Source organism: Saccopteryx bilineata, chromosome 1 (genome assembly GCF_036850765.1).
Source record: "Saccopteryx bilineata isolate mSacBil1 chromosome 1, mSacBil1_pri_phased_curated, whole genome shotgun sequence".
NCBI classification, from domain to species: Eukaryota; Metazoa; Chordata; class Mammalia; order Chiroptera; family Emballonuridae; genus Saccopteryx; species Saccopteryx bilineata.
This window is the reverse complement of record NC_089490.1, coordinates 271,310,699-271,453,511: the sequence shown is the minus strand read 5'-3', so window position 1 is coordinate 271,453,511 and position 142,813 is coordinate 271,310,699. Positions and strand designations below refer to the sequence as shown.

Genomic DNA, 142,813 nt, shown 5'->3' with positions numbered 1-142,813 from the left:
GGGGCCGGGTTGACTACCACTGATCTAGAAAGTGAAGTTCTTGCCAGGAAGGTGTGAGTGGCCTGTAGCACCTACTGATGGAGATTAGACAGCAGGATGGGAGAGCCCGTCCACCCAGAATACACCTGGAGATCCTGGAATGGTGGTGAGTGGAGTTCAGACACCAGGAAGATCAGGGAGCAGGTGTAAGCGAGAAGAAAACTACCAGGGAATCAGGCTTGGCTGAGCCCTAGGTGGGGAGCAGGGAAAGAGCAGACATGGGGTGATTTGGAGAGCAGGACTGAGGGCATCAGCAGAGCATAGACTCTGATTCCTGTTCTAGAACCAAGGCTCATCAACGACAAGCACGCCCCACCCACAGCCCTTCTGGCTCTGACTGGCCTGGGATAGGGGAAGCCCAAATAAAGAACATGTCAGGAAAAGTCATTAAAGAATTTGAGAAAGCAAAAATCTGGTGACAGGTGGTACCCTGTCTGACTCAAACCCGTGGGTTATCAGCTCCATCCATTGTGTCTGAGCAACTTCATAAGTCCTTAGTTGTAGGAAGCTGATCGTAATGCAGATGGTTCCTGCCCTCTGGGTATTGACACGTTCTTCACCACCACCTCATTTCTATTTGCAAGTTTTATAAGAAAAATTTAGGGGTAGGTGACCTGATGCTCCTCCAGAAAAAATGTGTGGCAGCCTTAGAGGATGGGGCAGCCCACTGAGAGACAGAACACAGGTGTGAATTTTCGGGACGGGGGTGCAGGCCCTCCTCTGACAGGTTAATATCACTCATTCTTGACTCTGTGATGTAAACATCAAGTTGAGAGCCTCATCTCCATGATATGAAGCATTGGTGGAGAAGTCATGTTTGGACCCCCTGACCTGTGGAACAGTTTCCACACATCTGATACCTGGTGTCCTGGGGTCACTTGTTCTTGGGGCCATTTCCCCATGGACAGAGTAGCCTAGGGGATGGATTCACACACCAGTGCCCCAGGCAAAACTGGGGAAACCTGTATTAATCTTCTTTCTTCTCTCCTGGGGAAGTCTCAGGATGAGGGTGCTACCCTAAGAGAGGACCCACCAAGTAGCCGCCTTCCCCTCTAGGAGATGAAAAGCATCCTTCCCTCCGAGGAGGTTGGGACCACCCCCCAGTGAGGCCTCTCCGGCTCTGGAGTATCTGACAGCAAGCGTCTCCTGGTTTTAGCCTGATTAAAGCCGCACAGCTTTGGTTCCGGACATTGTCCTCTCTAAGCAATCTCAACCTCACCATCTCGAAGCTGGTGGGCATCAGGGCAGACAACTCACCATCAAGGGAAGCTAGGCTTTGCTTACCCTGATGCCAGGGCTGGTTCTGAGCTGGTGGGACCAACCATCCCAGATGCAGAGATGGGGAAGCTTCTGGAATTCAGGACTTTAGTGATGAAACCAAGATAGCCACAGGCAGAAGGGGCCACCTTGTATCTATGAAGAACATATGGGGCCCACGGGGTCATCACTGGGTTCTTGGCTCAGGCCTCACCTCCCAGGATACGCCACATGGCTGCAGCTCCCACACCCTGTCCCATCTGCTCTCTGTCATCTGTCACCTGCCTTTTGATTCATGAACTCGACGTTGTTCATCTCAGGGATTCTCAGAGTAGAATTTTCACCATACTTCTCTCTCCTTTAGAAATGAATCTGTCTGTCAGAGAATATCACAGCATGCTGGGTTAGGCCTGCTGACAAACATCTCCAAAAGCTCCAAATTGCTCTAAGTATGTAGTTAAGTAACTTAGACAAGTCAGAAATATGCAAAGAACAAGCAGGTAGCAGAAAGGGGGGCATGGGGTCAGAGTACTAGGAGGCAGAGGGGCATCTTTGGTCTTGCAGAGGCATGCCTGCAATTTTCAATGTTACATTAAAAAGCCTTGAGATGTTCTGATACCCTGCATGACTCTAGCCAAAAGTGCACGGATGCTCTGACTAGCCACTCAGTCTGTCTGTCTAGTAAACTGACCACTCTTTGAGGCTTCCCATGCGACAGTGGAGGAAAGATAAAGATTTCAAGCAGTGGCGACAATGCCCCTGGGGCGAACGCCTGTTTTCCAGCTCTGGAAAAGTACCCTGGCAAGCCCACACAGCTCCTGCAGAGATGAGGCTTGTCGCTGTTCACTCTTTAGAGAACTGCCCCTGGGCCAGCACCTTAGTGGCCCCTCACACATAGGGGTTGGCTGAAGTTGACTAGAAGTGTTGTCAGCAAAAACTTCACTGTGAAGAGTCTTCTGAGACACAGTAGTCTCTCCCTTTATTAAGAATAGTTCGTGATGTATAAAAATCGCCTCTGTTGAATAATCCCCATGTGTTTATATACTCTAATTCATTATTGCTTCTTCTGATTTATTTCAGAAATTATAATGTTCTCACTATGTTTATATAGAAAGATGTTCATTTCAGAATTCATTAAAATAAAGAAAACTTGTAAACTGTCTAAGTGCCCAACTGCAACATTGTAATAAAATGCCTAGAGTGAATTATTATACAACTATATTTAGTACTTATTAAACTTCATAAACATCTTCAGTGCTTCGTAAACAATTTATGTAGAACTTTTTATTTCATATGTACAGTAAAGATTAAGTGAGTAGTCAAAGAAATGGCCAGATAACTTAGAAAATAACTTCTTTGCAGCTCTATTAACTCTCACGAAAAGGCAATGTTTCTTCTCCTCCCTTCTTTTGAGACAGTTCTCTTTAATTGGCCCATCAGTGCTGATTATAACGTTATGAAGTGCTCTCAGCTGCTACTAGGAATTAGCAAAGCCAAGGCTGGGGATGCAAATGAGGGGGCGAGGGAGGGGATTCTGTTCTCTATGTGCCTCTTGCCTCTGTGCCGCATCCCACAAACAGCTGCACAGAGGAAGTGATGCGGTTAGAAGCGCTTCTCACTGTCCCCTAAGAGACCCTGAGGACCAAGTACGCAGTGGCCCCCAACCCCACTCTGCCAAGCTCCTGAAGAGATCTGAGTCCACCTGTGTGTTCCCACACCACACCACGCATCTTTACTGAGCACCTGGGACAGAAGGTCCTCGTGTCCTCCCCCCACCCCACAACTGTCTTTCCATCTCTTTTACCAAGCGTCCCCCAAAATTCTTCAACTCCATCACAACCCCCAGTCCACTGGCCCTACTACTATAGTTTTACTGTCCCGATCCTCCCAGAGGCACCAACCTGGGCCCCACAGGGCATGTGACCCTAGCAGAGCCCTGTTGTGGAGCCAGCCGAGCACCTCCAGCCAGCTGAGAGCTGCTTCCACCAGCCGCCTCCAGGTGCTCCAGCCACACACAGCCCACACGTGGCTGATGTCAGAAAACAACACTGTGCGTCCACGAGTTAGGGCCACTGCTGGAGCTCTCACACATTGATGGTGGGAACATAAGTTGGTGCCTCCTCTTCAGGAAATGATCTGGTAGCTTCTTACAAAATAAAAGGCACAGCTACACTGCGACCCATCAGAACCATGCCTACATGCTTAGCCAGAGGGAGGAAAGCCTGTCCACACAACGACCGTGGAGCCATGTTCACAGCACTTCATCCAGGGCAGATACAAACTGGAGCCCACCCACGCGTCCGTCAGCCATGGGGCAGGTGGCCAGATTGTAGCTCATCCACGCTAGGGAGGCTGCGCAGCACAGGGAGCGTGAGCGGCGGCCACAGCGGCAGCACAGCTGCACTGCACACACACCACGTGAAATCCTGTGTGTGTTAGCGGCGGCTGCAGCGCTCACTGCCCCAAAACTTAATGGCTTAAGGCAACACCAAACACTTATCCCATACCCTTTCCGTGGGTCAGGAATTCCAAAGTGGCCTGACCTGTTGCTTCTAGTTCCATGGCCCTTAGGAGGCTGCCGTCCAGGTGTTGGCTAGGCAGCTGAAGGCTGACGGGGCTGGGGGACCAGCTGCAGGACGGTGCTCCCTCGGCTGGGGCAGGGACCTCAGTTTTCATTATGGAAACTTCTCCCTGGGCTCTTCACCTGGTTTTAAACTGGCTACAAGGGCAGCCCTCTCAGTATGGGAAGGACTTCAAGGGTTGCAAATATAAAATGACCAGGAGCTGAGGTCACTGATGGCCACTGTGGAGACTGGCCACAAGTACATACCATGTGTTTTCATTTCTTGGAGCTTAAGCTCAGGCCACAGCACCCCACGGGATAGACGTCACAGCAGTGCCTCCTTCTCTTGAGGGTGGTATTTGCCAGGGCCGGGGCCCGGGGTGAGAGCACATTCTGTAGCTTGACCTGGGTGGAGACTCTGCACGTCTGCACACACGGGTCAAAACTGAGCCGAACACTGACGCTCTGTGCCCTTGACTATCTGCAAGTCAAGTACATCTTGATTAAAATAGAAAAATTAAAGTGTACAGTGTGGTAAACATTGTGACAGGGCGACGTGAGGGGCCTTTAGGAGGCCCAGCCAGAGGAGAGAGGCGCTGAGGCAGGCAGCCTGGCAGGTGGCACTTCAGGAGACCACCTGGAGAGGCCCTCAGAGGCCCTGAAGGGAGAGAGGCCAGCCCGCCCTTTGCTGCACCATGTGCCTCAACCCCAGGCTTCCAGCTCAGCCAACATCTGACCATGACCACAGCGACCCCGAGACGGAGCCACCCAGAACCTTCCTCCAGACCGTAAATCCGTGAGTGACATGACATGGCTGTTAAAAGCCACCAGGTTTGGGAAGCTCCCTGAGGCTGGACCTTCATCCTCCTCGCCCCACCCCAACCCCGACCACCACCCCCAGACACACGGAAACCCAGGTATGTCCACGGCACTTTCTGGTATGAGAAAAATCATGATTTGGCTGCTCTGAAAGCAGTTTAAAGGGTTTGGTATGCCTATAGATGATGAGAATGAGAACACGACCCGCATCTGTCAGACAGGCTGTGAGATCCGAGTAACTGCTGTCACAGGTAACCATCTCGTCTGAGAAATGAGGGCCCACAGGGGACAAAGTGGAGGCATCTGGCTGCCCAATAAACCCTGATTGCAGGAGGGGGTGCCAGCCAGCCTCTGCATTCCTCCAAATCCCTGCTTTACCTGTTCTCACCCCAAAATCAGTGTGCTCAAAAAAGCAGCCCTGGTCTTTGGTGTGAGCCAGGACCCCAAGGGTCAGGTGGCAGACATGGCCCTGAGCCGACACCGGGAACAGGGACTCAGGAGTAGGAGTGAGAAAAGAGCTAGTTGGTTGTGGGAGCTCTGAGTCTGAAACTGAGGGGTCAGAGGGGGTCTGAGGAGCAGCTTGGCCAACACCTGAATTTCACTCTGTAGTTCTGAGGACCCCAGCCTGTTCATCCCGCATGTCCACACGTATCTGCCATTGAAGGCCACCCTGCTGGCTAGTGAGCAGGACCATGGGGCTCGCCCGGTCCGGAGGGGGTAAGTGGCAGCCCTGAGTGCTGGGCAGGATTCCCAAGGGATGAGGGTCTGAGGGTCTGGGGCCACTGTGACAACTTGCCGTACACAACAGAAATGCATTCTTTCCCATTTCTAGAGGCCAGAAGTATGACATTGAGCTCCCGCTTCCTCAGAAGCTCCCAACGGCCTTCCCTCCTCTGCCAGCTGCTGGTGCTCAGGCGTCCCTGGGCTGTGGCCCAGTCACTCCAGCTCTACTTCTCCATGTGGCTTCTCCCTGTGCGTGTACCTAATCTCCTCTGCCTCTCTCTTGTAGGGACACTGGTGATGCATTCAGAGGCAACCAGTTAATCCAGGATAATCTCATTTCAGATCTTTAACTAAATCACATCTGCTGGATCACAGTTCTCCTATTTGTAGAAAGGTCACATTCACAGACTCCGGGGATTGGGACACGGATGTGGCATCCACTGCAAGGAGGGGGTGCCAGGTTACAGAGTAGTCCTGCCAGTCCATTCTGCCCAGATTAGAAGCACAAGAACCACGGGAAGGACATGGGGGGGGGGTTCCAGTTTCTCAGAGGGGCTGGAAGGGAGGTTCAGAAGGTGGCACCAAGGGGAGGCAGGAGGCCAGAAACCAGCCAAGATCCAATCTTGGGAGCAGTTTGGGTGGGGGTCCCGCCTCAGCCACGTGACCCTAGGACCAGTCCCCCTACCCACCAACCTGGCTACTCTCCCTGGAATGGACTCTGCCAGGCACCTGTGTGGTGGGCTGAGGGACTGGACACCTGTGAAGCCCCAGGTCAGGCAGGACCCTTTGTGATGGGAACCTCTAGGTGGAGCTTCCAGCTAACTGTATGTGGGACCCAGTTCTCAGGTGACAGGGCAGAGCACAGATTAGGGGCAAGTTGTGGATGATACAGCATCACTCAACTCTAAGAAATGAAAACCCCAAGATATGAAGACTTGAGGGGTCCCCACCTGAGGGATGTAAGCACAGGGATCTCTGGGGAGCCGGCCCACCTCACAACCACTGGGTCCTTTCCCTGGCTGGCCAGGCTCCATCCTCCACCAGAATTGTGTCTGTGTGCCTCAGTTCCATGACCACTGGCCCACAGGACTCTGAACAACGAGGTCCTGAGTGGTGTGGTCCAGGTACCCCACCAGCATATGCATCTGCTAACCTGGTGTCCAGGGGGCATGCTTATACTGTGAATGCAGGAAGGGGATCAGAGGCAAGAAAGCCAAAACGACAAATTTGTCTTCTGCAATGCTGAGGTTCTATCCCCAAGCTCCCCCAGAGATGGGAGGAAAATAGCTAATCTCTCAAAACATGTTCTCATCTGTAATTTTGACATCATATATTTTTAGTGTTTGCATTTATTTTATTATGATTTCTTAAAATGTACATCCTCTTCTCTTTGTATCTTTGGGCCTTGTGAGCACAGCCACCTTGCGGCCTTGGAAGTAAAAAAGAGACAAGTGTAAATTAGGAACCTAATACCCCTTCCAGCCCAAAGCACAGAAGACAAGTGACAATAGGCAGCATTGATGTGTGAGTGACCAGTGTCTTCTCAAAAGGACACAGCTGCTGTGTTGCTTCTTTCACTATGTCCACAGCCACCTTCCATTCGTAAAACATGATTTGCTCTTTACTTTCAGTTCATATATTTTTTCTCCCACATTAGTGAAACACAACAGGAAAATTAAGCTCCAAGACAGCAAGAATTGTTAAATAGCAGGAGAGATATGTCCTGTTCATGAAAGAAAATCTCAATTATGTAAAAATGTCAATTTGATAAGATTACTCCAATCCTAATCAAAATTCCAACAAAATCAAGCCACTTTTTTTCTTTTCTTTTTTTTAATTGAGAGGAGGGGAATAATGAGACACTCCCACATGTGCCTTGACCAGGATCCACCCAGCAACCCCTGTCTAGGACCGATGCTAGGACCTGGGGCTGACATGCTTGGACCAACCAAGCTATCCTCAGCATCCAGGGCCACACTCAAACCAACTGAGTCATTGGCTATGGGAGGAGAAAGGGAGGGAAGTGGGAGAGAGAAGCAGATGGTCACTGCTCCTGTGTGCCCTGACCGGGAATCAAACCCAGAATATCCATACTCTGGGCTGACACTCTATTTATGGAGCCCCTGGCCAGGGCAAAAAATCAAGCCTCTTAAATGCACATAGAAGAATAAATTATAAAAGTAACCAGAAAGTTTTAACAAAAGCAAAAAAAAAAAAAAAGTAGGGATAAGGGAGTATTTCCCACCTAGAATTAAGGAATATTATGAAACTACAGCAAGGAAAATAGTGAAGTACCAGCACACACAAAGACCAATAATCAATGGACCAAATTAGTGTAATGTAAGAAGTGATTATATGATTTACGTGGCCTCTAAACCCACAGAGAAGAGGTAAATTCTTCAATAAATTATGTTGGGACTGTCCATATGAAAAAAAAACATAAAATTATATCTGAAAGATGAATTGCAGACATATTAAGACCTAGACATGAAAATCTGCACATATATAAGAAGCCACTATAAGATAGAGAGTTTATGGTATTTGGGAATTAGACCTTCTTAAACTGGACACCAACAAACAAAACGGCATCAAAACTTGAAACTTCTAGGTGGAAAGACAGATTAGGAAAAGTGCTACTTGTAGAGCAAGTAGAATCATTATCCAGCATGAAGAACTTAGAACGTTCAGCAAGCGAGACAGATAAGCAAGTCCCAGGGAGACATGTCTCAGAGGAGGAAATTCCAGTGGCCGATAAAAACTGAGAAATACTCAAACTCTGTATTGAACAGTGAAATACGAGTTGAAATAACCATTTTCACCACTCAGGTTGCAACTGTGAATGTTGAGTCTTCTCCCAGGGGGAGGTGGGGAGCGGGTCCGTGGCAGACCCCCAGGAGCCCAGCCATGTGGCCCCTGAGTAGAAGGAAGACTGTGCATCTCCAGGTGACTGACCCTAAAGGGCGGGGCGTCCCTTTTTCCTCTCTGTGGGCTGGATTCAGGAGGGAAGTGGGGCTGGAGCCTGACTGCAGAGTGGGCCCGCGGGGCATGGGGGGCAGAGCCACACACGTCGGGGTCAGTTTCTGCCTGACTGAGCCTCCACAGCAGCCGCACCAGGACCTTCCACCTTGATTTTTGTTCTTAATTGAAGGCCCTGCTCTTTCTGGTGTTCTGTCCACTGCAGCTGAATTGAATCCCTCCTGCTACCGACCCTCCCTCACAGTGGGTGGGTAGAAGTGTACATTTACTCAGCCACTTTGAATTAAATTTTAAAATGTAGATACTTCACCCCCCCCCCAATCATTAGGCAGCATCCCCACTTTCCCTGCTATCCTTGAAATGTTCCATATTGAACCGTCACTGAAAACAGCCACTCTCGGAGACCACCAGAGGGCTCGGGAGCCTGCATGTGTGACAGTCATGGTTGTCCAGGTGGCAGCTGCTGAGACACCAGGCACTCAGCAATGCCCCGACGACCGGGGGTCACTCCTGAGTCGCCAGGCACTCAGCAATGCCCCGACGACCAGGGGTCACTCCTGAGACGCCAAGCACTCAGTGCCCCGACGACCGGGGGTCACTCCTGAGACGCCGGGCGCTCAGCAGTGCCCTGACGACCAGGGGTCACTCCTGAGACACCAAGCACTCAGCAGTGCCCCGACGACCACGGGTCACTCCTGAGACGCCGGGCACTCAGCAGTGCCCCGACGACCGGGGGTCACTCCTGAGACGCCGGGCGCTCAGCAATGCCCCGACGACCGGGGGTCACTCCTGAGACGCCGGGCACTCAGCAGTGCCCCGACGACCGGGGGTCACTCCTGAGACGTCGGGCACTCAGCAATGCCCCGACGACCAGGGGTCACTCCTGAGACGCCAATGCCCCGACGACCACGGGTCACTCCTGAGACGCCAGGCGCTCAGCAGTGCCCCGACGACCGGGGGTCACTCCTGAGACGCCAGGCACTCAGCAATGCCCCAACGACCAGGGGTCACTCCTGAGACGCCAGGCACTCAACAATGTCCCGACGACCGGGGGTCACTCCTGAGACGCCAATGCCCCGACGACCAGGGGTCACTCCTGAGACGCCAGGCACTCAGCAATGCCCCGAAGACCAGGGGTCACTCCTGAGACGCCAGGCACTCAGCAATGCCCCGACGACCGGGGCGCCAGGCACTCAGCAATGCCCCGAAGACCGGGGGTCACTCCTGAGATGCCAGGCACTCAGCAATGCCCCGAAGACCAGGGGTCACTCCTGAGACGCCAGGCACTCAGCAATGCCCCGAAGACCGGGGGTCACTCCTGAGACGCCAGGCACTCAGCAATGCCCCGACGACCAGGGGTCACTCCTGAGACGCCAGGCACTCAGCAATGCCCCGACGACCAGGGGTCACTCCTGAGGCGCCAGGCACTCAACAATGCCCTGACGACCGGGGGTCACTCCTGAGACGCCAGGCACTCAGCAATGCCCCGACGACCAGGGGTCACTCCTGAGACACCAGGCGCTCAGCAATGCCCTGACGACTGGGGGTCACTCCTGAGACGCCAGGCACTCAACAATGTCCCGACGACCGGGGGTCACTCCTGAGACGCCAATGCCCCGACGACCAGGGGTCACTCCTGAGACACCAGGCACTCAACAATGTCCCGATGACCGGGGGTCACTCCTGAGACGCCAATGCCCCGACGACCAGGGGTCACTCCTGAGACAACAGGCACTCAGCAATGTCCCGACGACTGGAGGTCACTCCTGAGACGCCAATGCCCCGACGACCGGGGGTCACTCCTGAGACGCCAATGCCCCGACGACCGGGGGTCACTCCTGAGACGCCAATGCCCCGACGACCGGGGGTCACTCCTGAGACGCCAATGCCCCGACGACCGGGGGTCACTCCTGAGACGCCAGGCACTCAGCAATGCCCCGACGACCGGGGCGCCAGGCACTCAACAATGTCCCGACGACCGAGGGTCACTCCTGAGACAGCCTCCAGAGGGCTTCTGGACGTGCTTTCCTCTTTGTGAGCAAAGGAAACAGTACACACTATCGTTCTTTCATGGGAAGCAATGACTCCACACATGTGTGCATTTACCACACATGCATTGACAGGGTGCTCTCACCCCCTCCTCTCCTCTATTAGACACCTGTTCCCAGGACCTCCCTGTGGATGGCAGCAGCTCACTTGACTGGGTTACAGTTTGGAACTAAAATGATTTGTCCATTAAGATGGCCTGCAGTCTAGACAGTTTCCCCTACGTGAATTCCTCAAGGGTCTTAAATCACCCAGACCCTGACCGTCTCCTTGCAGTGATGTGACCCTCAAGTATGATAATTTGCTTCATTCCATTAAGAAAACATAGGCAGGGTCGTTGGTCTGCTTCGCTCATGGTAAACCACGGGCTGACTGGCCGACACCGCACTTCTCCACAACAGCTATCCTGGTACAGGGTAGATGCTGCCGGGCTCATCCCTGGAGCTCCGGGCTAGCCTCCTCCTGCCTCTGACGGGCCTAGGTCTGCCCCACGATTCTCCACACGCAGAATGGCAAATTGGGCAGCTGTGAGAAGAATGACAATAAGGGCAAGAGACTATGTCCAGCACGGGTGTTATTTTGTGGAAAACCAAAGGGCTTACGGGAAGCTTGGTAGTATATTATATTTACAGAGTAAGGGATGTGGGAGGTGAGGAGTGAGCTGACCTGCTGTTCTGCGATGAGCCCCTCGGAGGCGTTTTCAGGAAGGAAGCTGATATTTGATGGTTTAGTAAATATTAGCGCAGCAGGATTCGGAGATGAACCAGAGGCCCTGATGTGGAAAGGTCCTGCCAGTCAGCCCTCCCAGGTGCGGTGAGGGCCCCGCCCAGGTGCGGGGAGGGCACCTGCCGCAGGAACCCTCCCCGCAGCCCTTCACACCCTCTCTGCTCTAGCACACAGTCCATGGAGAAAACACTGGCCTCACCCTCCCCACCTGGTCTGGTTGAAGACAGGAGCACTGTCTACCCTGCAGGCTCCGAGTCCTGCTCCATCTGGTGAGCTGAGGAATGTGACATCGGAGAACCTGCTGAGAACAAGAGATGCTGCCCCCACTCCTGCCGCGGGCCCATGGGCCATCAGAGACATCAGAAATTGTTCACAAAGACAAACACTGGGCGAGCCTGCTTTCTATGCACTGTGGAGGACACCCTGCCATCCAGACATGGTTAGATACAGAAGAGCAGCACTCGATTTAAAAACAGAAACTTTGGCCCTGGCCGGTTGGCTCAGCGGTAGAGAGTCGGCCTGGCGTGCAGGAGTCCCCGGTTCAATTCCCGGCCAGGGCACACAGGAGAGGCGCCCATCTGCTTCTCCACCCCTCCCCCTCTCCTTCCTCTCTGTCTCTCTCTTCCTCTCCTGCAGCCGAGGCTCCATTGGAGCAAAGATGGCCCGGGCGCTGGGGATGGCTCTGTGGCCTCTGCCTCAGGCGCTAGAGTGGCTCTGGTAGCAGCAGAGCGACGCCCCGGAGGGGCAGAACATCGCCCCCTGGTGGGCGTGCTGGGTGGATCCTGGGTCGGGCGCATGCGGGAGTCTGTCTGACTGCCTCCTATTTCCAGCTTCGAAAAAATGAAAAAAACAAAACAAAAAAAAACAAACAAAAACTTTAAAACTGAGGAATTATTACTATGAGATTGAATAACCCTTGTTTTAATTTGGAAAAGTCAGTTTCCAAATTAATGTCTCACAGTAAACCTTACAGACTGAGGTGTCTTGGAGTGAAGTGGGCCACAGCAGGCTACCCTGCAGCAGGGACAGTGTTGATCCACAACCACACCACGTCCCCACTGTGTTCCCAAGGCTATGTGACACAGGCTCTGGGGTGCTGCCTTTGGGTTGAGCAGTGGGCAAACCTGTATTTACCAGATTCGTCATGACACAGAGGAGGAAGCTGAGGAGCTGAATGCCCAGTCTTGATCAGAAACCTGCAGTGACCAGACCCAGGCCAGGCCTCCTGGCCTCACTGGCCCCACAGCCACATCACGCGTGGCTGGGTCTGCAGAATTTCGGCTTGGCACACAGACCTGATCAGTCACCTGCCTCCAAACTCTCCTGCCCTATCCCTGCCTCGTATTGCTAAGTTCAAAGCACAACCCCACCTGCTTCCCAGACACCCACTGATATTTGTACACATGCAAACACGTCTGAAAACCAACCAGAGCAGCACCTCGCCTACCTGGGCATTTCTGGTTCAGGGCATGCTGCCTCCTGTGGCACAGTCTGCCCCTCAGCCCCTGTAGGAGGGGGGTGTCCACTGAGATAGTGTCCCCTCTCCCCGCTTTGGCTCCCATCACCCAGCCACCCAAATGCACACGGTTTTTTAGCACTGTCCTCTTTATGTGTCCCGGGGGGAGCAGGGACTCATCAGGAGACAGAGATGGGAGCAAAGGTGTCGGTATACAGAGATGTGGGGGAGTCATTACAATCGCCCCCTGTACACCACTTCCCTGGGGACAAGCCTTCTAAGCCAGAGGCATGAAAGTGTAAAGCAACCTCCTGAAACATGGGCTGAGAGAGCAGGGACTAGGGTCTGCTGGGTGGAGACTGCCCTGGGGAGCTTCCCGTTTGCAGCAGGTCAGCCCGTGAGAAGATGCCCCGAGGGATGGAGACCTCAGCTTCTCCCGCTCCTGGGCGGGCTTCCCGCTGGTATCTCAGCCTGGTTTCTGCTCCATGAAGCCTGGGCCAAGTGTGGCTTTGAGGGTTGTGCAGGGAAGTGAATGGGGGGAACATTGCCTTCTTCCCTCTTTCTGCTCTTATGATTTCTGAAAATGGGGTCCAGCAGCTTCCCAACACTGAGAGTTAGCACTGTCATTTAGCAGGAACTGGGGTACATTTATTTGAACAACAAGCCAACTTTAAAATAAACTCTCATCGTGGCTGGCAAGACCCCTGTATTTAGGACCTGAAATACCAAGCACCACCTTGACATCTTGGAGGCTCACAGTGTCTCCCAGGCCTGATCCTGAGTTCCCTGAACTCACCAAATGTGCCCTGATGTAGGACAGGATCCCTCTTCCACTGGAGTGAAGTGTGGTGAGTGGAGAAGCCTCTTTGGCTATGCTGGCCCAGCTCCCGGCCCCACCAGTCTCCCTGGATAGGCTTTCCCATCAGGCACCGGATGTCAGATTCCCCTTCCTTCCACAGAGCCAAACAGCGCAGGTATCAAAGCCTATGCACTGAGACTGAATACAGCAGTCTCACAAACTCTGCACCAGTGGAGGTCTTCTTGGTCCTGAGTGTGGGGTGCCCTCTCACTGATGCAAGTGAGTGCTGATTCAGGCCAGTGCCCACTCCTCGAAAACTAAAACCAGGCTCCATGCACTTCAGGAAGTGAAGAAAGAGGTGGCTTTGAGGGCCCAGGGAACTTCTGACATTGCCTGAGAAAGTCGTGGGACAGGACTTCCTCTGGGTTCACCCACTGAACCAGAATCGCGTGCCCACAGCTTCTCCCACCTGATGGACTGACCTAATTGTGGAGCTGTCTCCCTGGCGCCCATCTGTGATTCCGGCCCCTGCTGTGTAGCAGGAGCAGACCCTTTCTGTTCAAACTCGGTCATGAATGAACAGAGGCTTTTTGTTGCCCTGAGATTTCCAGGGCTGACTGATCTTGCTCCATAGACTGAGGATGTCTGGCCAGCATCCAGCAGGGGACAGAGGGATCTGTGTGTCGTGTTGGGTCAACAGCACAGCACAGCCACGGCGGGAAAGTGGGGCGGCCGTTCATAAAACTCTGACTTGTATGAATGAGGTTTGCTTTTTCCAAAGTAGCCAGTATGCCGGGCCATGGTGAAAGCTCACTGCCAGCCAACGCTATGGCATTTAGATTTAAAATAAAAGTATTACAGAATCAGAAGCTAGGGTAAGTTCTTTCATTCTTACTCTCCTTTAACAAAGCTGAATGGTATTACTGAGATCAAATCCTACCCTTCAAAAATGCATTTGGCTGAGAACTGTCTATCCCAAGCATCAGCCAGAAACAATTGTTTTGCTGACAGTAAAAGCCCATGAAAGACCGTCTAGCAGGGGTGCTGACGCCATCCAACGCACTGCTGAGCAAATGAGACGTGGTCCTCTTTAATTTCATTCTGAAAGTGAAAGGGCTTGGCTGCTGAGCTGCATATAAAACCAGATTCCTGTGAATGCTATTAAGCAGTAAGAGAATTCATTATTCAGATAACACTGTTATTCTCAAACATTAAAGTAGAATAAAAGAACTGAGATTAAAATTTAAAAAATCTAAAAGGCTATAGCTTCATTATCAAATAATATTAAATTTACATTCATAATTAATTAAACACTTGGAATTTTCCTCATGCCCTCTCCTCAGTCTGGCTCCCCGCAGCCCAGTCTGCTGTTCTCCTAGGCAGAACCTCCACTGTAGTGGCCCAGCGGGACTCCAGCCGGACCCCAGCCTCACCTTGCCCAGCTCTCAGCCTCGTTTCTTCAACATTCCAAATGATGTTTTAGCACCTGCCATCTCACTGGTGAAAACCTACTCTGTCTCATAGATCTTGAGTGACCTTCCAAAGTGCTGACTCGGAACCTGTTCTCTGTGCCTCTCGTCATTGGTCTCGTCTTGTGATCATTTCAGGGCTTCTTAAAAACCCCGTTCCACTGCAGCTCTGAGGCTGCGCCTGGAGACTACTGATACTGGTGGCTACATTTCTTTCTTAGTTTTTTGACTCTGTTCAATATGCTACATATGACCATGTAAACTGGACCTGTCACTTCCTTCCTCAACGGACATTTCCAGTTTCTCACAATTCCAAGATAAAGATTCTTCTCGCGTGTGAGATTTCTCTGGGACACATTCCAAAGAGTGTAACTCCTAGATCACAAAGCATGTGCATGTTGCTTATTGGATATTTGCACACTGCTTCCCCAGCGGCTGCTCTCAGCCTCCTTCTCAGCATCACTGTGGGTCTCCAGACATACGGTCTCATTGAACCTCCTCACGCTGCCAGCTGAGGGGTGTGAGGGTGCATCTCCCGGGGGTGGTGCTTGCATTTACTGGGCACCAGGGAGCTGAAGAATCTTTTTTTTTCCTAATTTTAAAAAATTGATTTCAGAGAGAGAGGAAGAGAGAGATAGGAACACCGAGCTGCTCCTGCATGTGCCCTGACCAGGGATCGAACTGGCAACCCCTGTGCTTTAGGATGATGCCCTAAGCAACAGAGCAATCTGGCCAAGGTGGAGCATCTTTTCCTCTGTTTGTTGTTTTTTTTCTGCCATCTGGGAATTGCTTGCTCATGTGCTTTGCCTTATTTTTTACTGTTTTGCATTTTTTTTAACTATGTAGAATGGATGCTGGTCCTTTTCCAATGATGTTCATTGTAACTTTTTTTGCCCTCTTTGTGGCTCCTATAACCAACTGGTTAATGGTGAGGCTTTTACAATGTTACCAGATTTAAATGTATCATTGTTTCTCTGTGTGCCTTGTGTTTTTGGGTGAGCTTATTAAGTCCTTCTTTATCTCAAATTCATTAAGATAATCTTGTGTTTTTTATCTTTAATGTTATACTTTCCGCATTTGATCACTCGTTCATTCATTGGTGGTATTTTATTGTGGTAAAATGTGTATAAAACATGCTGTTTTAACCATTTTAAGTGTAGACTTCAGTGGTATCAATTACATTCTCAATGCTATGTAACCCCCACCACAATCCATTTCCAAATAAATCACCCCAGACTGACTCATTTTTTAATTCATTTATGTGACTAGTCCTTATTGACCATAATCATCAAATTTTGTCTTCAAGGGCTGACTATCAAGGGGAAGAGGTTGACAGACCCACTTATCACAAATAAGTGATAAGAAAATGTAGACCTGAGGAAGAAGTGCCAGGACAGCTTTTCCAAAGGACGAAAAGTTGTCCTCTCCCATCACAGCCTACCATCACCCTTGGAGGTGACATGTGGGGCATTTACACTAGCTCATCAGTCAGCCCAATTCTAACAGGACACTGCTCTATCTCCAAGGGGTCTTCTTGAGAAGGATTGGTCAGGGCCCCTGGAGGCAAAAGCAAAGTCCCTGTTGTAGATAGGGTGGCTGTGCATGCAGAGGGTAAGCTGGTTAATGTGAGCATTTCTGTCTTCCTGGGTGCAGAGATAAGAGCGCAGCTTAAGCTAATAAGTTAGGGCCCCAGGTAGTTGTATAATAGGCTCGAATCTTTAAGGAAGTCACGATGACCACTGAGAGCAATGGTGCTGGTTCTGGAACAGAGGCAGAAAGGTCTTCAGAGATGTGCTTTCAGAGGAATGAATGGGGGGCACTGGCCCTGGGGTCACATGGCAGGAGATATGGCTCCAAGAACAGCCCTATCCCTAGGGGGTACCTGGGAGATGAGGAGTCACTGGGGCCTCAATGGGTGGGATCCCTGGCAGCCTCATCATAGGTGTAGCCAGAAGTGACAGAATCAAGTATATCCCTGGCTCCCCTGGGGTTTGTCATGGGGAAAACCCTGGCTCAGAACTTTTCCCTGGGTGGATGAGCAGAATAGCCAGGGTTAGGACCACACCCCACAGCCATTAGTGGATGTCTCAGGCTAATTCATGGTGCCAGAGAAGAGCCCACTGGCTGGGCCAGAGGTGGCAGTGAGCTGGCCACATCCACTACCAGTTGAGCCAAACGGGACAGGCTCACTGGCCTCCCTATGCTGCATTTCTCATGCTGGGCCCCCTTGGCCATGCTCAGCCTTATCCTGACTCATATCACTCCAGCTGCCACCCATCTTCACTACTGTCAATGTGTATTCTCCCCAGTGACAAGCTACCTCGGACTGTGGTGACAAAGCCATGCGAGCAGGCGGCTGAGGCAGGAGGGTTCCTCTGGGGCCTTGCCCAAGCTCATGTCACTGGCAGAAACCTTTGGGGGGGTCTCCTGGGTTCCCTGCAGAACTCACCATGGGGTGCCCTCCTTCAGATGACAACACTGGGTTAAAGAAATTTCCACATCTCATGGGGCCTGGAGCTTACACAATTGTAGATACTTTCTTTAAGAAAAATAGGATAAAATCAAAATAACAGATTAGGTACAAAAACTGAATATTTATTTAGAAATGGCAACAAATTACAAATATTTTAAAGCTGCAGGGAAGAACCAGAACATGGGAGGAGTGAGGACCCCCTCCTGCCTTCCCCTGTGCTGCCTGTACTGGGGTCGTACTCACACCTCTTAAAAAGATTAAAGTTAAGAGCATAAGAAACTTGTTACAGTTTGAGGTACTGACAAGAAAGGAAGAAGTCACTGCAAAAATGTTACAAGTAGAAATATACATGTTTATTTTGCCCAGATTTTGCTGAGAGTTTTATAGCATAAGACAGAACAGGATTCTGGGAGGGAAGGTGGGGGGTGGGGTGTCTCTGGGTGCACGTTTCAGAAAGTGTTTGCCTGCTCACTCTGTCACAGTGTATCTTTGCATTTGGACTTTGGAGAGAGTGAATGATACTTGGCTGAGCATGCCTCCTGATCCTGAGAAAAGTCATCTGATTGGGGATTCCACCTCCTGACAGTCACCTCCAGAAAGCGCCCTGGGCCCCCAGGTATCTGTCCTTTCCTCTCTGACTCCTAAGCCTGAAAACTTAGAATTGATCAGACAGCAGAACAAACAAATATCCCCTTTATAGCACTGAAATTTAAATGTATTCAATACTCTCTGGGGGGACCCACCCCTTTCACAGTGTGGGTTTCAATCTAAGGAACCCCATTTTCACATTTTATGCTCGTTAAGGACAACCATGGCTGCAGAATAACTGTGGGGGAGCAGACTCAGTGGCTGCACCATGTTTCTGCATGTGCAGCTGTGCTTACTTCAGAGAACCAGGTCTCTCGTCACCATCCCACCTGCTGGGATCATGCAGGAACTCTTTGTGACTGCTCTGTGGTGTGGGAGGTCTGTCCTCCGCCCAGGCAGGGTTGTGATGCACCTACCATCAGTCCCCCAGGGGAAACTCTGCTGGGTGCCTCGAAGGAGGAAATGTCCTCACACCAGTTTACTGAAGACACATGAATCACAGGAACCCTATAGAACAGTGGTCCCCACCTTTTTTTGGGCCACGGACCAGTTTAATGTCAGAGAATATTTTCACGGACCAGCCTTTAGGGTGGGACGGATAAATGTATCACGTGACCGAGACAAGCATCAAGAGTGAGTCTTAGATGGATGTAACAGAGGGAATCTGGTCATTTTTAAAAAATAAAACATCATTGAGACTTAAATATAAATAAAACAGAAATAATGTAAGTTATTTATTCTTTCTCTGCGGACTGGTACTGGTCCTGGTCCGCGGCCTGGGGGTTGGGGACCACTGCTAGAACATAATACAACATCATAAAGACTTTGAGTTGTCCTCAAAGTATATTGTTTTATTATGTGCAGCAGTTTCCCAGTTTTTCTTTCTTCTCTCTCTCCTTCTTCTTCCTTTTTTTTTTTTTTTTTTTTTTTTACAATGGAAAGACAGGCTCTGCCTTTTGAAATTTGAGTTAATGTTACTTGGCTCTTTATGGGCAAGGCGCGTCCCTCTGGTCTGTATCAGCGGCTCATATACTGGCCCACCCCAGCTGACTTTCTCAGGGTGCAGGCCAAGCCTAGAGTTTGGGCCACTTACTTAGTTACCTTTTCCATAAATCTCTTCCGACAATGATCAAAGGAACAAGATCTGGAGGCAGCCACTCCCATGGGACTCCAGTGAGCAAGGCACAGAATTGGAATTCAGAATTTGAATTGAATTTCCTGTAGCACCTGGTTGACCTTAACTTTCCACAAAGCACAGCATAGCTGTGGCTGGCAAAGGTATGAGTTCACATTTTTTAATAAACTTAAACATCACCTTTAAGACATGCAACTGTGAAAATATACTGACTTAGAATAACGATAATATAAAAAGAGCATAGGACATCAGTCCACTTGGTTCCTGAGAGCAAGGCCAGGACATGGACCCACCAGTCATGAACAGCCAGCAGACTCCTGAGCCAAAAAGAAAAAGGTCATGATTCCACACTCAATGGAACAAGAAGAGTGTCAATTCATTTAGCTGGCACAGTGAGAACTACCAGAATTTAATATTTAGGTGAGAGAAAGTGGCTCACACTTTTCATGCTAACACTGACAGCTAAGCCTTAGGAAGAGCTTTCTATGGGTCAGCTTATGTGAAGGTTTGACAGCAAGATGCTTTGTGCAAACCCTAGAAATGGGTCATCTCATAAATTATTGTTTATAGATAAAAAAAAAACAAGGTTCAGAGGTAGAAATAATTTGTCCCCCATCCCCCCGCCCACAGGAGGCATCGCAGGGACAGCCTTGGTCCTCCTGTCCTTTGTGTGCATATTGTACACTTTTAAATTACACCCCTGTGTACATGGGCGAGGACATAGATCAAGAGAAATATGTGTGTGTGAAGTAGTAACAAGCACACCTCCTATAATGAAGAATGGAGGATACCTTGACATTGCTGAGCCCACATGACCATCTTGAATATGTGAGAAACCATTTGATCAAAGAGAAGGTGGTGAATTTCCCAACACAGAATATGCCATCTCTTCCTCTATAGGAACTGGAAACACGCAAACTCAGAGGTTCACTGAATTGCAGTGCTTTTCCCCCAATATCTAGTTGGTGACTGAAACCATACCCAACTTTCCACAAAACCTCATTTGCAATCTATGATCCAGCTCTCAAATAAGGGTGACTAAGTCCCTGATCTTCATAAAGGAATCAATCCTTCATCTTTACCCAGCCTCGTAAACTCAACTGAACAGAGAATTCAGGATGTGTTCGTCTACCCCAATTCCCCCTCGTTCATGAAGACTGTTGTCTCTGGAGGACAATGGCCAAGCACCTGATGAGACAGCTGGCTCAGTGAGCATTTGCTGAGGGCCACACTCTGCCCCACTGCTTCTCTGCACTCATTCTGCACTTCACAAAATCTTCAGGCAAGTTCTACCTTATCCCTATATCACAGGTGAGGTTGTACCATATCCCTATATCACAGGTGAGGTTGTACCTTATCCCTATATCACAGGTGAGGTTCTACCTTATCCCTATATCACAGGAGAGGTTCTACCTTATCCCTATATCACAGGTGAAGAAGGAGCTTGAGGCAGAGACAAGCTGAGTCACAGCAAGGTCACATAGGACTCATGAGCTAACTCCTCCATCACCTCACCCTGTCACAAACTGTAACTCCAATGATTAAAAAAGATCTGTGACTGGTGTCACAGTGGGATCACTGTTGGTTACGAATGGATTTCTAGGGTAATACTTTAATTCTGAGCACAAAGGAAAGAAGAATGGTGGAAAACAGCATTGCCTACATAAAGTCTTCTCTAAAAGAAAAACTTAGCCAGACTGAAACCAGAGTATTTGCCATATGAAGAAGGGCTTGGCACACTGAATGGCATGCACACATGTCATTTCTGCTAGAAGAATACCACTGACAAAGGAAGTAGGTTCATTTTGGGTTATCAGTGCATGTCCCAAAGGGGGATCATTCTAAAATCATGATGAAGGGAAGTACATGCCATTTTAGTTCTGACTAAACAGACTTCCAGGGGTCCAGGACTTCACCCCCAGTTAAGTTCAGAAAAGTCCTTCCAGCAAGAGAAATGCTAGTTTCCTGCTCCTTGTTTTAAGAGACACACCCTCTTTATTGAGTCTTTAAACTCAAGTGGCTTATAAAAGGCCTCTGATCCAGTAAGGGTTCCTGGCCTTATCAATTCAAGTACTGAAAATATGTACAAGGACCCTCTTATGACAAACATCCTGAAGTGGAGGGGCCAGAATCAGGGGGTTCTAAGCATGTTAGCAGAGACCAAGTGCTTCCGCTCAGGGTGACTTCCTATTTGACAAGGCAACCCCACCATGGCTGCTCAGGTGGGGCATCAGTGCACCTGTGGGCTGATGTGAAGAGGACAGGTGTGTGCACAGGTATAGGTGAGCATGCAGGTACAGTTGTGTGTGCAAGGGAAGGCAGACAAGCAGATGAGTCCTATGCACAGGTGTGTGTCTGCAGTTGCAGGTGTGGGTTCAGGTACAGGTATCTATACAGGGGCAGGTGTGTGTGCCTGTGCAGGTGGGCATTCAGGTGTGATTAGGCATACAGATAGGTACAGGCTATGAGCAGCACACTCAGGGGTACCCATGGCTCCACTCCCAATCCCATCCACAACTGCTGCACCCACTCACCTTTGGGAACAAGTGGGGGATACGACACCATCTAGTTGTGTGTGAGGCCCTGCCAAGGAGTTACGTCCCCAGAGAGAAAGGAGGGAGAAGGAGCCAGCTCACACACCTGACACCACTTCCACATGGTAAGGTTCTAGTGGTAAGACTCTAGCTCAGAGACTTTATAAAGACAAGCCTCTTGTAAATGACATTGATGGTGTACTGTATCCCCCCATGTATAAAACGCACCTTTTTAAAAAAAACTTTGGGGTCTAAAAACTGGGTGCATCTTATACAGTGGTTGAAGATTTTTCCTTCTATTTCCTGCTTTCTCGTGCTTGTTTTTGTGCTCGTTGTTGAATATGGTGACTTGTCATCAGACACAGATAAGGACAAGCTAATGGATGGGAGTTCTGACAGTGATAAAGAGTTGTATGAATTTTACAATGAATAAAACTTGAATTCAATAACTTTATGTAATACATTGTTTTTCAAATTTTGGGCCCCAAAATTAAGGTGTGTCTTATACATGGGAACCTCTTATACATGGGGAAATATGGTATGTTTCTACCTCATCACTCATTAATTTCCTCCTGGGCCTCTTTCCAGAACTTCTCAAATAACACCTCCTCCTGGAACCTTCCCAATCTTCCCAGTAGGAGTAACTTCTCCCTTCCTAAAGCCCTCCACCTCTGCCAATACCTCCTTCCCCACACACCCCTGGGGGCTCACCTGTGCCAACGTCAGCATTAATCTCTGCTGAGAACAGAGCCCACCTATCACCCAAGCTGCCCTTCTCTGACAGAGCTTAGGACATACTAAGGGTTAAATAATAAATATGAAGATATATGTCACTACATCCTTTTGGAATAAACTTTTTTATTCTCCAAATGAGTTTATTCTTTTTCTCAGACATTATACATTATACAACCAAAATGTCTCAGAAGTTTATAGCCAAAGGTGGCACTATGATCCTATCTCTTATGATGTTCCAGAACTTTGCTGGTCGCTGGAACCACTGAGGAGATGAATAAAAAGACTCTAGGGGTTTCTGACCACTGATGGGGTGGGAGCCCTACTGAAGGGAGAGCAGGGTGGGTTTTGGGGAGGGAAGTGGTATGGGCAGAGGTAAAGAGGGCCAGGCCGAAAGGTCCTGTAGAAATCAGAATAAGAAACAACACAGGTTTGAAGTGGAAGCAGCACATAGGCATATTAGAGAGATTTAAAAGCACTTTTTAAATCATTTTTTTTTTTGTATTTTTCTGAAGCTGGAAACAGGGAGGCAGTCAGACAGACTCCCGCATGCACCTGACAGGGATCCACCTGGCATGCCCACCAGGGAGTGAGGCTCTGCCCATCTGGGGCATCGCTCTGTCGCAACCAGAGCCACTCTAGCGCCTGGGGCAGAGGCCAAGGAGCCATCCCCAGCGGGAAGGGAAGAGAGAGACAGAGAGGAAGGAGAGGAGGAGGGGTGGAGAAGCAGATGGGTGCCTCTCCTGTGTGCCCTGGCCGGGAATCGAACCTGGGACTTCCGTACACCAGGCTGACGCTCTACCACCCAGCCAACCAGCCAGGGCCAAATCATTTTCAATATACAAAAATCAATACCACATCACCTCAGGCATTGCTTTCTTAGTCTACGCATCCCAGCAGTATAAATATTCATTAGGATTAAGTTTACTTGCAAGTAACAGAAAAATTCAACCTAACAACTTCAACAAGATAGATGTTTACATCTTCCTCACATTCAAGAAGGACAAAGGTAGCCAGTCCAGGGCTAGGAGAATTCTCCATGTGGCCCAGACTTAGGCTACTCTGATTGTTCTGCTGGCATGGCTGCCATTCCCAAGGTTGTCTCATAGTCCAAAATGGATGCCGTAGCTCCAGCCATTACATTTACCTTCCAGCCAGCACGCAGCCCTCCTTAAGGACATTTCCCATAAATTGCACAAATCTTGTGCTTGTGCCCATTGACTTCCAGAATGTAGTCACATGACTACAGGTAGCTGCCAGGCAGGCTGAGGAATGTAGTCTTTATCCTGGGTGGCCATGCTTCCTGCTGAAAGCGAGGTTCCAGCATTAAGGAGTGAAGACAGGCGTGGGGAGAGCCCACAGTCTCACTATTGGCCAGGCCACTGTCCCCTCTTCACAGTGGATCTCACCTTCAGAAATTTTTCCTCCTGCCACAAAATGAGGTCTGTCTCTGCAACTTCACAAATATAATTCAACATAGTATTTTTCAAAAACACTGGGAAGAATTACTGTAAGCATTTTTTCATAAAAGATCACTCCTTTGAGAATAATTGTTTTCATATTTGTGTTTTTTTGACATTTTAGGAAGCAAAATTATATGCAAACATTTGTTATGCAAACCCAAAGTATGAAGAAAGTTGTACTCAAATACCAAAAATATTGCTTCTATGCCTCTGAATTCCAAAAATATTTTTATTTTGCATAAAGGCCCCCAAAAAAGAGGATTTTTTTTTTTATGTCAAGGGAAATGAAACAGACGACACAGCTGAGGAAGACTCTGTGTAGATGACGCATTTTTAAATCACGGGGCCCTTTAACCCTGTGTTTCCATGAAGGTGGCTTCAGATTGCTGGCTATGTTGTCACCATTACTACCTCATGTGTTTTAAATGCTGACCTGCATAGGAAGTGAGTTGAAATTTACAAGTAAAACATAAAATAATTTGAGTATTGAGATCCTCAAATATTTGATGTCAAATATTGTCCACTTGAAGAATATGGTTTTATGTGGAATCCAATATTGTAAAAATAGGACCTCTCTTTGGAAGGTCACCTGCAGAAACAGTGGCCATGGGCAACATCCACTGGGGAGTCCTGGCCCTGAGCAGAAAGAAAGACTTCTGGAAAAGAGGCTGCGGCCTTCACTGGTTCCGGCAGCAATGTTGGCCACAATCTTGTGTCTCGATTCTCCTGCCTACGAAATGGCTCTACAGTGAGGGAAGGGGGAAGGGAAAGGGAGGCTGGGAAGGGGAGCAGAGGTGGGCCACAGAGTGAGGCCTGGAGGAGGCGTGTTCAGGGGTGGACAAGGTGTGGAGAAACCACTGGCCAAGGCAGGGGCGGGTGAACAGGAGGGAGGTTACTATTACTGTGGCATCTGGGAGACTAAGGAGAAAAGCTTTGAACTCCTGGGACTGAGCAGAGCAAGGACAATGACCACATAAAAGATGACAGCCTGGAGTGGTGGGTGCAGGGCCACAGGGAGACGTTCTGATTTAAGGAAGCCGCTGCACTTATGTGCTGGAAGGCATCTTTCCTGTGCCTGTGGCCACAATACTGCAGCCTCTAGATGTTCTGGATCCACCACAGGGTGCCAGAGAACAGCCCACACTGGTGCTGCTCACCTAACCAGGCACAGTGTGATGCTATACAGCCTGTCTATGGAGGGCACTGTTGTGTGGTATCAGGACACTACGTAGAACTGGACGCCTGTAATGGGGACTTTTAATGGATATTGTTCTCACCTCTACCAGGTGTGGGAAGAAAGAAAGGCCCTGAAAGCCACCTGATCTTTCTGGGATGGCCCAAGGTGTTCCATAGGCCAGACCGGGGACCCTGAGCAGAAAGGCTGACCTGCATCTGTGCAGCTGTGCAACCTGTACACACAGACAGGTGACACTGGCTCTAGCCAGGACAATTTATGAAATACTGAGATAATCACATTTCGTTTATTTTAAGGAACCACATAATATAAATTCCTCAGTGTATTTTCTTTGTGTTTCTTCCTTTGAGTTTCACCTTAAAACTAAGCTGAGTGAACAGAAAATCACTTTCTTTGCTCTGTGCTACATAAAACCTGCCGACTGTCACTCTTCCATGTAATAGCTTTCAACTGGCTGACATATATCAACATGATATTTTGACGTGTTTAAGTCCCCAAATAGGTAATATTTCCTTCTTTTCTCCAAATTACATGGGTGTTGAGTTTGAATAAGAATGCGAAGTGGGGTATAGTCATGGCCGCTCAATTTCACTTTTCCTTAGAAACACATCACCCACACGGTCACCTGTTGCCCATGCTGGTAGTTGTTCCCTGAAGTACAAAGGGACCTTGAGGAAGTCAGAGACATGGCACCTCCTGTCCTCAAAGCTCACTGGGAGCACTGCAGCCCAGACACCCCCTCCTCAGAGCCCTTGAAGACAATGAACAGAGAGTGACCTGAGCGGCTGCGCCTTCCACAAAGGCATCACTGCCACTGGGCTGAGTCAGGGTCCAAGTCCTGACCCCTGCTTCCTGTAATGATGACCTTATTTGTAGATATAATAAAGGTAAGGCCTGGAGATGAGAGCCGAGATTCAGACCTTCTAAGAGAAGAGAGAGGAAGACTGGAGACCCACAGACACCATCTTAAATCTATTCAAGAAATTTAATTTAAGTTAAAAAAAAAAAAAGGAGAAGAAACACTCCCAGAAAGAAGACAACCTCTGCTGTACCTCCAGACGGCTTTATGAGAAATTCTACAAACATTTGAAGAAAAAACGACACCAATTGTACAAAAACTCTTCCAGAAATTTCAGGACTAGAGAACAACCCCCAAATCATTCCATAAGGCTAATGTTGCTCTGATATCCAAACCAGATGTAAACATAAGAAAAGAAACTGTAAAGCAATATCCCTCATGAATACAGATGCAAATATTCTTTAAAATCTTTGCAAACAGAATGCGACAATGTAACAGGATAAAACATTAAGCCCATGCAGAAACATGGAGATATCCATTCACTACTTCCACTCAAAATCTTCCTCAAGTTTCTCACCAGTAAAATCAGGCAAGAAAAAGAAATGAAAGGCACTAGATTAGAAAGGAAGAAGTAAAATTGTCTTTATTTTCAGACAGCATGATTTTCTACCTAGAAAATAAAGAACCTATGAGAAACCTACTAGAACTTGTAAGTGAATCCAGTAAGGTTTCAAGACACAAAATCTATACCTGTATATAAATCATATTTCTAATACTAAGCCCTGAACAATAAAAACTGAACTTTTTGAAAAAGTACATGTGTAGCCCTGGCAGGGTAGCTCAGTTTGTTAGAGTGTCCTCCCGATACACCAAGGTTATGAGTTCAACCCCCAGTCAGGGCACATACAAGAATCAACCAATGAATGCATAAATAAGTAGAACAACAATTTGATGTTTGCTCTCTCTCTCTCTCTTTCCCTTTCTTTCTCTCTAAAATCAATAAATTAAATTATTTTAAATTGTAATTAAAAATAAGTGCATGTACAGTAGTACCAAAAAATTAAATAGTGATATATCTAACAGAAGATGTATAAGATTTGTACACTGAAAGCTATAAAACATTGCTAAGAGAATTGAAAAAAACCTAAATAAATTGAGAGATATGCAATGTCAATCAAAAGACTCAATAATGTCAAGATATTATTTCTCTCAAAATCAATGTACAGAGCCAACATAAAGCCAATCAAAATTGCAGGGGATTTTTTCTGTGAAAAATCACAAACTGATTCTAAGATTCAAGTGGAAATGGAAAGAATCTGGACTAACTGGAAAAACTTGCAAAAAGCAAAACTGACTTTAGTTTGAGAAACTAAAGCAACGCTACCTGATTTCAAGACATATTGCAAAGCTACAGCAATCACGATAATGCAGAATTGACATCCAAATGGATGAATAGATCCACAGACGGGATAAATGTTCCAAAGTAGAAGCACAAATATGTGTTCAGTTTAGTTTTGACAAAGATGTGGAGATGTGAAAATTCTGTGGAAAAATAATAGTCTTTACAATAAATGGTGGAATAACTGTATATCCATATGCAAAAAATGAAACAGCCTGGTTGTTCTTCATTTTATATGAAAATTAGCTCACAAAGGCCTGAATAGACCTGAATTTAAAATATGAAATTTAAGACTTTTCAAAGAAAACAGGAGAAAATATTTGTGACCTTGATTAAGGCAAGGCCTTTTTAGATATAACACTGAAAACACAAGTCATTTAAAAAATGACAGATTAGGCCCTAGCCAGTTGGCTCAGTGGATAAAGTGTCATCTCGGGGCACCAAGGTCATGGGTCTGATCCCGTGAGGGCACAGACAAGAAGCAACCAATGAGTGTACAACTAATGAAACAACCAAATGGAACTATGAATTGATGCTTCTCTCTCTCTCTCTCTTTCTCCCTTTCTTTCTCTCTTGTGCTTCAGGATGATGCTCTAACCAACCGAACTATCTGGCCAGGGCTAAAATTTTTTATTTATTAAAAAAAATTTTAATGACCTTGGTGTAGGTAAGTCCTTCTATAACAGGATACCAGAAGCATGACTCATAAAAGAAAGATATTAATAAATTAGACCATCAAAACCTAAAACACCTGCCCTTTAGAAGATGCTATTGCTTAACAAAAATAACATGCCAACATTTAACTACCAAAAAGCACAGGATTTATTGTTTTTCCTGAGTGTGGGTTTCCTGGGAGGTTTGTTCATTGCAGGTGCTGTGGTCCCTCATTCAGCCACATCCACCTCGGGCTGCATCCACCTGGGGCAGGGACAGCTACCTGGGACAGGGACCGTCACCTGGAATAAGGACATCCACCTGGGAATAGGAACCTCTACCTGGAACAGAAACATCCACGATGGCCTCATGCCCCTGCAATCTGTCTCTACACAAGATCAACACAACCAATAATACTCCTCCACATAAGCCATGAACAATTAGAAAAACTAATAGAAACAGTAATATTCCTTTATTTTACCATTGTAAAATTATAATGTATCCAGGAACTAGTCTAATAAAAACATGGAACCTTTATGTAGAAAACAATTTAAATGCTCTCAAAGAAATTAAAAGAAGATCTAAATTTTAAAACAATAATAACCATATTGTTGAAAAATAATGCTTAAAATTGTCATATATTTCTACATGAAACATATATTTTTATTTTCTGTATTTCTTTTTTTTTTTTTTAAGTGAGAGGCAGGGAGACAGGGAGGCAGAGAGACGGGCCCCCACACCTGCCCCTACTGGGATCCACCTGGCAAGCCCATTACAGGGCAATGCTTTGCCCATCTGGGGCCGCTGCTCTGTTGCTTGGCAACTGAGCTATTTCAGCACCTCAGGTAAGGCCATGAAGCCATCCTCAGAGCCTGGGTCAACTTGCTTGAACCATTCAAGCCATGGCTGCGGGAGGGGAAGAGAGAGAGAGAGAGAGAGAGAGAGAGAGAGAAAGGGGAGGGGAAGGGAGGGGAGGAGAAGCAGATAGGTGCTTCTCCTGTATGCTCGGACCAGGAATTGAACCCAAGACATTCACACACCAGGCTGATGCTCTACCACTGAGCCAACCAGTGAGGCCTATTTTCTGTATTTCTAATGCTATGACCTCTGGGTGTGTTGCTGACCCCTGACTGCCTGCCTCTCCTAGGGCTACCCGGCTGGGAGCACACCTCTCAAACACAAACCAACCAATCCAGACCCAACACCTCCACTCTCTCCTCAGGCACTCACACTCAAGGCCACTGTCCCCTGCCCTAATCACCTCAGGGCAGATACCAGACAATCAGGGGCAGTCCTTATATCCCAGCCCACTGAAATTATTCAAACTAGCCAATCCTAAACCTGTTTACTCCTCACGGCCTGTTCCCTCCTGTGGAAACCACAATAAAGGGTCTTGCCCATGTTTTCCCATCAGTCCCTCTGCCCCCTGACCTTCCCTGGCTCTTCCTCCATCCCATGTCCCTATATGCCTCCTGCTTCTAGGGAGCTGTAAGTAAAACTTCTTCCTCGATGATAGTCATCCCCTTGTCTGTGTGTCTTGCCACACTTGATTAAACCAAACTCCGGGTACCCTTCAATGCGTTCTTACTAAAGCAATCCACACATTTAATACAATACGCAACAAAACTTCCAATAAAAAATCTTTAAGCAACTGGACAAATTCATTCTATAATTTGGATGGATAAAAAGGGTCTATGAATCACTGAGACAATTCTTGAAAAGAAGTGCCAACAGAAATGCACCCTGCGGATCACTAAGGCACATTATTCCCAAGGTATAGATGTGAAAACAGTGTGGTGCCAGCACAGGAACAAATAAACCAATGGAATAAAATAGAGCACCCAGAAATAGCTTCATAAATACTTCTGTTCGTGTCCAAAATGGAACCACAAGTGGAAGAGAGACTGATAAATAGTTATGAGAATACTGGGTTGCTATATAGAGAAAAGAAATCTTTAGACAGGTTAAAAATAACCATAAAAGGCAGAACTAAAAATAAATATTAGAAGAAAATGAAGGAGAACATATCTTCCTTTCCTGTAAGTAACTCTAAAGTTCAAAAAGTAAACACACCACAAATCCCCAGCCCCACGGCATCCAGCATGCACCGGTGTCCTCAGTTCATCTGGAGGACGGGAAACAGCTCTCTTTCTCTCAGTCTGCCTGCTTAAAAGAGAAGAGCAGGGGGCCACAGGGACCCAGCACCTTGCTCCCAGCATCTGCACTTCAGAAGGTTCCTGGATAACCTTGGTAACTAACAGGCCCATCTGGTGGTTTTTCCAAACCCAAGACACTAAGTCCCAGTGATAAATTAAAGTCTATTCCCCTCTTTTGAAAGAAATCGCTTATAACCCCACATCCAAGACCAACTTCTAATCAAGTTTCTGGAACTCTCTAAGACTTCTAGAAATTCCATCACAGTATTAAAATTGATGCCTAAGAGTGAATGACCAATGCCAGCCAACCAACCTCCCAGCCTGCACTATTCTCCTTACAATCCCACCTGCCAGGCCCCACCTGTCACTCTCAACCTCAAAGAGAAAACTGATATCCTCAAACACAGAGGACTTTTGTCCACAGCTAACCCAGCCTGTTAGCTGTCTCTCCTTTCCATCTGTATCAGCAAGGGGTCCTAACCCCTTGTCTCAGCCATCCCTTCCCCGGACCTTGGGTTCTCTGGACTGAAATGGGGCCATCAGTGGTTTTTCACTGCTCCTGCAGGGCTGGCTCTTTCCCCTCCCCTAGGAACAGGCCCTGAGAATACCCTCCCTAAAGTGATGTTCTGGATCTGCTCCCCTCCCCATCCCTGCCGCTTCTTCTGGACTCATCCCCTCTTCCATCTTCCATCAAGCAGCTTTCCAGAAAGAGACTCCTGGAATTCCTACTCCCTGTCTCCTACATGGCACATTGCAGGACGGTCTCTCCTGCCATCCACTACAACTGGACATCCTTTAAGTTCTATTCTGGCCAGTCCTCCAGAGAGGACAATTCTTGAACTCAGCCCTCTGAGCCCTCCAATCCTCCTCCCTGCTCTCCTAGTGACCTTCAGCCATTGTTGGCCTCTGAGGGTCCACTATGGTTTGTTGTGAATGACTGGAGCACACTGCCTCTGGCTCTCTCCTCTCCTCTCTCCTCCTCACTGTGCCCAGCCTCTCGCACTGCCCTTCCCAGTTGGGCTCTTGTGTCCGAGACCAGAGCAATTACCAACCCAACCACCAAAGTCAGCAGAGGAAATAGTGCCTGCATGTGTCCACCAGCAAATAATGCTCCCCACAGTCCCCAGGGCCTTTCACGTCATCACAGCAGAGTGGAAGGTAACACTGCCACTAGCTGCTTTTAACAGATGTGCCAACTCAGGGTCAAGGGGAGCTCACTTGCCCAGGTCAAACCTAAGGCTCTGGAGTGGTATTGGACCCAGCCCTGCTCTCTCCTTTCTATTAGTGTTGTTGTATAGGGTGCCAAGGGAACCTCTGGCCTCTCTTTTGGTCCCAATTTTCTCCCTCCATAAAAACACAGAAGGGGCCCAGCATGGCAATAAATACTTCACTGTGTTAGAGATGAGGATTGTAGCCGGGTTATCAGAGGGTCGAATTACTCCCTGTCCCACTGCCCAGACAGGTCTGGCCTTCCTGCAGCAATGCATGAAGAGCTGGGGCTCCTTCCCCTGATGTCAGATGCCCAGGTGTGAACAGAGGAGCTGCTGGGCTGTGTCCCAGTCATCCTCCCTCACCACCGGATGCCTGCTCCTCCATCTCCTGACTGTCCAGGCCACAAGGAGAGGCATGCCGAGAAAGTTGGCTGTTTTCACTACAAAAGATTTCAGGTGAATTTCTGAAATTTATAAAACTTTGAACATGAAGCTATTTCATTTTTGCCCTAGTAAATACTGTGCCATTAATCAGGAACCCCCAAAGGTCTCCCCGACAACCTGAGACTAATTCCATGAGCCAGAGTAATTAGGAAATAATCGCTTGATTCAAACCACTGGGTCTCAGGTAGTAAATGCCTCTGTAGACCCCCTCCTGCCTGGTCCCACAATCTGGGTGGGCCCGGTGGTCTGAGTGGTCCCCACGTGCCTGGGATGAGGCCTACCCTAACAGCCAGGACTGGTACAGACCGAAGAGAGTGCAGGGAGAACCTCCTTCCCCCAAACCGCCTTCCAGTAACCCAGTCTGAGCAAGGACAAGGCAGAGGAAGAACAGCAGCTGGAGCGGGACTTGGGACGAAGTCGTCATGGTACCGAGTGCGCAGTGGCCCCTCACACGTGCGGACTGGCCAGGCCCTGCCCCTCGTGGGCCTCACGATTGCACGGGTTGGGGCAGCCTCGCACCCAGACCGGGATTGTGTGCGCGTGGAAAGGAGGGACTCCACAACCACAGCGAGGGGGGTCGCGAGTACTGGGCGTCTGCCGGCTCCAAACCCTGTACCCGCGTGGGTCAGGGCTGGAGCCTCCCGCTGCACCCGGGCAATGACCTGAGCCGCGGAAGGGGCGACGTGGCGGGCCTCACCGCGCTGGGGACGGGCCTCCTCTTCTCCCGGGACGCAGCCTGTCGGCGGGTCCCTGTGGCCTCGCCAGACAGGAGGCGCTGCCGAAAGAGCCTAGGCGCTCCTCGGAACACACACTCCCTCATCCACGGTACCCCGCAGCCCCCCAAGAGCTACCCCGGGTTCCCCCGAGCACCGCGGGGCTGGGGCAGCGATCCAGGCCCGCGGTGGGCGGGGTTTGAGACGAAGCCCCGCCCCGGCCCCGCCCCGGCGGCACCACCCGCCCACGTCACGCCAGCGCCCCTCCCGCGCCTGCGCGGCCGCACACCCGGCCCGCTCCAGCCGCCGCGCATCCTCGTCCCGCGTCCCTCTCCCCGCTCTGCGCTCCGCTCTGCGCCCCGCTCCGCGCCTGGCCCTCCTAGCCCCCCGGCTCCCCTTGCGGAGGGTGGCGCGGCCATGAGGCTGCGGGGACGCGGTCCTCGGGATGCCCTTGCCTCCAGCTCGGGGGCCGGCGACGCGCGGCGGCTAGCGCCCCCGGGGCGGAACCCCTTCGTGCACGAGCTGCGTCTCAGCGCCTTGCAGAAGGCCCAGGTGGGTGCCCGCCCGCCGACCCGCGTGCACGGGCACTGGGCCGCCGGAGGGGCGGGGATGTGCGGCTGGGAGAGGTTCGGGGAGGGGCTTGAGGAGGGGTCCTATGGCGCGGCCCAGCCCGGCTGCTGCTCCTCGGGCCCCCGAGACCCGCGACCCCCGCACTGCCCTGCGGCCTGCACCTCGCATTCTCAGACTCGGCCGCCCTCACCTCATCCCAGGTCCCCACACCTAATTTCCCGCCTCTCGTGTCCTGAACCTGGCTCCTCATCCCTTCCTCAGACCCCCGCACTCCGAACCTGGCCCTGTTCCGTCTTTCCCTGACCCATGCAGCCCTTTTCCTGATCTCCGCACCCCTTCCTTTGATCCCGCACCCCCCGCCTCGGTCCACGCGGCTCGGCCTCTGGTCCGGTAGTCCACTCCCGCAGCATGCAGGCCCCGCGCGATGCTGGAGTGGACTCCCCTGAAAGTGACTTGGTTGCTTGATGAGCTTCGTGTATTGGGACCTGGTTGATCTTTTGAGTCAGTGCCAGAAACTGGGTGCGGGCTCTTGGGGTCCCCTGAAGATGAATAGCAGAAAATTTTACACCTCTACGTTTGCAAGTTGTTTTCTGGGGAGTGTGCAAAGGATGCTCCCGTGGGAGTTAGTCCATAACTATCATAGAAACAATTGTATACAACTTCGGTTCCAGCCTGAGGGAACAGTGTGCCGCTTGCTTTCATCTGGTTTTATTTGTGGGGTCGTCTGGTCCTGGCTGAGGGATGGGCAGCTGCAGGAAGCAGTGAGGCCTCCACACTTGTCCCTTTTCTGTATGTGGTTTCTGACCTGGTGGAATGACCCTCTGGCTGTGCCAGACCTCCATGCTCTGGTTGTGCTCTGGTTGTGCGTAGGGCATTTCTCTAAGATAGTTCACAAGACCGCCTTTTTTCTTACTCCAAAGCACACACAGAGAAGCAGGTGCATATTTGGGACTTAAGTGGTTGTCCAATTGGTGGGAAGTATATATCCATCTGTGATAAAACATTTGGGCAGGACTTTGAGAATATTTTAATGTGTAAAGTAATTCATTTGAAATAATGTTAAAGTGAAAGTTCTTTAAGTCACTCTAAAGCTGTCATTTTCTGGGACTCCTGCCTTTTCTTGGCGTGCTTTCTTTGGTTGGCATGGGTGCATACCTTTCTGGTGATAGGAAAGGGCAAGGTTGTCCCCAGTTGGCTCCTGGTCCCTTTCTCATTGTGTGTCTAGAGCGAGGCACCAGTGTCTGCCTACCATGTGGTCTGCCTGTGCTTTGTTCACCTGTAGCCTTGTACTCATCACCTACCATGTGCTGTGCCCAGCATGCTAGGAGGTTAGGACACACAGTCACTTCCTCTGTGCACCAAAATGGACCCTATCCACCAACCTTGCCCTCCTGCTTCTGTGGGTCAGGGGGCTTCATCCCACTGTTCTGCAACGTAGAACCCTCCAAGTCGCCCTGGGGATCAAGTGAGCTCTGACTGCTTTAGGTGGTTTCCGAGGTCCTTTCTGGGCCCTGCCCCATCCTCAAGCTTGTCACCATTGGCTCCAGCTGCCACAGGACTCTTCTTGCCCACTCTCTCCCAGCCTCTCAGCTCCTTCCTCTTGAAATATCACCCCCAGGAAGAAACTCCCTCCTCCCTGGAGGTTCCTGGAGAGCCACCTCTACATCCCTGTCACATTTGCAGCTCCCCCCGCCCCCATCCCAGTTCTGTCCTGTTCCAAACTGTGTCCTCACTGCCTGGGTGGGTGGGGTCTGCTGCAGAGACTCACCTAGTTGTTGAATGAATAAAAAAGTGAAAGAAGAGTATGTTAGAGCAGAGTCAGATATCCCCAGCTTCCCTCTGCCAGGGGTCACAGGGTTGTAAATTGGAGGTTTGGAGCGGTGCCTGCAGGCTGTTCTCAACTGAGACTGCTTAGAGATCCTGGTTTTTGATGTTGGCAGGCAGCATCTGGATAGCATTCAGAAAGCGAACAGGTGGGTGGGATGTTTTAGCCTCCAGGAAGGGCAGAATACTTTGTGTACACCTTGTCACAATGTTTCAGAGACCGCAGTCAGGATAATCACATGTATTTTTAACAAAGTTGTGGCTACTGCTCAGATGTCTACAGTGTGTGGCTGCTGGTGTGTAGCTCCTCAGTGCTCTCCAAGTGCCAAATCCTGCTCTGCAGACATATTTTGCTTTTCACCAAGTAGTGCTCTGTCTGCCAAGCCTTTTACCTTTATCTACTTTATTTTAGGGTAAAGTTTCCACAGAGTGAATTGGCCTATCCAAACACAGAAAGCCTGTCACCCAAATCAGTAAGTAAGTGGGTTCAGCGATGACTGAGACACCAAGGATGCTCAGAAACTCACCTAAATTCTAGTTAAGATAGAACAGTAAGGGACCCACCTTTACCTGCTAGCATTTGCTGCTGGGGAAAGGCCATAGTGTGTCTGTGGATTAATGACCAGTCCATCTGTCAGTTAACTACAGATTTAGCAAGGAGCTTAAGCATCTCTTTGGACAGAAAACAACACAGTAAGATCTAAAAACTGTGAAAAGTATAATACTGGATAGTCATATGGTAATATGTTGCTTGTGAAATCATGAAGTGGTTTTATATCACCTGGGTTTTTGGGTACTTCCCACTAGAGCCCATGGGTGTGAGCACACCCAGCCTCCAGCTCTGAAGTTTTTCCATTTGTGAACTCTCTTGTCAGTGTCAGTGAACACTTGCTTCCTGGAAAGCAGACTGGCTTCTTGTACACCTTGGAACTGAGTCCAGGGAGGGAGGAAGCCAAGGAGCACACCCCTCCCCCAGCCTAATCCCCAGAGAGGATTACCAGAAGGGTTGAGTCCAGGAGACTCCCATCCAGCCAACCTGCAGGTGGCAGCCCTTCGTGGAATTTGCCCAAAAGTCTTTCTAGGAGTCCTTATCCAAATGCCTGAGTTTTGATTAAAAACAGCAGCAGGCGCCTTCTTTGGACTCAGCCTGGACCCTGAATTAGATATGGCCATGCTGGAGCAGGGAATCCCATACTCTGTGTACTCTGGGTGACTTCTGGTCTTGCACCCTGCCCCCTGGCCTCAGTGCTTCCCATCTCCATGCACAGAGACAAGACCTGGCATTTCCCTCCTGCTCCTCTGCCCTCCCAAACTTCTGGGCCATGCCCAGCCCTGCCCACCACCCCCACCCTGCTGTGCCTTGTATCTGGGTACTCCATGCCTGAGACTTCATAAAGAGCAGATCTTTATCCAGTCCCTCCTGCCACCCTGCCACCCCAGCTCTGCCAGGGGTGTGGAAGGACAGATAAATGGAAGGTGACCCGACCCAAAGCGGCGTGTGGAAGGACAGATAAATGGAAGGTGACCCGACCCGAAGCTGGTATTATTAAGGAGCTTCTGCTAGTAGAAACCCCAGGAAAATGGATGGAGGATTTCCAGGAGAGCGTATGTCCTGTGGGAGGACAGAGCAGGCCTCGCCCTCCATAGATGCCCAGGAGACAGGCTGTAAGCGGACACCAAGCCCCAAGTCTCTGGCTACCTCTAACCACTTGGCAGTCTGACTGTAGACCTCTGACACATTTGTAGCCCAGTGGGGGTCCAGGGAAATTCCCTTGTGCAGGTCACTTAGTGCAGCCTTGGGAGGGGAGTGAGTCGAATGCCAGATGCTGTTTTTCCATGTCCCAGGTGAGGAGATGGGCCCAAGTACAGTGCTGTCCCTGGTGCTGGGCAGCAAGGGCTGCCTCAGTGCAGACATCTGACCTGACCTCACAGGAAACTCAGCCCGTAGTGAACTGGCTTTCTCTTCTATCTCATCGATTCTGATTTACAGAAGGGTGCACACATACAACTAAATTGTGACTAATGCTGAGGGTATAAAGAGATATTTGAAGTTGAAAAAGACATGTCTTTTCAGTTTTTATATAATCTTGTATCCTGAAATGTGGATTCTCAACATGTGTGTATAAACCCACACATTACATATACACAGAAGTATATATATATACATTCATACACACATTACACAGAAATATATATGCACATACACATTATATACCACACAGAAGCATATACACACATATACACAGAAGTACAGGGTGGAGCAAAAGTAGATTTACAGTTGTATTTGAAACACAGAGTTTATTCTTGTGTTATCATTTAATTATTGTGTTATTTTTCATGCAAACATCTGTAAACCTACTTTTGCTTCACCCTGTGTATACACACACACATTATATACCTGCACATATACACAGAAGTATATAATATACTCACACATAATATGTACACACATGTACACAGCATATAACACACTCACACATAATATACGCACATGTGTATATACAGAAGTATGCACACAGATATATACAGAAGTATATATACACACATTATATACACACAGTTTTGTGTTTTACAACCTCTTTAATTAATTTACTTATTTTTTATTTGTTTTAGAGAGGAGAGAGACTGAAAGAGAGAGAGAGAGAGATGGGGGGGAGGAGCAGGAAGCATTAACTCCCATATGTGCCTTGACCAGACAAGTACAGGGTTTTGAACCAGTGACCTCAGCATTCCAAGTTGACACTTTATCCACTGCGCCACCACAGGTCAGGCACAACCTCTTTAATTTCTTAGTACTGAGCAAAACACAGCCTTATGTCTCTTTTTTAAAGAATCAAGAATTTTGTCCCCGAAACAGTAGTCACTCAAAATCCATGCTGCAGGAGCTGGACAACCTACCCACCCTGCCAGGCCCACAGACCTTCGGGCTCTGGGAGGGCACATCCTTGATGATGGACACCACCTGAGGAGGTGCCTATGGCTTTCCTTCTCAGGCGCGTTTGAGCAAGGCTTCCGCAAAACTGTGTTCCACAAAGACCCGCCCTTCCCCTGCCCACCTGCGTGAGAGACCCAGAGTCTTGCTGACAGCTCCACTCTCCTGTCTTCCTGTCCTTGGGGCCTCCAGCAGACACAACAGGGCAAAATGCCACCATCCCTGAAGCAGACAGGGCCCCCATCCATCCCCAGGAGTTCCTGTGGGTGGGTTAGGGTGACCTGGCCTTGTTTGGGTTATGTTTCTAACATTCTAGTGTTCCATAAACCCCGTAGTCCAGCTGTGAAGCGCAGTGTTTTGAAAATGAGCCCAGGGGAAAGCATGTGTTTGGAAATAACATGTTTAAATGTGATTGTACTGTTTGTCCTTCTAGAGCCCAAGTCACAGCATACAGCTACCAGGGTCACGTTTTATAAGATTAAAACTAGTGCCCTATTTCTGTTTTGTTTTGTTTTGTTTTTTTTCATTATATTCCACATATAAGTGGAATCATATGGCATTTAGCTTTCTCTGACTGGCTTATTTCACTTAGCATAATACTTTCCAGGTCCATCCATGCTGTTGCAAAGGGTAAGATTTGCTTCTTTTTTATGGCTGAGTAGTATTCCATTGTGTAAATGTACCACAGCTTTTTTATCCAATCATAGATACAGAAAACAGACTGACAGCTGTCAGAGGGGAGGGGGCTGGGTGAAAAAGGTGAAGGGATTAAGCAAAAAAAAACCTCATAGACAGACAACAGTATAGTAATCACCAGAGGAAAGAGGGGTGGGGGAGGTAGAAGAGGCTAGAAAGGAGATAAGTGGTGATGGAAGGAGACTGACGTGGGGTGGCAAACACACAGCACAACATACAGATGATGTATTATAGAATTGTACACTTGAACCCTATATAATTTTATTAATCATTGTCACCCAAATTAATTTAATTTTTAAAAAGTGACTTGTTCTTTGGCATTTTATCCATTTTGCAGCCTGAGAGCTTAGGTCTTGGAAGTGTTGAAGTGCTTAAATGCTATTTTTCATGGCCACATGGCAGTTGTTCTCGTCCTCCTATGGGCACACTGCCCTGGGCTCTGCTACATTTGGTGACAGTTCACAAGCTACCACACCATCCTGGAGGAGCCGCTGCCATGCCCTCTGTTTGTGCATGCTGCAGGTGCCCATGAGACCATGGCAGTTCTCCTCTTAAAAGTCGTATTTCCATCTTAGAGGCAGAAGAATGATTTTTCCTTAAAAATTATTTGCCACATAGAGAATCTATAAAAAACATTTCACAATTTTAATATTTCAAACCCCAAGGATGGTGACATCGAGCTGGACCTCTCCTTGCTGTGTCTCATGCAGGGTCCCTAAGTTCTGGAGGGTGAGGACCAGCATTTGACACCCAGTGGAGCCTGCTGCCCCATGGCCTGCCGGGGAGCCTGAGCTGCTCAGAAGTGATCTTGGTGCCCAAAACACCAAGGAATGCCGACAGGCTGAGAGCCCAGTGTGGATCAGGCACTGAATGCCCAACCTGGGGTGGGGATCTTCTATCTTAGCCCATTGACTCTCCCAGGAGGGAAGATGACTGACCAGTCATCTCTGTCCTTTTCCACTGTGCCCTGGCCAGAGCACAGACTGCCCCAGGCTCCTCTCCACTACTGCTCCACTGACTGGCCCCAGGGACTCAATGTCAGGCCCAACCTCACCCAACCAATGTTACTGGTGGGCCAAGGGCACCCCAAAGCTAGGGAGCAGAGTCGTGATATTCAGGGGTACTCTCTGTATTTGAGGGTGGGTTGTAGTAAGTGCCCATGTTGGGGGCTTTCCACCATTAGAAGCCTTCTCCCCACTGCTAAGGAGCCCAGGACAACCCAAGACTTCTAGGGAGAGGCCCCCACAATGGGAGACTTAGGACAAGCTTTCACCCGGGACCTGCTGGCTGTGCAAAACTTTGCTAAAAACATGGAGGCAGCTGGAAATGCTACCCATCTTCAAGATTCTTCTATTCAGAGCATGAAGTAAGGCCCCTGGAAATAGGGGATTTCCTTGGACCACAACTCTGAGCTGAGCTGAACTGAGTTGACTGGGGTGGAGGTCATTGAGTCTCTCAGGCCTGCTCAGCAGGTGGCCTTTATTGCTGGGTGCTTACAGCATCCTTTTCCCTGCCTCAGACATGTTGTGGTCTGTAGCCCCCACCTTCCCTGCCCCTGCTTACCATCCCTATGAGCCAGGTACCCCTGAGACATGACACATGAAAACTGCCCACTAACTCTACCCTTGCCATCTGTTGGAGGAAGCACCTGACTTCAGTTAGAATGTGGGGGTGTGCACTTAGGAGCAAGGACTAGGGCCTTTGCCTCACTTTCTCACCTGGAGCCCCTCTGGCCTGTGAACTCCGAGAATAGGGACCTGCTCTGTCTAGGGACCAGAAGCCTGCAGTGACCCACCTGTCAGACAAACAGATCTGTCTGCCCTTGGTGAGTATAGCAACACTTTAGTTCACACACACACACACACACACACACACCACCCCCTGAGGTGCCACACTGGGGCTGCTGGTATCTGACCTGTATCATTTCTGAACATCATTTTCTGGTGCTCCAGGATGGGGTCTGACCTGTGTCCTTCCTCCCCCATGGCCCTCCACTTTCTCCTGAGTTTTTTATCCCCTCATAGGGACATTCTCAAGGATAAGCCAGTGCCTCCTTGAGTGGCCCCTGCACCTCCTCACCAGGCTGCTTGTGTGAGGGCCCTGCCCAGCCTCCCTACCCTGATCTTCATCTCTCTGTGGGGCTCAGAGCCTCCTGGGTCCCTTTCTGCAAGAGGAGCCCCATGTTCTGGGGACCTGTAGTTACAGGGTAGCCTGCTCACAGGTAAAGTGCCATGGGAGTAGGCCAGGTATCACTGAGTCCTGCAGCCTCTAAGTAGGGGTGTGGAGCCAGCTCTTACCTCTGGAGCTGAGCTTAGTCCTAAAGGGAATGTCCAGTCTAGGAAGCTTACACTTCCCAGCATTTCTGCCCCCACCCAGGACCCCCGTCAGCCTTTTAGTTCACTGTGGAATTTCATATCCAAAATCCCAGGACCACAGGGACAGACTCTGGGCTCCAACCAAAGGGCCCTGAAAACCCAGGGAGATGAGACTTTGTAGACATTGAGGAGCAAAAGGAGGAATGAGAAGACAGGGAGAGCATGTGGGTGGGGTTGAGGATGCTGTTACCCTGAAGCAGTGCTGGGGCATCAGTGTCCCATGTGGCTGTCCTACCTGTGCCCTTTACCTCTGCCCACCCACCTGCCTGGTCCACCTGGCCCTCCACAGGCCCAGCCCCCCTGCCCCAGAGCTTTTGCAGTACCCTTCCTCCTGTGAGACCCCTCCCATGCTCCCCCTGCCGTTCCTCAGTCTTTGCTTGAGTCCCATGGATCCTTGTCAAGACCTTTCTTAATTCCTCTGAAGAAAAGATACTTGCTCTCTTACCCCACCTTGTGTGTGCCCAGCTTACCTGGATGCCTCCTGTCTGCTCAGTTCTGTTGTTCCCCCACCCTCTGTCTTGGGGCCCAGTCTCTGGCCATTGAGCACTGCATTTGGCATCTGAGTGATAGTTTTCCCTGGAGACTTGAGTCCATCTGGCAAGTGGCTGCTGATGTCCCCAAGGGTCTGCTTTCCTGGCCCTCATGTGGAGGCTTTTTTGCTGATCTTCTGACACAAAAGCTCTTGGACATGGACTGAGTACTCCGCCCAGCCACCTCAGGGTCCCCAGTGCCGTGATCTCTGCTCCCTTCACCTGGAGTCCCCGTGCTGCACACTGTATAGACCGCTGACGGAGGGATTTATTTTATGCATCCTTCATCAGCTGGACTGTGGACTCCACTGCCTCAAGCTGTCCCTGGGTCCTGGTGTCAGGGGCCTGCACACACTAGGCCTGTGGAACCATCGATGCTGATGATGGACCAGACACAGGCCTGAGCCGGGCAAGGTTAGCAGGCACGAAGGCTCTGCCCTTCTGGCTAGAACCTCAAGCACTGGCTAAAGGGCAGGCAGGCAAGGACTGTCTGGTGGCGGTGGGTTTCCTTGTGGGGGGTCCCAGTTGTAGCGAATCACGTGACGATTACCTTAGACCCAGAGGTACTGACCCATGAAGAGCTGCACGGATGTCTATTGCTGCCTCACAAGACCCACCATCAACCGCAGTGAGCTGAGAATGGTCAGTATGGTCATCCAGGAAGATCACTTGGCCACCAGACTGTGGGACAGAGTTGTTAACTCAAAGGAAATTACTGAAAGATACTCATTTTGTTGAAGCCTCCAGATTGGGCAATGAATGCTAAGATGTAAGTCAAGAGCTCTTGGATAGTGATGATGGGGATGGCAGGGATGTTGGGGCTGGCTGAGTGTTGGAAAGACAAAAATAGCTGTTTCAGAAAAGCTGCGTTTAATTTTAGATTTGAGTGGGATAGCTAAGAAGAAATAGCATGTATATAGCAATAAGCATGGGCTCTGGAAGGAGTTTTCCTGAGTAGAGGAACCACAGGTTATCCTAACAGTCACACAGATGGACAGAGAGTCTGAGTGGGATACAGTGAACACGGAGGGTCAGCAAGACAGTCAGCAGTCACATGTTAGGAAGAAAAAGGCAAATGAGTCCGTGTGAATTTGGGCAAGTCACAAAAGAAGCCCAGGTGCTCAGAACACACAGGTGCTGTCCCCACCGATACTGCCCCTCAGACATGACCTGCGTTCCCTGGCGCCCCAACAGTCATTCCCCCCTGCAACATGATGACCCTTTGGCTCTCTGGCCACATTTTCTGTTTGTATTTTTATAAAGAGGAAGCTTTTTCATAAGAGCAGTGATGTGTATGACAAGATAAAACCCACTGCAACTGTTCAGCTTTTTGTTTCAGTTTTGCTTTCTTGTACTCTTAACTATTATAATCAGGGTGAAAACTACTGTTTATTCCATACTGAATGCAGCGTAGGATTAGGACCGGTAGTATTTTGTATCCAACAAGGGTGATGTGGTGACTGGGGAAAACACGGAGGAAAACCTCTCTGGCGGGCTTGCTGGGTTTGCCTCTGCCACGTAGGGTCCGGGGCTGAGGCTCCGAAGCTCTTTCCAGGCTCTGCTCCAGACTTCTGTGGCTGGTGGAGTTCTTTTAAGGAAAGTGTTTGGTTATGTAGCTGATGGGACTCCTGTGAGGGTTACTGTGCTTCTTCTAAGTTGTTTTTCCTTTAAAAAGAAAAATAAAATTAGATGTCTCTTTTTTCTCTCACTGCATCAGGAGAAAGTGTCCCCAGTAGATTTGAATATTTCTGCGTAGCCCTGCGGACTGCTTCCTGCCTGGACAGGCCGGAGTGTGGGGGCCACAAACTGCCCAGGGCATCTGCTGTCAGCTTCCCACTTTTAGAGTATTCTATTTTAAATCAAGATTTTCAAAAACAGCTTGCTTTATTTTCTTTTAATAAGTAACAGTGAAAAACAAGATTAATTCCCTGGGCAAGGTTTTCCTGTTTGTCTCACATTGCCCCAAGATCCCTCTGCAGAATGTAGGCATCGCATCTTCAATCTGTTCCCCATGGCACAAGCTTGGAGGTGACCCAGGCCAGCCACCCAGGGTGTGTTTGAGAAGTGCCCAAGATCCAGCCCCCGGGACTGCTGCTCCAGCAAATTCTGAACCCCAGTGCCTGCTTCGTTCAAAGGATAAGCCTTGTCCTCCCACCCCCATACTCTAGCTGATCTGCCCATTCATAGCTTCTGTCCCAGGAGTGCTCCTTCCAGTTTGGGGGAAGTGTTGGTGCACCTGTCTGGCTCAACTCCACCTCACTTCTGTCGAGTCCAGCATGGCCTTCTAGTACAGATGGGGGTGGGGGACAAGTGTGTAAGTGAGGGTTCTGGAGCCACCCCTGCAGCGGTGCTGGGGGAACCAGGAGGCCAGTGTGTCCAGCAAAGGTCGACAGGGGGGGTTGGAGTCAGAGGGTGACTCGACAGCCGTGTAGATCTCTGAGCACCAAGGGGTGGGGTCTGGCTGTGTGTGGTTGGTCAGGGTGGGCGCTGCCATGTTGCCCCTTGGAGGAAAGGGGTTCTCAGATTCTGGATTTGTTTTGGAGGTGAAGCCAGCAGGAATTTGGTAAGAAAGAAAGGTGGCAAATGTGACTCCGAAGTGTGTGTCTGCGAACCAAACTGGACCTGAGGGACACAGTCACCCTCTTAGTGGGGAAGACCAGAGAGAGCAGGCCCGTGTGGTTCAGTTTGGGTGGTGACTGTGCATGGCAACGGGCTGCCAGTTATGCTGTTGACAATATGTGTCTGGAGCCCTGGGCAGTGGACCTGGCTGGGGAGTCAACATCAGATGCATCATCGCCGTGTGTCTCCAGTGTCCAAGAGTGTGAGGTGCATGGAGGGGGACTGGGTCCTGAGCATAAGGCTCCCCCCAGGACACCCCTGCTTATTTCAGCTATGCCTTGAACACTGGCTTTTGCTCTGACCAGCTAACCTAGGAAGTTGCCTGCCTTCCTCACTGAGCCTCAGTTTCCCCACCTGCCAAGCCCATCCACGGTGGGTATCTTCTCTCTGGACCATGAACCACACCCTACCTTCCCTAGCAGGACACTCCCTGCCTCCCCCTCCAGCAGCCAGCCCTGCCTGCATCTCCCTCGGCCATGCCCTGCTCTTGGTGCACACACCATCATTTGGGAGGGTTAACTGATTGGGGTAGTTGATTCACCTGTTGTATTGTTCCTGAAAGTGCTTCTTTCTGGCCTCACAGGACCTTTGTTCTGAGAGGCATCCCTTGAACCGGTGAGCAGTTCCTTCAGTTCCTGCCTGCGTGTGGGGATCCTGTGGGCTAGGAACCCTGTGGGACCTCCTGGCCTTGGGCGTTTCCCCTCGGGGCACTGCAGGTCAGCCTCAGCACTTCTGTGCCCTGTGGGCCCATCAGTCCCAGCTCGTGTTTACTGTAGCACCCCCCACGAATCCAGGTTCTAGCCACCTCCTCAAGTCCTACACCCTGTGATTTGTCCACCTCCTGTGTGCTCACCTAGCCTAGCAGCTTTGGAAAATCCTTTCTTAAAATGTAAATTAATCTAAGTTGCATAGATATGACTCCTGTTTTGTTTCTTACTAAGACAAGAAACTAATTGCCACCTTGGGACCTGTCCTCAGTGCCCCTTGTAACTCAAATAGCACCTCTCTCTGTCTGGCCCCTGTGTCTGTCACACAGGTGGTCTTCAGCTCACCTGTCTCCTGGTGGTATCCAGCTCTGCTATCAGCAGCGCTGGGGTCAGCAGCCTCTCTGAGTGCCCACAACCTTGTGAGTGGCTCCTGGGTAGCTGGGCCCGGGCTGCCTGCTGGCAGGTGCACATCAGGGGCCCTACCTGAGTTCTCATCTGCAGCACCCAGGCTGCAGACCATGCTAACAGAATGTCATGGGAGACCCACCTTGAGCTGTGGTTTGTCCCCAGAACAGGCAGGAGGCTGCATTCAGCCTCCTTGTGGGCAGTGGTGCTGAGCTTTGTCCACTTAGCATCCGGGGACCCACAGCTCTGCTGGTCCACATTTGTTTCCATATTTACCCTTCTTACCCACTGACTTCTGAGAATAGTCCATGGTGACGGAGGGTAGAGTGAGCCCTCACTGTGTGTGAGTGCAAAGTCTCTCTCTATTTCTGTTAACTTGATTTTCAGAAACTTTGAGAAAAGAGATAAAGTGTGGGATGTTCCTGCAATGCACATCTTCTATGGCCAACAGTCTCTGCTGTGCGTGGAGGTGCTTATATGCTCTTTAATCATATGAGGGGTAAATCTATATATTTAGTGTGTTGTGTGTTGCCAGAGTCCTTTGGAATGATGATAACTACTCTTTCCCAGTGAAGCACACTGGCGTGGGAATCCACCTTCAGGAGCGCTTTCCCCATAAGCTGCCCACCATCCTGCTGACTATTGCTGGTGGCTGCTGGCACTGCATGCCTGAGTGTCTGCTGTCTGTTGTGATCCACACCACTGTGTTTTTGGAGCTGCTGGTATTCTCTCCCCTTGGAGCCAATCACACCTCCTCCCCTCGTGATCTCCTGGCTGCAGCTGCTGCTACAAATCCTGCACAGCTGGCTGGGGTCCCTCACGGCAGTGTGGTGTCATACACTGTGCATGCTTGGAGGTCGCAGGACATCGTGGTGCCCTAGCTGACCTGTCCACTTCCAGCGAGCGCTTGTTTCACTGCAGTACCAGCCTGGCACAGGGACAGCATAGGTGAAGACAAGAGGGACCCACGTGCTCTAGAGATCCTTATCTCTTAACCAGAGTATCAGTGGTTACATGTCAGTGAAACACAAGGCACTTGGACCAGTGTGCCTGTAGACAATGCCAACAGCCTCAGTGGCCTTGGAGCCATTGCTGGGCAAATCTGAGCTGGGCATTGTAACCTCAGGTGCCTCGGTTAGAGAGCCAAACTGGTGAGTTACGCGAACCCACTCGGAATAGGTGAATGTTTTACATCTAAAATGAAAATTGTCACTTTTATACTTGTTGTCATGGGAAATTTCAGTAATACTCCAAATGTATTAGCTTGGGCTGTACTAACAAAGTACCATAGATGGCAGCTTAAATGACAGAATTTATTTCTCCCAGTCCTGAAGGCTAGACATGTGAGGTCCAGGTATGGGCAGGTCTGGCTTCTCCTGAGGCCTCTTTCCTTGGCATGCAGGTGTGTGTTTGTGTGTGTGTGTTTGTTTGTGTGTCTACATGTGCATGTGTGCCTGTGATCGTGGATCACATAAGCACATATGAAGTAACAATCATAACATTGATTGTTAGCGATGCTTAAATTGCTCCTTCTGCTGTATGGACTCCTGTGTCCAGAGTGCGTTTGCTGGTTTTCCTGATCTTGGCTGCATCACAGTGTTTAAGGTTCATTTTCCACACTTTCTGCCTCAACCCTGAATCAGCAGAGCCCAGGAACCCTGGGTCCTGTGGTGGGAAATGGTGTTTAGAGGCCATAGGCAGCCCACAAACTTCTTCCAGCATCGGAGCATTTCATTCACTGCCTAGTCGCTGTCTGCTGGGGGCTCTGGATGAAATGTGCAGGTTGAAAAGTACACAGGTTGGGGTGTGTGATGCAACTTCAGATATAATTTATGTCAGCTGCTCGGTAACAAAAATGTGCCGTGGACATATGTGTCACTGTCTTTCATGTTATTCCCCTTTTGGTGGGACAGTTTATCATAACCAGTTTTCAGTAGTTAAGTAACTCAGCCAGGGACTCTCAAGTATAGTTCCTCATAGGATTATGTTACAAACCCTTTAACTCATAAAAAGGGTGACTAGCTGGCTGGCACCTGTGAAGGTGACTGGGATTCCTATGAATGACAGGAGGACCACGACAGTCTGCAGTGTCTTGAGAGGTGCAGGTGCTGACAGCCTTCTCCTTCTCCGTGCGCGTCCACAGCATTCTCCCCAGTGCACTGTGCTTCTGCCTCCTTTGGGGCTGGCCTCCCAGGGCCAGGACCGCCAGCCAGTCATCACTGGGAGTGAAGCTCTCTCTCTCCAGGGCCACTGTTCCACCCAGTCTACAGCCAACTGCTGCCTGCATAAGTGTCATCTGTCAGGTGCCATCCCATCTCTTAGAGGAGAATGGCTCCTGTGAGAAGGGCTTTGGTGGGAGCAGGTCCTGGAGGACCGTCCCCTGGCTAAGGTGTCTGTGTCAGTGTCCAGTGCAGAGCTAGGTATTATTTGGGGTGTGGGAGTGGGTACCTGCTCTCTGTTGCTGGGGCATTCCTCCACCTCCCTGCATCCTTCTAATGGGGAACAAGATTCCAGGACTCCACCAAGCCACGGGCTTATCCTTTGGGCTGGCCAGGGAGCAGTAAGCATATCCTTCCTCAAAGGAAGAATCACCACGCCCAGCCCGGTCACTAATGACAATGCTGTCCAGGTATTCAGTCAAAACTGCCTGGAAACAGAACAGTAGTTCCATTTTCATCAGACATTTCTTGTCTGTGTGTTTCCAGTCTGTCCAGGATTTTCTAGGGGCGGCTTTGCCATGACACCTCTCCTTTCTCAGCTCCATCAGGGTCATATACATCCATGTGGCTGTCGTGGTCATTCTGGTCATCTTCTCTGTGGCTCCAAAGCTGAGTCAGCCTGGACAGACTGAGGCCCTTGGCCAGTTTGCACCAGGGCATGGGTTGGCCAGTGGCTAGGCCTGGGATGGACGCAGGTCCTAGAGCCTGTAAGGTGGGCTGGAAGGCACAGCAGGATGAAAGGGTCTAATCAGCAGCAGCCTACTCTCAGAACAAGTGACTAGCACCAATAGAAGATTCTGGAAGGAGCTGCAGCAGGCCTTTCAAGTCCCACCCCTCCTGGAGATTTCTGCTTCCTTGGGGCAAGGCTGAGCCTGGCAGAGAGCACCAGAGAACAGGGACCCCCATACCCTGTGGGGATGCAGTTGACAGAGTGTGTGTATATATATATATACATCACACACCTGCATACATACATACTCATCCGTAGAACCACTTCCTCCCCACCCTCCAGGCGGTTCACCCTGGGTCTATGTTACGTCTCCACCTGCCCACTCCTCATCTCATTAGAGGCTTACCTGTTTGCTGAGGGCCAAAGCCAGCCCTTTCCCTCCCTGCTTGCTACAAAACTCAGAAACCAGGACTGTGTCCTTCGTGGTGCACATGGAAGCAGGAGCACAAAGGCATAATCTGAGGTTCACATGTCATGTCCCACATGGACTGGTTGAGTAAAACCCCAGGCCACTGGCCAGCCTATAGGAACCTATGTTACTAATTAACCAAACAGCTTGGAAAGCAACACTCTGGCCCCGAGTCAGGGTGCCGGGCAGGTTCGGGGCTGACCAGGTCTCACCAGCTTCTCCTTGTTGGTCCAGACATAATGGACTGCTGCCCCCATCCCAGTCCATGGGTGTCAGATGCATGAGGTGGGGTGCTGGAATCCCATGAGATACAGTTGTTTTAGTCTATGATTGGTGGTAGAAACCATGCTGGAAACAGAAAACGCCTGCCAAACAGGGTGTGGCGTCAAGACCGCGCTGTCCAGGTCCAGACTCCTTGAGGTTTCCAGTTCACTGCAGCACAGACACCAAACGGCAGGTCATGGGAACAAAGATAAACTCTCCAGTAACTGGATTTCTCTGCACATTGAGGAAAGAGGGCCTGCTGTCCATTTTAACAGCAGGGCAGGTGTGCTGAGCTCCCAGCAGTGAGGGCAGCCCATGGGCAACAAGAAGCGTGTGTGGGGCGGGGCAGTATCAGCTACAGACTGCAGCCTCTTTTTCCTTGGCAACAAAATTATAAAATCATCACAAAGGGTGAAAAAGGACATAATATTTTTAAATTAAGTGTTAAAAATAAAGGAAAGGCTTCAAATTTATGGGATTAAATTAAAGAAGTACTTAGGAAACTTGTGTGTTCTCAATATGAATATTGGGAAATAAAGTATTTCTGAAAATAAGCTCCAGCTTTTACTGGAAGATGTGAAGTAGACCATTAGCATAGACTGGAGTGGGAGACTCTCGTAAGAGCCAGAGGCAGTGTGACAGAATAGGGCACCATAAAGACCAGAAACACATCAAACTGGTTTTGTAAGTAGGTTAATGAACTAGAAGAATATCTGTCAGTATGGGGTGAAAAGTTTAAGAAGGCACAGTAATATTAACAGTATGATTGGCACTGATTGATGTGGATTAGCACTGATATAAAATCACAACTGATGTCATAGGCAGCTTCACTAAGTTATCTTGAAATCACACACGCTGGGAAGTTTGGTGGGGGAGGAAATGTCTGAGGACTTCTGAAGATTTTGAAAGCCCTGAAATGAAATCAAGAAAAAAGGGAAATCTTGATAAACAGTAGTCTTAGAAACACTGAAACAGTGCTCAGAAATCCCCATAGCCATGGCCGGTTGGCTCAGTGGTAGAGAGTCAGCCTGGCATGCAGAAGTCCCGGGTTCGATTCCTGGCCAGGGCACACAGGAGAAGCCCCCATCTGCTTCTCCACTCTTCCCCCTCCTTCCTCTCTGTCTCTCTCTTCCCCTCCCACAGCCAAGGCTCCATTGGAGCAAAGTTGGCTCAGGCACTGAGGATGGCTCCATGTCCTCCACCTCAGGCACTAGAATGGCTCTGGTTGCAGCAGAGCGATGCCCCAGATGGGACAGAGCATCGCCCCCTGGTGGGCTTGCTGGGTGGATTCCGGTCAGGCGCATGCAGAAGTCTGACCGCCTCCCCATTTCTAACTTCAGAAAAATACAAAGAAAAAAGAAATCCCTGTAGAAGTTTCTCTGCAGAGGCATTGGCTAGAATCCTAATGTTGTTCCCACAGGATCCACCCAGAGGGGGTAGCACAGGAGGGGGCCTGGGAGTCCGGACCACCTAGGATCCAGCGATGACTCGGTCTCAGACGCAAGTTCACAAACAGAACGAGCAATTCTTTTTAAAAAAGAAACCATATATATTGCTTCTCAGCACTGTAGCCAAGGTTTTTAATATGAGACAGGCTGTGAGCACATCACTGATGGGGAGTGAGGACAGGCACAGGGTTACCCACTGGATGCAGGGAAGTCCTGTGATAAAGTCCAGCACCCAATCATGATTTAAAGCAAAACAATATTCTCAGAAAGCCAAGAATGGAAGGTATGTTCTCGCAAGTAAAAAACGTTTACTGACAGCCTAGAGCCAGCATCCACTTAATATAAGGAAGCCTTGTCACCAACATTAGCAGGAGAGCTGGCCTATTACTGTTCCTTCTGTTCAACCTCATACTGAAACAGGAGCTTCCCTCTGGGCTGTTGCTACCTCGCCCCTGAAAGGAGGGGAGAAGGGCCATTAAACATTGCCATCATCTGCAGATGGTGGTTATCAGATCTACACCGTCCAACAAACAGCCACAGCCACAGGTGGCTACTGAGCATTTAAAGCATGGTGCATGTGAACTGGGCTGCCCTGTAAGCATAAAACTCACACTGGATTTCCAAGGCATGAGAAAAGTGTGCACTGTCTTATAATTTTGGTATTGAGTAGGTGCTAGAGTGATACTTAAGGTATATCAGGTTAAATAAACTATATATTAATTTCATCATCTCTGTATTGTTTTGAAATATGGCCACTAGAAAATGAAAAATCACACACATGGCTTGCTTGCATTGTATCATGTTGAGCAGTGCTGATCTTGATAGGGAGCCCAAAGTAATCTGCAGACACTGAGGGAACAGTCAGCATGCACTCAGCTGGAGGTGGCAGGGACCCAGCAAGGTGAGGTGGGTTGGGGCCATTCAGGCTTGGCCAGCCTAGAGCTTGAGACCTCACCATGGACTGTCTCCCATCTTTTCTGTCTTCTTTGCACCAAACCTACATATTTGAAGGGTATACTATTGCAAATAATCAAGCACTGAATCTGTGGTCATAAAGCCTTCATAAGTTTTCAATTCTGTCATACTTCCCCAGTCCATTTCTGACTGACCACCTGAGTATTGGCAGGTGCAGAGCCAGAGTGTCCCTTTGTGCATGGAAGTGATTATGTTTTGGTGATAGCAGTTCATCCACACAGGACTCTTTCTGACTTGACCAATCCACTGAACCCACATGGCCATCACTCCCACTCCCACCCCGTGTTTGCACTGTCCACTCACCTGAAGGGCTTGTCCCTTCCCACAGAGCCCCAACCCACCTTCCCAGAGTCCTCCCACCCAGACCTGTGGTGGCACATTCTTTGCTGGGCTCCCGCCCTGTGACTTCCTTGTGCTGGAAAACCACCTAAATCCTCTGGTCTTCCTTGTGATCTAGTCTTGCCAGCTTCATACCTGCCATCTTACCACTTCACAGATGGCAGCTTACTGCCATGAAAGTTGTCCTTGTGTCACATAAAGCTCAGGTTCAGGGCTGCCTGGGGCTGGGGGAGTCAGAGCACAGTGCCATTGACTCTAGGAGAGAGTCCACCACCCCATTCCTCATCCATCTCTCAGGAGTAACTTTAGGATGGAGCCAGAAGGTGGGGCAGCAGGTCACCTTGACCCTGGGTAGGACATCGCTGCTGCTTGCCCTACTCATCTGTTTGGGTGAGGATAACACCCTGGCCAGGGCAGGTCCAGCACCAACTCCTGAGCAGCTTGTACATGAGGAGTCCAGAGGAGAGGTCCCCTGGTGACAGTACATATTTCCAGAATGACCTCAGTCTGTCTCCCCAGATTGCAGTCATGACGCTGACGTTCTTCCCCATCCGGCTGCTTCTTGCCGCCTTCATGATGCTGCTCGCCTGGCCCTTCGCACTCATCGCTTCCCTGGGACCTGCTGAGAGGGACCTGGAGCAGCCCCTGGCCATGTGGCGGAAGTAAGTCCTCATCTGTGATGCTCTGATGTGGAGAGTCACAGGGCCACTTCTTTGTCCTCACAGCTTTTCCTGTCTGCCCACTGTGGACCAGTCCATCCTCCCCTTCCCAGGCCAGTGTGCACCAGGGCTGCACTCTCCCAGCCTGGACACTGCGGTCCCCTGCCACCTCCTTTGAGAGTGGACATGTCCCTCCCTGCCATGGTCTTCAGCTTTTATTAGGGTTCTTCGAGCCACACGGCTGCTATTTCCATGTCCTAAGCACAGAGATTCCCCCATTTTCCATGCCCCGGCCCTCTGAGTGCCAGCTGACATATGTACCACTTGCTGCCCAGGTCTGGTCTCTGCAGGGGCCCTCCTTGCTCAATGTTTCTTCCTTTTACGCACTGAACATTGTAAACCACAGTGCTCTGTAGATGGACATGTAAACACATCTCAGCTAAAGACCCAACACAGACCTCAAAAAGTTAAGTCAATCACTGTGTTTTCTTGTTTATTTAAATGCCTAATAGCTGTTCTTTAACTTTTAAATGTCATTAGTAGTAAGTGTCAGGATAGCATAAGAATTTTGGTATGTATTATCAGTATCTTAAAAGATATCATTCCTATTGAAGACCCAAGTGATGACAACCCTTCTGTGTCTAACATCTTCCGTCAATCATAAGGGTCCTTGAATATAGGGCATCCTTGGGTTACGACAGTCTCAACATACGGCATTTCAAGTTTACAATGCTTATTGCCATAAAAACTTTAAAAAATTGAGACACGACTGTTTCAGCTTATACCATTAGTGTTGTACTTACGGACTACATGGGTGAACTAGTTTGGTTGCTCACAGTGGAGGAACACACAGTAACGTGGCTTATGAGTAAAGGAGTAGGCATCCCCCAGTACACTAACCTACACCATTTGGGGCTGTTAAAAGCACAAATGTCCCATTTGTGTTAGGCTAGGGTGTGTTTTTGATGTACGCCCAAATTCAGGTTATGTCACTATCATAGGAACAGAACTGTGTCATAACCCAAGGACCCCTGTAGCTTGTTCAGAAATAGAAACATTATTAGTTTAGTTGGGGGGTCAGCCAAAGGGCCCACAGGCCATATCTGGCCACTGCCCATTTTTAGTAAATAAAGTTTTATTGGGACACAGCCATCCCGCTCATTTATATGCACAGTAGAGTAGTTGGGGCAGAGGCCACAAGGCCCACAAAGCCTAACATATTTGCCACCCAGCCTATACAGGTTGAATGGATTATCTCAGTCCTCCTCCTTTCTCTGGAAAGTGTCTGAGCGACAGGCACACTGATGCCCGAGGTAGGATGTGGGAACTGGCTCTGTCCTCAGCATGGGTCCTTCTGATGCCCCTGTGCCCTGATCAGACACAGCAGTTACATGCAGGGAAAGGTTCAAGTATTTTCTGAGCTGTTGTTGAACATGCTGTGACTTGGCTTGGGGGACGGTCTGTGTGTTTAGGGGACCCTTCATGCAGGGCCATCATGTGCCCTTCATGGTATTTTATGTTCTCGGACCGTTTTCAGTTTCAAATAGACCACAGTCTCTCTTCCTCTCAAGGAGACCAGAAGGCAGGCTGTGACTTTCTCCTCACTCTGTCCCAAGCATGGCCTGGCCTGGGGTGCTGGACAGTAGTACGCAAAGGGATGAGTGAGGGAGAGGAGTGAATGAGCGAGCGGGAAGGAACGGAGTGAGCAGGGCTGCTGGGCCTGGCGTCTGCTCTGGTCCCTGGGGCACTGGGGCAGTGCTGGCTGTGCTTCCCCGTTTTGCCTTTTTGGATTTTGTTTCTCTTTGGAGATCACGTTTTATGCAGTGGTGGGTTTTTTTTTTAATGTTATGACTGTAAAATATGAATTTAGAATCAATACATAATGAAACAAAATAAATCTAGACCAAATAGGAATCAGACTTTCTGTTTTCAGAGGTTGAGAACCCATAGTTAGAAAGAGATTTTGTCATTTTTTACAATTACAGTGATTTGATTAAAAGTTTTGGATTTTAGTAATGGCAGGAAAATGACACTTCTCAGCACTTTTTGAGTGAATTTTTGTTTCTTCTGCTCTGTTCGTAGGCAGAGCTGCCCCTGCCTCCATCCTTTTCTCCCAGCTGCAGATTCTATCTTTTCAAAATAGATGACTCTGGGCTGGTTTCCATTCCTCAGGCTAACTCCAGGCAGCCTTTCTTATGTGTGAATAATTCACTTGGCCTCATCAAGTGATAAATGGGCCGCGGCAAACAGTTCCCACAGTCCTGCCTCACAGATGCCTCATGTATGTCCTGTGCATGTGGAGAGCCCCACATAGGGACACATAGGACATCTTCTGTTTCATGGGAGCTCTGGGTCACGAGGTCCACAGAGACTGTATCCTTCTGTGTATCTTTATGTGTATATTCATGTGTGTGATTGTGTACATATCTACATGTGTATGTGTGTGTTATGAGTGTGCACATGTGAACATGTGTGCATATGTTTGTATGTGTATGAGCATGCATGTGTGTGTTTATGTGTGAGTGTACATGTGTCTGCACATGCGTATATACACATGTATGTGGATGTTTGTGTGAGTGTGTGAGCATGCACTTGAGCTGCACACATTGCCCGTGTTGAATTCCATGGCACAGTGCTTGGGGTCTCTCTGCAGCAGTGTTGTGGGGAACTCACTAATGCTGGGCCCTGGGGTGGGGAAGGTGCTCAAGGGAGAACAAATGGAGCGTCTGAACTCCTCAGAGGGAAACAGTGGCAAAGTGCCTTAGTGTGGGACCCAGGGAGTCAAGAGGAAATAGGTTTTGAAACACGAGGTTCAGAACATAATGCTCTTCTGCTTTTGTGCACACTACAGAGCACCATCATGCAGTTGGGGGGAGGTGGATTCTTTCATGCCATGCACAGCTGTTCAGGTCTGAGTAGACTGGTATTAGATTAGGGAGCATTTTTGCTGAATGTAAGTTAGTGTCATTCAAAATTTCCTGAAATAAAATTCTTAGGTTTTTTAATAAAAGGAAGAAAGACACTTTTGCAAAAGGCACTTACTCATAAGTTACTTTCAGAACACACAGTACTTTAAAAAACTGTAGCATCTTTTTGCAAAACCTGATCAGGGGCAGACACCTGAGCCATACCAGGCAGACCCATGGTGATGGGTTTGGTGTTGACCCTCCCAATTCATGTGGTAGAAAGAGGGTGTCTTAGTGCTCCCAGGCTGTATTAAGCAAGTGCCACCAGCCAGGGGACCAGACAACAGACATTCCTATCTGGAGATCTGGAATTCAGAGGTCAGAGCACCTACTTGGTTGGGTTCCTGGTGAGAGCCTCTTCCTGGCTGCAGATGCCACCTTCTTGCTGGGTCCTCTTAGGACAGAGAGCTCTAGTCTCTCTTTCTCTTCTTATAAGAACACAAATCCTATCAGATTAGAATCATACCCTAGATCCTCATTTAACCTTATTTCCAAATAACAGTCACATTGGGAGTTAGGACTTCCACATGGGAATTGGAAGGACACGATTCAGTCCTGAATACTCTGGGTGAGAACTCCTCTCTCAGATCTGAGAAGGCCATTTTCAGGACTACTCCTGGTGCCACGTGTCTACTAAAGGCTGGAACCTGGACTTGAACTTTCTTTCAGCTCTTCTCTGCTCTCCTGGAAGCCTCCCCACCCCAGGGTCTCAGCTTGGGGTCACTGCAGAGAAGCCCAGAAGCTCTCACCTGCCCCTCACCTCTGCAGCCCAGGGACTCCCTGCTCCTGGCCAGCCTGGCCCAGCATTGAGATCAAAGCTCCTCGCAGCTCCAGGACGTGGCCCCAGGCCCCTCCTAGTCATCAGCTGTCAGTGTTTCACTCCCTGAGGGAGTCCCACTAATGCCCAGGCTATCTGTCCCTCTCCTGTTGTCTGGGTGCTGCTCCCTTTTATAGCAAAACAATTTGAAACATGCAGCTAAGTAGTCTCCAAGACCATATAGATGTTAAAGGCGCAGGTGGGCTAGACTGTTGCCCACTTCTCACATGCATACATGTTCAAGGAATAGCACTCCAGTGGTCAACGCCAGGGTTTGGTGTCAGGACATTCCCTCCACCTGGTCCCACTGCCTCTGGCCCAATCTCCAGAATAGTCAGTCACCTGCTCTCCTGCTTCTCCATCTCAACACAGCAGTGAAGGGTCCTCTACAAATAGAAGTCAGAGCATGACTCTCCTCTGCCTCAGCCCTGCAGGAGCTCTGTGTCCAGATCCCACAGGGTAAAACTGTTAGTGTCTGCAAGGCCCACGTAATCTACCATCTCTCCCACTATCTTTCTTCTCCTCCTATCCCTCCCTTTCCCCAGTCACATGGGCCACCTGTCTCTTCACCACTCAAGGGCATTCCTGCCTCAGGACCTTTGCACATGCTGTTCTTGCCCTTTGATGTGCTTCATCCAGATATGCAGTTAGCTCATTACTGTCATGTCTGTGCTCAGTAGCTCCCTCTGCTATTCCTGACCTCCTAACTTTGCTATCCTCTTATTTTTATCATTTCATGGATGACACTTTTTTCTAATTTATTGCATAATTTACTAATTAAGAAAACTCATATCCTATCCTAGGGGGTAAACTACAGGTTCCCTGATGTGTTCTCACGCCCAGTAGAGAGTGGGTGCTCAGTAGACATTGCATGAATGGAAGCAGTAGAGTAGTGAAGGAGAGTGGGTGGTGGAGGGCAAGTCTGCAGCCCACCCTCCCAGGTCCCACTCTGCGCTATCTGCTGTCTGCATATGCTTGTAGTGTGTCTCCTGAAGGCACTGCAACCCTAAACAAAGGGCTGTTGAGGACAGACGCTCCAACTCCATGATGGGAGACAGCCTAGTGTGTTTCCACACATTTCACACTGCAGCTCACCTCATTGGGAGTTAGAATGCTCTCCCATCACCATCTTGGTCGTGGGTATTTCTTCCTCACACCTGTGATTCTCAAAGTTATGTTCACATTAGCTGGTTTGTGTTTGAACTTCACTTGCTTGTATTTTTTTCTGTTTTACAGAATTTCAACTTTTTGTTTGCTTCTTGCAAAAACGTAATGAGCCCTGAACATAGCCTCAGAATTCTCCACCTCGTGGTCACTGCTGCTGCTGGGACAATGTTCTCTTCCTAGTGTGGCTTCACTCTGCTCCTGTCTGCTGCCCTCTTGGGTACCATATACTATTTCTTTTCCCATTTTTTTTTCTTTTTTGTCCAGGATTTTCTGGAGTATCCGGCTCTTTTCTTAGAAAGAGCATATCACGGAAGGGAACTAGTACATGTTTTGTGTCCAAAAATGTCTTTGTTCTTCCCATACAATTGATGGGCAGTTTGGTTATAGGTTCCCAATCTGATGTCCTCAGGGCTTTGAAGATGTGGGTCAGCTGCCTGTACCACCTACAGTGTTGGTGCTGTACTAACCTGCTTGTTCCTCACTAGGTGATCTTAGAGTCTTTGTCCTTGATCATTTGAACAATTCTTGAAAGAAATTTCTAAATATGAGACTTTTTTAAACACCCAATCTTCTCAACACTTTGACATGGTGTGAAGATGTATGTCTTTATTCGGCCCTGAGAAACTCTTCTCCTCGTGCCTTATAGACTGTCCCCATTCTTCTGTGTGTTCCGGGAGATTCCTTGCTCCTCGTTTTCCAGACTTTCTCATGAATTGGTCATTTTTGCAGAGAGATTATTTATTTCTAAGAATTTTTTCATATTCCCTTGACTTTCTGTGACAATACTAATGACAATATGAGTTTTAATCCCCACTTCTTAGCCTGCACTGTGGATCTCCTCAGTTCATAGTCTGTTCCCTGTCACATGGCTGGTTCTGCCCACAAATCTCAGATTCTAAGGTAACCACCTGTGTGATGAGTGGAGAGTGGAGCAGAGGGTGGAGGTTCCTGCCCTTGTGTAGGTAGATCTCCTGACTCATGTTCCCTTGGAAAGACTCGGGGCATGTCGGGCTTGTTACCACCACTTGGGCCTTGGGATGAGCAGGGCTGGGCCCCAGTGCTGAGCAGTGCGTGTGGCTGTACTGTGGGGCCAGCATCCCTGCAGCCTTCCTGCAATTGGAGTTGGAATAGAATTCTGCCAAGACATTTGGAGAATTGTCGGGTTTCCCCCCACCCCGCCCCATATATTTCTGTCAGTGCTGTTTGAGCTTTGATCTGAGGTGGTGGGTGTGTCTCTGATAGGAAGATTGGGATTTGGTCCCCACTTGTTTTTAACAGCTCTCCTCTCCCACTTGCTTCTGCACCTGCCTTCCCAGGACAATTCCTATTCCCTGCAGTTTGTCCCGATGGCCCCGTTTCTTCCTCCTCACAGCCTCGTTTCTTCCTCCTTATGCATCGGTGGGCATCTAGCAACTTTTGTTTCAGCATGTGTTTTTCTTGTGAACAATAATGTGCATTTAAAATGTGCAGCTGGACAACTAATTAAAAGGGCACACCTGCACGTTTGCACCATCTAGCACTAGAGCTTTGCGCTCTGTCCCCAGCACCTCCGTGAGCAACCTCACAGTCTCTATCATCCAGACAAAGGTATTTCCGGTGGTTCTACAGGGCCATGTGCTCTTTCAGCAACTGATGGCTGCTCAGCTCGGTCAGGCCGCATCTTCTGGAATTTTCTTGAGGGCTTCCAAGCCCCGTGAAAGTCAGTCCAGTGAGGTTTCAGGCTCTTGTGTTTCTGTGGCAGTTTTCATAGCTTGACTACCCAGCTAAAGGAGCAGCCGCGTGACACATGGCTACTTATAAAGGTGACTCCTGGCCCTGGCCGGTTGGCTCAATGGTAGAGAGTCGGCCTGGCGTGCAGAAGTCCCGGGTTCGATTCCCGTCCAGGGCACACAGGAGAAGCGCCCATCTGCTTCTCCACCCCCCCCCCTCCTTCCTCTCTGTCTCTCTCTTCCCCTCCTGCAGCCGAGGCTCCATTGGAGCAAAGATGGCCCGGGCGCTGGGGATGGCTCCTTGGCCTCTGCCCCAGGCGCTAGAGTGGCTCTGGTCGCGATAGAGCGTCGCCCCGGAGGGGCAGAGCATTGCCCCCTGGTGGGCAGAGCGTTGCCCCCTGATGGGCGTGCCGGGTGGATCCCGGTCGGGCGCATGCGGGAGTCTGTCTGACTGTCTCTCCCCGTTTCCAGCTTCAGAGAAATATAAATAAATAAATAAATAAATAAATAAATAAATAAATAAATAAATAAATGTGACTCCTGCTCCCTGTGGACAGGAGCATGTATAGCCATGCCAACCCGCTCACCACACCATTCACCCATGTGTGGTCTTAATGACATGTTGAATGGTAACCTCATTTGTTACTGTCAGAGGTTACCACGATAGGGAATGTACAGATTTAAATACCTAAATTCTCATATATTTAAGAAAAGAATAAATAGGAAACAAATTCAGTTGATCTAGACTGATTCTTCCAAATTTATTGTTTATCTAATTACATCCAGAAAAGGCTCATTTTAATAATATGACACCTGATTCCAGGAACCTCAGACAACTGGTGGGAAATGAGATTGGAGAGTTTACATGACAGGTGTCTGTTCCTAATTCGGCTCTGAGTTTCACTCTATATTTTAATGTGTATTATAGGTGTTTTGCTGTTTTATCATTTAAAATGTATATACTTAGAATGCTAGTAAATCTCTTTCCAAAGTTTAGGGTGTCGGTGTGTTAATTTTGTCCCCTGTTTGCTGTTCTGTTGTATTCCATAGCCATGTGTTGTCTTAAAGCTGCTGAGTGATGTAGCAGAGCTGGCCCTGCATTTTGTTGAATAAATGAGTGAAAAACACATCCCACTGCACATTTAAATAGAGAGAACAGCACTTTCCCCCTCCCCCCTTTTGAGATGTTTCAATAACAATTGTTGCAAGTCTGAGCTGGCCCTGGATGACTGAGTGGGGTTGGCACTGAGATGCCAGCACTGGTCTCCGAGTGACTGGCTCCATGTGACTGGCATGTACCTAATGAGATGGGCGGGTCTGGGACCCACCAGTTAGCCTCATTTGACTTGCACATTCTCTCACAGGGTCGTGGACTTTCTGCTCAAGGCCATCATGCGTACCATGTGGTTCATCGGCGGCTTCCACCAGATCACTGTGAAGGGGCGGCAGGCCCTGCCCACCGAGGCAGCCATCCTCACCCTGGCACCACACTCTTCCTACTTTGATGCTATCCCCGTCACCATGACCATGTCCTCCATCGTGATGAAGGCCGAAAGCAGAGACATCCCGATCTGGGGAAGTGAGTGAGACTCCCTCCACTAGATGGTGCTGGTCACTTCCACATGAAATAGGCTATGGGTCTTGCGTCCTTGTTTTTCTCCTTTGTTGTGATTTCCTCTGTAATAGTAATTGTGGTTTTTATTTTTCATTAGCACCCTAGTGCCCTCACATATTATAATGTGTTGAAGTACTTCTTCAAGTTCTAGCAGAGGATTCTAGAAGTCTGAGAACAACTCAGTAGCTCTGACTCGGTGCACTAGTTGCTGTACCATAAACCCAGGCACATGAGTGTCCTTAGACTTCGTGACAGATTGCTGAAACTGGTGTCTTAAAACAACAGAAATGTGTGCTGTCATTCTGGAGCCAGAAGGCTGTCATCAAGGTGTCTCTGGGCTGAGCTCCCTGTGGGACTCCAGGAAGGAAGGGTTCTTCCTGCCTGTGCCAGCTCCTGGTGCTCCAGGGTGTCCCTGGACTTGTGGCTGTGTCACTCCAACCTCTTTATCAACCCATGGCCTCTTCCTGTGTCTGTGTCTCTTTGTCTCATAAAGGCCCTTGTCATTGGATAATCCAGGGTGATCTCACCTCAAGATTCTACCTAATTATATCTGCAAAGACCCCCCCTTTTTTTAAAATGTCACAATCATAGGTTCTGGGGATTAGGATGTGGACAGATCTTTCTAGGGTCACCACTGAACACACTCAGTATAAGGAATCCTGGGCACTCTACATGGTCCCCCGGGTACTCTATGTGGGCCCCTCACTTCACAAATTAAAATACCCACCATGCCCAGCCTGGCCCAGCCCAGCCGGGCACGATCCATGGTAGCCCTTGGAGCACTGGCCAGCCTGTGCCCGGCTCTCATCCCCGTGTTCTCCTCTCCAGCTGCTCTGCCGCAGCCCTGCCAGTGCTCTCTCCTCCTCACCTGCCAGCCTTTCTGCTTTTTAAACTGCACATGGGTTCTGGAGCAGGCTGGTCTAGGCAGAGGTGGGTGATGCTCTGCCTCACAGCAAGGGCTGCGGAATCAAAGGGGCATCCACTGGCCCTGGGACCCGGCTTCCTCTCTGAAGGTGCCATGTGGCACCTAACAACATTAGTGTTTATTTGACAGTTATATTAGAAAATGTTGTATAAATTTGATTTTGTCTTTCTGATAAGAGGAACCGTTTGAGAGAGGGTCCGATACATTATTGCTGTTGGCAAAATAGGTGCTACCAATATTGACTTGATTGAATGTGGGTTGGGCGGCATCTGTCCAGGCTGCTGTCACAAAGTGGTACAACAGGGCAGCTTTTAAACAACAGACACTCATTTCTCACAGTTCTGGAGGCTGGACATTCGAGTTCAGGGTGCTGGCACGGTCTGGTCTGGGACCCTCTTGTGGGTTGCAGAAAGCAATTTCACCATTCCTCAATTTCTTTCTTATTTTCATTTTAGCAGAGTCAGGAATAATTGGCAGGAAAGGAAGAAATAGTTCATAAATGGTGAAAAAGCAAAATGTTCAAGACATAGGAAAAAGAGCACCACTAAGAGCCATGTGTCTTAGATGTCATGAGCCCCATGGGCCCAACTAGAGAGAATTTTATTTCTTTTTTTAAAGTAAGTTTTCTCATTGTTCTTTGGAAGATCTCTAAAGTCATAGGATATTATTCCCTACAAGTAATGAAAGCACTCAGGAGAAGAGCCTGAAGCTAATCCTGGGTCCAGCAAGGACTCTGGGGCAGAGCTGGGTGTGACGAGGCCTCACTCACCCCAGAGGGTTGCCGGCTGCCTTGGCCTCCAGCTCAACCTCATCTCTCGAGCATGGGAGCTCTCCCTGAGGATAGTTGTACTCTAAAGCCAGTTCAGAGTTTTCTAAGATGTATCTTCCCATCTTTAAAGTTTCTCGCAAAAGGGTCATGTCAGCTTTGGTCGAGGGAGCCCTGACCTACAGGTCGGGCTCTGTGAGTTTCCCAGGGCTGCCATGACAAAGCACCACACACTGGAGGTTTAAAAACCACAAGTTTATTCTCTCCCAGTTCTGGGGTCCAGAAGCCTAACATCAAGGTGTTGGCAGAGCTGACTCTCAGGGAGACCCTCTCTCAGGGCTCTCTCTAGCTTCTGGTGGCTCCAGCAGTCCCTGCGGCCCCTGGCTGTGGCCACATCACTCCCATTTTTGCTTCTGTTATCCCATGGTGTTCTCTCCCTCTGTGTCTGTTCTGCCTTCTTATAAAAACCCCAGTGACTGATCATGGCCCGCTTCAATCCAGACTACCTCCCCTTACCTTGAGTGCTCCTGCCAAAACCTTTCTAAATAAGGTCACAATCACAGGTGTCTGGGGTTAGGACACCAACCCTTTTTTTTTTTTTTTTTTTTTTTTTTTGAGGCACACAGTTCAGCCCACAACAGGAACCATGTGCCCTGGGCTCTTTGCCTCTGAGCCAGTCACCCCCATACCCTCCCCTGTTTGTTCTGGGACAGAGGCTCTCTGCTACCTGGCAGGCCAGCCTTGTTCCATCCTTCCCTGACTGACCTCCTGTGGATACTCGGTGTCCTTACTTTGGGCCTTGCATGCTGTTAGGCTCCATGCTGTTGTCTAATTCTGTGAAAGTTTGGTGTTTTCCCCACCCCCTTATGGTAGGGAATTCCCACCCGCCCCAGGGTGCAGCCCTGGGGACATCTGGGGTCTCGCCTCTCAGCCAGTCCTGCTGGATGGAGTGGAAGCAGAGCACCCCCATACAATGCCTCACCTTCTCTTTCAGCTCTGATCAAGTACATCCGACCAGTCTTTGTGTCCCGGTCGGACCAGGACTCCCGCAGGAGGACTGTGGAGGAGATCAAGAGACGGGCGCAGTCGAATGGCAAGTGGCCACAGGTAATGCAGCCCTGCTTGCATTTCAGTGGATTTATTCCAAAAGAGATGAACTTAAACATTGGTGGGCTGGGGGCTGGGAGTGAACAAAAGGCCAGAACTTGCCTTCCATGGTGGCTGGGCATGTTTTGTTCCCTTTTATTTTTGATGAGTATGCAAGTCCAAGAATCTGCTAAATGTTGGGTACTTTTGGTTCTGGAATTTTAAAATGAAAAGAAACAAGAAGGAACCATTCAGACCTACATCTCAAGTTCCCCCATCATCCTTGCTGACAAAAAATCTTTTGTAAGTTTTGAGTTGGAAAGAGCTTCTAACCTGTCTGCTGGGGTCAGCACAATCTCAGGTCTGAATAACGCATTCGTCTATAAAGTGTTCACTGCTTCTGACCCTCCTGGGCTAAGCCGCCTGTCATGTGTCTGGTTCCTGACCCAGGCCGTGAGGCATTGACCATGGCTGGTGTTAGCTGTGGCTGTATTTGACCCATTCTGTATTTTTCATCTTTTCAGCTGAGCTGATACTGAGAAGCTGGAAATCCCACTGAACTCTGGGTTCTGGCTGCTCAGGAAACACTGGGGTCTGCATCTTGGCATCTGTGCCTGTGGGCAGACATTAGGAGTAGTTCCTGGGCCGCCACCTTGACGAGCACAGGCCGTTCCCGCTCCTCCCTCAGCCTACCTCGCTGACCTTCAGGCATGCTGGGGTTGGGCCCATGCTGGCTCAGGGCTACCTGGAAACAGTCTTCCCTTCAGGAGCCAGAATTGACCCCCATGGCTGCATTTTTCAGCAGTGGGAAAGTTCACAGTATATTGCTGGAAGTCAGTACAAATCAGTGATTGGAAGTCCAGTGAGGAAGATGTTGCTTAACTGCAGATTCTCTTGGTGTTTCCACTTGCTGGACCAGCACCCTCTCCTCCCAGGGCCATCTGAGTCCCCAGTCCTTTAGCTGAGGGCTCTCGTCTGTGCGCCCACGTCCTGCCCCACTAACTGTCCACTCTGTGCAGTGTGTCTGGTCCTCATGGCAGCTGGGAGGCAGGGACCAAGTGAGCCATCTGCGAGTCCCTGGTCTAAGGAGGTGCATGCTGTTATCTATTTGCATTGCTTCCAGATTTTAATAAATTATGTAGTTAGGAAATCAGCCTAAGCTTCCATAATGCATTTCAACTTGTTCAACTGAAAATGATTAAAGTATCTAAATTATGTCCGCAGTAGAGAAATAGGTTGTGAAAATTGGCACTTGTGAACTCTAAATTATGTCCCTTTATTGCTGAACTCTTTTTTTTTCTTTCAAGATAATGATTTTTCCAGAGGGAACTTGTACCAACAGGACCTGCCTAATTACCTTCAAACCTGGTATGTGGTTTTCTTAATTATTTTTTTCTTCTCAAAAAAGTGGAGAGACACTTGCTCCACCATGCCTCCCAGATGTCCCACCAAAGTGCAGCTCAGCCTGGGCACGCTCTCATCTGCTTCCTGCCAGCAGGGCTTTGACCCTGTAGTTCTCTGAATATTTTTCGCCAGCACAGATATGGAGGGAACCTTCCAGGCACAGGACTGCTGCTGACCAGGAAGGCCTGGCAGGATGTCCCATTTTACTTGGAGGCCACCGGGAGACGTGCAAGTGCAGGACCTGCTGCATGGCAGTGAGATGGCATTCCTTTGTCCCTTTTTTCTGCAGGTGCCTTCATCCCTGGGGTCCCTGTCCAGCCTGTGGTTCTGCGGTACCCTAATAAACTGGTGAGTGTGCTCTGGGGGTTTGTGTTACAGTGAATGCTGGGAGGGAGAACTGTGAGGTATTTGAATGTACCAGGTGTCTAATCAACCCCAGTATTCCAGAATATTCCCCAGTATTCACATACAGAGTCCTGCCTCATGGGTCAGGAAGTGGTGGTCCTCCTCTCGCGTGATCAGTCCTGACATTTTCATGTGAAACATCCCCCCACCCAATGTCCTCAGCAGCTCTCACTGCCCAGTTCCAGGAAATTTTTAAATTTAGAACATTTAAGCTCTGAAAGGCTGGAGGCAGTGGGACACAAAAGAGTTAGGGGACTGTGTGGTTCGTGTGCCTTTATCTTGCCTCTGTTGGCTGCAGAGGTTTTGTTTGTTCTGAGAGAACAAAATAAAAGGGGGTATTTTGGGCTCAGAGCTCTTGGTCTTGACAGAGCCCCAGCTCGGGCAGAGCCTGGACAAGGCCTCAGAGCAGGTTCCAGCCGGGGCCCACTGGCCTCCGTGTCCACACCTGCGAAGCAGCCGTGGCTCTCCCTTCCTCCCAGGTGTGGGCACACTTTCCCTGCTGGCTGTATCTCCCTGTGCTGTAACCCTGTCCAGGTGGGCGTCCTCACGCCTTGATGGGCTGCAGGGCTCTGGCAGCCAGGAGGTCCACACGCCCTCATGCCCTAGGCCCTGCCTGGGTACTGGACGCACTGGAGTGGTTCTCCACGGAGGGTACGCGAGGTGAATCTCATAACACAGAGCTCTCTCAACCGCAGTCACAGTGTGTCTTTATGGCAGCAAAGGGAGAAACGGTCAGGACACGGCAGGTTCTGGAATACCTGGGACAGACGATGGTGGCAGAGTTGCATGTGAAATCTGTGGGCACCGGGGCTTCTGCTGCTCTCCCCCACTTCCATGCCAGGCCCGTAACATCTGAGGTTTGCACACTGGACCCTGTCCCTGCAGATGTAGACAGGGGCAGTGGAGGCTTTCTGAGTGGCCAGTAAATAAATGTCAGTCAGAACCAGTTGCCACACAAACTGACATAAAATTATTCTCATGGCACCGCTGAAACTGAAAAGATGCCTTTGTTCGCCAGTCTCTGTGAGAATAAGAGAATCTGTCATCGGTGTGTAGAATTCTAGATTTTCCATTTTTAAAGTTCATGAATGTATTTTAAGCAAGGTTTCCTGTTTGGTTCTAGAATTATTCAGCTCAGGTGTCAGAGAAGCAGAGCATCTGCTTTGCCCTGTGTTGTGGGCCTGGGTCACATGTTCACTGTGTGGCCACAGGAAGAGCCGCACTGCTGGCAGGATTAGCACAGATCTGTGCAGAGGGGCCCTATGGGTGACAGGGAGCCCCAGGCTCTGGGTTTTCAGAGCCTTGAGAAGGGGTGCAGGACTGTTAGGACTGAAGAAGGAAAAAGTCCACACGGCTGATGTCACCAGTGTCAGGGTAGAAACAGGCACATGTTGTCTAATGTCCCCACCTAGGTGGCTGGTGTGGCTGCTGAGGCTGAGGATGGAGAGGGTCTGAAATGCCCCCATGGGGCCCTGGGCTTGCACGGGGTTGTGGGAAACATCACTGTGCAGTGGCTTGTTCTCCCCCTTCCCAAGCCTGGAGCTAACCCGGTGGAGTGGGGTACAGGTGGGTGTGGCATTGGAAGTCATCTGGGTGATGGTGATGGGCAGGCATGTGTTGCAGGCGCTGTTCACAGGCCTGCATGAGCAAGTCTGGGGGAACTAAGTGGCTCCTTATTGTAGGTTGAGGTGCCAGGGCTACCTTAAGAGGGGAAAGGGCAGGGAAAGGGAACTGGGGTGACCTTGGAGCCTTGGGAAGAGAGATGAGTGTATCTGGCGGGGAGGTGTGAGGACCCAGAGGCTATGAGCACCCACCTCTCCTCTGCCCCAGAGTGGGCTTGGGAGGATGAGGGGATCAGCATCTCTGGGGTCAGAGGAAGGCTGGGATGAGGGCAGGGATTAAGATGGGCATGCCTGCAGAGGGGCAGCCCACGTGACATCCACAGGAGTTTCTGGTGCCTGACTCCCAGTCATGCCTTATCCACTCATTTTTTTGTCCCCCAGGACACCATCACATGGACGTGGCAAGGCCCCGGAGCGTAAGTCTGACATTGTGTTGTCTTGTTTGTCCTGTCCTCTCAAGAAAGTGCCCCAGTTACTTTAGCAAATGTGAAACTTGAACACGTGACCTGCTGCCATTTGACAGCAGTTCGGTTTGGCCCCTTGTGAAAATTAAACGTAAAAAATGGACTTCTTCACACCCTGCGTTCCAGGACTTACTTTTCTTCAGCCCCATTGGAAAGATAATTGTGAGAACTTCTCTGCCCATCCTGCATCTCTCAGCTCAGTGATCACCACCCTGGAAAAGACAACAGACCTCCAGGGGACGGCTCTCCTCTTGCTCAGCTATTTTGTGGGGTGGAAGGCACAGGGGTTCTAGGCATGTTGAGCAGGAGTTTGGAAATGGACAGGTAGATGCAGAGGCCAGGCAAGAGTCCTCCCAGGGCCCCTAGACCTTGTCAAGGGGTTTGGAATGAGGTGCAGAGGAGGTGCTGTGAGGGGTGGCAGGTTTGAGTGGTGTTCTTTGCATTTCTGGGGCTGGAGTGTGGAGGGTGAGTGGTAAGAAGCAGGGTGGAAGCTGGGAGAAAGGCTGAGAAGGGGCTCCTTTGGGGTCCTGGTGACCTGGGGTTGGGCTGTCAGTGTTGAGGCCGAAGTGGGGTGTGTAAAAGAGTTAAGAGGGGGACTGTGTATCAAGTGGGTGGTGAGTGAAGACCCAGGGACAGGATTCTGAAAGGCTCCCTATTTCCAACTCCTGCATATAAAAGGGCGGTAATGCTGGTTCTAAGATCAGGAACTCTGGGAGCCAGGCTTGGGATGGCATAACTTAAGACCTGTCCAGTCTGTGCTGCCAGGGGATAATTAGGGTGAGGACAGGTGGATGAGGTTTCCTGAGCTGAAAGACAAACTTGGGAAATAGGGGCTTGCAGGACAAACTAAAGCTGCAGATATGAGCGTATTTAATAAGAACTGTGAAAACCACTATTTAATAAAAGTAGCCTGTCTCACTGCTGTGTTTCAAGGTTGGATTTAAGCTGAGCAGACAGAGCTCAGCATCCATCTCCTATAAAGGAGCATTAACTGCCCAGTACTGCCCTCTGCAGGGCAAGGGATCTGGAGATTTTGCTCCAGAATTGGAAGTAATTTAACTAAATGGAATCTTTTAACCAATGCTATTTGCTTTTAAGGTTGGAAATTTTGTGGCTCACCCTGTGTCAGTTTCACAATCAAGTTGAAATTGAGGTTTGTATGGATACTGTTAACAATTATACGTTGGGGTTATAGATACATTGTATCAAGGTCTTTTATAGATATATTAGTGTCTATATAAAGATAATGTTATATACAATGTTATGTTTTCTACATAGATACAATGCTAAATAGGTGTCTGTATAGATAGAGTGTAATATAATGTTATTTTAGGATCTGTATAGATACAATGTTATATCATCTCTCTTTGAACTCTTTTCATTTCTCATAGGTCCCTATAGCTTCTTCCCAGTAGATTAGTATCACTTTTTGTCTCTTGGATGATTTAAAATCTATTCGGATACAATTTTTTAAATCAGTAAGGAACCTACACCTGTCATTCTTTTATTATGGTAAGCACAGTTTGAGGGCATATAAAATTAACATATATGCAATGAATGATTATTTTAGCTTTTATTTTTATCTGATACTAATACTGATGAGTTTGACATATTGTCATTCTCTCTTTGATGCTTGGTCAGATCGCATATCCTGCCTTCCAGTTTGCATCCCGTTGAATGTCTCAGACAAAGTCCCAATACCCATCCTCTCAGTTAAATTAAATACAGTTATATTTGTTTAGCTTGTAAGTTTTATCTGAGTGGATGAGGAATAGAGTTCATTTTCTTAAAAAGGGAATTAATAGGCCACTCCTGCACCTGAAAATTAAAGATGAGTCATATGCAACTTAAGTATTTTGTGAAACAATTTACTACCTCCTGATAAATTTTGCAGAGAAAACTGACTACAAATGAGCTGGCTTTTCACCAAGGTTTTCACTTCAGTAGACTGTAAGCTACTTAATGCTGAGGACTGAGCTGAAAGGGCCTTGGCCCAAGGTCAAGGGTAGCAGGCCCACTGCTTAGGACATTTTATATGGCTCACCTCCTGGTAACCAGGAGCACAATGGAGTCAGGCTCTGAGGAAGAAGATCCAGGGCTGCCCTGGACCTCCTGGTAGAAACAGCTCTCTGTTAGACCTGGCTTCTAATTGTGAGCATTGGAAAGAAGCTGTGTGGCTTGTGAAATCCATCTAAACGTATTTCCTGGTATTACTCCTTGAAGACACCAATGTTAGTGTGAGAAACTGTTGCAATTTATGTGGGTCCTTTCAATGTAACTCTAAGCAAAACGTTAGTGTTATATGATGAGAATTGATAGGATTTCAGGATGTTTCTGGATTCTTAAGTATTAGTGTCAAAGAAAAAGGGCTCAGTGGTGGTGGTTGGCCTTTTATCCATGATAGGACTTATATAAAATGCTGTATAAGTGTTGCTCATTCAAAGACACATGTTCATGAGACAACTTATCTTCAAAATGCAGTGGATATCAAAAAGCTAATAATTATCTTTTACATAGAAATAGTTCATTGTATTATCCCTAACACAAACAGGCCTCTAGAAATGAAAGCATACATGTAATTCTTTTGTATCTAAAGATTAAGCCCCTGTGTGCAATTATAAATACAGTACACTGGCCACTGCTTCAGTGTCAGGGGAGTGGGCATGCCTAGTGAGGAATGGTAAGTTGTGAGTTTTCACACACACATTTATGTGCACATGTGACAACTTCGAAGATGATTCTAATGGGACTTGCATTGGCAGATCTTAATTTTGCCAGACTTGCAGTTGTCACTCATGGTGGCATTGGCAGAGTGGGTGTCCTGTGATAGCGTGGCAGTAAGGCAGCTTGTCTGTGTGCTCAGTTCCTTCCAGTGTACAGTCCCTCGGAGGAGGAGAAGAAGGACCCTGCCCTGTACGCCAACAATGTGCGGCGCATCATGGCTGAGTGAGTGCCCTTCTTCCTCCTCCCGGGCCCCCTGAGCCCCTGACCCCCTTGACTTCCCTGAGTATTCAGTACTCTTGTTCACCTGCTCTTTTCCTCCTCGGCATTGCTAAACACAAGAAAGCCAACAGCATTAGGAAGATGGGTTCTTACAAAAGCTCGTGAACAAGCATGGGCTGCCTGTTGTGCATACATTTACATCTCCTCTGTCAGATAGCTTTTCTTCTGTTCAGCATTTGGAAGATGCTTAATCATCACTTAATTTCACAAATATCAAGTGTGCTCATTGCTGTCAGTCAGTCACTCCAGTGGTGACCCAGAGCAGAGTGAGGGTGCTGGCCTGTGCAGACTTCAGGGGCTGGACTGGAGCATCCTTGAAGCTTCACCGTGCATCTGCCCATACAGTGTTTATTAATGTTCTTGCCCCATCTTACCAAGTTCAGCATGCTGATTGCACACCTAACCTTGTACAGTAACTCATCCCACTTGTATGGCACCCAGGCTGCCGTCAGGAATGTGCTCACCTGTTTCCTGGCGTGTCCCAGGTATAGTAATGTCAGCTCATACTCTTCCCCCTCTAACTGCCTGTGTCCCTCCTGTCCTGTCCTTCCCCCTCTCCTCCTTGCTCCTCCTTCAGGGCAGCAGGGGCTGCCTCTGACTCTGACCGCCTTGTGCCTGGAGGGGGCCCAGCAGCTCAGTGGCTCTGTGAGCCACTTGTGGGGGGTCCAGCTGCTGCGCACAGGGTGTCCGCAGTTGCTATTGCTGACCTGTGTGATTTAGACTTCTTAAATAAAACATCTCGGTATACACATTGCACCCCCACTTTAATGTATTCTGAGACTTTATTGGGAAAAAATATGCATGTCACCTCAACATACATGAATTAAACTCAACCAAGTATTTGGCCTTCCTCCACAGGCTCCCCAGAAAATTGGGCGCTAGGGACAGAGTGCAGCGGAACAGTACCCCCTCTCACCTTGGGCACCCACCCTCTGAAACTCCATTTCCCTCTCCCTCTCTCTGAACCGCACACCAACCACCAGGATGTGCTTGACCTTTAACTTTTGAGAAGTCAGGTCGCTCTGTGACACCCTATTCAACCTCATGATTAAAAAAAAAAAGACGTATTTGTGGAATTGCAGGCTCAACGGGTTAGGTATAAATATTCTTAGTACACATTGAAACAAACTAACTTGACATTTTCTAAAACTATGTATCCTCAAGAAATTGGCCATATTAATGAGAGGAATTGTGATATGTGCAATGGGAAAGGACAGAGAACCCCCTTGTCTCAGCAGCTGCAGGAGAATTTCAGTAGGTTGTTGCCTCCCTCGTCTTTAGTCTCACCTTCTAATGCACCTGAGAGGGGCCAGGATCCCAAGGGCTCTCCCAGCAGCCCCTGAGCTGGCCTCGTTCCGCCTTCTTGTGGAATAGTCCAAGACACTGCCGATACGATTCTGGCTTTTGTCTCCAAAGGATCATACTACTGTGTTTGTCAAGGAGAATGTCAGAGCTACTGTTTCCTTCTCACATGATTACACACTGTATTTTCATGGCAACAGGAACTTTTATCCAGATGATGGAAAGCCCAATCAGTTAATGAGGGTGGGGGCTGTTTAGTTTTTCATACTGGATAAATTTCCTACCTCGAATGTTTTCTTTAATAGTCAGGAAAATTTATTTGTCATGGTCTCTAACACAGTTCTGAGAATGGCTGAGTTCTGTCTCCCTAACTTTAGGGCAGTACCAGCTCTGATAAAAGTGATCCCTGGTCACCTGTAAAGAGTTGAACTTCTCCATCAAACCCCCCATGGGGCGATGTTGCATCTTTAAGGCCCAAATGCATGCTTGTTCTCTAGGAGGGCGCAAACCGAGATAATACTGAGCTGACAGCAAAGCGTAGGGCAGTCCCAGGTACTAAGCATTTATATTTCATGCTGAACGTGGGCTTCCCACATTGTCTTCCTGTGTGTCACGGCCTCCAGAGGCTTCCCTCGTGTGCAGGTCGCCGTGTGGTGCGGGTACTTACTGTGAGGGCTCAGACCAGAATGTAGGACACACATGTCGGCATTGCCTCTGCCGGGATCTCTGCCAGCAGAGCTGACTCGGGAGAGACCACGGACGCTCCTGTGAAGTGGGGTGGCCGCCCTGCGGGGCATTCATGGTGGGGGCCCTCTTCTCTGCCATAGGGCCCTGGGCGTCTCTGTAACTGACTACACCTTCGAGGACTGCCAGCTGGCCCTGGCAGAAGGACAGCTTCGTCTCCCTGCAGACACCTGCCTTCTAGAATTTGCCAGGCTGGTGAGGGGCCTGGGGTGAGTGCCTTGGTTGTTTGTCTGTTTAATTCTTGAGCAGTTAGTCAAAAAGGACACTCCTTTAAGTGCTGTGACAAATGTCAGGGCTGCAGTGTGTGACAAAGCAGGTGTGATGCGGTTGGCAACAGTGAGAGGAAAGCTTTGTACTGGATCAGAAACTTCTGGCAGAACCTCGCCAAGGCCTCCACCCTGCAAGTGTTGCTGCCTGACCTGGAGGTGGCAGGGTGCCCACGGGCTGCCTGATGTCACTCAGGACAGGGGTCCAGGAGAGAGTTGGAGGACTTATTCTAGTGATTTTTTTTTTTCAAATACCAGCTTCAATCTGCACAGAAGTGAGTGCCTTAGAGCCCCTGATGGCTGGTGTTGGCTGTCTCTGGAGCCACCCCAGGAGATGTCCTGGCTTACAGATGCCCTGCCAGAGGTCTAAGAGCTTATGCAGATGCTCGGACAAAGCTCATTGCATGCCTTCAGTTACCAAAAGCCTCTTGAAAACTGGATGCCCAGTCTGTAAATAATTCTGATATTTTGTTGGGTCTATATAAAACAGTAAACCTCCTGTTTTTGGCATTCTGTGATTTTTATTTTTAAAAATCTTTTTCTCTTTTTTTGTTTAGCCTAAAACCAGAAAAACTTGAAAAAGATCTGGATAGATATGCAGAAAGTGCTCGGATGAAGAGGGGAGAGAAGATCAAGCTCTCAGAGTTTGCGGTGTACCTGGAAGTCCCTGTCTCGGACACCCTGGCCGACATGTTTTCCCTGTTTGACGAGGTAGCACTGTCACCTGGCGGGGGTAGGGGACGCAAAACCTACTTTTCAAAGTATTTGTTGTTATCCCTGTAATATAAACGTCCTTTAGACAATTTTGGAAGTGGAGGAGGGAAACCACTCCTCAGTGGGCCCATACTACCAACCCCCCATCTTTTAGAGTGTAGCCTTTCATGTTTTTAAATGCACAAAGCATTTGACATTTAAATCAACATTTGCTGATAAGCTTATCTGTAGTTTGGGTTTTCTTAGACTTTGAAAAGGCCTGATGCTACACAGTTTGGCCTCTGGCCCCTACTATGCCCCTGTCCCAGAGGCCTCCACCGGCCCAGCTCAGCCAGGCCTTCAGAACTGCTAAACAGTGGCCTTTTTCTGGACAGTGCCTTGGAGGTCCCATCAGCCTTCTGTCTAGAGCGTGGGGTCTCCTGGGACAGCACCCTCGCCGCTCTCTGCAAAGCACATCGTAATCAGGTCATACATGCTGGCTGAACTGTGGGCTGGCCTTTCGGGGTTCGGGAGGGTGGGAGACAGAGAACCGCGGGGGCAGGCTGCCATGGCTGACCAGACACCGGCCACACCTAGTCATTCCTGGACATTTGTACCGTAGTGTGGACACCTGTGCTGAGCGTCCTGTAGGAGCCAGTCGTGCAGTGTCTGGGAAGGGGCTCCTGCAGCCATGACTGTTCCATGTGAACCACGTAGTATGTTCTGTGTGAAAAACATTGCGTGTGGACAGCATAGTGTGTTCCATGTGAACATATAGAATTTCATGCATATACAACATAGCATGTTCAATGTGGATAATACAGCATGTTCCGTGTGACAACATTGCATGTCCTGTGTGGCCATAAGGCGCAGCGTAGTCTGGCCCGGTAGAACCAGGAGCATCAGGTGAGTGGTCTGGGCACGTGGGCCCTCATGAGTTTGCAGGTTCTACAGCAGCACAGTGTGTAGTTGAACAGGTGGCCTACCTGGGAGCCCCCTGGTGTGAAGGCAGCTTTATACACATTGAAGGTGTATTTCCATTGCTGTTGGAGCCACAGCTGTGGCTACATTTCACTCAGGTACTTTGACAACAGTGTCAGGTTTGAAATACAGGAGGGAGCATGGTGATGTGTTATTAGTGAGTGTTCCTTGAGCACCAGACATCTCACTACAGTATGTGGCTTATTCTTTTTTTTTTCTGCTATTTCAAAGGCACAATGGTCTTAAAAGGTAAAAATGTTCTCCACTTCACAGAGAGCCTCAAACCCGAGGCTAAACACCTTCCCAGAGCCAGGAGTACATAGGCTTGGGACCTTGGGTGAACTCGGCCTGCTGGATACCCGCAGCTGGCCTGGTCCCGTGTGTCCACATCCAGCTTGGGACGCCCCTTTACTTTGCATGCTCACTGTGCGGCCATTGGCAGACTAGGCTCTCAGAGCCCGAAAGCGAGTTTTGCGGTTGGCAGGTCTGTTTTTCCAAAGGAAAAGCCTTTGCAGGCAGCAGTCACCACGCCACACGTACTTTCTTGAGCAGCTTCATGTGACAGCCTCAGAGACTGAAAATGAACTGTAGTGGCCTAAAAAGTGGAGTTGCCTTGGGGAAACCAGTGGTTGTGAACGTTCTTCCAAATACTCTTCATGTAGACAAATAATCTCAAGTTTGCATGGAACTAACCTTTAGTTAACGCCCAGCAGCCAGTGTTGGGCCTAGGTATTTTGTGGAAGGTGGCCGAGCTGCCCCTGAGGGCATCTCTCTTTTGCAGAGTGGGAGCAGCGAGATGGACCCACGGGAGTACGTGGTCGCCTTGTCTGTCGTCTGCCGGCCAGCCCAGACCCTGGACACCATGCATCTGGCATTCAAGGCAAGTGCGGGGTTTGCATGAGTTTAATTTATGGGACAGTGAGACGTGGGTTACATCAGACCTGTAATGCGTTTTCATAGCCCCTTATAATGTGGTAGCAACCATTTGCCTGAGGGCTGTGTTCACATAAGCTTATACCAGCCATTGTATGTAAAAATGCACCTCCTCCAATCAAATTCCTCCTGGAAGTAGTCATCCTCACTCATGAGAAGGGCACAGGATGAGTCCTCCTGAGTTCTGGGGCACCTGGGCGGGGCAGCTGGGTGCCACACATCTCACTTGTTCTCTCAGCATGGCCTCCAAATCAGCCTCGTCACTGGGAGAAAAGCAAGGCCCAGGGTGCTAAGGAGCTGCCTGCCCCAGTGCACCCTAGACAGGCCATTCGCCAGGAGTCTGGGAGTTACAGAAGTCCATAATGGGGGGTCCTGGTCCATCTGAAGATAAGGCTGACCTCACCAGGACACTAACACCTAAGATGGACTTAGGCCAGCTTTGCTCACCTAATGACACAGTGTTGTCAGAGTCTCAGGGTAGGGGGTTCTCTCAGGTTCAACTCACATTAGCCAGACCCTTGAAAACCTGATGTCCAGATCAGGAAGCTGCTTGCCTCTTACTGGCTAGAGAAGCCTCTCCTCTTGGTTCTAACCCAGCAGACCCTCTTCACAGCAACACTGGAAAGTTCGTTTCAGCACAGGTACATTATGTGGATTACGCCAAGGAATACACTGGGTGAGGTCTAGGGAAGCCTGCCCTGCCTCCTCCCGAACGGGGAAGGCCATGTCTAAGGGTCCCAGGCCTGCATCCAGGCTGCCCCGTGGGCTCATGCCCCTTCTGGTGGCCTTGCCTTCAGCATGCCCTGTTCTGACGGGCCCTTGCCCTCCAGGGCAGTAGAATCTGTGACATAATCACAGTTGTGGGGGAGGTGCTCAGCTTGTTTCTCAGAACCGAGAGCATGACCATTTCTGGGCCATGTGCCCAGGCTCCCACCTGAGGGGCAGGTATAGCAGGCAATGGGAGGAGTGGTGCGGGAAGAGGATGGCACCCCCTTCCTGACAGGCTAGCACTCATGTGGAAGCCTCCTGGCAGTGGAGCTGGCGTCGATGATGGCAGGCTGCCCTGCTGTGCCTGCTCATCACCCCCCAGAAACTGGATAGAAGCCATCAGAACGGGGGTGTGGTCAGTAGGTTGGCCACCTCCCGAGGGTCGTTTGTTTCACTAAGCAAAAGCCTATATGTGCCCATGTGTGCCAGGCAAGGCCCAGGGCACAGGTGCCATCCCTGACCAGGCAGACAAACACCACCCCGTGGAGCCCGCCTCTAAATGGGTGGGTGGGTGGCTGCTCAGAAGGCTCTGCACTCCCTAGGTTGACGAGGAGGTTCTGGCCCTGCTGCCTGGGGAACAGCCTGCTGGGAAGCCGGAGCACCAAGGGGAGGAGAAGCGGGCCGAGGACAGAGGAGGGGGCCTCGGGTAACACTGGCCTTGCCTTGCAGATGTATGGGTCTCAGGAAGATGGTAGCATAGATGAAGACGCCCTGTCCAGCATCCTCAAGACAGCCTTAGGGGTGGCGGAACTCACTGTGACTGACCTCTTTCGGGCAATTGACCAGGAGGAGAAGGGGAGGATCACATTTGGTGAGAGGCCCCGGGAGCAGGGAGGATGGCCCACTTGTGCAGGAAGTAGGGGATACACGTGAAGTCCCTGCCCTCCTGTGCTCGCCAGGCTGCACACACACACTGTGTCTCCCGCAACATGGAAATTCTCAGGAGAAACGTTCTTCCTGAAATCTGGCCAGGATGGGTGGAGCTTTCAATCTCATTTCTGCAAGTGATTACTTGAATCAAATTCCAAGCTCACCTGTGGAGCTTGGACCCAGGATGGACGCTGTCCTGCGGCCTACAGGCATGTGCGCCAGGCCAGAGCTGGGGTCCCAGATCAGAGTCCGATTGCAGGAGCAAGCCCACCCGCCCTTGAGGACTGACTGCTGTACAGCTGCTCTCTGGGAAAGTTTTGACTGTCTTACCATGGCTACACAAAACCTGATGTCCCCGATCCTCAGGGAACAGGGCCTGAAACCCACATGCAGGTTGAGAGGGGGACTGGGCAACAGGATCTCAGGAAACAGTGTGCTCGGCGCACCAGCCAGCATGTGCATATCAAAATGAGCATGTGTTCTTGCTAAGAAACAAGTAAACATTTGCTCAGGAAAGGTCATCTTGCACGTCTTGTTTGGATATGTTTTAAAATTGCATTCAAATGTCAGACAGGGGTGTGGGGTTGGAGGGTTGTTAGCTCTGTGTGTTTGTGTGTGTGTGTACACACACATTCTGCACACATCTACATTAAAGTCGGTCATGCTTCCCAGTGGTTTTGGAGTTGTTGATGAGATTTGGAATGACCCAGACCAACTGCAGACTTTCCTAGTAAAAGCTGTTGTTGGTTTCCTACAAGGAGACATGTGTGTTCCTGGAACCTGCAGGCCCCTACACCCAGGCCTCTGAGCATCACCTGCTCTCAGGGGTCCTGAATACGAGCCTGAGGGTGCTCTCCACCCCAACACCGAGCCCTGGGTCGCTGGGAAATGCACAAGCATGAAGGCACTCAGGCTCTGTGACCAGTTTGGAAGGTGACCCTCTACACACCTCCCCAGTGCTCCGATGTGTCCATCAATAGTGCTGCCTCATGGAGTATCAGTCACCATGTGAACACTCCATCCTGTCCCTAAATCAGCTCCTGTGATGAGAAGAATCTCTCTGACAAGCACTGAGTACCCAGAGTACCCACTGAATTCGAAATCGTGCTATTTCCTTAGGTGTTCCCAAAGTAGGAGTAGGTGAGAGGACGCAGGGGCTGCCCCTGTGCTTTTACTGTGATTGTTATGCACAACAGAAAAAAAGCTAAGTGTGGGTTCCTGTCATCACCTCCAAGACCGTCAAGGTAGACCCCAACCCTGCCGGGGGGGGGGTGCACCTAGCCCCAGGGAAGAGCTCCACACTCTAGATGTCTGCCCCCAGGGCCTCAGTAACCATGGTACCCTTGTCTTTCCAGCTGATTTCAACAGGTTTGCAGAAATGTACCCCGACTTTGCCGAGGAGTATCTGTACCCTGACGAGCCGCCTTTTGAGAGCTGTGCACAGACACCCCCAGCTCCCACCCCCAATGGCTTCTGTGCTGACTTCAGCCCCGAGAACGCAGATGCTGGGCGGAAACCTGTACGTAAGAAACTGGACTAGGACAGAAAGTGCTGGACAGACAGGCTGCTCCCTGGCAGCCTCCACGTGACCACCTCCGGGTTCCACTCTCCACATAGGCTGCACGTTCGCTGTTCCCAGGTCCAAGTTCCAGAGGCTGCAGTGTTTCCACTTTGCTTCTCTGTGAGGCACCGGCTGGCGGGGCAGCTATGAGGCATCTGAAAGGAAAACCTCACGCTCACAGTGCGCGGTCTCCTCACAGCAAGACTGCGTGGGCGTGTCCTGCCCATCTTGGCGGAGTTCTGGGGGTCTCCCTGCTGGGCAGGTCTTTTGGGGGGCTGGGTGGACACCAGGCATGGCTTGTTTTTACCCAAGGTATCCTGGTTTTAGGTTTCCATCTCACTCTTTCCACCCGGCCCCTGTTGGTCAGTTTGAGCAGCACACACAAGCAGGCAGCCTCCGTGCGCAGAGAGTGGGGCATGGGGCGTGTGTCTATCCCAGCACAAACCCTCTGCCGACCTCTGAAGTCACAGTGTGACCGACCTGCCATCTGGTTTTTAAACATTTCTATATTTGTGGGAGTTCATGAGTATTTTATAAACTTCATTTAGATACTTCAGGAAACATTCAGCATTTTTTTAAAAAAGAAAAAAAATTGATTTTCTACTTCATTTTTCTTTGAGGGTCAGAGAATATTTATTTATAGGCCCTTTTTTGATAGAATCTGAGGCTCTTTTTGTCTTTGACTTCACTTTCTCTCTGGCCTCTCTCTACCAGGTCAATTTCTCTCCCATTTGGGCCACCACGAACACCAGCCCAGAACTGCTACTTCCAATTCTTAATCCTTTCTAATCTCCTCTTTTTTTTTTATAAACATTACCAACTTGGTATTTCTGTTTACTATGACATCATCTACTTCACTGTAGTGTCAACTCCAGTGGAAGCATTGAATGTGAATGGCGTGAGGTAGGCAGGAGGTCAGGACTGGTCCTGACTCACTGTGTGTTTTGTGTGCGCCTCGCGCAGACTGCAGTCCTGGGACAGATGCATGGGTCATCTCTTTGCTCTGGCTCTGTGATGGGTAGGGCAAAGCAGCCGCCCCTGCAGACAGATGAGCTGCACAGATGGAAACAGTATGGAGAGTAGCAGGAGTAGGTGACAGCCTCATGCAGATGTGCCTCCTGTCACAGCGACAAAGGCAGCATCGGTCTGACAGGGAACTCCATTCTCCTCCCTGAGTCAGGTGATGAGCGGTGCTTCCCAGCATAAAAAAGGGGACGCCATGGTGTTGCCTTTGCTCTCCCTGAAATCACCTTGATCATTTCCTTAGGACATCACTGGGACCTGTCCTTCAAGCACAATCCTAACCACGGACTCCAGTTTGTGCCCCGAAGCAAAGCCTCTGGGTTTCTTTAGGGGAAAATTTTTTTTTTTTTAATTTCTAAAGAATTGAATTTTATATTTGGGGCATCTCTATCGAAAGTGACCACCAAGGCCAGAAGCACAGGGAAAATGTTTACTAATTTCCTAAGGCATCCATGACGTGCATTTCCACCAGTAGACGATAGGAACACCCTCCACTACCGGTCAGTTGTCACCTCCACCTTGTTCCAGCTGCTCACTGCCAGCCAGGACGCAAACGGACGGGGTCAACTGAGGACCATTTCAGGGCGCTCGGCTTGTTGGATGGATGCAACAGAAACTCAGATGCAGCCTTGATACCTAATGGTAATTGATTTTATAATTGTACAATGCATAAAGATTCATTTTTAAAAGAGAAAACCCTACCAATAACCAATGAAGGAGGTGAGTAAACTAAGATATTCTGAGGAAAGGGGCCTGAACTTGTGGCTTCTGTCCTTTGTGTCTGCGGATGAAGGGTTTTTTGAATGAAATGCTGCTGTGCATTTTCAGGAAAAAAATCTCTGATAAGCAGACTTTGAATGGATGTTTGCCCCTCCTGACCCCCTTTCTCTCTCATGGTGGCTCAGTGGTACTCAGAGCTGTGAGTGTACATAGTGTCGGAGCTGAACCCTTAGTGTGAGACAGGACAGCACTGGGAAGGTGCCACGGGAAGAACTTCGGGTTTCGATGGAGTGAATAAAACATAAAGTCCTATATACTTGAAGATGTTCTTTGTTATGTGTTTTTTGTTTTTGTTCTTAAGACAACACAAACAGGTCTTAAGCTGTGACAGGAAAACCAGTCAAGATGAAATTGCTAGCATGTTTGAGAAACACAATAATAGAAATTCGGCAGAAGAAGCTTTCATGAGAGCCGAGGGTAGGTCTGGAGTGTTTGCTGTCTTGTGGACAGTGGCTGGCATTTCGCGAAACGCTGATTTATGTGGCTGCCTCCCTGGTGAGTTGACCCCTGTCATTTCTCTATATTAAGCACATATACCTTACACACACTTTGTAGTCAGTAAGGGATTTAGAAATAGAAGTAAAACAAAACATTAAAATCCCAAATTTTGCACATGAAAATATCAAGGTTATGTAGCGCCTGGCTTCAGGGCTCAGGTAACACTTAGGGATATGGTTTGTTCACAGAAATAAGTCAGAGAAGCTACTACCACAAGTAACAGAAGAAGACATGCACCACAGTGACGTCATGCACACAACAGCTGTTTTTATTTACTTTGTGCTTGTAGGCCCCTTTTAACATAATACATGGGTATTGCCTTTGAAATTGGTTACATTTGCTTAATTTTTCTAAGTAAAGGAAAGGGATAAAGTAAAAACAAGATCGGGACTTTTCACATCCAAAGATGGACACTGCTTTCCAGTCTAAACAAAAGAGGCATGGCGGCAGTGGGCAGTGGGTGGCTGCCCATGGCGAGGATGCACGCCTGCCATGGGCTGGCTTCGGTTTCTGTGTGTGTGCAGCTCTCCTACATTCTGATTGGTACGGGCTGTGACAGGACGCACGTCCACGTGCTGCTCCTAGAGACCCATGGGAATCTAGAACTGAAAAAAGTCTCTGCCCGTCACATGTTAGTCTTGGCTCTCTCCATCCCTGTTCCTCCGCACATCTGCTGACCCAACCAGTAGATGCTGATAGGATAGCACCAGACCCCAGCCCCAGCTCATGGAATGGCTGCTGGCTCTCAGTATTCTGACGAATACCCAGCACTGTTTGTCCCTCAGCTACTCCGTGTCCATCCTCACCTTCTTCTCGTACATGATGTTAATTCTTCTAGCATAGTCACACACCTGTTGAATAATCTCTAACATGAAAACTAAGCTACGAAGTTCTGCATTCACCATCACTCATCTTCTCTCTATTAAACAGCAGACACCAAGAAGTGGGGGAAGTAAGTAAGCAGTTAAAATAATGTGCATGCTTTCTCACTCCTGCACATACACCAGGCCCGGAAGACAGTTTGCACGGGCAGCACCATCCTCATTTCTGTAGCAGTTATGAGGTTGCAGCAGCTGTACTTAAAGCTTCCACCACCCCCATTTCATGTTTCCTTGGCTCCAACCAGTCAGTACCACTGAAGATGAGGATTCTTGATCTGGTGAAAGGATTCAAATATTTATTCCAAAGTATCTGTCTTACATTTATTAGTCTCAATATTAGTCATGAAAGTACAAATAGGAGCCCAGAGGACCCACTAGACTTCAAATGCAGTAGCCGCACTGTTTCCCATCTGGCATTAGTGTCAGAGACATTCTGCTGTCCTGTTCGTTCAGTCGCAGGAGTCGCCCCACATAGCTGGTGAGCATCTGAACTTCAAGTGCGATGGGTCACTTGTGTCCCCAAGTAGGAGCATTGTTCTTGGGAATGAAGCCCTTTCAGGCAAAAGAGCCCAAAGTTGCAGAGAAGAAAACCAGAAACGCAAACAGGCTCCTCAGCCAGCGTGACTCATCTGCCACAGTCACAGTGGCCCAGGATTCAGGGTCAGCAAGTACATCGCTCCTCTCACCTTTTCTCAGGCAGGTCACTTGCAGCTCTGCCTAGAGTCCTCACTGTGTCACTCCCTTGGGACTCCGCCAGGTGAACGGCTCAGGGAACAGAAGTGACAAACCATACACTAGATGTTGAGTCTTCTGTATCCAGAGTGAATTACATGGCCACACTTCACAGGAAGGAATGTGTTTCTGCAGAGGTGGGCACTGCAAGGCAGAGAAGGAATAGGTGAACAGAAAGTGCAACACAAGCCACCCTACTGTAATTACTGGGCGTGAGAGCAAGGAGAGCCACACAAAATGCTACACAAGCCACCTTCCACAACTGTCAGGCCAGCTGCTTCTGGGTAGGGGAACCTACGAGGAGCTGGGACTTCAAGGGTATGCCTGCTGCCATGTTTCCTTTGCGGTAAAATGAATTATTTTGTGATTTAATATGAGGTGGGCAATGGTGAGCCAGCTAATCAGCACACAAGTGGTGCAGAAGCAATACAGAGGGCAGAGAAGACAGATCGCATCAGGATGAAAGCATTAAAAGCATGTCCTCTTGACAATGGGAGGGTCCAGTGAAATCAGAACACCCAGAAAATGGTGCCATTCTGGGGTGAGCCCTGGACCTGCTTCTAACGAGGTAGTGCATTAATGACCACATCGGCTGAGGCTGTTCTTTTTTTTACAGGGACAGAGAGAGAGAGGGATAGATAGAGACAGACAGACAGGAACAGAGAGAGATGAGAAGCATCAATCATCAGTTTTTCGTTGCGACACCGTAGTTGTTCATTGATTGCTTTCTCATATGTGCCTTGACTGTGGGCCTTCAGCAGACCGAGTAACCCCTTGCTCAAGCCAGCGACCTTGGGTCCAAGCTGGTGAGCTTTTTAGCTCAAGCCCGATAAGCCTGTGCTCAAGCTGGCGACCTCGGGGTCTCAAACCTGGGTCCTCCGCATTGCAGTCCGACACTCTATCCACTTTGCCACCATCTGGTCAGGCTGAGGCTGTTCTTGTTGATCTGTTTGTTGATTGTGCATCTTCTCAGTCCCTCCAGGGCCACTCTGTGCAGAGTCCAGATCAGGCGTCCCCAAACTATGCCCGTGGGCCACATGTGGCTCCCTGAGGCCATTTATCCGCCTCCACCGCACTTCCAGAAGGGGCACCTCTTTTATTGGTGGTCAGTGAGAGGAGCACTGTATGTGGTGGCCCTCCAACGGTCTGAGGGACAGTGAACTGGCCCCCTGTGTAAAAAGTTTGGGGACCCCTGGCAGAGTGTGGTTGAGTACACACTGGGAAAGAGGCAGGCCATCTGCCACGTGGGCTGGACCCGGGCCGGGGCTATGGAGAAAGTACCCAGTGATCCATGCGTGTCCCAGTCAAACACAGACCGAAAAAAAATACCAAAAAAATAAGTGTTTTATCACATGTGATTGGAGTCCCAGGAAAGGAAGGAATTAGGACAAAATTTCTTGACAAACTAATGGCCAGAAATTTTCCAAATGTATAAACTCAGGCATCCAAGAATCTCAATAAGCCACAAGCAAAATAAATACACAAAAGTACAGGAAGGCACATTGTAAAATGCTGAAAGCCACTGATAAAAGAGAAAACCTTGCAAGCAGCTGAAGAAAAAGAAAACGTCACCCCCAGAACAAAGGTAAGAATGATATGTATGTGAAAATATGGGGTCTGTCTGAGTGGAGGATCAGTATTATTTGAAGGTGGACTGAGAGAAATTAAATGTGCACATTGTCAGCCCCCCAAAGAAAACAAAAACACAGGTGTCACTAATAAGCCAATAGTGCAAATAAAATGAGATGTTTTCAAGTAATTATTTCATCCAAACTAACCAGGAAAGTAAGGAAAAAAGAACAGTACAGATAACACAAATAGAAAAAACAAATAGCAAATGGTATACTTATATTCAGTCACACCAGCAATGATATTAAACATAGACTTTTAAAAATTCCAACATGACAGTTGCTAGATCAAATAAAAACACCTAGCTATATGCCATTTAGACACGTATTAAAAGAATTGAGGAATAAATGTAAAGTGCAAACATTAGATAAGAAAGCTGATGTGGCAAGGGTAACATGACGCCGAGTGACCTTTAAGGCAGGGATAATTACCCGTGTGAAAAAAAATGGAGTTCAGCTTTGGTAGAGGGTACAGTGCAATTGGAAGACACAGTAACCCTAAAGGTGTATGTACCTAATGATACAGCTTAAGATTAAAAAGAGAGGGGAACAGGGAGGGGAAATAAAGATTAAAAGGAGAAATAAGTCAAACATACTTGGAAATTTTTAACACAATTCTCTTAGTAATTGATAGAACTACCAGGAAAACATAATTATGCAGAACATTTGAACAATGCCATTTACCAAATGGACTTAATTGCCATTTCAAGTACACGTGAAGCAGTTGTCAAACTAGACTGGTTAGAGAGTAAATCTCAATAAATTTCAAAATATTTCAATCATACAGAGTATGTTCCCTCACAGAAATGATGCCAAATAGTGGATTCTGCCCATGTTCCAGAACGGAGCTCCACAGCCACTAGACGCCTGCCAAGGAGGATGGCAGACACTTTGGTACTGGCAATGGGGCCGATCTGTGTCATACCACGTTGTCAAAAGCTAGTTTAGGGCCCTAGCTGGTTGGCTCAGTGGTAGAGCATCAGCCTGGCATGTGGATATCCCAGGTTCAATTCCCAGTCAGGCACACAGGAAAAGTTACCATCTGCTTCTCCACCCACCCCCTTCTCTTTTTCTTCTTTTTCTTTTTCTTCTTCTTCTTCTTCTTCTTCTTCTTCTTCTTCTTCTTCTTCTTCTTCTTCTTCTTCTTCTTCTTCTTCCTTTTCTTCTTCTTCTTCTTCTTCTTCTTCTTCTTCTTCTTCTTCTTCTTCTTCTTCTTCTTCTTCCTCCTCCTCCTCCTCCTCCTCCTCCTCCTCCTCTTCCTCTCCTACTCCTCCTCCTCCTCCTTCTTCTTCTGCCATGGCTCGATTGGTTCAAGCAAGTTGGCCCCGGGTGCTGAAGATGGCTCCATGGTCTCACCTCAGGTGCTAAAATATCTCAGTTGCCAAGCAACAGAGCAACAGTCCCAGATGGGTAAATCATTGCCGGGTAGGGGGCTTGCTGGGTGGATCCTAGTCAGGACACAAGCAGGAGTCTGTCTCTCTGCCTCTCCACGTCTCACATAACATTTAAAAAAAATTCTGGCTAGGTCCTGGCTAAATTTTAAATGTAAAAAGAGTGAAAGAGTTCAAAGTTTTGCTTCCAGTCAAAATGGAGAAACAGAGACTGGATCCATCCTCCCTCCTGGTGGGAAATAGATGCTTTTTCCCCCTCAGTAGTAAGGAAATAGACAAAACACTGCTCTGGTCCAGCCAAACAAAGCAGTTTAAAAACAAGACCAGAAAGAATGGCCAGGCTATTTATAAATAACTTACTTTTACCCCAAAGTTCCAGAATATTCACAGAAATACAAAACTATCCAGCACCTCACTAGAAGTCACAGTGTCTGGCATCCAATCAGAAATCACCTGCCTGACCGGTGGTGGTACAGTGGATTGAGCATCGGCCCAGGACACTGAGGGCCTCAGCTTGAAACCCTGAGGTCATTGGCTAGAGCGTGAGCTTCTAGCTTGAGCACAGGATCATCAACATAATCCTGTGGCCAAGGTAGCTGGCTTGAGCCCAAATTTGCTGATTTGAGCCCAAGGTCACTGGCTGGAGCAAGGGGTCACTGGGTTGGTTTGAGCCCCTTAGTCAAGGCATGTATGAGAAGCAATCAATAAACAAAGTGAAGTAACTATGAGTTGATGCTTCTCATCTCCCTTCTCCCTTCCTAGTTCTCTCTCTCTCTAAAAAAAAAAAAAAAAAAAAAAAGAAAAAAGAAAAAAGAAAAAGGAAGAAAGAAATCACCTGGATGCAAAAAAGCAGGAAAAGATTATCTCTAATCAATAGAAACCGACCCAGAAATGACTCAGGTGATGGAATTCATAGATGAGGTTCATTTGTTATACAATATAACTGTCACCTTGTTCAGAAAGCCAGCTGGAGACAAGACTGAACATGTTCAGTACAGACATGAGAGATCTTTTATGAGATAAATATGAATTCTAGCATGAAAACCACAATGTTTGAGATTCTAGCATAAAAACTACCATGTTTGGCCTTTCTCCAGCTGCCCCTAAGGTGCTCGGTCCTCCCGAGGAGATGAAGGCCACACTGAGGGAGGCCCTCGCTCATCAGGGGCTAGCACCACTCCCAGCAGTGCTCACTCATACCACGGCCTCCATCTCACAAGACACTCGCAGCTACAGGGCCCTCATCCTGCAGGATGATGAGGTGATGGTGACCGAGGAGCAGATCAATGCCCTTATTAAAGCAGTTGGTGTAAATGTTGAACCTTTCTGGCAAGGCTTGTTTGCATAGCCAATCTCAACATTGGGAGCCTCATCTGCAATGTAGGGGTTGGTGGGCCTGCCCCAGCAGCTGGTGCTGCCCCAGCAGGAGAGCCCTCCCCTCCACCCCTGCTGCCCCAGCTGTGGAGGAAAATGTGGAAGCAAAGAAAGAAGAATCTGAGGAGTCTGATGATGCCATGGGCTTCAGTCTTTTTGACTAAACTACTTTTGTAACATTTTCACTACTTTTGTAGTGAAAAGCTGAGCTCTGAAAAAGAACCCTATGAGGTTTGAATGCAAAACACACAGGTTAAGAGTAAGGGTGGAGGCCTGACCTGTGGTGGTGCAGTGGATAAAGTGTCGACCTGGGAATGCTGAGGTCGCCAGTTCGAAACCCTGGACTTGCCTGGTCAAGGCACATATGGGAGTTGATGCTTCCTGCTCCTCCCCCCTTCTCTCTCTCTCTCCTCTCTCTCTCTCCTTCTGTCTCTCCCTCTCCTCTCTAAAATGAATAAATAAATAAATTTTAAAAAAGAGTAAGGGTGGATTTGACATCACAGAAGAGACTGCAAGTGGACTTGAAGATAAAGCAATGCAAACTATTCTGAACAAAATAAAGAAAAAGACAAAAAATTGAACTGATCATCAATAAGCTGTGGAACTTTCCCCAAGGAAAGGGGCAGACAGAAAAAAATATTTAAAGAAGTACTTTTCCAAACTTGATATAAGCTAGGAGCCCACTGATCCCAGGAGCTCAGTGAACGCCAAGCACAGGAACCATAATGGAAACCACAGTAGGTGCATCATAACTGATGCTTAAACAAACAATAAAGAGAAAATCAGCCAGAGAAGAAAAAACACAGTTTATACGAGGAACAAAAATATGAGGGAAAGCAGATTTCTCATTAGAAATAAGACCATCTGGAAGACAGTGGGGCAACATTACAAAACAGGAAAAGAAAAAGACATCTGCCAACCTAGAATTACTTACTCAGCAAAGATACCTTTCCAAACAGAGAAATAGAGCTGCTTTGGGCACACAAAAGCTGAAAGAATTCATCACTGGCAGACCCTCAGTACAAGGAATGTTGAAATAAGTCCTTAAAGCGGAGGGAAAACGATAGCACTTTGAAATCTGGATCTATCTACGCAAGGGATGAGGAGGACCAGAAATGTAATCACATGGGCAAATATAAGCACTTTTTCTTATTATTTAAATCTCTTTAAAAGAGAATTGAATATGTGAGGCAAATTTGATAATGCATTCTTCGGTTCATGGCATGTAGGAGTGAAATGTCTGACGACAGCAGCACAAAGGCCAGGAGGGGTGAGTAGCAGTCCTGTAATTAAGTCCCCACAGTATGTGTGCAGGGGGGTTGACACCACCTGAACATGGACTGTGACAGAGGGAAGGTGCATGCTACAGCACAAAAGCAACCACTAAAATAACACAACAAAGGGATTTGGCTGATAGTCCCACAAAAGAGAAGGGAAATAGAATTTTTAAAATGCAATCCAAAAGAGAAGAGAAAAGGAGAGAAAAGGAGCAGAGGACACATTGGAAAAATAGAAAAAGGTAGTCAATGATAGATTTAAACACAATCACATCAATATTCACATTAAATGTAAATGGTCTAAATACCCACCAACACGCAGTGGAAGTTGTCAGCTTGGATATAAAATCAAGACCAATCTACATGATGCATATAAGAAACAGTTAACATATGAAGGCATAATCGGCTAGAACAGCGGTTCTCAACCTGTGGGTCGCGACCCCGGCGGGGGTCGAACGACCAAAACACAGGGGTCGCCTAAAGCCATCGGAAATATATATTTTATTTAAAAATGTCCTCGGAAATATATATTTTATTTAAAAATGTATTGTATAATAAATATGTATTTCCCGATGGCTTTAGGCGACCCCTGTGTTTTGGTCGTTCGACCCCAGCCGGGGTCGCAACCCACAGGTTGAGAACTGCTGGGCTAGAAGGAAAAAAAAGAATGGGTGCTCTATAATCAAAAGAAACACGAAGTTGTTCTCATAGCAAAGGCAACTTCAGAGCAGAGGTGATAAGCAGGTCTAAACAAGCTCACTTCACAGTAAGGATTCAGGCCCACAGAAGGACATGTAGGGTCGATGCTGGACATGGCCTTTCCCTGTCCCCAGTCATATGGTTGGTGTGTGGGACCATGAGATCAAGGGTAGTAAAACCATAGCTAAGGTTTTACTAAGAACAATAAAACTGAATCACCAGGTACATATCAATGAGAGACAATGCAGAATGACACGTAGCCTTCCCCTTACCTGCTTACCTGCTTGTAGACAAAAAATTTTGCTTGAGTAACCACCCAGGGCTTAGCTATTTAAAACGCAAGCTCACCCAGCAGGGTGCAAACTCACCAACCAGCTGCTGTTGGTGCTGCCCCTGTATGTAAGTCATAAAAGCTGTGTACACTCCATCTGCTCCTCCTTGTGGTTTCTTTGGGACCCCGCAACAGTGCCAGATTCATTTTCTGGGTCTGGACCTCCTGCATTACAGGACACACAATTCTAAGTGCACGTCCCCCTGACAACAGAGCTTTAACAGGACAAATCAGAGAAGATGGAACCACAAGAACCAGTCCATACACTTTCACTGGGAAATACCAACACTTCTCTCTCAATAATTGAGAACAAGTATGAACACTTTTGTAAGGGCACAGAAGACTGAAAACAGTATGAATGAAGCTGACCTATTTGACATTGATACAATTCTTCGCCCAGTAATAGCAGAACACACATTCTTTTCAAATGCATGTGAAAAATTCTTCCTTGGGAGTGGGATCATCAGGTGCAGCAACGTGTCTTCCGTGTAGACATGTCTCTCGACCAGTCACAGACCAATGGACCCACTAGAACCTCACCATGATGGCAAGCCTTGGAATTTTTATCTTTCCCTTTTCCATCTTTAACAGTCATGTGTCTTACCAATGATCTTGATGGGGTTTTTTTTGTTTTTTGTTTTTCGTTTTGTATTTTTCTGAAGCTGGAAACGGGGAGAGACAGTCAGACTCCCGCATGCACCCGACCGGGATCCACCTGGCACACCCACCAGGGGGCGACGCTCTGCCCCTCCGGGGCGTCGCTCTGTTGCTACCAGAGCCACTCTAGCGCCTGGGGCAGAGGCCAAGGAGCCATCCCCAGCGCCCGGGCCATCTTTGCTCCAATGGAGCCTTGCTGCAGGAGGGGAAGAGAGAGACAGAGAGGAAGGAGAGGGGGAGGGGTGGAGAAGCAGATGGGCACTTCTCCTGTGTTCCCTGGCTGGGAATCGAACCCGGGACTTCTGCACGCCAGGCCGACGCTCTACCACTGAGCCAACCGGCCAGGGCCATGATCTTGATGTTTCTTATTTCTTGCTCACCGGCTTGGTTCAGGATGATGTCACAAAGTGGACTGACGGGATCTGCTGCGGACTGCCAGGCCTACGGTAAAGGTCTCTGACGGGAAGTGGCGGCAGGGTAGTTGATGTAGTGCTGAGACAAGACAGGGAAGGCGTGCTGCTGTTCCTGTTACGTGCAAGGAAACTGTCTCTCCGGGTCTTTCTGAGCAAGTGTGAGTTGGGAGGGGCTGGAGCTGACTGTATCAGCAGCGGCAGAGACCAGGATTTGTGTGGATTCGCTCCAGTCAGGACCCCACAGCTGACACTGGAGCAGAGGGCCACCCAGCAAGCGCCTTGGACACAGCAAGTGGTTCCAAAGAGCTCACCAGGGTGCTTCCAGGAACTTCAGTCACCAATACTCTTGACTTGGAACCTCAGGGGACTAATGGCTTCCCCTCCTCGATCCCATGTGGCTGTCTGTCGCGGGCAAACTAACAGAGAGTCATACAGGGAAGAGGCTCTGGGAGACAGCTGCCCCGGCCTCTCCCTCATGGTACAGAGGTCTGAAAAGTGGGCGGTGGTGATGCCAAGACAACAAAATTGCCCATGGGGATCCCAGAAACCCACACCACAAAGAAAAGTGTTTGAGCACATCCCAGACGTGCAGTAATGGGAGATGTACGGACACCATCTGGCCAGCAAGACTGGCGGGCAAACTGTTCAAGTTGGAGCGAGGCGGCAGAGGCTCAAATAACAAGAACAATAAATGTGAACAGACTGCCGCCTGGGTTGCAGTACACCTAGAGGAGATGTATACTTCTGTTGGAGAGCTTAGAGATGAATTAGTGAATGGAACGTGGAAAATTAACCAGTGGAAAAATACGCAATTATTAACTCAAAGGAAAACAAAAATTTTCCAAGTAAGGGAATGAAATCCTAGAACATTATAGATCAGTTCAAATAATAGAAACATTACGGTCTGGGACTGCTATGCACTGAGTGTTTGTGCTCCTCCCAAATTCCCATGTTGAAGGCCCAAATCCTGGGGCTGGGGGGAATGTATGAGGAGGTGGGGCTTGGGGAAGTGACTCGGTTTAGATGAGGTCATGAGAGTGTGGCCCTATGATAGGACCAGTGGCCTTATAAGGAGAGAACAGAGGGTGTGCTAACTCCCCCCCCTCCATTCTCTCTTTTCTCCAACATAAGGACACAGCCCAAAGGTCCTCACCAGAACCAGACCATGCTAGCACTCTGATCTTGGACTTCCAGGCTCCAGACTGAGAGAAATAAGTGTCTGTTGTTTGAGTGCCCAGCCCGGGGCATTCTGTTATAGCAGCCCAAGCTGACTAAGGAATACCAGCTGTACAAATTATAAGCAGAGAGGGATGTCATGCAGAGAACTAGGTTTGGAAAGGCAGAGGTGGGAGGGGTGGCAGTACCCAGTGTCGAGGAGCTGCAGGGAACCCACCCCAGCTGCCTGGGCCTCCTCCCCTTCAGACTCAGCAGGTGTGCCCACCTGTGGCAGACCCTGACCTGCCGGCCAGGGCATTTGAGAAATGCAGTTCTTGGCCTCCGACCGCCACGCTGTGGGTAGCATAGTGCTGTAGAGACCAGTCATCTGTCAGGATGGCCATAACATGCATGGGGATGTGGCAATCAGGGTTGCAGTGGTCCCCAAAGAGCCTGTGGCTTAAAGACAACAGTTGGCCTGCTCATAGAGGAGCACCCACAGGTGTGCCTGGTCTTCTGGTGGCTTTTCTCCACAGAAGTCCTCCTGCTGAGGGCCGTGCTCTGCACCACCTCACTTCTTCCCCTGTGGTGAGGGGCTGCCAAGCAGTAAGCATGGTTTGGGGCACTGCTATGCTCTGCGCAGCTCCCCCCAGAACAGGCCTATTAAGGTTTTCCTCTTTCAAATGGGTTGAATTGTGCCTCCCCAAATTCATATGTTGGAATCTCAGGACCTCAGAATGCAGCCTTATTTAGAGATCTTTACAGAGATGATCAAGCTGAAATAAGAGCATCAAGGTGTGCCCAGATCCAATAAGAAAAAGGGCACTTGGAAACAATCACATACAGAACACCATGCAAATACGATGACAGAGCTGGGTAATTCTTCTACAAGCCAAGGACCATCGAGGACAGCCAGCACACACCAGAAGCTGAGAGGCCTGCAGAAATTCTCCCTTACAACCTGAGAAGCAACCAGCACTGCCCACACCTTGATCTCAGACTTCTGGCTCCAAAACTGAGAGAGAACAGTTCTCTGTTTATGTGACCCATCCCTGGCACTTGGTCATGTGGGACAAGCAAATGAATCAACTTAAAATCTCGCCTCCCACGGCTCCTTTCCCAGACCCTCCCATGTGCTGTGTAGCTGCGGCTGGCCCCAGTGAATGGCGAACAACTGCCCTGCGGGTAGACGGGACAATGCTCTTGCTCTGCCACTATCCTTCTAGTGCTATGTGTGAACAGTAGCAGCCATGAGGGTGATACACTTAGGGCAAAGTTCCAAGCATTCGAAGGCTGTTGTTTAATCAGGATTAATCAGCTCTTACCCGCACCTGTTCTACACTGTAACTGTGCAGGTCCAGGGGGCAATGACACACAGGAGCCGCAGCTCTGCGTTCTTTTTGTCGCCCGTGGGCCAGGCTGTGGCCTAGGTCCCAGGTTTTTCTGTGACCTTTTATCTTAATTTGTGTGGTTACAAGTGAGGGTTGTGGCGAGGGTGGTGGGCTCCTGGTGCAGGGCTCTTCTCTTTCTTGGCCTGGATGCTGGTTAGATGAGTGTGGTCACTCACCTCTAGGAGCTGCATGCTGGTGTTGGTGCACTCAGGCTGTGTCACATACCACTCCCCCGCCCCGCCCCATGTGTCCTAGTGACTACTTCTTTTCTTGTATTCTGTTGGCTTCTGTCACAGTCACACCCTTGCCAGGCACGCATTCCTGCCTGATGTTTTTTGTTAAGTATACATATCTGAACTCATGAGCCCTGCCCTGTATTCCCTTATTTAAGGGACAATTGTTTCCTTCATGGCCATTTAGTTCCTGGACACTGTTGGTTAAGGCCCCATCACCGATTTCTCTTGTTTCTAGAAACCTGTACTGTTGAGTATGTGTGGGGAAAGACAGGCTGTGTGATGGTCACTAGTGTATACAGTCAAGGTGACACATCCCGAAATACTTGTCACCTCCCCAAGTGCTATAGATTACACTGTGTCCCCTCCCCAATGCACATGTTGAATCCTAACACCCAGTGCAATGGTGCTAGGAAGTGGGCCTTTGGGAGAGGATTGGGTCATGAAGGTAGAGCCCTTGTGATAGAAATAGTGCCCTTATAAAAGAGGCCCCAGGGAGCCCCTCATCCTCCACCACATGAGGTCACAGAAGGGAAATGTCTGTGAGCCAGGAAGTGGGTCCTCACCAGAGAGCAAGTATGTCCCTGCCTTGATTTTGGACTTCTAGCCCCCAGAACTGTGACATAGAAATGTTTGTTGTTTATAAGTCCCTCTCTGTGGCATTTTTGTTAAAGCAGCTAGAGCAGACTGATACACTAAGTCATTGGTTCTTAATGCGTGATTCTAACCAGCCCGGCAGAACAGTGTCTTGGCACTTCAGCTGGGTACCAGTCCTGTTTCTGGCACCAGCCAATGGTCAGGAGGCTGTGGGTAAGGCAGTGGGGAAGCAGCATGAGTGGGGAAATGGTACTGTGGATTTGACAGGGTGTCACAAAGGGACACTGCTTTCATGACCAAGGGGGCACTGCGGATCACCAAGGACTCTTGTGGACATCCCCCTAAAGCGAGCACACAGTGGGGAAATCAAAGGACCTATGTGGAGATGGTTAACGCCTGGGATTTGGGTCACTTGAAGCAAGCCATGATGCCAAAAGTCACATTTACCTTGCAGCCATCCCACCCCTGGGGGACCTACACCTTATTTGGTGGCCTGTGATTTCCATTCCTCTGCCTCATGATGTGAAATCTTGCCAAGGGCTTCCTGGCTAAGAAGTCCAGTTGTGTTAGGTCCTGGAGCCAGTACTGACCGGCAAGCCGCGGGGGGAAATCGTTTTGCGTTGTGAGTGTGATTCCAGCCCCTTGGTGATAACTGATGCCCTTCATGCGGGCAAACCGCCATGACGTCTCGCTGCTCGTAGGACGCTGCCGACCACAGCAGGACCCGCGTCCCCGCAGCCCAGTGACTATCCAGTACCTCGGGGCGGGGAGGCCTGGGTACTCGGCCTCCAAGCGAAGCAGAGAAGAGGTCGGCGCGGCCCGGCTGCAGATGCAGACAAGACATCGCCCGCGCTGTATTCAATGTGAGAGGGTCCTCAGGGTGCCGGACCTCGGGAGGGGTAGTGCAGAGGAGTCCGTGAGACTGGGTGGCTGGGAAGAGCGGGTCGGTGTAGCATCAGGGTGGGTCGTGCAGGAGCGAAGCGGGCGGGGTGGGGGGTGCTGGAGGGCAGCGTTTTGGCCCGGCTGAGCCCGGCAGGTTCCCCGATCCCTCCCGCCGGCGTGCGCCCCTCTTCTGCCTCTCTAAGGCTGAGCGCTGGGTGGGCGATGGGAGTCCCCCAAGCAGACGCCGGTGCGCGGGGCAGCCCCGGCAGATGCAGACGAGGACGGGAGAGAGCCCTAAACTGGTTTCACCGGGAAACAGCCCATCGGGTTCTTCCACGCCTGGGACCCACAGGTGTCCCCGTTCCCAAGAGTCGGATGCTCCAGGACGCACAAAGCCTGGGCAGGTGTCCTGCCGGCCGCGTACTATTGGCCACTCGCTCCTGCCCGCTGTCTGGGTCCCGGGGGCGGGTCTGGGGCGCGGCCAGGCTCGTCCCCCGCCCACCCGGGGCGGCGCGGAAGCGGAGCCACCGGCTTGCGCCCCCGACGGCGGGCGGGGCAAGGGCGGGCCAGGCGACAGGATAAGAGCCCGGAGACCGAGACCGCCCAGCGGAGTGGGACCGGAGCCCGAGCTTTCACGGACACTAGGTGGCAGGACCCCAGAGAAGAACCGAGGTCAGGAGGGCAGGTAAGGCCGGGGCACTCAGTGGGCGACTTGAAGGTACAGACACCCCCGCGCATCCCCAGGGCTTGCCATTCTCTCAGTGGACCCCAAGGGCTGCAGCCGACGGGCATAGTAATTGGACAGGCACTGTCAGAAGGTGCCGCGTCCCTCAGACGATCGCGTCTCCAAATGTCGTTCATAGCCGGGGGCGAACAGCGCGCCCCGACAGACAGAGTGGTTGAGATCTTCCGGCGATTGGTGACTGAGATGTGTGCACGAGCGGGAATGCGGGGTGGATACGCGCCCCCCCGGCCCCTGTCCCGGGCTCTGCAGGTGGAGCGCCTTCTCCCACGGCCGCGCTCGGCTCCAGGGGTCGCGGGAAGGGGCGGCTGCCCTGTGGCGCGGCACCCGGGCGCGCAGCGGCTTGTGACTCATTCCTGCGTGTTGAACAAGACGCGGTGCAGGGTGAAGGGGACCTGGGCCGAGCGGTCTCTGGATCCGATCGGGGTGATTTTTCAGCCAGTGCTCCATCATGCAGGGTTTGTCTGTGATTTTGAAGGCGAGAGTGGGGGCGCGGAGTTGCGGGCGCTGAACGTCCAGGCTGATTACAGGGACAGACAAGGGAACCACAGTTTATGAGCCAGCTGTGTTTCTCTAAGAGACCACGGTTTGCTCCAGGAGTGGGTCAGTTCACCCCAAATGCTGGGAGTAGGCTTCCCTGGCAGAGCGAAAAAGCCCCAATTCACTGCTTCTACAGCTCTGGGCCCTCCAACTGCGTCCGGTAGGAACCCAACCCACCTGCTCCCCAGAGAATACAGCCCCTTTGGCCCAGTTATCATCCGTCTCAGGAATGTGCTGTTGGGTTTGTCACCAGAAGTGAAGGGGTCACAGAGAGGTGGTGCCTAAAATAACTTAAGTTGTGAATTTTTTTTCAAACTTGGATACGGTGGAAAATCCACCCATTAAACTCCCCTCCTGTTGTGCTCCTGCTTCAACCACGGTGTGTGCATGTGTGGAGTTTCTTCTCTTCCCCAGTGACATTTCCCAGGGTACATGCAAGTGATTTGGAAATGTGCTCCCGGGTAAAGCTGCTAAGTATAGGAGCTTGTGGTCCCTCAGGTAAACCCTGACTTGCTCTCATTTCTGCTGACTTCCAGGTGGGGGCCGGTGAGCCGCCGGGCCATGGGTGTACGCAGATCATGCAGACATTCCTTGAATGAACTGTTATAATTATTATAACTTGTCATTGCTGTGGGAAATTTTGATTATAGTGGAAAGAAGAAGTGTGTACTCTTATAAAGACTTATTGTTGAATACTATTTGAAGATTGTAAATGTATGGTAGAGGTAACCGTTGCATTAATGTTAAAAGGAAAATTAGAGATTACACAGGCCCTGCACCCTCGCTGGATTGGGGAAGAGAGCCAGGGGAAGGGGGCAAAGCAGATGTCTATCCTGGGATTTCCACAGCTTTGCTCCCCTACCCTTCTCATCTCCTGTTGTCCTCAACCCTGACCATGTCATCTTAGCTGCTTGGAATGTATTTGTTCTGCCCCAAAGAAATGAATACAAATGCCTTGATTCCCTGCTCTTGCCACTGGGTGCATCCGTAGTTCTGGCTACTAACTCACTGCATTCCTGTGTGTGTTTATTTTTCATACTGGCTGAAGACCAAGAGGGAAGAAGCACAGAAACGTAGATTCCATCCAGTCTGCCCATGAATAGGAGCAAGTGCCCAGTGGGACTGATGCCTTCCGTGGTGGCCCCAGCTAAGGAGCCCAACGCCCTGTGCCCAAAGGCGGTGGAACTTGTCCTGGTCAAGGAGCAGAATGGGGTGCAGTTCACAAACTCCACCCTTGTCAACTCCCCACAAACCCCCGTGGAGGCCCAGGAACGGGAGACATGGAGCAAGAAAATAGACTTCCTCCTCTCGGTGATTGGCTTTGCAGTGGACCTGGCCAATGTCTGGCGATTTCCTTACCTATGCTACAAAAACGGCGGGGGTGAGTTCCTGCTTGCTGTCCCTGTGCATTCCCGCTGGGCTAGCGTCCAGGGCAATGGAGGCAGAGCTTTTGAGAAACACACATACTCTGGCAACATGACACTGTTTTGTGACTTAGCATTAGCCGGGCACAGATTCCCCAGCGGCATGTCACAGAACCACAGAAAGAGAGTTGAGAGCAGTCTCACTCTGTGTCGGGACTGTACAGGTAAGGCGAGTGAGGCCAGAGAGCAGGAAGCCAGAGGTAGCGGTTGGAGGCACCATGGGTCTGCCTTCTGTTTCTAGAGGTGGTTTTCACTTTGGAAAGAAAAGGCCCACAGAAGGGTATCTTTGGCTGATTTCAAACAGCATTTACAAAGTGAAGCCCTTGAGCTTGGAGTAGTGGAAAATGCCCTGGACATGTGCTCTACCCTACTCCTTACTCCTACTACTCCCTGAACTCACCCAATGAGTTCTAGAACCATGACTGTCCCTGGACTCAAGGTAGAAACTGAAATACAGGGCAGGATCATCCCCAAAATTCAAGTTGGTGGCCAGTTAAGTTGAAGTTCATGCCCACCCTCTCGGTCCATTTCCCTGACAGCCTTCCTGATTCACTGGCCACAGCACACTGCAGATGTCCTGGGGAGGTCCTTCCAGCATGCCCTGGGTAGTTTGGCATTATTCTGCCCAGATCGAGGGGAGAAGGCTGAGGCCTCAGCAGTGCAGTAAGTTGCCCAAGGACAGACAGAGCTGTGGGGTCTCCTTGCCCCTTCCCATCCCAAGAAGAGAGCCATGGGGCCGTGAACTTTGTGCTCAGGGCGGGATGCAGCTCCAGAGGAACAAGGCATCTCCCTGGAGGGACTGCAGCCCCCCACGAAGCAGGTTTCCTATGCTGGGAGCTGGGATGGGTGACAGAACCCATGCAGGGTCAGAGGTGGCCCACAGATCCCAGAGGAGTCACAACTCAAGAGAGGCAGACATTCCACAGAGGAGCAAGCAAGGGCAGAGATGGAGAAGGAGCCAAGGTGTGGTCAGGGCCTCCTCTGCTCTGCTCTTGGGACTTGGCCCCATAATCTGGGCCCAGGACATTGGGAGTTCACTGGGAATGGGCTTGCTTTGAAAGCTTTAGAGGGGTTTGGAGCACTGATGACAATGGGGCTAGGCAGGGAGAGGAGGCCCACCCACCCCAGCCTGTGGCTTCCCTTCGGAGGGTGGCCAGGCAGGGAACTTCAGGGGAAACAGGAACAGGGCCAAGACATGCATGGCTGGTGGAGATGGATGAGACCTTCAGGCCCTCAGTGACCGTGCTGTCATGTCCCCACAGGCGCCTTCCTGGTCCCCTACCTGCTCTTCATGGTCATTGCGGGGATGCCGCTTTTCTACATGGAGCTGGCCCTCGGGCAGTTCAATAGGGAGGGAGCCGCCGGCGTCTGGAAGATCTGCCCCGTACTAAAAGGTAATGATGGGGATGCCGCCGCAGACACGGCATGACACAGACCAGGGCTGTGGCTGAGTCCTTCAAGGAAAGCCCACCCAACTCATGGAGTTTCATTCTTGTCCTACTTTGCTAGGTATCTGTCTATGCACGTGAACACACCATTTGAATTTAGTCCTACTCTAATGATCTGTAATGACCAAGAATTTGAGAATGCATTTCTTGCTTCCAGGTGAAGCTGCCTTGCAATTAAATTCATTAGTGGTGTTATTTTGTCAAAGTGTTAGAATAATAAATAAGATAAAACTTTTATGTCTATCCATCTATCCGCTACTTGTCATCAATCTGTTATCTATCTATCTGTCTATCTACCTATCATCTATGCATGCATCCTTCCATCTGTCTATATATCATTTATATACATCCATCTATCAACCCTCTATCATCTACCTACCTATTTATCACTTATGTATGATATCTATTTATCATCTATTAAATGTCTACTGAACATATATAAAATCAGGCAGCTTTGGCTAGAAATAAATGATTAAGATTTACTCAAGGGTCTTAGGGTTTACAAGTTAGAAACACAACTAGGCAATACCCAGACTGTTCTGAAGAAGAAAGACAAAGCGGAGGGTTCCTATAGCAAAAAGTGCACTCTTGAGAAGAATCCGTTGTGCATTCTTAGCTTATAGATTGGTCTGGGATGGTAATTCTGAGATGACCAGTGGTCTGAATACTGGATGTCCAGTGGTTCAGACACCTTCCTCTAATCCTTTAAGGGATAATCAGGATTATTAGGAGGTTTGATGTGTATCTAGGCTTTGATACAGGACTGGAAAATTCAAAGGTTTAAGTTCCCAGGCTACTTAAACCACAAGCAGAATGGTTTCCTCATGCCTTAATCTACTTGACTTCAGTAATTTAGCAGCTCGCCTATCTACCTACCTGTCTATCGCTTTTTATCCATCTGTTATCTATCATAGCTACCTATTCCATATCATTTATCTATAATCTATCTATCTATCTAGTTATTCACAGAGCCTTCTGGGCTGCTACTAAGATGTCAAGGCACCATGAAGCAGGCATGCCTCGCGCTGAGTCCTGGTGACTAACCTTCCTGTGGTCACCTCGCTCTAGCTTCCTGAGGGCCCAGGAGAGGGCACACACTGTGTTGTCTCTGTCTCGGAGATGCAGGCGCTGAGAATTGGCTTGATTAGAACACTGATTAGAAGGCTTGAGTAATTGGCCCTTGTCACCTTGTCAAGGGCAGGGGGTGGGATTTGATCCCAGACCCATCCGACTTCCCACAGGACCAATAGGAACAGATGGCTCAGGGGGTTTCAGGGATATTTCTACAAAGAGACCAGAGAAGTGCCTGGTTTCATTAAGAAAAGGCTAGTAAAAGATTAGGCTTTAGATTTTCTCAGAAATTCCTAAAAAGTTGGTGTTTAGAGGAGAGTGGAAACCCCAGTGTGTCTGCAAGGATGCCATATGGGTGGGTCGGTAGGTGTGTGCTCAGACAGAAACTGATCCGGCCTCAGGAGTGAGGACGTACACAGCCGCAAAGGTTGGTCTCCAAGGGGGGAAATCATCCTCACACAGTGGAAATACTGAGACCGGCCAGGTGTGACAGCTGCTCCAGGTGCCATGTGTTATTCCTGCTTAATGGTCTGCTGGGTGAATCTTACCGTGTTAGCAATCTTTCCTGAGGTTAAATGATTCAGAGGCCCACCCTAAAGTGGAACTACAGAGCGAGATTTAGGCACCTCTGAGTTCAGATGCCAGAGGTTGAGTGTTCCCTCGTGCAATTTGCACACAGAAGTCAAAGCTCAGATGAGTTGCCTGAGGCTCGCTGCTGGCACCCTCATTAATTCCCCAGTGGAGAAATATGCAGGTACCTGAAGATACCAGGTACTTATTAGCAACAGATGCAGGTGTCAACCTGGACATTGCAGCGTCTGTTTACTGGCACAGTGTTGGTGCCAACGAGGGCAGTGAACCCAAGCTAACAGACAAGACACAAATGAGTTAATCGTGTTCTCCCAGGCCCCGCTGGGCAGCGCTAACATGTCATGCGGTTGTGCACTGCAATGAGCTTTCGCTGTGGTCAGTATTTATAGAGCATTAAAGCACCGAGTTGGAAATTAAGCATGTCTATCCTCAAGTGTCCATCTGGGAAAACGTTTAGGAAGGATGCCTCCCATGGTGATGCAGACTGTGGTCTTACCAGGTTGCATCTCTGGATTTTCAAGAAGCATATTCTTCTGGACCAAAGTATGTCGGTCATAAGTTTCTTACATGACACAACTCTGCCCCATCTCCCACTGGGGAATCTAACACTGAATCAAAATAAATCTGCCTCTTTCCTGACCGCCCTGGGTGAGGGCCTGCAGGAGAGGTGCCCCACAGGCTGGAGGCCAACAAGTGAAAGCTGGTGTCCAGCTGTTTCCTGCCACAAGAAGAATTTTCTCCAACAAAGCTGCCAAAGTGATTTGCTACGTTGCAGATTATAAAATGTCTATACATGCTTTCTAAGAATTTCAAAGTGTTACTTAATCCTAATGAATTGGGGTCAATATAAGAAACATGACTGGCAGCACTGCATTCTAGAGAAGCTCAGACCACAGGTGGGGGCATCACACAACATCATAGCAACATCAGGACCCGGAGGAGCAGTCGGCAGGTGTCGCACACCTCAGTAACTGACTCAAGTCCGAGCCTCACAGTCACGCTCTGGCAGCTCACATCGGCTTTTGTCCAGTTTTGGAAACTCATCCAACTGAGGCCACAGGAAGAAGCGCCATGTGGCCCCTGTGGGCAGAATCTTGGTCAGAGCCCGGTCACCCCCGTCATCACCGCGACTGAGGGGATTGCAAACCACACAAAGTCAGCTGTTGAGCTGAGAATCTGTGCAGTCAACACAGGGTTGTGCTCGTCAGGGAGACAAACGCATCAGCACATGAACACTAGACTTTCAAGTTTAGAGAAGAGACACCTTGAGTTGTTTAATGCCTACCAAGCTGCAATCCCCAGCGGGTAGTTTCCTGCGTGTTTAGCTTTTATCATAACCACATGATGCTCATTTGATAGGAGATGGTCATTGCTCCTAAATTAGGTGAGGCAAACCATGCTTGTCAGGACACCCTGACACGTGTGTCTTCTCTTTCCTTCTTTGTCTTAAAAAAAAAAAAAAAAAGTCAATTAATAAAATTGCCTGTATTATCATGTGTCACTCCATAGGGGTAACACATGGTAAATGATGACATCAGTTAAAATGTCCCAAATAATTATTATGGGACTAAAAGATTGTTATTAGTCGGTATGTCTAGGTCCCTGTGAAAGCTTTCTCCTGCATTTGGAGCCGAGCTCCCGCACAGCTCGCTTCCCCCAGCCCTCCCTCGCCTACCTAGGAGCTGCCCCCTGCACCTAGCCAGCGCTGAGCTGCCCCCGAGAAAGTCAGGTGGTGAAGTCCACAGTGAGAGTGAGCTGCTTCCGTGGCTGCGCCTCATCCTCAGTCCCCCGTGCTATCTGTCCAGGGCCCTGCAGGGTGGCCATGTAGCTGGATAGCCTTTGATAAACCTATTGCATGGGTGGCCCTCAGTGTTTCTGGGTGACTTTAAATGGTTTGAGTGGCCTTTGTTGGTGTTTGGTGATTTTTTTTAATCTTTGATGTCCCTAGATGACCCTGAGTACCAAGGGTGGTCATAGGTGACAATGGATGATTCTGATGGTTTTGCGTGGTCTGGTGGTGCTGGCTAATTCTGGCTGGATTTACCAGGGTGACCCAGAGTGACCTTAGATGACCTTAAGTGAGCCTGGAAGATTCTGTTTGATTCTGAGTGGCAGTGGATAGCCATGGATGGCCCTTAGTTACCCTGTATGTGTGTGGGTGACCTGGTTCTACCAGGGTGGCCCTAGATGATTCTACATCTTCCTGGATGACACTACATATCCCTGGACCTACCATGGTGGTCCTGGATACCCTCCAATAATCCTGGATGGCCTTTCAGGTCTTGAATGATCCTCAGAGACACCCTGAACATCTCCAAGTGAACAGAGATGGCCATAGATGGTTTTGGAAGGGGGACATCTTCTCAGTGATCGCTCATAAAGTCTAGCACCTGCCCTTTCACTTCTCTTCCCCTGTGTATTTAATGATGTTGCCTGGTATTAGGCAGAGTCCCAATGTCTCCTATAAGGGAAGGTGGGAAGGGGCATTCTGTTGACAGTGGCTCTATGCTCTCACTGCCCTAGGTGTGGGCTTCACAGTCATCCTGATCTCACTCTACGTTGGCTTCTTCTACAATGTCATCATCGCCTGGGCGTTGCATTACTTCTTCTCCTCCTTCACCATGGAGCTGCCCTGGACCCACTGCAACAACACCTGGAACAGCCCCAACTGCACAGACGCCCCCTCTGGCAATGCCAGTGATGGCTCCGGCCTCAACGACAGCTTCAGGACCACGCCTGCTGCCGAGTACTTTGAGTAAGTGGGGAGTCTGCTCCTCGGGGCTGGATGATTCTTCACGTGCTGTGTCTGCCCCAGGAAGGGGAGGACGCAGAGACGAGCTCTCTGTGGCAGCCCAGGGGCCAGCCACCACTGCTGCTGCCCCAAAGGGGTATGAGAGGACCCTTTCCTCGTCCTGTGCCTGTGTTCTGTTCCGTTGGGTTCTTGTGGAGCAAAGCTAGCGTGAGTCCTCGGCAGGGACGGAAGGCTGAGCGGGCCCATGGCTGCTCTGTCCTACTCCCTGTTTGGGGTGGGAGGAGGCTGTCCAGAGGTACCACACACACTGTATGGGTGGAGGCTGCTGGAGCCTCGGCCCTGGGAACTGGAGTGTCACCTCCCGAGGGGGCTGGGCTCTGAGTTCTCATTCACCTGCCCTTTCTCCACACGCAGGCCAGGCCCAGGTCTTCCTGGGCTGGCTCAACTGCAGCCTCACTAAACAGACCCTGTCTGCAGGGGCTCCTACTGTCTGCTTTTCATGAGGCACTATTTTCTTGTTACAAACACAACATGGTTTTTTCATGGGTGTCTCCTCGGTCCCAGTGTGCAACAGCCTTCCTGGTGTCCCACTTCTCATCTCCCCTCGCCACGCCTGACCCTCGGCGTTGCACACTGGGTGGCCCCCACCACCAGCAGGCCTGTCCCTCTCCTCAAATGTATTCTCTGAATGCTTTCTGGCACAGTATCAGCTCTTGGCTTCCCCTCCTTCCTTAAGGCATGAGGCAGGGTGTGGAGGGCCCTAAGGGACTGCTAAAAGGATCGGGTGTTTTCTTAGAGCATCATTAAGAAGATGGTGGTTTGGGCATGGGGGTTGTGTAATGGGCTTATAATGTTTCTTTGTTTTGTATTTTTCTGAATTGAGAAGCAGGAAGGCAGAGCATGTGCCTGACCAGGATCCACCCGGCATGCCCTCTAGGGGGCAATGCTCTGCCCATCTGGGACACTGGTCCATTGCTATCAGAGCCATTCTAGTACCTGAGGCAGAGGCCATGGAGCCATCCTTAGCACCCGGGCCAACTTTGCTCCAATGGAGCCTTGGCTGCGGGAGGGGAAGAGAGAGACAGAGAGGAAGGAGAGGGGGAGGGGTGGAGAAGCAGATGGGCACTTTTCCTGTGTGTCCTGGCCAGGAATTAAACCCAGGACACGCCTGGCCAACACTCTATCACTGAGCCAACCAGCCAGGGCCCAGGCTTAGTTTTTAGGAAGACACCCACTTAGGTAATTTGGGATTAAACAGAGTGAAAGTGTCCGAGGAGAACAGGGAGGGAGCTCCCATGATAGGAGAGAGAGAGGCCTGCCAAGAATCCATGTGGCTGGCGGAGGGAGATGGGTTGGTGGCTTTCGTCTCGTGAAGCTCACAAGAGGGGTGAGCTGGTTTCAGAGGATGGGACTGGGAGAAGGGTCCACCACAGATCTGTCCCATCGATTTCTATATCATGGGAGTGGGTGTATCCTAGAGAAATGGAGGCACAGGCAGAGTTGCCTGTGTATGTGCATTGGACTCAGTGTGACAAGCAACCAAGAAATGATAGGATTGTTTAAATCTGTAGAAAATCAGAGCATTCAACAAAGTGATTTTGCTGTTCTTAGAGGCAAAACAAACAAACAAACGTACAAACAGACACTGGCCTGTTTATTACTATGTTTCCTAAATGTCAGTGTCTCATTAAGAGGCCAAGGCCAAGGGGTGTGTGCCCTCACCCACGTGGCCCCACTGTCAGGGTTGGTGTGTGCTGGAGAGACTTGGTGGGGAAGCCCTGCACAGAAGGCAGCCCCGCAGAGGTGGCTGTGCTGAGAGCTGGGAATGTCCTAGTCAAACCCTGCCACACGAAAGGACACTCAGAGACAGCTGGTGCTGGATGGAACTGGGTTTCATTTATCATTTTGCCAACAAAATGGTGGCCCAGTGGTCAAGCTAGCATGATTTTTACAATTTCAAGATGGGTCTTAGTGCCACTTAAGACATCTGGAAAGCTTGAAGAGATGTCAAAAGGTGCCGAGTGACACTGTTTTGGGACTGCTTATCATTCATTTAGCAAGTGTGGAAAGAGTTCATTTATCTAAATGATTTTCAGATAAGAAAATTAGAGGGGGGGGAATGGTTATGCTAGTGATTTATGACTAAGAACGCTAGAGGGAAAGAATATATGTGATTCACGACATTTAAAAAACCGGACTAGTGAAATCTACTTGTAAATCTACATGCAGTCTGGCAGAGAGATGTCGAGACAGGAGGTTCTCAGGCCCCCGCTTCACAAAGGGGCGTGTTTGCATGAGCAGATGCTGCATGGTGGCCGGAGGTGATGGGACAAAGGTGGGACATCTGAAGAAGGTTTACAACAAAGTCAGGGGTTAGTGATGTCCCTGAGCCCTGGTGTCCCTCCCCAAGCACTTCGCAGATGGTTTTATTAGGAGTGGTGGCTAGGTTTCCCTGGAACAAGTCCCTGTGGCCATCAGGCCTACAGGTCGGGGTGTTCTCTGGAATCTAAACCAACTTTATAAGGTGGATCCTTGTGAAAAGGATTGCATGTTCCTGCCAGCACATATAATTAGGGAGCTCACCATGACAGGCCATGAGGGCAAGATAACTGTACATAAAATAGTAAAGCTCTAAGTCCTACAGTGGGGGTGTATGTGGCTCTGTCACTAGCCCTCAGGGGACTCCAGTCCCTGTGCAATATATCAAGTTAAAACTACCATGCTAACTGGAATGTTAGCAAGGTAGATCTGAAAGGCTTCGCCATGCATTTAATTCCAGGTCCTCAGAGAGTAACTGTTGGTCTTGACAAAATGACCAATCCCTGTTCAGTAGGAAGCACTCACACCTTCCTGGACCGAGCTGTGCAGGCTCAGTGCAGTTTTTCCATGTATACTCCACAGACTCTGTAAACAAAACTCTCCCAGACAAATGAGAATCCGCAGGACTGTGTCCCCAGCTCCTGGCGGTTCCGGCAGCCTTTCTACAGCAGCTTCCTCTAAGGCAAATGAAAAGAAGCAGTCATAGTGGGGATGACTCCACCAATGTGAGAACTCAGCCTGGAGACTGGATAGTGAGAAACTTCTAGCCCATGAAGTATTCTTTATTTTCATTCTTCTTATCTGATAGAAACCCTTTAGTAGTCCACCCTCAATTTACCCATTTTAGAGAGTCACCATTTCTCACCCACAACCTCTTTCTTTATTAGTCCCTATACTTGCTGACCCTCCATCTGCAGTCCCTAGTGGGTGTGCATAAGAAAATGGATAGGCTCAGAGCAGAAACAAGAAGTTTATGGCTGTGACTCCAGAATTATAATGTAGTGAACACAGTGACAGATATAAAATCTGAACCAGGAAAGGGTATTTGGGTTCTGGAAGCCCCAAAATAGGCCCATGATTTAAGATATCCCTCAGTCCCATAAACACTCACCAATACCAGCTTCACCTACTTTCCAGGATAAATTAGAAAGCTACAAATCTAAAGCTACAAATTTACCTCTAAGAGACTGCTTTAGCTGCCTCTTACAAAGTTCCATATGTTGTATTTTCATTTTCATTCAGTTCAAAGTGTTCCCTGATATACCTAGTGATTTCTCCTTTGACTCATGAGAAATATTTGGAGGTTTGTCCATTTTAAAATCTTTGGAGGTTTTCTAAATATGTTTTTGGTAATGACTTCTAATTTAATTTTGATTTGGTGAGATAACATACTTAAAAAAACTTTATTATTTCAGAATATACTGTGGCTTGTTTTATGTCTTAGCATACGGTTGGTACTGGTGAGCGTGCCATAGCAACTAAAAAGAATGTGTGCCCTCCTGTTGTAGCATTCAGAGTTGTGTGTCAGCCAGGTCATGTTGCACCTGGGTGCTGTGCAAGTCTCCTTACTGGTTTTCTACTTGTTCTATTGTTACTGAGAAAGGGGTGCTAAATCTCAACCATAATAAGTAGGTATGCTTATTTCTCTTCACAGTTCCATCAGATTTTGCTTCATTCATGTATTTTGACGCTCTGTCAAGAAGTGCTCATATGTTTGTGAACATCAACTCTTTGAATTGGCCCCTTTTCGTTATGAAATGTCACTCCTGGTAATATTTCTCATTCCAAAGTTGGCTTTGTCTGATATTAATGTGTATGATCACCCAAACTTGACCGTGAGTGGTGTTTTCTATTGGTCTATGCGTGCACCATTCCTGGTGCTCCCTTACCCTTGCGCTATGCCAGGTTTCCATTTCATCTGAAGAATTTCACTGAGCGTTTGTTATAGGTCAGACCTGCAGGCCATGGATTCTCTTAGCTTTCTTTCCCACCTTTTGTATTTTTAATCTACATGTGTCAGATGTCAGATTTAAAGTGGGGTTTTTGTAGACAGTATAGAGATGGTTCTCGCTTCTTTATTCAGTCTGACAACTTCCGCCTTTTAATCAGTTTCCAATCAGTAATTATTGGTATCGTTGTCTGTTTTTTTCTTTTATTTTTTGTGCTTTTAATGTCATATCAAAAAATCCATAGCTAAAAAGAAAGAAAAACAACAACAAAACCAAACCAAGGTCATAGACACAGAGAACTGATTGGCAGCTGTCAGAGGTAGGGGATGGGGATTAGAAAAAATGTGCAAACTGTTTTTTGTTTGTTTAAATAAATTGAATATTTTTAATATTGCCAGTGTATAAATACACTGCCAAACCCAAAGTCTTGAAGATTTACACCTGCGTCTTCTTCCTTTTCATGGCAGCCATCTCCCCCCAGGCAGAACATGGGTTTGGAGTTAGGCTGTCAGGTCAAGGTCCTGGCTCTGCTGCCGGCTGACTCTGGTTGGATGGTGGTCTTACCCTCTCAGTCCCTGCGTTCCTTGTCTGTAAATGGGGCAAGACTGTTGCAATGGGGGTGCAGTGAGACAGTGCAGTGAAGCCCAGTGAGTGCCAGGCAAACCTCAAATGCTCCTTTATCCAAGTCCAAAGACCATGACAATAAATACAGAAGCAGAAGAAATGCAGTAGAAAGTGGAAGTGTTATACCTTTGCCAAAGCTGGTGACATTCCAGGCCATCATGTTTGGTCCTCCAGGCAACTTACATCCAGAAATGTCTGCGTCTCAGCCCCAAACCACCTTACCCAGACATCTTTTTGTCATCTCCCCATGTGCTTGCTCTTGGGAAGCACCTGCCCTTCCCTGTGCCCTGCGGGGTCCTGTTGGGACTGGTGTGGTTCCTCTTCCTGCCCGAGAGTGTCTGTAGTGTCCCATCCTCTGAAGTGTCTGTGGGATTTCATATGACTTTAAACGAGGACTTTTTAGTCTTGGATAAGAGAATTGACCAGTGTAGACGAGGTGTTGATTCTCAAAGCAACTTGAAATGTTTAAGGTGAAACCAGCGTGTGCAGTGCCCTGGAAGCAGCTCCATGAGTAAGTGTCCAAGGGGAGCCGCATGCTCTCTCCCCAGCCACGTCTTCTCAGGCCTCAGAGGCTATAGACTGCCGCGGGCCACTGCTGTCCTTTCCCAGGCAAATGGATAAGCGGCCATCTGCCAACAGGCTAGGTGTACAACCCAGGCTTGTGTGTGCATGGTGCTGAGAGGATGCCAAGGTGTGGCTGGACTGAATGGAGGGGTTGGTCTGAGCAAGGGATATGGTTCCAAGGAGACCTCTCTCATTGGTGAAATGAGGTTTCAGGTGATAGGGCCTGGCTGGTGGCACCAGGACAAAGTGGGGAGGGGAAAGCATGGGCAGCAGAAACAGAGCCAAGGCTGAGGTGTGAGGAAAAGGAGATGAAGACGCTGGGAATTCCACTGCCCCAGGTGATGCAGGGTCCAGGAGGGCAGGTCCCAGGAGGGCAGGCCGGGCACAGCAGGCTGAGCAATGTCCCAGCAGTGCCCGCCCCGCCTGCCCGAGAGCTCTGCATCCCCACCTCATACTGTGCATGCAGTGGGCAGCCGCCCCACCTTCCCCAGGAGCTCCGAGTCCTGGCCTCACACAGTGCCTGCAGCGGGCAGCACGGGGGGTGGGCTCCTTCCACTGTAGCACATGGCCTGTGCTCCGTAAAGGAAAGACGATGATGACAGTTCAGACAGTGCGTCTGCCCCGCGGGCCAGCCTGGGCCTTGCTGGGTCCTGGGCGGAACAGGAGTGCTGCGCTGTGCTCTCTGTGCCTGTCACAACCTCTCCTGTCCCAAGACTAAAGAAAGGAACTTTTCCAACGTAGCCCCGTGATGCCTGCAGCTGGTGGAAAGCTCTGGAAAGCTGGGGTCTGTGGCATTCTCCCACGAGAGTCAGGAAGATCTGCTCAGACTTCAACAAGTCCAGGCAGGGACAGCCCCTTTCACAACACGGCTCTTCCCCCGCTGGGGCAGCAGCGCAGCGTCTGGGTCAGCTCTGACTGGCAGTCCCGCCCGGGGAGGTGAGGCGGCAGGTGCACAGTGGACACAATGGCATCTTTCCCTCAGGTCATCATGAGAATTTAATGAGATACTGTGTGGCAAGTGCTCCAGACCCCTGCCTGGCCCACACAGAGGTCTCCACTGGCCACTACTTCTGTCCCTTTCCACATGACCTTACATTCTGCCCTTATGGTGGACTCCCTCTACCAGATGGTTCTTGAGCAAAGCGAGAGCAGACACCTGAGTCTGTTACCTGCAGGTTTCTCCTCAAAGCAGCTGGAGAGCTCTCATCAACTGTCACCTTAGAGAACAGCACAGACATCTGCTGCTTCAAGTCCACTCAGCCTCACCCACGTAAAGGGACCCGGGACCTTCTGTGGGCAGCAGCGGCCACTGCATTGCTGGGCACCTTCACTCTGGTTACTGTAACACCTTCTTTCAAAGACCCAAGATGTCCATTCCCTCCTCCCAGCTCCAAATGCAGGGTGCTGAGAGGCCAGGGCGGGGCCTCTGTGAGTTCCGTGGCCTTCCAGCATGCCACGCCCATCTTCTCTCACCTCAAGGGTGGACCCTGCAACTCAGCTAGGACTGGTGGGCCGGCCCTTCTGGGTCGAGGTCTCTGGTCCTGCCAGGCCGGGTCCTTTCTGCCATGCCAAGTCAGGGAGGAGGGTCTCTGGGCATGCTCCGCTGTCCGGCTGCAGTTCTGGGTGGGGAGGCACTGCTTCTCTGGGACCCCACTCGTGTTCCCCTCTAGGCGTGGTGTGCTGCACCTCCACGAGAGCCGCGGCATCGACGACCTGGGCCCTCCCCGTTGGCAGCTCACATCCTGCCTGGTGCTGGTCATCGTCCTGCTCTACTTCAGCCTGTGGAAGGGAGTGAAGACTTCCGGGAAGGTGAGGCTGCAGCTGAGTCTCTGCAGGAATAGATCAAAAGATGCTGCCTATTGACTTCTTCCCCATGGCGTGTCCCACATTCTGAAGGCATGTTCTTGGGTCCCCTGGATAAACAACAATGTGGACACAGGGCCATGGTTGGGGTGTGGACAGGGGAACTGTGGTTGGGTTTAGGAGTGGACAGTGGTGGCTGTGGTTGGGGTGGGAAGTGGACAGGTGGCCATAATTAGGTTGGGGAGTGGACAGGTGGGTGAGGTTAGGTTGGCAAGTGGACAGGTGGCCATAGTCGTTCTGGGGAGTCAACACATGACTGTGGTTAAAGAATGATGTCATGGCAAGCATCCACAGCAGAGTGCATTCAGCATTAAAACAAGCACAACATAAATGGGTTTTTGCTGATGAAAATATTTTGGTTATTATCTGGATACCCAAAGCAATTTTGACCAAAATGTGTTCATCACTTGTGATAATAATGTAGTAAAGTGCCAACACGTAGGAACCTTTTGATAGTGATGGTGCCTTTCCTTCCCCTGCCCCGCAGCCCGAGTCCATCCTTTACACATAATCCAGGTATACATTTGCACAATCAGTGAAATTCACTCGCATCTCACTCATCAGAAATTCAGCCACTCCCGCCTGCTCCTACTGTGACAGACCAAACACAGAACAGGAATGTTCCTTCCTTGCCAAATGATTTGTCCTCTTTAATCCCTGGGAAAGATGCACAGGATAGAAGTCATTTATAGTCTCGCCCCAGGGAGCATTTGCTGAGCCAGCATCCTGTGAATGTTTGGGATGTTGGGTTTCCCAATCAGAGGCCACCTCTTTCTCAGCACAAACCATCAGGGTGACCTTGTGCCCACTCCCTGCCAGCAGGTGGCCTGTGTAGCCCGGTGATGCTGTCCTCTCCCCAGGTCGTGTGGATCACGGCCACCATGCCATACGTGGTCCTTTTCGCCTTGCTCCTGCGAGGAATCACCCTTCCCGGAGCCATGGATGGCATCAGAGCATACCTAAGCGTTGACTTCCACCGGCTCTGTGAGGCGTCTGTGAGTATACCCACCACTCTCGGCCCTGAAGTCCATGTGGACTGGCAGTCACGGTGCCAAAGGGGCCCCCCTTGTTTGGGGGCAGGAAAACCCAAAGGCAGCAGCTTGGTTGGAATTTCTCATTTGCTCTAAAAATCCAGCCAGTGCTGGCTGCCTTGTTGTGTGTGAGGTCTGCAGGACAATGTGCACACCTGACCCCACCCTCTGGTTCAGAAGGGGGATGTGTGGGGATAGTGGGGAACTGAGTGGACCAAGAGAAGGCAGTTAGGGGAGCAGGTCACCTGCTGGGTCTCTGCAGGAATAGATCAGAAGATGCTGCCTATTGACTTCTTCCCCGTGGCGTGTCCCACATTCTGAAGGCATGTTCTTGGGTCCCCTGGATAAACAACAACGGGGCATAGCCCAGACTGTGCCAGACAACTTTGCCCCTCACCTGGGTTACAGTCCGGGGCTCCAGCTCTCTGTTCATCGGCCCAGCAAGGCTGAGACATCTCAGCATTGCAGGAAGCAGAGCTCCCTCTTCAGGAAGCCAAAGCTCCACGGTGAAACACCCCAGGTGCCCACAGCATAGGAGCGCAATCTCAGCCACATCATATCAAAAACTAAGTCCAGAGTCAGGCTGCAAAGGAAGAAATACTTGGAGACAGACTGCTGAAGGGAGAAGGTGTGGGCGGGCCATGGAGTGGGGTCTCCTGAGAAAGAGAAAAGGAGCAGCCTTGCAGAGGAACAGCCCAGAGGCGGCAGTGGCCACTGGCGGGTGGGTGTAGGGGTGATAGGAATAGTAACTTTCGAAGGGAATGGTTGCAAATGCAGGTGGACTAGATTGGAGCAGATGGTGGTGCTCCAACAGCCACCAGGGGAGTTCAACTAGCTGTGGAGGGAGTGTGTGGCCATAGGGGATGGTCCAGGCTGGGGGCAGGGGCCCTTTGGAAGATGGCTGCCTCATGCGGCTAGGTTGCAATGAGAGGCAGGTATAAGGCTCATCAGGAAGGAGCAGCCCTGAAGCAGAAATGGGAAGGAATGGGACAGCAGGGTGAGCAGGAATGGCCCCAGGTCCCCAGGAAACCCCCGGAGGGAAGTTGCTGCAGGAGCCATGGGAGGAAGTCTCCTCGAACAGGACACCCAACCTATAAGGTGAGGACAATGGTGGGTGACAGCAGTGTGGCGCTTGGGAGCCCACATGGAGACAGGAGGTGAGGCCATGACACTAGACACATGTTCCACGGGTGTGAAGAAAGGGAGCGGGATGACTAAAGAGAGAGGAGATGCCGCAGAGGCCCCGGAGCACAACGCTGAGCTGCACGCAAGAGGAAGCAGCCCTGAGGCCAGCGTTAATTCACAAGTTAACTGGCTGTGTGGGAAAGTGGTACCAATAGTCCAAGAGAAATCGCAGAGAATGCACAAAGATGCGGCTCCCTTTTCATCACACTCCTTCCGGCCAGTGACATGGGAAGGTTTATTCGCTGAGATCCATTATTTGCCTCTGACCATGGAGTTGATAATGATGTTGAGTTTAAATTCAGCTCTGTTCCATGGAGCTGGAGGCATCTCAGCTGGGGATACCGGCAGGGAGGACAGGGAGCGAGGCCTCGGTGACAGCTGGCTCTCACTTCCTGCAATTATCTCTAACAGCCGCTTGTCTCCCTTCTGGCTGCAGGTTTGGATTGACGCTGCCACCCAGATATGCTTCTCGCTGGGTGTTGGGTTTGGGGTGCTAATCGCCTTCTCCAGTTATAATAAATTCACCAATAACTGCTATAGGTAGGTCCTGAGCTCCCATCCTGCCCCCTTCCATAAGAGGGTCTGCAAAATCAAGGGGTCATCACTGATATGGGGGTGGGTGTCATAATATGTCCCTGGCTGAAGGGAGGGGAAAATAAGCTGTGCATGCAAAACCTCTGGGCCAAAGGGCTTTTTAAGTGGAAATTAAAATGAGGAAATTACGGGCAAAATGTTGATTCTTGCTTTAAGGAAGATATTGAAACACGTGGAGATGCTTAGCGCCTCCCTGCAAGGAAACCTCCTAGATTACAGGAGCCCCAGACTCCCCCCCCCCCGAGACTCCACACCTGCTTCCCTCCTCCACCCCCTCCCTGCTTGTCCCCTGCTGCCCTCCTCCTCCCAAAGCCCAGGCTCAGGCTTGTCACCCAGATTTCCCCACAATAAAGCATCAGCATGTGTCCTCTGGTCTGCACCTGGCAGTGTGGGTCCCAGACCCTGTGCAGAGGCACCAAGGTGATCCATCGTCAGGAAAGTGGCGGCATCATGTGCCCACAGCCTGTTAGCATCTCAGCTACGCCGTCGGGCCCAGAGTGACCTGCCTTACCTGCAGCCACAAGCTGGATCCAAAATCCTTCTAAAAACGGAAACAGAATTTATCTGCTTTCTTTGACCTTTGCAGGCTCACATTTATATCTTTCATATCTTAAGGATAAAATGGGGTAAAAATACAAAGACAGTGTGCACAGCAAAATGACCAGACAGACTTCTGCCTGGGCCCCACAGGGGGTGAACTCTGGATGGCTGCTCCAAAGAGAGCTCTGCCCGAACCCACCTGCACCCCCAGGCAGGGCACTCTGCCATATACTTCCATGTAGCTCCCAGGAAGGCTGACCCCACCCCCATCTTCCCCTGCTCTCCCCTGGTCCTCAGAGTGGAGGCCCCAGACCAGCAGCACCAGCCCCCCAAAAGCAGCAGGAAAACAGGTCATCTGGAGCCCACCAGACCCACCCCATTAGATCCTGCATCTGAACAATGTCTCCCCTGCCTGACAACCCCCTCAGCACAGAGGGGGACCCTCATGGCTATTTATTCTATCCACCCAGAACTCCAGTGTTGCTGGTGGGAACTGTCTTGCCTTCAGCACTAAGTCATTTGTCCCAAGAGCATCTTGTGCAATATATAGGCAAATATAATGGTTGGTCACCATAGTAACATGCCCAGAGCCCAGAGCCTACAGCGAGAGATCCTGGGTGGGAAGTCTCACCCCCACAGGCAGGGTGGCCAGAGGACAGGCTCTGCGGCTTGTGGAGAAACAGACACAGTACATTGAGAACAATGGAAATTGCAGCTGCTTCCGAGCGCTGGGACGGGGTGTCTTGTTCTCACAGAGATGCCATCATCACCACCTCGGTCAACTCCCTGACGAGCTTCTCCTCTGGATTTGTGGTCTTCTCCTTCCTCGGGTACATGGCCCAGAAACACAACGTGCCCATTGGGGACGTGGCCAAGGATGGTGAGTCCCCAAGGGCAGGCTGGGGCCCTTAAACCTCCGCCTGCTCTAGGGTAGTTTTCAAAAGGTGATTTTTTTGCAAAATGAGAGGGAGACGCACAGGCCTTGGTCAAGGGCTGGACTCACTGCAAGACAAATACCTGGAAGCAAGACACCTCTAGCACCGCCTCCTCCCACTCCCGCCCCTTTGTGGGACAATGCAGCCAGTGGCTCTTTGTCTCTTCTCCGCATGCTTCTTGCAGAGGCCACTTGGGCTGCAGAATGAAGGTCTGGTTCCCTAGTTACTTTGGATCCCTGAGTCTTTGTTTACACCTTGAGGAGGGACGAGCAGGGCTGGCAGAGCTGAGCTGTTCCAAGCAGCAAGGCCCTGGGCTTCCGCGTGTCAGCCAAAAAGAAGCTGAGTCGTTTTTGACATGAGCAGCTAATCTGTCTCAAAGCTTTTGCCTCTATGCACCCAGCAACCACGACACGTTTCGACGGGATTTGGATAGCACTCAGAGGAACCCCTGGACCCTCCAGCACAGGGTGTCTGAGCACTGGGAGTTGGCAAGGTGGAGGCTCGGCCCCAGCAGGAAGTGTGCCAGGCAGGGGAAGCTGGGAGGCTGGGCACAGATGCCAATGCTGAGGGGGGACTCTGATTGCTGCAGCCCCCTGGGCACTTGGGGGTCTGCTTGATTCTAGTTTGTGATGGAAACCGTGGCATAGGCAGCGTGAATGGGATCAGTGCAGGCTGCAGGCCTTTTGAGATGGCCGCACCCTTTCCCCTGCCTTCCAGACTACTCAGCAGGTGGGCAGTGAGGGACCTCCCCTTGGAGACTACCCCTGGCTCAGGGACACCTAACTTGAGCTTGGAGGCCTCATGGTGGCTGGGAAGTCCCCTCTTCTGCTGGAGCCGCTCCTTAGACTCAGAAAGCCCTGTGAGTGCCACTAGTGGACCTTCCTGGGTCCTTTTACTCTTGAGTCAGTGAATTTCAGGCAGGGGAGCAGGGGACCCACTCCACCCATGCCCTGAGCTCTCAGCGGGCAGCCTCATCATCCCATCGACTCCTGGAGAGTTGAGCTTTAAGACCTCCACTTGGAAAGTAGAACACAGAGAATCCCAGACCCAGACCCAAAAGGACTCCTCTGAAATTTCAGAGAAAGCAAGGGCTGGGATGAAACCTCTGCATGTTTTCAAGCACATATATTTTCCTCTAGGAAAAAAAAGAAAATTTAATAAAGGTGGGAGAATGGGAACAGAATGCAAATAAGTACAGAAGAGTGAAATTTACTCACTTGCATTTATGCATTTCACCGTCCTCTTTGCCCTTTATTATGATAAATAGCAATAACTTGCCAAAACCTCTATTAACCCCTGAAAGGAAAGCTGAATGTCTTCTATGCATTTACATGACAAGCAAAGTAAATGTCATTTATGGCTCTAATTCTCAAGAAAACAGGGTGAAATGTTAACTCAGGTACAGAAATGAAAGGTGAGGGTGTTGACATTAGTTCAATGGAACTGACGCATATCTTTCTGGGCTCCTGGCTTTATGACATTTAGACTTTAGAGCATCTCAAAGAGCCACCCCCAGGCCCTGCATTGGAAACGGTGCCCCTTCCATGGCCCATCAGGCATCGGAGCCCACAGCTTGACCTCAGGGTCCATTGAGCCTCTGGGAAGTTGGCCTGTCTCTGGCCTTTGTTGCATGCTCTAGAAAGACCATAAATACCCCGTTCCTGGCTGGTGCCAACACAGGCCTGTGAGAAATCAGAAAAGCTTTAAGCCACCTCTGTCAGCTGAAACTCGGCAGGCAGTGCTAGTCAGCTAAGTGCGCATACTCTAAAGTTGACCATGAAAGCAATCGTTACCAGTTTCCTGTGAGTATATTTTTTACTTTGGGATCATTCAAGGCCAAACTGCATCTCATCTTAGGTGAATCCTGCTGTTCCCATCCCCCTCTCTGTCCAAGCGCACAGCATTCACCTCCACCCAGCCCCCACCTCTGGGGATGAGGAGCAGGTGTGGTTGCCCACAGGACCTGTCCTGACCCAGCAATACCAACCCCAGGATGTAAAGGGCAGATCCGGGAGAACTGGTGTGCGCACAGGAGCGATGCCTTCCCAGAGACGTGCCAGACAGCATTCCTGAGTGTGGTCTCTGCATTCAGTCTCTGGTTTTTAAAGCTCACACTTAGAATAGTTTATGGCACAGGAAATATTTACAGTGCATCGCTCATGAGCCACAGTGTGTACAACCATGTGTGCACAAGTGTATCGCTCATGACCCACAGTGAATGCAAGTGTGTGAGCATGTGTGCTTGTGTGTCTGTGACCTGGTCAGGAAGAACAAACCCAGAGGGTCTCTGTGTGCTCAGGGACACAGGCAGGACCCCAGATCTCTTCCCTCTCCTCCTCCAGATCCTCCACAGCTGGGATAGGGGTGATTTGGGGCATGGCTGTGGCCACTGAGAATGGGGCAGGTGAATCTGTCTCCCATTGGTTCTGTTTCCATTCTCTAGAATCCAGGGCCAGGGGCCAAATTCACAGGAGGGAGGACAAGAGAGGTGACAAGGGGAAAGATTTTGCGCTGGAAAGAGGCTGAACTGGCCTATTGAGGGCAGGGGAGAGGGTGTAAATGTGAAGTGACACTGGGTGGCAACCACAGGTTCTGCTTTCAGGACCAGGCCTGATTTTCATCATCTATCCAGAGGCGCTCGCCACGCTCCCGCTGTCCTCAGCCTGGGCTGTGGTCTTCTTCATCATGCTGCTCACCCTGGGGATCGACAGCGCTGTGAGTGACACCAGCACTTCCCACGCCCCACCCGTGACAGCCGGGCTCATCTGCAGCCCCAGACGCTCCCTGGCAGTCCCCTAAAGTGTCTGTGATCACACAGATCTCCACAGGTGGGGCAGAGAGGGGTCCCACAATTACTTGAAACCCTTCCTGGGATGGGGTGTTCAGACCAACTCACTCCTTCTTCTTTCATTTTGGGACACCAGCTGCACCCTCTGCCTGAGCCACCATGGACCTTAAACACACATGAAACTAGAGGCATGCACAGGAAAACAGGGTGACATGAGCACACAGAGTCAAGGCAGGCTCATGACTCATCACTTTCCCTGACCCCTCCGCTGCCAGGAGAGATGGCTGCATTTGCAATGTAGGGAGAAGTCTCCAGCCATAGTCCAGGCCTGGCCCACACATAATATCTTATGTGTGGTCCTTTGTGTGTGTGTCTTTTGCATGGGTGTGGGGGTGTGTGTAGTGTATGCTAGGGGGGTGGACTGTGGGCCCTCATTCAGCCCTGGGCCCCCTAGATTCCCTTAGCTTCCTTCCCCACTGCCTGCTCATGACCAACAGCTACTGCCTCAAGGTCCTCATGATTGGCCCTGTTCACCTGAGCTTCCTGGAAAGTGCAGAGTCCACCCCCCCCATAAGGACACTGATCACACTGCTCTGATCACACTGCATAGCTCTCCACCTCCTCTCTCACCAGCCCAGTCACTGGCCCTCGGGTGGACCACACCCTTAGAGAGCATGTCTGGTGGGTTTACAGCCATGGCGGCACTTCCTGGGGGAGGTGATATGGACAGAGGGGGGCAGAGGGTCCCCAAGCAGCCAGGGCCATGTGGGCAACCCTGAATCATGACACTCAGAGTCAGGAAGGCTTTGTATGTTAGTCACATGACACTTCTCCCCACCCAACCCCAAGACTTCATAGTGGCTGAGAAAGTGACCACCTGTGGATGGAGTGTCCACCTGCAGTCTTCTCTCTTCAGTGGCCATGTCACGAGAGAAGCCCTTGTGAGAGTTATCTTGTCTTAGGGCATTCTGAACCCTGGACACTGTGCAGTTCCCACTCAGTGTTCATTTCCTGGTTGAACATACACTGAATTACATGTAAGTCACACCAGGTTGTGGTGTCAGGTGCCCCCAGCACATCCCTTGCTCTGTGTTGTCTGCAGATGGGCGGGATGGAGTCGGTGATTACCGGGCTCATCGATGAGTTCCAGCTGTTGCACAGGCACCGGGAGCTCTTCACCCTCTTCATCGTCCTGGCTACCTTCCTCCTTTCTCTCTTCTGTGTCACCAATGTACGTACAGGCTCAGCTTCACCTGAAAGTGTCTCATTAGCACTCAGCACTGGGTGGCATAGCTGGTGCTGTCAGGCCAGACAGAGCCACAACTTTTCTAAGTTCTGCATCCTCCCAAAAAGCAACACTCAACTTGTATACTTGAGTATCCATGGTCACACATGAAGAATATGAGGTCATTCATGGTGCAGCCATGGTCTCTCTCTGGTAGCTGTGGTCATATTCAGGTAGTCACGAGCACACTCAGGGTAGCAGTGGTAACATGTAGCAGCCATGGTCACAAGGAATAGCCATGGCACAAGTAGAACTTGGCTTAGAGTTACTTCAGTACCTGGACAGCTCCCTGGGAGGAGCCTTTGGCTAAGCCATCTACCTGTTCGATTTCTGGGGTGCAGGGTGCCTAGGCCACCCCCTCTCCCCATAGAGGCTCTGCCAAGCTTGGCATTTGGTTGCTTTTATTTCTTTTTTTTTTTTTTTTTTTACAGAGGCAGAGATAGACAGGGACAGACAGACAGGAATGGAGAGAGATGAGAAGCATCAATCATCAGTTTCTCGTTGCGCGTTGCGACTTCTTAGTTGTTCATTGATTGCTTTCTCATATGTGCCTTGACCGTGGGCCTTCAGCAGACCGAGTAACCCCCTGCTGGAGCCAGCGACCTTGGGTCCAAGCTGGTGAGCTCTTTGCTCAAGCCAGATGAGTCGGCGCTCAAGCTGGCGACCTCGGGGTCTCGAACCTGGGTCCTTCCGCATCCCAGTCCGACGCTCTATTCACTGCGCCACCACCTGGTCCGGCTGGTTGCTTTTATTTCTAATGGCACTTGAAACCCTGAGAAAGGAGAAGAGAGGTCGTCTCTATTATTATTGTTATTATTATTATTATTATTTTGTAATAGACGCGTCCATAAGAAGTTGCATATGGATTGAATTTTAGTGACTCAAATCGAACTTTATAGGGAATAAAACAGAATCTGTCTGTAAACGGAACCCACAGGCCAGGTCTATTTTGGGGAAAAGCACTTGTGTGGGCAAGGCTTTCCGGGGCCAGGCACGCCACGCCCGGGCAGCTGGGCTTCAGCAGGCGCTCCCTTCTCTTCCAGGGTGGCATCTACGTCTTCACACTGCTGGACCACTTCGCAGCCGGCACCTCCATTCTCTTCGGGGTGCTCATTGAGGCCATCGGGGTGTCCTGGTTCTATGGTAAGGACAAAACTTTCCCTGGAGGCTGGTAAGCGTTAGCGGGTGGAGGACCTAGCCACTCGGCCATGCCTGTGACTGGCAGGGCTGGTGCCTCTTGCTTTGTGGTGTTGCTTCCTTTCCGGTAAATCTGGCTTGAAAAGAGATGCGTATTAATTCTGGGAAGCTTAACTTATGGTGATCACAGCATCACAGAGATGAGATGGTTGGCAACTGTCATTCCATTGAATCAATGACTGCCCAGATGGTATCCCAGAATCCTCACTGTGATCAGAAGGGTTCAGTGTGGCCACTTAATTATGCTGTGAAGACATTCTGATTGGTTCTTAAGAAGGAACAGTTTCCCGGGATGTTGGGACACTTAACGCTGGTGGAGGTGAAGTTCATGTCCAGCTAACCAGGAGGTGACTAGCCTTCAAGACACCAGAGAAACAAGCCGAGCCTGTTCCTCACCGGGGAATGTGACTAACAAATGCTCTTCATCACTTATCATGTGTCAAAGTGACCCTGTCATCGGGCGCCTACAGGTGCAGAATTCCTCACCTCAGGGACATCACTGCTGACCTGACTTCAGTGTTCACACCCAGACACTCCTTCATGAGTAAGAACTATGAGCCCCACAAGGCTGGGGCCTGCTGGTCAGCAGGTGGCCCCCAGATGAGGCTTGGCTCCTGCCTGCAGCCTTGGCCTTTCACCCCTCCTGGGGTGGTGACCGAGTGTCATTTAACAGCATCAGAAAAACCTGGAGGAGGCTTTGTCCCGTCCCTGAGCACTGGCCTGGGCAAGCCACCCACCTTTCCTCTCTCAGTTTTCTCTTCCATAAAACGGGTCATGGTGCCAACTCAGCTCACCTGGCCAGGTGCCTTTGAGGGAATGGGCAGTGAGAGCTCTGGAAACAGACCCATAGCTCCATACATGTATGTGCTGAAGCTAACGGCCCAGTGCTGCTCAAGCCCCAACTTCACATGACCCCTCGTGTCAGAGAAGGGGTCATAATCTTTGCCTCAGAGCCATCAACACTGCAACCTGTTAACATGTCCTGGCTTTGAGAGGCTTCACTGATAGTTTGCATTTCGAGATGTTTTGTTTTTCAATTTTGTTTTTTTCTACAGAAAAGGGAAACATTGAACTTGTACTTTCATCAGTACCTTGACTCAGTACCTTGTCTATCATTTTACATTGTCATCTGTTTCCCATCCCCAAAATAATACCTCATGGAGAGAGAGAAGCTTCCAACCTGCACCCACAGCCCTGAGCTTAGCTGGTGGGGGCTGGGGGGAAGCTGGCTGGACGGTGGTTGTGTGCTCCCCAAAGCCTCAGAGGACAGAGTCTGTATCATTTCTCCAAACAGCAACTCACTTTCCTCTAATCTAAGTGAAACAAAGTTTGCACTTCCAATAAGACTGTACCAGAATACACCAACCTTTCAGTGTACTGAGAGTCCCTGTCGGTCCTAGAGCAGATGGCCCAGTGCCAGGCAGGGCCACCCTGGACCTGCTCGTGAGACCAAGTCCAGAGGGCCAAGGGGACCCCGGTGGATGCTCCCTCTTTCTGGCCTTTGCGTTTGCCCAAGTCCATTCCCCTTTACCCCCCAGGACATTTTCGTGTCCAAGGTTTTGATGGGGTTGGAATGTGAGAAGGAATTCTGAATGGAGGGGCCTTTCTGATATGTCCCCACATATGACACCTACAAGATTTATCCCAACAAGCTCAGCAAACCAGCCGTGGTTTTACAACCAGAACCCTGGCCAAATTCTGAGCAGGAGAAATCACTTTGAGAAAATACTGGTCATCTAGAAATAGCTTTTCTTAAGGGATGATGATTATATACTTACAATGAAATACTACTCATCCTTTAAAAAAAGGAAACTCTGACATATGCTACAACATGAGGACGTTTTGCTGAGTGAGATAAGCCAGCCTCAAAAGGAAAAATCCTGTGTGCAATCACTCGCAAGAGGTCCCTAGAGTTGTCAAATTCCTCGAGACAGAAAATAGGAGGGGGTTCCCAGGCCTGGGGAAGTGAGAGGGGGAGTTGCTCTTTTATGAGAGCAAGTCTTAATTTGGGAAGATGGAAAAATTCTAGCGATCGATGGAGGTGATGGCTACACAATGTGAATGGGCGTGATGCCACAGAACTGTTCACAGAACAATGGTTAATGATGGTAAATTTTATGTTATATATACTTGGCCAATTTTTTAGGTGAAAAATAACAAATAATGCTTGCAGGGGGGAGGCAGGGACAGCTGTGGGACACGGGGAGGAAGCTCTGAGCTGAGGGAGAGGGTGGAGAGTGGGCAGATGCAGTGGCTGGTACCCCACAGCCCTCCCCGAGTGATCATCAGATCTGAGGAGCAAATGTCACCCAGTGTCACCATGGGGGACACGCATGAGGAACCCCTGGTCGGCAAGACCAGTGGGCGGTCTGGAGTAAGGTTGGTCCCTACAGAAGGCAGTCTGGGCTTGAGGTCCAGTGGGGTAAGCCTGGGGGTCAGCAAGCACCAAGGCGCTTGCCTGGGCCTCAGGGAAAGTGCTGTCCTTACCCCCCTGCTTGGTTCCCCAGGCGTGCGGCAGTTTAGCGATGATATCAAGCAGATGACCGGGCAGCGGCCCAGCCTCTACTGGCGGCTGTGCTGGAAGTTCGTCAGTCCCTGCTTCCTCCTGGTAAGGGGCCAAAGGCCATGCGTGTCTCTGCTCTGCCTCAGCTCTCACACCTACCCCAGGGTCCGTCCTGGTGGCCGCAGGCGGGTTTTCACTTGAGCAAGTGGATGTGTTTGTGGCTGAAGGAGGGGGTTCCATGGAGACCAGGGTCTCTGAGGCAGAGGAGGCAGCCGTCATGCATGACGCTGGCAGGGCAGGCTGGCCCCGGAAATCCTCTGGTCTCCTAAAGACCTGCTCCACCCCACCACCCCCAGACCCACTGAGAACCCTCGTGTGGGATCCAGGGTGATCTCCCCCGTCAAGACCCTGTGTGTCCTGCATTCGGCCACACCTCTGCATTGGAGGGGAGGCCCAAGATGAGTGCAGGTACTGAATTCCTGCCTTGAGGACTGAGATAGAATGTAGACCTTCTGGGGTGAGCAGCGCTGGAGGGCACAGTGCTCTGTCCTCGGGAACCCAGACACAGGCACCACTCTCACATCCGGTCTCTGCCTGGCTTTTACCACCTGGGCCATTTCCGCATGTGCCAGTTCTGTTAGAACACAGCCACCCAGCGTTTATGGGCTGCATGGCTCCTTCCACACTGCAGCAGTTGTGACTGATTCCGATGGCTCTCGACGCCTAAACTGTCCCAGAGGTCTGGACAGGTGACTCCAGGTGGCCATTCGAGGCCAAGTCCAGGTCTGAGTGGGGAGTCTGGGAGCTGTGCACAGAGATGAGCACCCCCTCACCCCTGGCTCTTCTCAGCCCAGTGAGCCCACCGGTCTTCTGGGCAGGCCTGGGGTGGACAGGCCCGTCAGGGGCAGCCCGAAGGCTAGTGAGACAGAAGGAACTGGAGGGATCAGGAGAGCAGCGCCTGATATAAACAGAGCTTCTCACAGAGCTGAGCCCAAACATGTGGGAGCTGCTTGTCTGCCTCGCCCCTGCCCTGCCTGGCAGCCTGAGGCCTGTGCAGCATGTCCACCCCCCTGCACTCCAGAGGGTAGAGGTGGAGGGTGTGTGAACTCTAGACAGGCAAGGTGTCCGCGTGCTGCTTGGGCCCCCCAGATGGGGTGGATACGCAAGGTAGAAGGTTGTCAAAGGACAGCTGAGGGAATCTGCACCAGTCAAACTGAGAACTGAGGGGATGTGCACCTCAGGGACGCCATCCTGTGACAGCAGCCTGGGAGCCACCAAACAGCTGCTGGAATAAGCCCACTGCCCAGGTCCCTGGTCTGCAGGTCTGGGCCCCTAGGGCTGAGTTGGCTGGGACACGCCCTGTGGCCTCCGGAGCCCGGGCACTGGTTCCGCTCCACCTCTACACGTCCTACCTGCCAGCCGACTGCCGCCACCTGACCTCTGCTCTTGGTTTCAGTTTGTGGTCGTGGTCAGCATCGTGACCTTCAGGCCCCCACACTATGGAGACTACATCTTCCCTGAGTGGGCCAATGCCCTGGGGTGGGCCATCGCAGCGTCCTCCATGTCCATGGTGCCCATCTATGCGACCTACAAGTTCTGCAGCTTGCCTGGGTCCCTGCGGGAGGTGCGTATATGGACAGGATCCCCGACCTATCCCGGTCAACTGATCGTGAGGCCACCAACTACCTCAACTGGCCTTTCACCTCTCACCAGCCAAACTCTGAACATAAACCACATAAAATCTCAGTACCCAAAACAGGTGAGGCTGTGGGAAGGTGCCCTAGGGCTACGACACTGGAGAGGAAACCTGGCCTCAGAGTCCAAGATGACATCTGCTGAGAGAGGGGCCCTGGAGGGCCAGCAAAGAACATAGCCACTCTCTGTCCAGGCCCTGGGGCACAGGCCGTGTGGGGCAGGACGTGGAAGGAAAGCCAGCTTTCCGAAGCTGAACGTGCCTTTCCTCCTGCATGGCATGTGAACTCCAGGTGCCCCGGGGCTCGACTTGGGCCAGTGGGGGTGCTTGCTGTTTACCTTCACTCGGAGCCCACTGTGTGCTGAGGCAGAGACTAAACTTCTCCAGCACCTACCTTTCCAGCTTGTGCTGGACTCTGCTCCAGGGCCTAAGGGGACCCGATGTTAGCGCCCACAGCTGACCACGTGCTGACCGGGGAGCCTAGTCGCCTGGCTGAGTGTGTGCTGGTGCCCACGGCCTCTCCATCTCTCCTAGAAAGTGGCCTACGCCATCACCCCTGAGAAGGAGCGAGAGCTGGTGGACAGCGGGGAGGTGCGCCAGTTCACGGTGAGTGCGTGCCGCCCTCCCCACTGTCCCTTCGGCCGGATGCCGAAGGATCTGGAGAGCAAGCCTTAACCTTGAACCACAGCCCTCAGAAAGCTGGGAGGCTGATTTAGTCATTCAGCAAACGTCCCCTAACAACACCTTCTGAGAACCCCTAACCTGAGGAGGGGCAGGCAGCAGAAGAAATGTATCAGGTGCAGATGGCCATGGGGAGAAAGAAAGCAGAAAGGGGGCAGAGCGTGACCGTGACGTGGGAGCCACCAAGGAGGTAGCATCTGAGCAGATATCTGTGTGAAGGGAGGAGCCTTCTTTCTAGGTGGGTGCACATCACAAGGAAAGGCCCTGAGAGGTAGACAGGGCAAACAGTAGGATCAGCAAAGGACCTGCCTGCCTCCCTGCAGGACAAGCGAAGAAGAAAAGCCTAGAGCAGCCCAGGCCACCTAGCTGGTCATAGCAGGAGGTGAGAAGGCCCCAGAAGGCCTGGAGCCGGGATCAGATGGAGCCCAGATCTGCTGACATTTCACAGGGTCACTAAGGCTGCTCTGTCGGGGTGGGGCTGCAGGGAGCTAAGGGAAGGCTCCAGGTGACAGAAAGTAGGGGATCATGCCAAGCCCGTGGCAGCATTTATCCTTCCTCCTCACCTTACAACTGGGAGCCGTCTGAGCATGTGTGAGCTTCCACATGTGTTTACCACCTGCTGTGGAGCAGCTGCAGAAATGGCCCTAACGTTGCTGAGAACCAGAGTGTGTGTGTGACACATTTTAACTCCCATACCCTACAAGGTAAGTCATCACTCTGTCTACCATGAGGGCCCCTGAAGCAGAGAGAGCCTAAGGAACACCCTGCAGTCACACAGCTCATTGGTGCAAGGTGATCTGGCAGGCACTCACTTTCCCACCACCTGTGAGACAACCCCAGACCAGGTGAGGGCTGGGCCAGGGTGCTAACGTCAGCTGCTGATGCGGAACAGCCGGTCTTCCGAGGACTTGAACGCAGCACTGACTCGAAAGCCACCCAAGGGGCACGATCTTAGGCAGGGGTGGGCAGGGAGGTGTACTGGGACAGAGAGCCTTCTCTGACACAATCTGACAGGCAGATGACTGGGTGCAGGGTACTTATTCTTGCTTTGCTTTGATCACTGATTTCTGCTCCTTTTTTATTATTTCTTCATTCTTCTTTCTATGTATTTACTGTTATACTTTTGTCAAAATCTTAATTTAAACTTCAGAGCACTAATTTTCAACCTTTTAGCTTTCTAAAATAAGGCTTTAAGGCTATGAATTTCTCTCAAAATACCCTGTTGACTGTATTCCACAACGTTTAACAGTATTTTCCTTATTATTCAGTTCTAAGCACATTTTAATATTTATTGTGTTTATTCAAGTCTGCTTGAATCAATATCCCCAAATATGTAGGGAGGATATTTTATTTATCTCTTTGTTATTGGTTTATAAATTAATTATAAACTGTGTTCAGACACCTATGGTACCTATTCTTTGAAGTATGTTGAGCCTTTTTTACAGCAGAATACCTAATTAATGTATAAACATTACATGTAACTTTAAATGAATGTGTATCTCTAATTGTTGATACATAATTCTTCCTCTGCCCTTAGGATTAGCTTATATATCCTGTTGTTCAAATCTTCTATCACTTTACTAATTTCACTCTGCTTGACCATGAGTAATAAAGAGAAGTTTACAGAATATCCCACCTTGATAGTGTATGTGTCCAGTTGTACTAGTTTTTGCTTTATATGTGTCTGAGCTGTTTTCTGGGGTAGCTACATGTTTAGGATGATCACACTTTCCTGTCCGTCTGAGCCATCTTATCCCCCTTGTGATACTTTTTCTCTTCAAGTTCTTTTTGTATGAACCAAATACAGCTGCACTAGTTTTCTTCTGAGTTTGCCTGAAATATCTTCTGCACATTTTTAACTTTCAACTTTGCATCTTAGAGTTTCAGGGATTTTGTTTCTTTTTTTCAAAACTTGCATTCACTTGGAATTTTTTACTCTGACAATCAGGCAGATTAATCCATTTACATTTGTTGTAAGTATTGATTTTACTATCTTTTTCTCTCTATTTGTTCCATTTTTAATGTTTACTTTCCCCTTTGTTACTTTTCTATGGATTGAGTTTAGGAGAAATTTTTCTTATTATTCTACTTTTTTCTTTCTAAATCTTTAGGACTAATATACTTTATTCTATTCCTTTAATAGCAATACTTGAAATTGTACCATGCATATTTCAGCTCAAGTATATAGTTAAACAATGTCTCAACCCCCATTCAAAATATTATAAGAATTTAAGTCTTCCTTCTGCTGATTAATATGCTATTAGTGCCCCATAGCCCATTTCTGTCTTTTTAAACCCATAAATTAGACAGGATTATTGTTGTTGTTATTACTATTGCTATTTTGTACAAAAATGTTCCCTTGGATTAATGTGCATGTCTAATGTTTGTTTTTTCATCATATTTTTTGGCAAATACATCTTTCTTTTGAGGATCATTTTCTTGCTTTTCAAAAACACTTCCTTCAGACATTCCTTTAAGACGATCTCCTGATAAACTTCCACACTTTTGCAAGTCTGTAAATGCCTTTCTTTTGCCTTCATTCATGAAAGAGAGTTTTCATTGGCACAGAGTTCTGGATTGACAGGCATCGTCTTTCAGCATTCTGAAGACATTAATTCTCACTGCTGCCTCTATCGTCACACTGAGGAACATGCAGTCCCGTGGGGCGTGATCACCACGTGCCTTGGGCCCTTTTCTGTTTCTTTTGCTTTTGGTGTTGCAATTTCCCTGTGGTGTGCCTGGGCAGAGATTTTTTTTTAAAGTTTGTATTATTGTAAAAATATTATAAATAGTTTTATTTATTTATCTCTCTGGGGATGGCTCATGTGTCCAGGGTGTGTGGGTCCGTGATCTTTGTCAGTTCCAAGAATGTCACAGCCAACTGCTCTGTTTTCCTTCGGGGCTCTGGTGTGTGAGACTCACCAGGGTCCTCCAGGTCTCCTACTCTCTCAGATGTTTTCTTAATTTTGTGTCTCAGGAGCACAGCTGTACAATGCACTCTCATCATTAGTATACACAGCTGCTTTTTAGTTATTTATCTGCATAACAAAATAAGCCTCTAGGAACTCCCACGGGAAAACTCTGCACTGATAGTAACCCACATTCACCCACCTATCTGCCCCCTCCCATCTGCCCCTAACGTAAGCACCATCTCAACCTCAGTCTGCTTGGAACATTCCCATGTCCTTTGCACGATATATTTTTTGTGGCATCTCTTCAGTTATTTTGGACTTTACAGAAAGGGAATTATTCTGACTTAATCTTTGGAGTCTTGTTTTTCCCCATGTGTAGTAACAGCACACATTTTCTCTCTTACTGATTCTTATACCCACCATTCAATGAAACTCTTGTAACTCTGTGTGTATCATTTTCAGCAAATTTGGAAATTTTTGGCTATCATTTCTTCAGCATTTTTCTGCCCTACCTCTTCCAAGACCTCCAATTACATACATATATTAGGCCACTTTAATTTTCTTTTTTCTGGTGACTTTTATTTCATATGCTTTCTTTTGCTTTTTATTTTAGTTCACTATTTGTTTTCTCTGCTGTATCTAATCTGCTGATAATCCAGCAATTTATCATCTCACATATTGTACTTTTCTTCTCTAGAAGTTCAATTTGGATCTTTCCACAGCTTTCCTGTCTCTGCTTAACTTTTTGAGTGCAATTATGGTATAATCATGCTTTTTTAACATTTGTATCAGTTTCCATTGGTTGACTTTTCTCATTAGGAGTGAATTTTGCTGTTTCTCTGCATATCTGGTGATTTTTAATTCAATTCCAACTATTGTGAGGTTTATCTTGTTAGGTGCTGGGTATTGTTGCATCCCTTTAAATGTTCTCAAGCTCTGTCCTGGGACGTTGTCAAGTTACTTGGGGACAGTGTGATCTTTTGGGAACTTGCTTTTTAAGATTTGTCAGGTGGGACCAGAGCAGCATTGAGTGTAGAGCTATTTCCCGCTACTGAAATGAGACCTTCATGAGTACTGTTCCCAGTGCCCCAGGAACCCAGGATTTTCCAGTTGTGACGGGGAAGCAGGTACGGTTCCAATCCTGGGTACATTTCAGAGGCTGTTCCCTCTCATCCTGCTGGGTCACTCTTTCTCTGGCCCCATGTGCACTGAGTCCTCAGCTGAACCCTCAGTGGGGGACCCTGTGCTCTCTCAGGGAACCTAGGGCTCCCTGGGCAGGTCTCTACTCGGGGGCATTTCACCCTGCAAACTCTAGCTGCCCTGGTGTCCCCAGCACCAGGGGGCACACAGGCTGTGCCAGGCTCTGTCCCCAGCACCGGGGGGCACACAGGCTGTGCCGGGCTCTGTCCCCAGCACCGGGGGGCACACAGGCTGTGCCAGGCTCTGTCCCCAGCACCGGGGGGCACACAGGCTGTGCCGGGCTCTGTCCCCAGCACCAGGGGCACACAGGCTGTGCCAGACTCTGTCCCCAGCACCAGGGGGCACACAGGCTGTGCCAGGCTCCCCTCCCCTACACAGCAGCCTAGAGACTTCTTGGAGGCATCCAGCTGGGCAGTCTGACAGTCCCCATGCTTCTTTCTTTTTTTTTTTATTTAATTTTTTATCTATTCATTTTTGGAAAGGACAGAGAGAGGGAGAGAGAGAGACAGAGAAGGAGAGAGAGGAGAGAGAGAGAAGGGGGGAGGAGCAGGAAGCATCAACTCCCATATGTGCCCTGACCAGGCAAGCCCAGGGTTTCGAACCAGCGACCTCAGCATTTCTAGGTCCATGCTTTATCCACTGCGCCACCACAGGTCAGCCCCCATGCTTATTTCTCTCACTACCACTGTCCTTGTCATTTGATGCCCGGTGTCTTGACAACCATTATTATGTTGTTTTATTCATTTGGGGTAATTTCAGATGGTAGAATAAATTCAGTCCCTGTTACTCCATCCTGACCAGAAGTATCTCTGTGTTTGGCTGTGGCTCACTCCCTCTGCCGGGTGCACGGCATTCACTGTGTAACCCTGCCACAACCACATCACCTATCCGCCATCTCATGGCTCCCTGACTCTGTCCCATATCACCGACAGTTACGCTTCACTTCATCCCTGGACGTTGCATTTGGCCCACCTGTTTCTTGTGAAATGTGCATCATTGTGAGTTGCATATATAACTTTTAAAACATGTCTTACATAGCTACCCCATAATCTGACAGTTACAACCTCTTTGCTCTGTAGGGTCTGAAATTTCTGAAGTTTCTGGTTGTTCTGACCTCACTCAGGGTGGGCTGCAGCCATGTTCCTGGTCTTCTTATTCACAATCTCATGGCTCAATCTTAATCTATAGGAGTTCTGAGCTGTCCCTAAGAGCGTCTTCCTCCAGAGGAGGTCACCTTCTGCTGCTGTCCGTGGCCAGAACAGAGAGCTGGGGCTCAGAGCTGGGGTCCCAGGCATGGCCTCCCTTGCCCACCAGCTTCCTTCCCAGAGGACGTGGGCTCTGCCAGTGCTGGCGTTACCTGCCCATCGCTGCAGCCCCCCACGAGCCCCCACCCCTGTGTGGCTGATGGACGAGCCCTGCAGTGGGGCCAGCAGCAGACTGAGCATCTTCCCGTCCTCATCGTGACTGGGTCAGAAAGAAGTCCTGCATGCTCTTGTTTTGAAAACATTTAAAAAGCATGGTTCTTGCCATTTAGTGTGATTGAATGGCTTGTGCTCAAAAATAGGCTAAACTCCCAGCTGTGCAACAGGCAATGACATTTGCAGGAAGCCTAAACAGCTGTCCTGTCGATCTCATCCCTCCTGAACGGTAATGAGGCCTGCTTCCACACCAGCCGGGATCACATCAGCGAGATGGAACTGCAGGGCGCAGCCTTCCACTGGGATGTTCCAGAGGCTCCAGGATAGTAATTGTGGGGCTGAGGGGGATCTCAGAGGACACACTTCCGGTTGGGGTGTCCTCTGAGACCAGCTCCAGGTTTGCTGGTGTGCAGTTTGTCCAGCAACTGGTAGCAAGCACACTGTCGAGGCCACCACGCGCCAGTCTGTGAGCTGGTCCATCACTACAGCTGTGGTCCCCAACTTCTCTTTGTTGGGTGATGACTCATTTAGATGAGGTTAAGCAAGCATCAAGTCTAGGGTGCCCCAGGCACAGCACTGGCCCAGCCCCCGTGAACTTCCCGCTGCGTCCCCGCCTTCCTCTCTGCTGAGACCTCTCACAGCTACCAGCTAACCTCTGGCATCCGGATTCACTTCCCAATCCCCCTGTTTCCCTCACAGCTGCGCCACTGGCTCATGGTGTAGAGGGGCATGGAGCAGGAAGACCTTGGGCAGCTGTCCCGCTGCGGAGAGAAGCAAACCGAGACCAAGAGTCCGAGCTTGGACAGAAAAGAGGGCTGCTCTGTTTAACTTCTGCTTCACTGGAAACACACAGGAGCTTTCTCTGCTGTTTACACCCTTGTGCCACAGGAAGAGGGCCTGCCGTTCATCCTGTGTCGCTGTGTCACTTAGTAGATCTGTGCCCGTTCCCACAGGTAGAAACATCATGTTCTGCTCCTGTAATGCGGCTCCCCCACCCCCAGCCGCTGCCCGGAGCACAAGTCTCACTCCTTCTGTGTGCCGGGAAGAAATACGGTAATTATAGGTGCGCTCTGCGAGAGCCCCAATGCTCACAGCAGCTTCCCAAGTCGTTTATTTTGCTCATGTTAAAAAAGCCAACTATCACATTTTGCCTAACTCTGCAGAAGGTGAAATGGGGGAAACTGTGCAGAAGGTGATAAAGTGAGGGCCTCTTGTCTCCACATTACACACGCAATCTGTTCAGAGCCACTGAGGGCGAGGGTCCCGTGTGTGACCGCAACACTATTTATTTGCTTGTAGCTGAAAAAAAAAAAAAAAAAAAAACCTCTGCGGAATCTGTGTGGTTGCCACCACCCCTGTGTGATATGGGGCCCAGTCAGCTCATGGTCACCTCCCTGTGGGCCCCGGCCCCAGGAGAAAGCAGGCTCCTAGTGAGCAGGAGTGTGTCCCCAGCCCATGGGCCCATGCAGAGCCCGGAAGGCAGGCAGCCCGATGACCCTGCTAGGTGCAGCCGTGAGCCGTGACCTTGGGAATAAGACCCCGCCAGAATTTTATTTCTCTCAGGCACACATCACATCAATAACAACACTTTTTAAGTTAGGGAATGGCTTTTTAAAATCATATTTACCTGTAAGTCAAAACTAATTCTCAGAATGCAGGGTTAGTTTCTGAAGATCTGTTTGCTGGTGTTCCAGTTGTTGTTTATTAGAATATTAGCAAAACCAAGTAAAGTCTGTCTGTTGACCAAGGACCTCCCTCCCAGCGCCTCATGTCTGCTTTGAGGGGACGTGGCCCTGGGATCAGAATATTGACTGTACGCTCAGGCACAGCTCTGTACCCGCGACAAATCCCAGGCCTGTCCTGGTTGAGCAGAGCCTTCTGGGCGTCCCCTGCCCTGGACCATGGCCCCAGGCGGTGTAGACCTGCTGCTGGGAGGTGTGGGGGAGGGACTCTGGCCTGTCAGCTGAAGGCTGTCTGCAATGTAGCCAAGAGAGACTGGGTCCGCCCTCTCCTCTCGGGGAGCACCGAGCGCTCCACATAGAGCACCAGTGTTGTCAGTGTCTGTCTGCGTCCATACTCAGCATCACCAACAATAAAAAATGTATCTGAGAAAGATGACCCTGGCTGTGTGGCCACATTTTTGCTAAACCCCATTGTTTTTCCGGGCCGGCTGCCTCGGGCTCACAGCTTCACTCCCTCCTGAGTTCTTCACCTGTTGCTCCCCAGTCCAGAGGGAGCAGAGCCTGGGCCCTGAGGTCTGCTGGACTTAACCTGGACCCTGCCCCAGGCCCGTGCCTGCAGGCTCCCTGGTGCCTGTTGGCTCAGGCCCCCCAAGCACTGTCCTGCTTGCCTCTCTCAAGCCTCCATGTGCCTCATCAGCTTCCCTGCAGGCTCCTACATGGCCAGGCTCTGGCCCTGCATTCTGACCACTACTCCTACCTGGGTCAAGTGCCTCTTCCAGGGATATCTCAGCAGTCTTAAGTGGCTCCCTGTCCTTGGACCCTGAGGGTCTTTCAGCCACTCTATAGCTAAAGTGGTCCTTCTAGATACCAGTCAGCTCAGGCCACAGCTTTGAGGAGACATCTGTGGTTTGTCATTAAACTTGGGATAAATGACAGTTCTGTGTGTTCCATGTGGTCAGGTAGCCAGTCATTCCTGCCAGGCTGTGGCCCACATGATAGGACACTGGTCACTCCTGCCAGACTCTCCAGCCCTGCCTTCAGCCAGGGTATCCAGCAGACATACCCACATCAGGAACTTTATGCCCCCGCCCCTATGTGATTACTCTTGCCCCAGGTCCCCAAAGGACATCCTCACTTCCTTTGGGTCTCACTGTCCCAGGGACCACGAGACTCATACAGAATCTGTCCATTTGGCTTCACCCATCTGGCCACATGCTGATGAGCAACACCTCAACTGTCCAGCACTTTCTGCTGCTGCCTGCCGCTTCCCTGGGCTGCTGCCTGCCCTGCAGCTATGACCCACCCCCTCCCGCTCTCTGCTCCACAGCTGTCTCCACCTCTGTGAGCCATCACAGCAGGCCTTGGGCTAGACACAGAGCCTGCCCCAAGGGGACAAAGTGAGCTGACCTCAGCGCCATCATGTACACTCTACTCCCTGGTCACCGAGTGCTTTGGGAACAAGCGTGGTCCACTCTGACCAAGTGTTCATAGCCTTACGTGACTCTGGCCGGTTCTGTCTCTGCTGTGCCCTCGCCCCAGGTGCAGTGTGGACACCTGCAGGTCCCTGGGAGAAGGTCATGTAACAAAGGCCTGATTGTGGCCAGAGAGCCTACATGGAGGTTTCCAGGTGTGACATTCCAGGGTAGGGAGAACTCCCGGGGCCACGTTGTTCTTTCTTGCATATCCTCCCACACAGAGACACACATGCACAAACACACACAGCACACATGCTACATGTGTCACACACATACATATGTTTTATATCCTACATATACCATACCACATGTGAACACCTGCATGTACACATACATACAAGCACATGCAATGCATGCTTCACGTCACATATGAACATATGTACACATACACAGTCATACACTGAATCCACTGCAATCAGCAAAGATCCTCATGATGAACCTGGGAACTCCACACCTCTATGGACAGACCCAGGGTGGCTGTTCCATGGAGCCAGGCCACCCAAGAACTGCTCTGGTTGTTGTCTCAGCAGCCACTCATTACAGTGGAAGTTTCCATGGTCTTGACTTCAAGCTTTTGGGCTCGGGCGCCTCCTAGACAGCCAGCCAGACAACCAGCCAGACAGCCACATGCTACCCATAACTGTGCCACAATTGGAAATGACAAAGGGCTTATACCTGAATATGTAAAGAACTCCTACAAATCAATAAGAAAAAAGGGACAACCCATTAGTGAGCAGGAATCTAAACTGGCACACAAGAGGAGGCAAGTGCAAATGGCCAACAGCCCCATGAAGAGATGCTCAACCTCATCAGTAACCTAGGACATGCAGGGCTTGCCACAGTGTGACTCCACCTCAGCCTGCCACACCGGGCAGACCTGAGAGGTTGGACAGTCCCCACATCATTGAGCAGGTTCAGCAAGGAACTCTAACACATTTGGGGCAAGAGAGTAAATTATATGTGACATGGAAAGTACTGTGTGTCTGTGAGGTTGAATCATAGTAGCAGATGCTGTAAGCTCCCCATCCAGGATAGGGGATTTCTTTTGCCAAGATGTAGCACTTGCTGCAAGTGTGCACAGCTCACACCTGGAATAACCAGGGGCTGTCTGGGTGACTGAGTCCCTCGCCCAGAGATTCCTAGGGCTTGGGCTTAGGATCGTCTGGGGATGGGAATCCGATTGCCCACCACTGACCGTGTGCAGAAGCCCAGCCCTGGTCTGAGGTGGGTCTGTGCCCAGAGTGCCCTGGAGACAGGCTGGGTTTGACTGCTCCTGAAACCATACCTACTCTTAGCCTCCTCCCCTTTACCCCACTTCCTTTCCATTTTCTCCTGAGAGCTCCCTCTACTGAATCTAGGGAACCCTCATTTCCAGAGTCTGCTTCTCAGGAGTTCCAGCCTAAGGAGAAGTACAGCTCCAAACACAACCATTCCACTCCCAACCACGTGCCCAGCAGGACACGCACACATGTGTGTCTGTCAGGACACACTTTACTTGTGAGGGGTCATGAATGGAACATGGGAAACTATCGGATCTCTGGTGAACATGGGGTAAATACGTTTCAACCAGTAAGGGAGAACTTGTTAGCAGATGCCATTGATTTATGTGGAGCACTAGAGGTTAACTTCTGTGCCCCAGCAAGAGACAGTGAAATCCCAACCCCCAGTAACTCACTGGAAATATATCATTACTATTACTTAGTGCAGTACCAGAGGGTATGCAAGAGTGTTAGAGTGTAGCATTACAGGAATATGGGGGTATTAGAGGATGGGTAGGGTTCGAGTTCCTGGTGCTCCACAAACTCACTAACACAAAGAGTTGTCATCTTTTTTTTTTTTTTTTTAATTTTTTTTTTATTTACTCACTTTAGAGAGGAGAGGGAGAGACAGAGACAGAGAGAGAGAGAGAGAGAGAGAGAGAGAGAGGAGACAGAGAGAGAGAAGGGGGAGGAGCTGGAAGCATCAACTCCCATATGTGCCTTGACCAGGCAAGCCCAGGGTTTCGAACTGGCGACTTCAGCATTTCTAGGTCGATGCTTTATCCACTGCGCCACCACAGGTCAGGCAAGAGTTGTCATCTTTTAAGTGTTAAGTATTGTGGATGTGCAGTGATATTCCCACACAGGAGATACATTTAATGCAACGTCATTAGTTAAGATTAGGTCATACTGGAGTGGGGAAGGTCAGATCCCATATGACTGGTGACCTTATAAGAAGAAGAGAGAGATAAGACACAGAGACTCATGGGGAGAGGTCATGTGATGATCAAGGGAGAGATGAGAGTAGGCAGCGACAAGCCCATAATGCCTAGGATGACTAGTTTCCTTCAGAAGCTTGGCGAAAAGCGTGGAACAGACTGTCTCAGGGCCCTGTGGAAGGAACCACCCTTCCAACCACTTGATTTCAAACTCAGGTCCCAGAACCATGGAGTAAAATTGGTGAATGTCTTATAAGGTAAATAAAATAAATTTCCACTGATTTAAGCCCCTCAGCTGACCCAGCAGCCTCAGGAAACTAAAACAGGTGAGCCTGCTGGGATATTAGAGAGAGAGCATCTACCCTGAGTAGAATTAAGGTCCCTGAGACCACACTCCAGGCTTCAGCCTAAACGGACACATCTCCAGATTCCTGAGCCTCCCACTTGTTCCCTGTCTAGAATCATCTCCTTTCAACTCTCATCCCTCACTTCCCAACCACTGACTCCTAACACCATTCCACCTCTGGAAGCCTGCTCCAATCCCTCCTTCTGGGTGCCAGCCCAGGGTCAGTGCTCCTTGAATGCCCACTCTCCTCCGCTGTCTCATGAAAGAGGGGGTGCTCCTCATCTCTCCTCCTAGTTGACTGAGAGCTCCTCTGGGAACGAGACCTGAGTTGGTCCCATTCACTTCTACCAATATCTTGAATAGTCCTCCTGGCACACAGTACACAGTGTCACTTGTGTATTTGCAGACAGGTGAGTTAATGAGTGGCTATTTAGATGAACAAGTGAGTGAATGCATAAGTGTATGTTTGGTGGATGGGTGGATGGATACAAAGGGATAGGTGGGTAGATAGAAAGAGGAAGGAGAGAAAGGAGGGTGAAAGAGAGGAAAGGGTAGAAGAATGGATGGGCAGGTAGATATGGATTATGAATAGACAGATGATGGGGGGATAGGTGACTAGATGGAAAGGTATGTGGATGGATGGTTGACGTGCAGGTGGTTGGGTTGATGGATGAATGAATGATGGAGGGATGAATAATAGGCGGATGGGTAAACAGAGGAGAAGTTGGATGGATGAACAGGTAGGTGGATGGGTGGAAGGTCCTATATTACATCTAAAAGTTTGTTACTCTCGCGCAATACAGACCCTCCTATTGGGCTGGACACAGGAATGCTGTATTTGCCATTTGTTCTCCAAGGAGATGCCAGGCTCTTTAATACTGCCCATTTCAGAACACCTGAAGAAGTGTGTTCTTCTCATGCCAACATGTTCAGAGACCAAGGTCGCTGGGAGGGAGAGCCTGCCTGTGCCCCCTAATTCTGTTGAGTGGGAAGTCTGAGCCCTCTGTCCATCCTGTAGTTTACTGTCACATTTACATTATTTGCCGAATGACCTTTAGACACAAAGTCTGCAAGTTAAACCCCAGAAAAGACGTGTAATTTTCCTTTCAGGGAAGCATTTTAATTTAAGGTTCAGCAACAGTGAAATCAATTATTTAAAGGGTAAACAGATTTCTCTGCATTTGACTTTTTTGCTTTTTACTCCACAATCCTCCTTTAATCTTTAGAAGTGAATCTGACCAGCCCAAAGTTCACAGCCTTTACCTAAATCCTGATTACTAGCAGCAGAAAAAAAAAAAAGATCACCCTTTTTGAGACAGTTAATTAGCAAGTCCTATGTTTAGTTGTTCTCATGGATGATACTGCCACACCCTGATCTACCTGCTCCCCTCCTCTTTCTTCAGGGTCACAAATGCCACCTCCATGTCCCTGATTCCAGAGGAGGAGGCTGAGGCACCACGTTTTCCTCACAGATCAGGGTCCTTCAGACCATCCCAGTGCGCCCATGCTAACTGGCTGCACAGAAGGCTCACCCAGAGCTGGAAGACAAAACACAAGCAGACAGCCACACACCGGCTTCCAGCCCTCCAGCCACCCACCCTCTCCTTCCAGGTAGCTGGGAGGGGCCAGGCCAACTAACTGCTGCCCAGGTAACCCATGTGGACAAGAAAAAGAACCACTGCACTGGGCTAGACCAGCAGTTTTTGGTGTCATCACATAGAATGGGAAAATGTCAGAGTACTTCAATTTAGTGAGTCTGGCTCAATACATACTTTAAAATATTTTAACGAAATAGAAAATATCAAGGTGACTTCTTGTTCAGGATACTCACAACCCTCCCTGTGCTCACATGCACTGAGATCTGCAGTGAAAAGCAAGGGCTCCAGTGGGGCCAGCGCCCAGGGGCATCCACACCAGTGCAGATTGGCCAGGTGTGGGCAGGTGACCGAAATGAGTGCAGACCCTTGGAAATTCCACCCTGAGTGGAGCCCCCTCCCCTCTCTCAGTAGGGGTGGTCTTCCTTGAGGAGGCTGCCCACCCAGCAAATAGGTGGCATGGGAGAAAATACCACAAACCCTATTTGCTTGGAACACTCATTCTGCCAAATTAAATACAAAAAGCTTCCGTTTCCGTTTATATAACTGAACTTTAAAAGCCAAGCCACTCATGCACTGAACGTATTTATCTAGAATTTAAATAATTTTATTTATTCTGGGAACTAAGTTTCTCTTACCTTAAAGTTATTTGTTGTATAGATGAAGAGGTGCATCAGGCAGAACATTTATTAGGTTAAATTTGAATGGTAAACATAGTCACACACTATCCCATTTTAAATTATGTGCCCAGACATAGCCGCATGTGCCAGCCGGCAATGCCCTGTGGGTCCTCACAGGGAGATAGCCCTGGTCTGGATGAAAGGTTAATATTTGAGTAGCTTTTCCATAAATGTGTTCAAAGATGGCATTACCAACCATCAGCTATTTAATGTTCTGATATATTCTTTAAGCCTTTTGCACACATAGATACTAAATCTAAATTTTTAAATATTCTACAATACCACAGAATGATCATTTTAAAAGGTTAGGAGGAAAAAGGGGGAAAGTCACCTATAGATTTGTTCCCCACAGCAGCAAAGTAAATGTCGACACTTTGAATATGTCCCTGCGTCTCGCTGAGACACAGGGTTTTGTCTCACTGTATTAGTGCTGGACCCCATGTCTGCCCTGCACTCTGTCCACCCCAAAGCTGTTGGAGGAGGAAGTGGGAGGTGGGAGGAGGGATGGGCAGGGGCCCACTGCCCAGCTAATTAGTGAGGTTCCTGACTACCTGTGCCTCAGTTTACTTATCTGTAAGCGGATGCTCACTGGGCCCACCTGGAGGTTTTGAAACTATTAAATGAGTTAAGTATGAGCATGCTCAGAATGCCTGGTGCTGGGAAGCCTGGATCATGGGATGGTTGATGTAGTGCCATTTTCATTGGCTCTTCCCAATGATTTGCTAACAAGATCACATTATCTGTTGCAGTTACTAATTGTTGCTAGCACAGAGAAAAGTTGTTTTTAACCCAGGTAATAGTTTTCTATAGCTTCTCTCTGATTTCTAACTAGAAATGCACATTTATCTGAACCAATAAGTTGGCCTTTGTTTCTGTTTCTGACCTCAGCACCATCATGGCTTTGTGGGCATGTCACCTGCTGACTTAGCAAAGGTACCCATGTTCGCACATCACTGGGTGCTGAGAGTTGGAACACTATGGGCCAGGGCTTTCCCATGGAGAGCTTCTACCCTGGTCACAAATTGTCCACAGTAGTGACCAGGTCTCCTTCTACGGCAACGTCATGCCTCCCACAGCATCAGCACCCCCGCAGCCTCAATGTGGGGTGGGGGATGGGAGAGTGCTCTGGGCCTACTGCAGCTGGACCTGCTGCAACTGCGGGTGTCTCAGCGGATGACTGGCTGAGCCTAGGGGCACATGCTGATGCCCCCACCCCACAAGCGATTTGCCCTGAGCCCCAGACCTCACCTCCGATTCCAGTGCAGATTGGTTTCCTTTTGGCTGCTTCCAACAGGAGTCAAAATGCTGCCCAGCACCCCCTGACTTGGAGCCAACTGACTGGCCAATGCTTAGACTCCAGGCTAAGGGCAGACCTCTCCCACCCTCATTCCCCAGCCTTCCCAGAGGACTACACTGCATTGTGGGTTCTAGCGACTCTCATATGAACAATTGACAGACTGGGAAACCACAGCTGAGCTGGATGGGGCATGAGGGTGAGTGTGGGGCTTACAACCCCCACAAGTCAGCATAGGCCAGAGGGCTCCATGTTCCCCAGAGGAGTAGCCCCATGGCAGGGGGGTCTAAGCTTTCAAGGGACCCTGAAGTGACCACTAAACTTCCTGTGTTCAGGTCTGGGAATTGGCTGAGTCTGGTGTGCTTGTAAGCTCTTGGCCAGGAAGGACTGAGTGTTGTCCAATTGAGTTGAGACTGAAGAAAGAGCATGGGCAGGAGGCCCAGGGGAGAGGACGGGCAGGCAACCTGAGCAGCACCCTTGTGATTTCATGATCCCACTACCTAACAGGGCTGCATTTGCCCTCCAAATTTATATGATGTGGTCCTGACCCCTAGTACCTGTATCCGTAACCTTATTTGGAAATGGGACCTTAGTATATGTAATTGGTTAAGAGAAGGCCAAGCTGGGCCCTGGCCATTTGGCTCAATGGCGGAGCATTGGCCCAGCGTGTGGATGTCCCAGGTTCAATCCCCTCTCAGGGCACACAGGAGAAGCACTCAACTGCTTCTCCGCTTCTCCACTTTTCCCCCCTCTCGCTTCTCTCTCTCTCTCTCCCTCTCTCTCTTCTCCCACAGCATGGCTCGATTAGTGAGTTGGCCTTAGGTGCTAAGGATGGCTCCATAGCCTCCACCTCAGAGGCTAATAAGAGCTCAGGTGCTGAGCAACAGAGCAAATGCCCCAAATGGGCTGAGCATCGCCCCCTAGTGGGCTTTCCGGATAGATCCCAGTCGGGGTGCGTGCGGGAGTCTGTCTCTCTGCCTCCCCTCCTCTCTGGAGTTGGTGACCCTGTTTAATAGGACTGCTATTCTTAAAAAATGGGAAGTTTTGCACAGACTCACACACAAGGAGACCTGAACATGAAGGCAGAGGTGACAGGATGCTCTAAAAGCCACAAAACATCAATGATGGCTGACGGCAGCAACACCAGAAGATGGGAGAGGCCTGCAGCAGAGTGTCCTCACTGCTTCAGAAGGAACCAGCCTGCCAGCACCCTGACCTCGAACTTCTGGTTCCAGATTTGTGGTTACAGCAGCCCCAGGACACTCATACACTTCTCCTCCCTTATTATCTAATCAGGGAACACACATGACGTACCAGGCATCTGTGCAGTACTGCAGAGACAATGGGCCCCAGACAGACATGGCCAAGTCCTAGGGGGTTCACAGGCCACCCAGCAAGACCCTCAACTTGAGTAACCTCCCCAGCAAATGTACAGGTGCAGCTGCGCAAAGAGCCCCAAGCCTCATGTCTGAGCACAGCTGGTGGGGTGTGGGAAGACGCTTTGCTGTGTTTGCACTGATGGAAGAATCTCACGGGAACACGGGGAAATAGAGGCAATGGGCCAGCACATGCCCAGTTCCTGCAGTAGAGGCCTGAAATGTGCAGTGAGACCTGCATGCAGAAGACATCGCCGCCCTGTTCTGTGCTCCCACCTGAAATGCAGGGACCATGGCCTCCAACCAGGAGCGCGTGAGGTAGCAGGCAGTGGATCAAGAATCAGTACAATGAGTAGTGACAGACGCTTTTTTTATTACACAAGTTGGAAAACACAACCATGGATTGCATGTAGCATGGGTAAGAATTGTTTCAGGAGATTTTTAGTTTCAGTTATTCACTCAGAGGAAGTTAGGTATATGCAGGCCTGAGAAGTTAAACTCTATTTCCTGTCTGAGGCTTCCAGTTAGATGTAGGGAATAAAGTGCCCTCACTAGGAACCAGATCCATATGATCGATCTGCAGTGTCGATGTCCTTCTTCCTAGGACCACGGCTGTGCCTGGACCCCCTGACAGCCACACACCCTTTCCCAGCAGCCACCTTCAGGGTTCAGGAGCCAATGCCCCCATTCTCTTCCTGAGAAGTTACCTGTCAGAATCGCTGTGGGGAGAGCCAAATCCTAAATCCCGACACTGAAGGGAGTGCCTACTCTGTGCAGGCCCTCTGCTGGCAGTTCCATCTAATCCTCAGGGGACCCTCAGACTGGACACCCATCTCCCGAGTTTAGGATCTGAAGCACACATGTGCACCACTACAAAGAAAATTATCCACTGCAGTCACTAGTGTCATGGCAGAGAGATCCTGTTACATGGCCGAGTGGTATAGGTGTTTACGTGCATGCACATGTGTAGAGGCGTGTGCACACACATGTGCATGCACGTGGGGGGTGTACAATGCTTCAGGATGAGGAGGAGCCACTCTGCTACTGGTGCTGGAGAAGCCTGTGCCCATGCCACTCCCACTGTTTTTCATCTTGTTTTTTCCTGGCAATGATGCTAGGTCACTGCCTTTTGTGACAGTTTAGTTAAAGCCAGATGACCTGAGCCAGGTGAGGTGCAGGTAAAGTATGTGAACCCTGGGTGGCTGAGTTCAAATTTAATAAAAACCAAACAAACAAAAAACCAAAATAACAGAGCCTAGCAGCCATTTCTGCACAGGGGCCTCTCATATAAACCGCACTTTGTGGAGAAGCCTCTTCTCTAAACTACCTGCCCCTGTGCTGAACTGCCTGCCTGCACTGACTCTGCCAGCAGAATCCGCATGAGGACAGCCCAATCAGAGACTAGAGGCAGGGACTTTGGTGGATATAAGCCAGCTCCCCTCTGATCCAGCCAAGGCTGGAGAATGGGTTTTCTGTCCCTGGAGCTAAGACAAGGAAGCCTGTCTCACAGGAGCACAGAGCAGAGCTGCCTAGCCAGACAGGCCCCAACCCCAGAACTGTTCCACCGCAGGGCTGTTTCCACAAACATGCTCTATCACTGTTGGCACTGAATATAGTTCCCTTTACCACACCCTAAATAGGGCATTCCTGTTGGTGTTAGGTTGGTGCCAATGATCATCAGTTGACAGGTACAATACCCACACCACGCACAGATTACCACTGAGGACCAGCACTGCTATCTCTTGGCACCTGGGCTCCCAACCCTTGGCCTGAGCCCCTATGGTACTTCTCCCCTTCTGGCCCTGCACTCACCCCACCCTACCCCTGCCCTTTCCCTCCTGCCTGGCCAACTGTCCACTGGCCCAGGGGTGTGTCGGCTCAGCCAGGATGAGACAGAGGAACACCTGACCCAGCCCGGCCCAGGTCTCTGGACGGCAGTATTTTGGCTGTATGCTGTAAGACAAACAGAACTGTGCACAAATGCTGTGCCCTAGTTAGGAAATTTGTTTTGCACAGAGCTATGAGTTAGCAATCCTGGAATTACTCTGTTTTCTAGAATTGAGCAAGCGAGCAAACATGTTTTGGATAATCAGAACTGGATACATAATTTTACATAATTTTCGGGCACTGTACAAAATGAGAACATGGGGCCCTTGTTCAGAACTCGTTAACAATTTCAGGACAGTGACAGCAGAGTGTTAAAGCAAGCCCTTACATGCTGGAGGCCCTGTGGATCATGA

General features: G+C 49.7%; 2 protein-coding genes across 5 annotated transcripts; both read left to right on the top strand.

Moving 5' to 3' along the window:
- The first annotated feature begins 32,658 nt into the window (after positions 1-32,658).
- On the top strand, positions 32,659-80,202 carry LPCAT1 (lysophosphatidylcholine acyltransferase 1). 3 transcript variants are annotated; one of them, XM_066243335.1, is made up of 14 exons: positions 32,659-32,921; positions 51,931-52,073; positions 60,094-60,308; positions 63,030-63,142; positions 64,429-64,489; positions 64,815-64,873; positions 66,934-66,968; positions 68,115-68,169; positions 69,880-69,962; positions 72,149-72,274; positions 72,889-73,042; positions 74,787-74,885; positions 76,376-76,517; positions 77,932-80,202. In XM_066243335.1, the coding sequence occupies exons 1-14, from the start codon at positions 32,787-32,789 to the stop codon at positions 78,114-78,116; spliced, it is 1,605 nt and encodes a 534-aa protein (XP_066099432.1). In that variant the 5' UTR covers positions 32,659-32,786; the 3' UTR covers positions 78,117-80,202. The 3 variants fall into 3 exon arrangements, with proteins under 3 accessions (XP_066099432.1, XP_066099441.1, XP_066099449.1); XM_066243344.1 differs by lacking the exon at positions 72,149-72,274; XM_066243352.1 differs by lacking the exon at positions 51,931-52,073 and having other exon boundaries at positions 32,842-32,921.
- A 14,469-nt stretch (positions 80,203-94,671) lies between these two features.
- On the top strand, positions 94,672-132,046 carry SLC6A3 (solute carrier family 6 member 3). Of its 2 annotated transcripts, XM_066243321.1 has the most exons (15): positions 94,672-94,764; positions 96,410-96,742; positions 98,048-98,179; positions 102,419-102,650; positions 109,774-109,912; positions 110,827-110,961; positions 112,619-112,722; positions 114,072-114,196; positions 116,854-116,966; positions 118,142-118,270; positions 119,368-119,467; positions 122,029-122,129; positions 123,481-123,648; positions 124,252-124,323; positions 130,628-132,046. In XM_066243321.1, exons 2-15 carry the CDS (start codon positions 96,457-96,459, stop codon positions 130,649-130,651), a joined length of 1,860 nt encoding a protein of 619 aa, XP_066099418.1. In that variant the 5' UTR covers positions 94,672-94,764; positions 96,410-96,456; the 3' UTR covers positions 130,652-132,046. The 2 variants fall into 2 exon arrangements, with proteins under 2 accessions (XP_066099418.1, XP_066099421.1); XM_066243324.1 differs by lacking the exon at positions 118,142-118,270.
- Positions 132,047-142,813: the final 10,767 nt, after the last annotated feature.

Bases quoted from the DNA above. Each gene is read 5' to 3' on its own strand.
- LPCAT1 (XM_066243335.1), top strand. From the start codon at position 32,787: ATGAGGCTGCGGGGACGCGGTCCTCGGGATGCCCTTGCCTCCAGCTCG. The intron at 64,874-66,933 runs GTGAGTGTGCTC...TTTGTCCCCCAG, and splicing joins TGCGGTACCCTAATAAACTG to GACACCATCACATGGACGTG. The intron at 73,043-74,786 runs GTAGCACTGTCA...TCTCTTTTGCAG, and splicing joins TGTTTTCCCTGTTTGACGAG to AGTGGGAGCAGCGAGATGGA.
- SLC6A3 (XM_066243321.1), top strand. From the start codon at position 96,457: ATGAATAGGAGCAAGTGCCCAGTGGGACTGATGCCTTCCGTGGTGGCC. The intron at 102,651-109,773 runs GTAAGTGGGGAG...GTTCCCCTCTAG, and splicing joins CCTGCTGCCGAGTACTTTGA to GCGTGGTGTGCTGCACCTCC. The intron at 109,913-110,826 runs GTGAGGCTGCAG...TCCTCTCCCCAG, and splicing joins GAGTGAAGACTTCCGGGAAG to GTCGTGTGGATCACGGCCAC.